The sequence below is a fragment of the Corvus hawaiiensis genome, chromosome Z, assembly GCF_020740725.1.
Source record: "Corvus hawaiiensis isolate bCorHaw1 chromosome Z, bCorHaw1.pri.cur, whole genome shotgun sequence".
In the NCBI taxonomy this organism is placed as follows: Eukaryota; Metazoa; Chordata; class Aves; order Passeriformes; family Corvidae; genus Corvus; species Corvus hawaiiensis.
The window spans coordinates 45,917,842-46,062,020 of record NC_063255.1 but is presented as its reverse complement, the minus strand read 5'-3'; the positions used below and the strand labels follow the sequence as shown (position 1 = coordinate 46,062,020).

Sequence of the window (144,179 nt, the reverse complement as noted above, 5' to 3'; positions counted from 1 at the left end):
AAGTGGCGTCATTAGAGAGACGTTGGGGCCCTTCTCAGGACCTGGGTGAGCCGTAGGAAAGAGCTACTGCTTTGGCCTCTGTACAGTATGGAAAGAAACATTTTCACCTAATTTCTACTTCATTAATGCAGATAGTGATGAGAGTGATTAGAAACCAAGAGGACTCACATCCAACAGAATATTTCACTTCCTGATTTTTCATCACCAGAATTTTTGTATTATCCGCACAGTGCACAGCTTGGCCAACCTGCACTACAAGGGCTGTGGCTGACCTTAGGACACAAACCTCAAGCTGAAAAAAAGAACTGAAACTGAAGCTTACTTGGAGGTTACCTTGTGTGGTGTGTAACAGTGCTGGGTGGGTCAAGACACAGCTAATCCTTTTGTTTCTGAGACATTGACAACCCATTGGTCAGAAGTTTCAGGAAATGACATTTTCCAGATTTTGTTCAGCATGTTTGGACAGAGCAAAAATTCTCTTTCAGTTTGTCTTTCAGTCTGTTTAAGGGAAGGACAATGGGAACATTGGTTCTGTCAGTAGAAACAACTGCAACTTCAACAAGACCACATGGACTAGAAATTATTCAACAGCTACAAGATGTTCCTGCTGTCTTTACACTTCCTTGTCTGTATTATAGTTTTTTCTGGGAGTTTACACTGCAAATCCTCACCTGCAAAAAGTAAATTGCATTCCTATTCCTTCCCAGGAACAGCATGGTTGTCATTTTACCAGTAACAGGAAATCGTGGGAAGGCAGTAGAGAAGTCAGAATTTAGATGATTTTATCTACATCTAGATGGGCAGGTTGCCATCAGAGACAGTTAAATCCCCAAGAAGGTGGCTAACTCAGTCTGAAGGCAGCAACTAGAGAAAAGGCAGCATTCCATGTGGTTGAAATTAGTCTCAAAGAGAACATTCAAAACCTGCACTATCTTCAAAAATGAAGACAAAGTAAAAGGATTGCTTCCTTCCTTCCTTCGCAGTTCCCTCTTGGGAAACCCACTTTACCAATTTACAGGGTTTATCCAAGCAGCTGAAGATCCATTAATATTACACTTACCAAAATTTCCTTTTGTGAACTTTCTAGCGCACTCTCCCACATTTTTCCTAATTCTTTTTCTCCACAGTGGAGCTCATAGCTGATTGACATGTATCATAGCATCAGCTCAAGCTATAGGGTTTTTTTATCCAGACACTTTGGAACATGCTGTTTGGAAGGGATCCTTGTCTTTATTTCACTTCATTTTATTTCATTCCAATTCTTTATTCCTAATATAACTTTGAACTTGGGGGGGTTGGCGGGGAAGAGAAGAAAGAGGAGTGTTTTTGTCAAATCAATTAAGATGCTCCTTGTAACCAGGACCCAGAACAGTGCTGCTCTGCATTACTGCCACACAGATTTCATTTGAAATTAAACACAGGATCAGAGCTTCTCATGTAATTTGCAAATGAAAAACAGGTGTTTCCAAGTCAGAAGTGCCATGCAAACACTGTGTCCTATTTTTTCTAGAAAGGTTAAAAAGCTACAAACATCAGAAGAAAATTATCTTGCCGATCAGTCTTTAAAACAAAGAAAATAGAGAAATAAGGATCCTGGTTTATATTCTTTGTAAATCAGAGTTTGGGAGTAGTCTCTGTCTTCTTAAAAAATGGATATATTTGCTCCTTAGTATCATCCTATTCTGGGAAGTTTGTCTCAAATCTGATTTCAGGAAATAAATGGCTATAAAACTCTTCAGACCTAACAGTTTTTCAAGATGTTGCTCTGTACATGTACTATATACTGGACGCCTATGCAACTGAGAGTGGGGTAAGCAAAATTCCCATATCCAGTAGGAAGAACACCAGCACAGAGCAAAGAAAGTCTATGTTGTTGTGACTCTTCCCTGAAATGAGGGAAGGAAAAAGTACTTGAAACTCTGTGACTTCACTCTCTGAATAATATGAAAAAGTAACTTTCATTTACATCACTTGATATCAGGCCTCTTTAATGAGGTCTAGGGAAATAGTTAAAGAGCCACAGCCCTTGGATGAAACAAAGAACATGCATGTGGAACATGAAAACTGAGTTCTGAAAGAAAAACGGGATTCTTAAGAGTAAACTGTGTCTCCCAAATTCTGCAGCATGACAACAACAAAATTACTGTCTCCTCAATATTAAAGAGATATTTCTAGGGGCAAATATACTCCTGAGTGGCAAGCACTGGTTAATCAAGAGCACATTAAGAAAGCAGTAAGATTAAATAACAAAGCAAAACAGAGTTTAATGTCTTTAATAGACATTCTTTTGTGATCAAATTACTTAGAGGATCAGACTTCCATGACATTCTATACAGTGCTGATGTTTCCGTGTCCCAGATGACATACTTTGTCTGATACACCAGAAAGTGTAATCTTGGATCCTCATAATTCATCTAAAAAAACTCAACAGCAACAGAATATTCAACTAAAGCTGCATGGATGTAAGTCCTTGAACATGAAACGGAAGAAAAGGAAATTCTGAACAGAAGTTTCACCTGACTACTTTCAGTCCCACAGGTTAGTGGTTACATTGTCCTCTGAATACCAGGATTTTGGGGTGGTGTTTTAATTCTGTTTTTGTAGTTTGGAGTCAGAATTCAGTAAGTCAAAGAGCTTTCCTTGACGGCACTCTTATACAGAATTGAATAGTTTTAAAGGCCAGGTTGGACCTGATTTAGTGGTTGGCATCCCTGCCCATGGCCAGACGGTTGGAACTACATGATCCTTAAGGTCCTTACCAACCCAAAGCATTCTTTGAGTCTGCGATTAAAGGAAGTGGAAATTAATCTGATTAGCAAGAGAATATTATCTTCAGCAGTCAATCAGGTATCCATACTTTTCATCGATACTGATTTATTCAAATTATTCTCTTCCATTGAAGGACTGCAGCCACAGCTATAGAAGTACTGAAGACTATTCTCCACATCCTAGTCAGCTTTATTCAAAGGTGGATGAGAAACTAGCTAAATGTCTGAGGGATATTTACTGTGACATCATTCATCAAATAGCCATTTTAAATTAAGACAAAAGGGACCCTTTGAAAGGAGAAAAAAAATGGTGTTCCATTAAAAGAGAAGGTGGGCCTCAGTGTGCACAGAACTGCTAATCAGTACATTCCTATGCAATGCCACCAGAAATTAATTTCTCTTTGAACCTTCAAAGTAACTCTGATTCACTTCAGAAGTTGCTACATGACTTTCTAAAAACATTTTATTGTACAGAGACCTGGAAGATAAGGTTACAAACATATTTTTCTGAATAAGCAGGACATATTTTCAGAAAAAAAAGTAAGTATTCCTCTCAATTTGAAGTAATATTTTAATATCAAGGAACAAAGACATATAAATATTGCCCCATTTTATCAAATTGTTTGTCCTTGACTACACGAAATTAGGTATTCTTAAGGTCAGATCAGTATTTTCTACACTGAAGTAAAACAAGCACTCATCATAATGAATAATGTTTGCCACCACTGAATGGCACTAAAAACATCTGCACTGATAAAACACTCCTAAAGGAGAAAAAAATATTTGCATTTTCCCTTTCCTCTTGGAAAAGGTTGCTGTTGAATGCTATTCAGCATCTAGCTTTACACTGTCATTAATATAAGCATAAAGAACTCCAGAGTTTCTAGCATTAATTTTCTTCTGTAATTACATGGCCTTCTCCTCAGTAGCATGGTGAAAAAACACCACCAGGAAAGCAAATAAATGTTGGGATTGATCCCACCTCAAACAAAGAGGTAAAGACAGTACACATTTGTCTCTTCATTGTTCCCCTTTCTTCCCAAACTTCAGTTCTCTCTTCCCTCTTCTTTGACTAGATCCAGACTCCTCTCAAATAAATTTAGATTCAATCCTTCCGAAAAATTCTTCTTTGGTTCATAAACAACTAATTTGTGAGCAAATATGTTGGATGTTTCTCTAGATTCATCTGTGAATATTCACTAGCTACATCCATAAAGAGAAGCATGAAGAAGGATGTGATTGCTGCAAAACCAAAGTTCGTAATAAATAAATTTTTTTTATAACACCTCCTCAGGCTGGTTTCTGGATGAGTTAGCAGAAAATTGATTATGAGGTAAAGTGAAAGCCTTTTCAATCTGCCTCAGTACTAATAATAACAGGTTGAATAAATTATGTACCTTGAGTAAAGGCATGTGATATGACCCCCAATCTAGATCCTAAGTGCATTATCACTTAAGCCATGCGGCACATTTTGAGCCACACTTGAAATATTTTACTTCAGTGGATTGAAGCATTGCTTAAACCATCCTGGTTCTTTGTTGTGGTGGGATGTTCAGACACATTTCCAGAAGTGCCCAGACACATGTGCTTCCTTTAACAATTGTGGTTTATTTGGAAAATTCTGTTCATTTCTGTGCATCTCTGTGAGTGTCTAACCTACAACACCTAACTGCTTTAATAGGAAAACACCTTTATCAGTAGGGATTAGATCATACTAGCCACCTGTGTTTCTCTTTTGCAACCACAGTACTGCCTTAAGTCTATTTCTGTTGTTGACAAAAGTTATTTTACTTTGTATATCAAGGATCAAGCATCAGTCTATAACCATGTACTGCAGGTACCAACAAACAATTATTCTTCATGCCACAGGGTAAATGCCTACTTTTTACAAGCAGTCTCATGACTAGAAACTCTGCAACAAAGCCAAACAATAGTTTTTTTTACTTGGACTTTAACACAGTCAGTTCTACTGGAGGGGAGACAGAGCTCTCATCTGTAAAGGTAATCTTAAATTTCAAGGATAACTTTATATATCATGTAAAAACATGATACATGTTGGGACCAAACACATACACAGAAAGTCAAATATTCATCTAGCGTAAGCCATGGTAGCAGTAATATCTTCAATAGAGTGTTTCACTTTCATGATCTTCTGAACTGGTCCAACAGGTATTTTTAAACATAGGCACATCAACATTCAGGTTAAAACTGATGGAAAATTCAAAGGGACTGTGGCTCTACTCTATAATATGTTGATTTATCAGAGACCTGAGACAAGGGGTGAATTTTGCATTCTGGCATCTCTTGCAGCCCCTAAAACCTGAGAAAGTGGTAAGCATTACCTTTCAGACATCTGCCCTGCTTCCTGTTTATGTCCTGACTTTCCTTATCCTTTTATTTTCTCCCTGAGGCAAAAAATAATCCTGTTTCTCATCTACAGCTAGCAAAGGTTTGTTCCCAAGGCTGAAAAGCCATCATCTGGCTCAGATTAAGAATGACTCTATCAGGTAATAAAACAGGCTTTCCCACTTGTATAAACTCTCAGAATAAGCTTGCTGAGTAAGAAACCCATATCACCCTAAGAGAGTTTTATCAGTTTTATTAGGGTGAAGATGCAGTAGAAGTATCTGTTCTCCATATTTATCCCATAATTGAAAACTAATTTTCTATAAGCAGCAAAATTGATGTTTCTTTCAACAGAAGAGAAATAATCCATCCTATTTAAAATTGCATAATATCTTCTTGTTTGGACAACAAGGACAGCAGTGTTTGCTGGTATTTTCAAGCATTTGTGCTCAAAGAGGATCTTTGTCTGAGTGTATTGAAAAGTTCAATACAAAAATCATGGTATTCCATTAGCCAGAGCAGATTTGGAAAACTGTCTTCATAATTGGGTTATACTTCCTCAACAGTCAGAACAATATTAAACTAGCAGTCAGCAGTCTCTGAGAACTCTAAAAGGATCTGTTCAAAGCTTTGTAAGCCAGATTTTTCCAAAAGTAATAAAATATTTACACCAGAGAGGGTATTCTGAATTCTAACAGTAGATATGTAAAGATGAAGTAAAATGCAGAGAACTTTACAGCTTCACAGCTTCTGGAAACAGCACAATCTGTAACTAAAACAGTCAGGAAGAACTGCAGAGGTGATAATTCCAATTAAAAAATTCTATTTGATATTTATTTTCATACTGAGCAGTTTTGAAAATTATTTACTGCATTACATTAAACAGCATAACTGCTACTATTCTACAGTGAATCAGTAGAAAAATTGCCATTGGCCTCAAGGAATGAGAAACACTGTCATTCAGAGCCATAAAAAAAAAAAAAAAAAGGTGAGAGATACTAAAAAAAGCAATGAAATTACTTTTAGCAAAATATTCTAATAGAATGGAATGAAATGGAATACAATACAGTAAGATAGAAAAATTACACTTGGAAGAGACATAACAACAATCATCCAGTCCAACTGCCTGACCCTTTCTGGGGTGACAAAAAGCTTAGGAAGCTGTTGTCCCAATGTCTGACACACTGGCATACTTGGGGCATCTAGCACCAATCCAGGAAGCCTGTTCCAGTATTTCAGCCCCCTTTCAGTAAAGAAAAGCTTTCTAATATCAAGTCTAAACCTCATCTGGTGAAGCTTTGAACCATTTCTATGCATTCTGTCACTGGGTATCAGGGAAAAGAGCTCAGCACCTCCCTCTCTCCTTCCTCTCCTCAGGAAGCTGAAGAGAGCAATGAGGTCACCCATCAGCCCCCTTTTTTCCAAACTAGGCAAAGCCAGAGCCTTTAGCTGCTCGTTATAGGCCACACAATATTAATTCACATTTAGAGTAGTTAGCTTACAACCAAATTCTTTTCATAGGAAAGCATATACACATTTTATAGAGTAAAATTAATTATTAGTTCAGATTAGTTACTTGATACAAACTCCTCACTTCTGTAAGCCATGAGTTTCCATTGAAGCCTTTTATGATGAAGAAATTTTTCAACTAATTTGACTTCATCCTTGTGAGTCAGAAAGTCACCAGTGAGTTACATTCCAAATTTCACGAGAAATATCTTGCTATGGAATCAAGTGACAAGTGAGCTTTTAATTTTAGAATGAGCTGATACAAATTACAAAGACTTGTCTTTTCTATAAAATTCCTCAGGACTGTTAATGTTGCTCAAACATATAATACCTACAGCATGGAAAACACACCACATCTATAAGGTGAGGAGTCCTCTGCTGGCCAGACAGAATGCAAGCATTCACATGGTGTGCTTTTGGCTCCAGCAGCCCCACTCATTTGGCACTCAGTTGACATCAGTATCAACACAGACAGGTCTACAAACAGACAGGAGAAAAGCTGGAACACTTTGTCCTGCACATTCAAAAGGAAGTGCTCTATTTTCTCCTACACACTTGAAATAGCATTTCTCCTGCTTCATCCTCTTCAAGAACACTAATACAAGAGAGATGACAACAGAATTTTCTGCAGCCTAACAGCACCCAACTGCATAACAGCTGTGCCTGCTACAAACCAATATCCTGCAGACTAAAGTTTTACCACGTAACTTTTTGGCAGCACAGGATCATTCTAACCACCACTATCTACAGAAACATATGCAGGTCTTTTTAGGTCACGTGTGACTGGAGACTACAACAGGGTATATATGAGCCATCAGTACATTTGATAAAGAGTTTGAAGAGCCAATGATTTCATCCCTTCTCTGATAGCACCCACAGGCCACAGTGTGAAGTCTTCCTCTCCACTGTTATCTTTAAAGGTAGGATGGCACAGATCTCTCTGCCTTAAGCAGAGAAACAGCTATGGTGCTACGTACCCTCAAGAGGACAGGGACTGACCACTACTACTACACTGTTTCACAGATAGCTGCTAAAAGAGTACCAGATTATTGCAGTTTTATTCACTAAAGAAGTATATTCATATATAGATCCCTCCCCTGCTAATCTCCAACACTACTTACATGGGTACTGGGTACGTGGACTATTTACATGGGTTACTCTTCATGTGCAACTCTTCAGCCTAGTTCCCAAACATGGAACAATGGGGGAAGGAAAGACAAGGCTGTTCTTCAGCTGTCAGCCAAAAATGCGGACTTTTAGGAAAATGAGAAATATAACTTAACGTTTCTAGTGATACTTCCAATTTATGATGCTCTAAGGGAGAAAAAAAAATAACGTTAAGCAAAAGAATCTGAGAAAATCTTCAGAAACTTAAAATCAAGCAACGCTTTGGCAGAACCATGGCTTCAAGGACTGGTGAACAAACTAACTCAGTCCAAGCTATTGTGAGTTTCTTGCTTCCTCTGATCCTTAAACTCAAAATTGCATGCCGTTTTACGTCCATTTACACGTCTGACTACTTTCTCCTCACTTGGAATATCCTTTTGTCCCACAAAGAGTATTTCATCCCAGCCTCACTGCACATCAGTGCAAGAAGGAAAAACTATACAGACAACAGAACAGTGGAAAAATGCTTTTGTCACCTTGTACTCTGTCACTCCCCAGCTGAGACAGGAGAAACCCGGCATTGCCATATGGATGTGAGTTAAATGATACGGCTTTGCCTCTAATATTTAGGAAGCAGGAGGGCTAGAAGCAGGTGAGAAAATCACAAAGGTCAAGAAATTAGATCTAAAAATAAATTGCTATGGGGAGAGTCATCCACAGGGGACTCCATCACACATTTAGTCATGGACATAATGCATAGGATGAAGGAAGATCAACTGACAGGCAGTGTGGCAACAGAGTAAGTATTCAGACAGTTAAGTTTTAATAAAGTCAAACAGGGTAATTCTCCAGGTCTCACCTCACAAGCCTTAATTGTATCTTCTTTCAAAGTTATCTTGCATGGCGTTTGTTGGAAGTATTTCTCCCAGTAGTCATAAGCACAGGTGTCAAGCACCACTGCATGGTATTTGATTCTCAATCGACATAAAACCTATAATGCAGAATGATTTGTGTTTAATAAGTCTATGTTTGAGTCTATGGTTTCTGCAACACATGCCACTCGTAGGCCATCAGAAGTATGAAAATTCTTTACTCCTTGTTCTCTAGACTTTATTTTCCCTAAAATCTTATGATTTCCTAAGACATAAAGTGCTAGCAGTTTATGCAAAATATGATGCATATGTCCCATACTGTAAGGCGAGGGAATGTCTTTGTGACGCCAAGATAAACTGATGACAGGTCTGTGGGTTGCAAGTGTAATATACTATTTCATCCATCCAAGACTTTATCCACATGTTTATAAGTGTCTTAAGGAAAGAGGAGCTCAAAGAAGCAATTTCTCATCTAGTAAAGATATTCTGGAAATGTCATCTCCCCAAACCCAGGTCATCTAGAGGAACCTTGGGAGAAGAACATATGTGGAGAAAGGCAGGAGAGAGAGAGCAGGACTGGAACTCTCACAAATTGTTTTTTCTCACAAGATTCCGTCCTCCAGTAGTTTAGGAAATGAAAAGTGTTAGATGCCTTATCACGCCTACCCCTCTTAAATGCAATTTGCACAACATGTTGTACTTTCTCTAGCTGAGTCTTCAATTTCACTTTCACCTATTCAGATTTATCTGCTTTGAACAGTTCCAGTTTTTTCTCCTGCCAAGTCAAAGTCCTTCACCCGTCAAATCTCTTTATTCCTTGTCAAGTTGCAAAGGTATTTTTGTATGTAAAGCTCAATCTCTGGCCCTAATATTCCACTCCAAAACTCAGAAAAATAATTTTGCCTCTCTCTCTTTCCAACAGTCTCTCTCACTTGTGACATACATACAGATGTTTAGCTGCTATAGCCTTGGTATTCAAAGCATCTTTCTTTCTTCTCTTAACAACCTGGTCTCAACAGCAGGGTCAGAGACAGGAGAAATCTCCTCAATATATCTTCCACAGCTCCAGCTGCAGTTGCAGTTGTTGGAGCCTGTTGGAGCCTGCTGAGGACAAAAGGATTAGTTTTGGCTAAAGGAATAGTGTTAGGGCCTGGACAAGCCCACTAGACTTCCTGTGACAAGGCTTCCCCTAGTTCTAAAGCCTTCATTCTATAAAAGTTAACTTCCTTCTCAAGGTCACAGCAGTGTTATAACAACACAGATTTCTGGTTTTTAACATGGATAGGACTTAAAATTTCTTTTGCAATTTCTCCTTTCATCCTTTTTTCAGGCTATGGCCTGTGCTAAGGCTAAGGCCAAAGAAACTTCCCTCTGTGAACAGGTCCAGTTGTCTCTTTTCCAGTACCCTGAACTGGGCTTCCTAACACCTCCTTGCTCCCAAGCAAGGTTTAACCTTGGAGTTTATCTCAGAGCATTGGACCAAGCTGTCAATCAAAGTAGGCTTCCAAAACAGTGGTCCACCAGGAAAGAACACAAAGGAAACTTCACCAGTGCTTAAGTCACATGAATTACGCCATGGGTACAAGGACGGAACAATCTTCTTTCACAATATATTGGCCCCAATATGCTGTAGGCTATGAATACTTTTCAGTGTCTTGATTCTCTGCAAATGCAGAAATTACAGAGAAAGAGGTAATGAGGCAAGCCAAGAGCTTTCCCATATGGTCTCCCAATGAAGTCCTCCTGCACTTTGGCCTTTAGGTGCCAGAAAGCAAATTAACTGCAAGTTTCTCTTGAAGTCTGAATTTCTTACTTTCTATCATTTGAAGGCAAACTTCAAGGGTATATTCTTGAAATACTAGGAAAACAGGAAATTGTACAGCATAAATTGCAGAGAAGAGATGAAAAGAAATGAAAATTATTACAAGTGTGAGACACTTCCAAAGCCCATGGATTACCAACAGAATAACCCATACTGGCTATATTGGCTCTGACAATGGAAATAGACATTTTCAAAAAATGAAGCAGCCTAAAGCACAAATAGGACAACTTTGATTTTACAATCACAACAGCTTGTGAGTTTTATGAGACAAAAGAAAAATCCTTTTAAAACATTCTTTTCACATCTGAAAGAGCAAGCAGATCACTTTTGAGTAATTTTGGGACCAATAAATCATACACACAGCTCCATGCAAAATACTTGTCCTGCTGAATAATCAGAGACCCAAAGGATCAAAGCTGCTGTTTAACACAGATTCATATTTACAACAAATACCAGGGACAGTGGTTGGAGAAGTGGAAGAGAGACTTTCCATTAAGGACTTTATCCAACAGAAAAGTCTAACATAAAAGTAGAGCACACTTGACATACATGATAATAAAAACAACAGCCTGTTCTTTCTTTCAGTTGACACACTTTACTTTTGTAAAACAAATTAACTGATAAAATGCTACTAAAAACTGAATTGTCTGGTCTATACACTAACCAGAATGAATGTGTCTTCCAGAGGAAAAGAAAAGTTTGGGTCATCAGTAACAACAATATTTAAACAGTCAACATTTGCTTACTTTTCACCAGATCAGAATAATTACCTAATTTGTTCCCACTGCCACGCTTACCAGCATGGAAACAGAACACTGAATTTCTGTAAGAACTAGAATAGCCTCCATTTGCCACTTATGTTGCTGCTATCTTCTTGCCTAATGGTCACAGGTTTGCTATATCAAATCTTGCATTGTTCTTTGGTCATAGTGCAAAGACTAACATTTGCATAATCTCCAAAGGAATTTTAGCATGGTTATGACTTGTGCAAATATACTTTTGGTCTGCTACCATTCCACTTATGCAGGAGGGGAAAAAAAGTTTTAATCTTAATTTCCTGTCTCACTGACCCAGTTTTGAAACCATACTTTTGCATTTGGACAACCATCTCTGCAGCTAGATTAAAGAGTTCCATTAGTTTCTGTGGACAGGAGATTAGGCTCTTAAAGCTGGTCTTTTGGTCTTTGCTGAGCCAGTGTTATTCTCTACTTCTCAATGTCACCTGTAAGTTCAATTTTAAATGTTTTCTGGATACATTCCAGCATGAGCCCATGACTATCGTGTAACAACTTGACACTGCTGCCTCTTGCCTGGCAGTCCTGCGATAGAAGCTGAAAATGAACCCAGATAGTCACATCCTTGTCCTACACCGCATGGGGCAGCAGCTGCTGGGTGAGTTATCTGTCATGCCTTTGACGTAACATCCCAGCCCGTGCCATGGCAGTGGCATGCCGGAGCAGGAAGCAGGTGGCACATTTCTGCAGGAAGCACTGGTGCCTTGGCAAGTGCATTGCAGACAGCATGTCTGATCATCCCAAGCATGTGGCCACAATTCCAGGCCCCCTGACCATCACTTAAAGAGGCTGTGGTATTCCTGCAGGTGCTCCTGGGCAACAGCTTGGAAAGCAAGTGTTCTGCCATATGGGGCCCTGGGCAGTGAGCCACCGCTGAAGATACGTTTGGCACGCAGGCCTGCTCTTGGGGAAGACATGAAAGCATTCATGAGAGGCGAGGAAGATGAAACACCCACATGGAGTCTTGTTCACTGGTGATACTCAAGAACCGTCTGGATGTAATTTTGTGCAATGCGTTCTAGGGAGACCTTGCTTGAGCATGGAGGTTGGACAAGATGACCTGATGTGGTGCCTTCCAACATGACCCATTCTGTGAGTCTGTGATTCTGTGATAGGCCAGTAGCAGCAGATTGCAGGCTAGTCTTGAGAACCAAATCTGATCTCCAGGATAAGGGCTGCAAAAGACTGCTACAACACCAGAAACTGAATTATCATGAATATGAGTCTGACAGGACATTACACTTCAGAGGTGGCTAAGGGAGAGTAAAATGATTCAGTTCACAAACTCAAAAGTCTGTGTTTCACCATCCCTGCAGGAATCCACATGAACAGTTTCTGTCCTTTCAGCTGTGTGCGAGAGGCCACCAGTGGGGACTAGAGGGGAATTGTTTGTGACACAGCCATGATAGCAGACACATTTGAAAAATGGATTTTAGGAGGGGTGGAAATTATAAAATATAGTAAATAATAAATAATTTGACCATAAATTAAAAAAGAAAATGCAATAGATTTCTTCATGAACACCTTTACAGTAACTGTAAAGGAGTAGTATCCTTAGATGTGCTTGAGTTACACTATGCATTTGTCTCTGTGGCCTGCTGTACTGCACACTGATTTCCTTCTAAATAAAGGAACTTTCTTCCATAATGGCATTACTTAGTCCACAATGGGAACTGACTTCTTAAATTTTATCTAGAAATAAGATAATAACTGCATTCTAAATAGCAAACAATCACAGTGGAATGAGCTAAAATTTCTACATAGGAATGAGATTGCAAATATTTGTGAAATAGAGAATAGAGGAATTAAGCAGAAGAGAAGAATGAATTAATGATTTGCACTTAGAGAAGCTGTGGTTCTAACCCAAAATTCTCTTGAAAATTTAAGCTCCATACTGTTTAATTATACTGCATGATACCTCAAAAGCAAACCAATCTTTATTACTAACACCATATTTTATGGTGTTCTAGATATATTTACAGCATAGATACTAAACTGCCCTGCAGAAAAGATCTGGCAACCTGGGGTTTTGGCAACAAGGAGAAATTTAGTTAGGTCTCAATTATTTTGAGCTTTCGAATATTAATAAATAAGCTTCTCACATTCCTGGAATCACTGAGTACATTAGTTACAGCTTGCTGTCTATAAGCAAAAAATTCTGCCACTGACCCCTTAAATTTGCTGTCACTAATTAAATTAATTACTAACTGCAAATGCATGTATACAGTTCCTGTAAGACTTCCTTGATTACCTAGCTTAACTGTTTTCATCAAACCTTCAGTGTGCTCAACATAGTTAGGCAAGAATTCAGTGAAATAGCATCCAGAAGAATGACACATAGATCAGCTGTGAGACACAGAGCTCTCTCATTGAATCCACTCCCCTGGTTAATAAACTAGTAGATCTCTTTCCTGGAAAGACTGATAGCCTCTGGAAAAAAATAACACTGAATACAGACATTGCAACCTTTAAATATCATTCTCAAGCCAAAGAGATGCTACAAACTTCATGTCATAAGGAACTTCATTTGTGGTACCATTTTACAGTCACTCTGTCACGTATTTAAAAACTGTAAGACTTTGTAACATTATGTAGTACAAACATTGAATCAGTACAAGCTGTGGTAGATGAAGAAAAAGCAAGCAATAGGCAACAGCAAGCAATATAGGTCTGTCTCTCAAGTATCTCATAGCAGCCTGGGTTCAGGCAACCTGGCACTTTGGAAACTGACTGCTGAGGTGGCAGGAGACCAGCACAGCCATCCTGCTCTACTGGGCTGCAGGAATCCCCACTGCTAGGAGCATCACTCTTAGGGGTGTACAACAAAGGAAAGCAGAGCCTGAGGCATCAGCAGTCCTTTGGGATGCTAGTTAGTAAGAAGACACCATAGAAACAGTGGGATTTAACAGGTGACCTCCAGATGTGCAAGTAAAGTGAACATAAGGAGTCTCCCTGCTCAGACTTACACATCTTTTTCAGATGCAAGGGACAAACCACTATTTGGAAGAACTTGTGTAATTGCTAAAGGCAATTAGCAACAATTCAAATATGAGAGAAATGCAGAGAAATGACACTGATATAACAGGACAATACTGGCATCCAGTGGATTTTAAAAGATGCCATGCTTGGGGGATTTTTTTGTGATTTTTTTTGTTTGTTTGATTGGTTTGGTGCTTTTTGTTTCTGTAAAGAAATGTTTCCTTTTAAAACATATTTTTGGTGCATCTCCCACATTTTGTCGACTAAGACCACAGTAAATACTGTGATTTATTCCTAAAGAAAAACGGAGAAATTTTTGTTTCAGCTCTTCCTAATTCAGTTTTGGCACTCAATAAGGTAATTCGTTGCAGCAAGAAATAAGAACATGTAGGAGCATTTCAGTCCAGTAGAGTGTATGCTCTACCAAGAGCTAGGCAGCAGAGGCCTTCAAATCCTTCTGGTTCTGTCCAGGTTCCCATATGAGAACAGCAGGGTTTCTGCAGTAAATTCCTTCATGTTACAAGAAGCAGTCCAAAGCTTACCTCTGCTCAGATGAAGGAGCAGACAGAAGAGTAAGAAATTTAAATCTTATGAGGGAACTAAGAGGAGTGGGGGAGAAAGAGAAAGGAACAGGCGTAACCTTGTTTATGAAGGACTTAACAATAGCAAAGAGTTGCCACGTTAGGCAGGGAACACAGCTGGGCAAACTGCACGGCTTTTCACAGAAACTCCAGGAGTCAATAGAATAGTTTATGGATTGGGCACAGGAAAACACTCTTGGAGAAACTTGCTAGCAACACTAACTCTGAAGAAGAGCTTTGCTTTGGTTCACATCAAATGTAGGTTGAGCAGTCTTGGGCATACACACACAAACATACACACACACACACACACACTCTCCACAGAAGACTGAACGTCCTCTGCTGTCTCTGCAGAGATCACTCTGACCTAGGACTCCAGGAAAGCAGCTCATTCAAGGGGATGCTTTGCCCTCTCTGGTATCGTGGGCAGATAAAGTGGCGGGTTTCGTGACATGGACTTCTCCATCCAACCACAGCATCATCTTTTGGTTGTTAAGCCAGGTTTCACCAATCAACAGTGTGATCGTACAAGATTCTGCAGACCATTACCAGCATAATGGGTTTCTGCTGTAAATTTCTTTTGGTTTATTTCTAACAATTTTGCCCCCAAATTTTGGCTTTTTAGATAACTACCTCAAAGTAAACCTCCCACCAATGTATTGGTTTGAAATTCCAATCTCTCAAGATATTTAAGCTTATTCACAAATGTAAACACATACTTCACTCAACTGGAATGTTAGCTGAAGCAGAAATGCAATTAAATTTGCAAAACTCACAAAAAAGAAACACTGTACATTTCACTGACATTCCTGTCTTAAGAACAGTTGTCGAGTTCTAAAATACCTGTGTCTTATAGCAAACCAAAGAAAAAACAGAAGCAATTATCACTTTATTCTGCCTAGAAACACAGTGTAAAACTGGACAGTCCTGTTGGGTTAGAGAATGATAGGAGAGCAGTCTACAAGATGAGGCTTGTTAGAGCTTGAAACATCCCCCTCTATCTACTCTATCTTTTCTATATTTCTATGTATTAGAAGCATTTGCACACTGGCTCACATTTGAGTCAGCTCAGTCACATACAGTGTTCCAACTTATTTCTGTAAGAATTAATAAAATAACCCCAGGTATGTTGCAGGAAAAAAAGCTTACACTCAGACTTCCGTTACAGAAGATAATGGGCAGATCATAACACTCACTTCATCAATGAGTGTTTTATCTCTTCCTTTTCTATAGCTACAGGAGTCACTCCTGCAGATAGAGATGAGTTTTTATTTACCTGGATGAACAATACAATAAAGTAATTTTTTCCACATTTCACCAGTTTTCAGGATTATAAATTCCACTATAGTCAATACCATTCAAACGTGAGACCAGATATCTTCATGTTTACAATGCATTTTTTTGGCACAGCTTGTCAATACTCAGTCAATCTTGGAAAATCTGATAAGGAATGTTTTCATGCTAGTGTACCTTGGTGTCTTTGTTAGCCCAGGCCATTTGAAACTTTGTGGTTCTCACCTTGTTCTGCACACTATGTCCTAATAGACTATCTCAGATGCTAAATTAGCTTCTACCTCTCACTCCTTTTATAGGATTACAGAATCGATCAAGAAAAGATCTCTAAGATCATTGAGTTCAGCTCTTAATCTAACACTGCCATCTTCACTAAATCCCCAAGTGCCACATTACGTGTCTACTACATACTTCCAAGGATGGTGACTCAACCAATTCCCTGTTCCAAGCCCGTTCCAATGCTTGACTACCCTTTCTGAGAAGAAACTTTCCCTAATATCAAATCTACACCTCCCCTGATACAGCCTGAGGTCATTTCCTGTTGCCATGTCACTTGTTACCTGGGAGAAGAGGCTGAGTCCACCTTGTTACAGTCTCCTTTCAGGCAGTTGTAGAGAGCTGTAAGGTTTCCCTTGAGCCTCCTTTTCTCTGGGATAAACATGCCCAGCTCCCTCAGCTGCTCCTCATCAGACTGTGCTCCAGACCCTTCACCATCTCTGTTGCCCTTCTCTGGACTCACTCAATGACTTTCTTGTAGTGAGGGGCCCAGAACAGGACAGAAAACTCAAAGTGTGCACTCGATCCCCTCATCCTGACCATTGATAAAGATATTAAACAGAACTGAGCCCAAAACTGAACCCTGGAGAACACTACTAGTGACTGTTCTCCAGTTGGGTTTAACTCCATTCACCACAATGGATTTGTGGTGGGCTGACCCACCCAGCCAGTTTTTTAACCAGAGTGCACCTGTCCTAACCATGACCAGACAGTTTCTCCTAAAGAATGCTGTGCGAGACAGTGTCAAAGGCTTTACTAAACAAAAAACATCCACAGCCTTTCTCTCATCCACTAAACAGGTCACTCTATCATAGAAGGACATCAGGTTGGTTGAGCAGGACCTGCCTCTCCTAAACCCATGCTGGCTGTTCCTGATGTGCTGGTAGTCCTGACTGTGCCATGTGATGGCACTCAGGTTGATCTGCTTCATGACCTTCCCCAGCACTGAGGAGGTCAGGCTGACAGGCCTGTAGTTTTCAAGATCCTCCTTCCAACCCTTCTTGGAGATGGGCATCGCACAGGCCAGCCTCTGGTTGTCTGGGACCTCCCTGGTTAGCCAGGACTGCTGGCAAATGATTGAAAGAGGCTTGGTGAACTCTTGTGCCAACTCCAATAGAAAAACCTAATTGTGTTTGTTTAAGAAAGTCCTTAATAAAATGGTTAACTGCTATGTTGCTTTCACTTTTCCAGGGAGACGTGGCTGACAGCAGCATAGGAAGAACAATATCTTCACTTGGGTAAAGAAAAAGCACTGCTGAAAACTTCCCAAAGTCAGGCTGGGTGCAATTCTGGACTACAAGTGAGTATGACACCACAGCATGACCCTCACTAAATTCTACATTTCAGTCCTTCAGAGGTGAGAAGGAGTCTCAGCTCATGCTCAGCATGGGCTTTAATAAGGCTTCTAGTGTCCTGGAATCCTGGAGAGAAACCTTGAGGACCATTACCTCATTGCCAGATTGAGCAGGCATCTATGCAGTTTTCACACCTTCTTATACAGTTATGTGCAGCTTCATTATCCTTCCTTACTTTTTCCAAATTAGTTTTGCAATGAATTCAAAATGACATTAACACTGATAGGCAAAGAAAAATCTCTGAGCTTAGAGAGAAAAGATGAATGGGGCTGGGAAAACTAGATTTTAACATGATGGGCTTAGTGGCTTAAGTGGATCTGATAATTATGAATGTAGGAGTTTGTTTCTTAGATTCAAACACTTAAATACAGTTTTGTCTTATAACCCTGTATATTTACTACAAAAACTCAGAAAGGGATCTTTTGTTGGAAAGGTTTGGGTTAGAAGAAGGGTTCAAGAAAGCAGTGTTTTCAAGGGAACACATCTTCATTTGAGATTGGTTAAGCATGTTGCTAACAAAGCTGAGATTGTGGGTTTGATCCTTGTATAGGCCATTCACTTAAGAGTTGGACTTGATGATCCTTGTGGGTCCCTTCCAACTCAGACTATTCCATGAGTCCACTGTTGCCTCAGGAAAAGGCCATGTCCCACACAGGTCTATCATTTCAAGACATCTGTTTTCTCACTGCCTTCCTGGTATATAAACGGTATAAAAAGGAAGATCAAGCAATGGACCTACTGCAGAAGAAAACAGGATGGACATATAAACTTGTATGCACACATATAAAACACATGACCATGTATGACAACCCTGTGATGTCCGCAAAAGTTCTACTTGCTGAAGCTCGTACTATTAACCCTAACCCACTGCTTAGTGTGACAGCTGTCAAGCTGCTCACACATGAGAAACTCATTGTATTTACCAAGTCTAGCTGTGGGGATTTTTTTAAGTAGACTGGGATGTATGAATCAAACAACTGTTGAAATATAAATCTCCATGGACACATGCATGTCTAATGCATGTAGAGAGTGAAGACATTTTCTAGACATTATTAACAGACCAACTGAACATGAAACCTTAACTTTCTGAAAAGGATTTTTGAACAGATTCAAAGCAGCATCTTAATTAGAAGTACTTTTGCCCTGTGACTCCTAGGGCAACAGGCTGCATCCTGCCTAGCACAGCAGGAACTGAAATCTGACATTACCTAACAGCTATTTACCAGCCCATACAAAATGAACTGACATGGTTAACTTGACCTACAAAGACCTACAGTCAAGAAAATTGGAATACTTTTTACCCTTAAATACAGCCCAGGTGACCAGCAAATGCTGTAATTCTGTTCTGGAGTGCAGTTGTGGGTCAATATCTAATTAAAAAAGGTATTTTAGTGTTCTGCTGAACTACTTCTGAAATATGCTGTCCACTATCGGTTTTCACATTTTTGAAAGTGAAAAATCACTTCAGCTAAAGGAAATTTAGCTGAAATTCACGTGTTCATGAATGACATTCTCAGAAACTACTGTCACATACTCAATTCTAACAAATTATACAATGAACTCTTTGGTATGAAGTTTAGTCACACTTAGAACTGTTGCACTTTATTCCAACAGCATCTACTAAAATACAGAAATTACATATTTCTCAATAGTTCTTTCTCTTTTCTCTAGTCAGGCAGACAGCGGACTCTCTCTATTTCAGGCATATTAGCTGACTTCCAAGGAGAAGCCTAGTAATGTATACAGTTCTTTATATTTTACATTCTTTTTACATCTCCAGTGACCGGGATTAAGCAAAAGAGAATGAACATTATAAGACAGACAATGAAATCTTTGCTTCAACCTGGCATGGCAAATTTCTTAATTTTTTTCCTGGGATTAATATTGTTTATCTTTAAAGTACAATACAAGGAGCACTACAAGCTTCTGTACCTAAAACTAGTCTTATAGGTCACACCTCTGAAGTTATTTAACAACTGAGACTGTGTTGTAATAAAATTCAAGCAATGCTGAAGGACTATAAAGTCAGAAACCATTTGTTGTGTGGATGGCTAATAGAAAAATGGCAGCTGCACTTCCATAGCTGCTTAGATCTCTCCCCTGCTTTGATCATCATCTGCTTCTCCAAAAGATGTACAGGGGCTTTATACCACTTACCAGTAAAAAAGGAAAAGACTGTTTTCTTGGTACTTCTCTGACCATAATTCCATATTTCTCAGTGCACAGATAATTAGCCTGTAACTTAGAAATTCCTAGGAGTTTAAGCATAACATCTGTATATTATTGAAAACAGAATATATCAATGTGAATATTGTGCACTGAGAACAGAGCATTAAACTCAGTTCTAGTTAAGTATTCTCCAGCTGCTGGAAAAACTCTGCAGTTCCATGTTGACCCCCTTCATGTAGTTGCTTTGTACAGGTTTTACTTGTATCACACAACATCAGGAGTTATCCAGCCATGATTTACAGACTTCCAGGAGCTCTCCTGGCTGCCAAGACTTTCCAAAGGTGATTGTGAGCAGCCACTGCTAGGTGTCCACCAGCTCTCTCAGCACTCATTGATGTATCCCATCAGAAGGCACGGACTTATACATGTCGAGTTTACCTAGATGTTCTCTAACCCAATTCTCCTCGACCAAGGGAAAATCTTCCTTCCTTCTTTCCTGTACCCTGGCCTCCTGGGTCAGAGATTTGTATGGGCTGCTCTTATCGGTGAAGACTGAAACAAAGATGGTGTTCAGTACTCTGCCTTCTCTGCTTCCTCGTTTAGTAACGTCTGCCATCTTCGTTTTCTTTTTGTTATTATTATATTTGAAAACCATTCATTAAATTAAAGACCGTTCATTTTAATAACATTATTCTGACCTTCATTCACAGAAAAATATATCTACAACACTTACGAGTGGCATGGCTTTTTACATGTGAACCCCTGCTTAGCAATTTGTCCTCGTAACAGCAACACAGGAAAAAATCCCCCAGTCTAAGCAAACCATGTTCCCAGAACAGTCTGGCTCACCAGGACAGCAATGGAACACCAAAGCACGGCACAATCAAGGAGGTTAAGGATTTGTCTTTGAGATACTTGCTTTACTGAGCAATTCTTCTCTTCTTTGGGACATTTCTCTGGAAGAAGCCCAGGAAAAAAGAGAGCAAAAGGACTTTCCAATGAGTGTTTTAGTAAAAAAATATATGTTTATAAAGGAACTGGATAGAAGACACTGATGTTATTGTCACGTCACGTTACTCCATTCAGCAACACCATGTGGAATAAGTTACTGTATGTTTGGTACTCGACCTATACTTGTCTCCAGTGAAGTGCATGTTCCTTATTTAGTATTTTTTCCTATTTAGTTTAGTCTACTGAAAGTGCTGCAGTTAACTCTACAAAAATTCCATGAAAAAAAGAGAACTTCTAAACCTATGGCCTCTGTTTTCTGGTTTGTGGGGTTTAGAGGTTTTTGGTTGGTTGGTTGGTTGGTTTTGGGTCTGAGGAACTTTTACTGCATAATAATCAGGTTGCATTTGGGTCATGTTAGCTCCCTCAGCTTGTCTTTCAACAGCGTGAGCAAACAAGGACAATGAAGGTGAGTTTTACACCTTTTCAATCAGACATGGCCTACACAGGAGCTACCTAATTTGAGTACAGATTCTCATGTTGTGAATTATGTTGCAAAGCACCAAAGAAACTGAGGAAATCAGGTCAGAGGTCCAGGGTTTTTGCAGTTAGCCTTGATCCCCTCCTCAGACTGTGAACAGCTTTGGCCAGTGGGGATGGTCTGGTGGTTTCCACATGGAGTGCGGAACTGGCCACCTCAGGCATATTACTGAGCACATCTACCAGCCAAACCTGGCACGAACTGAGCTTTGTAATTCCTTTTTCTTCTCTGCAGCTAACCTCGCCCTTTACAAACGGAGGTAATTAGCACTTCCCTGCTTTACAAAGTAGGTAGGGAAGAGGCCTCAGCAGCTGTCAAGACAAGCTGATGAAAGTGGAATGGGAGAGCTAGAAGGGAGACAGCTGCAGGCAAGGCAGCCTGACAGCTGGAACTTCCCGGAAGGGCGAGGAGGCCATCAGGAGGACGAGGGCGCAGTGCCTGTTCTCCAGAACCCGCAGCAGCAGCCAGCACCCCACCCCACCCGCCGCCATCTTCCCGCGCACCCTCAGATCGCCATCTTGCCCCGGGGCGCGGCAGCCGGTGCGCGGGCGAGGGGCGCCACCTGGCGGTGCGCGGCACAGCGTGCGGGGGGAGCGGCGTGGGCGGCGGGGGGGGGGCGCTGTGGCTGCCCTGAGGAGGGAGCGCTCCCTGCGGCGGAGCCCGGCTCCCCCTGCCCGGCTCCCCCTGCCCGGCTCCCCCTGCCTGGCGCCTCCTGCCCGGCTCCCCCTGCCCGGCTCCCCCTGCCCGGCTCCCCCTGCCCGGCGCCTCCTGCCCGGCTCCCCCTGCCCGGCTCCCCCTGCCCGGCGCCTCCTGCCCGGCGCCTCCTGCCCGGCTCCCCCTGCCCGGCTCCCCCTGCCCGGCGCCTCCTGCCCGGCTCCCCCTGCCCGGCTCCCCCTGCCCGGCTCCTCCTGCCCGGCGCGGGCCTTTCCCACCAGCTTTTCTCGCTTTTAACCTGCAGAAATGCAGCGGCTTCGGGAAGGAAAGGAGCCGTGCTGATCGTACCTCGGCCTTTCCGCTGATCTCCCCTTGCAGGTTGTAGCTGCAGGCCTGCAGGTTGTTGGCGATGCTGACATTTCTGTACTAAAACTGACTTAATCAGTAATAAATTTATTTGAAGTAGCTGCATATTAATTTTACTGAACTGAATTCAGTATCTGAAGGAAGAGGAAAGAAACATCACCCACGATTATAGATGATTTTAAATGAAGAGTTTTATGACAAACAATGGGCTTTAGTTTGTATTTAGCAGACGGCCGTTGCAAATTTCTGTCAGCCCTGTTTACTCCTGGGAAGAGAGCAGTAACTCCCGAGCTCTGGCTCCCATATCAGACGTAGCTTCAGTTGTTTGGATTGGAGTATTTTAGCCGTCATTCTGTCAGAAAATAAAAAAGGCTGCTGAGGAAACCAAGAAACCAGGTGGAAATCAGGTGATTGTTGCATGACTGGTAAATTCTTGACAGGCATTTCTAGATTTTTCAAATGCAGTCCTTAGTCATTCCCTGGAAAGTCTGATGTACCAAGTAGCAAGTTCAACGTTTTGCATATTTCTGAATATTTTCCTTTGTTGTTATGTGCCCTCTGAAAAGTAAGGAAATTGGTTTGATTCGTCTGACTTTGTTTTGTTTGGACAAATAATTTGCCTTCTTAATTCTTTATTGTCAAATTTTTGGTGCTGACACATCTCTTAATTTTGTTGGCTTGTGATGTGTTCTTCAAGCTGGCATTGTCACTGGAAGAAAAAAGGCTTTGTGACATGCACATTGTTCCCAGTCATTTAATCCAACCTGTTACTGCATCTCTAAGCAGCCCAGTGCTCTTGAGAATCTATGGGCTCCTAAGAATTATGTGAATAGTTAGTGTTTGCATCACAGGTACTTAAAGGTACTCCTACTGCCAATCTCGTAGGCATCACATTGATTAAAGTATCAATGAATTATAAGAATTTCATTTTTTATACACTACAGAGCTGGTGTGTGGTTTTTTATTAGATTTCACTCATAAAAGTTCACAAGAGCTGCATTTACTGGAAAGGACTGCATTTGTTTTTGTGCTTCTGTAGAGTGGTATTTTTTTTCTGTTTTAATCCTGAGCTGTTTGGTGTCACCAAAATATGTTGCTTATGCTTACTCTTGCTTCTCTAATATTCTGTGTTTCTCAGTCCCTGCAAAAGATGGGGTCTGTTTCTTAGTTGGCTGGTCTGGCTGTATGTAAACAACCCCCAATGGATATGATTGTGGATCCACTTTTACACATGCCCGATAGAACTACATAAAATTTATTTCATAGCTCCTTGTTTACATTTTTAAATGAAATAATTTTTATCTCAATGTCTGCAGTGGCTTTATTGACTGTTACTATTACAATCCTCCTTGGAGAAATTTTAGTTCCTTCCATTCTTCCCAATGAGTAAATACAAGTAACAAGGGACTAGAATAAGGTATTCCAATTCCAAGCATATTGGTGAGAGCTGGAAGTGCTGATGATTCAGAATACCAAGAAAGTCAGTGGACTTCTGTTAACAAGACCAAAAGAGAAAACTTAAAGGTAATTTTCAGGTGCTCAAGCTATGCAGAATTCCAGTCTGTTTCAACACAAGTGTCTTGCTGCCCAAGGACTGAATTAATGTTCTCACCAGGTCTCCTTGTGATCTGGTAAAGCAAGGAAAAGTGTTTGTTCTTAATTCGGCACTGCTTATAATGTATCATTTATTCTTAAAAAGCAAGACCCAGAACTGATATGAAATTACCAAGTAGTGCAACATCTGGAGCAAAAAGGACTCTTGGAAAATGTCTAGGGCTGCAGCTTGAGTCCTTGTAGGAAAAAAAGGTGTGTTTCATGGGCACTAAAAACTGGCTTCTAAGAAGGAGTATCTATATATCTATATCTATAGATAGATAGATATAGATATAGATATAGATATTGAGTATCTATATCTATATCTAAAAATAGATAAGAACAAACACTTAATATCTGTGCTATTAATACCCTAGTTGGAAGCAGGAACACCTGATTTAAAACTGATCTTGAGATCCCAGAAGTGGAAACTTGTGTTAAGAGTCTCTGGCGTTTGAACTAATTTTATAGAAAAGGAACAAAGGTATTATACTGCATACTGAATTACATTTAGTGCCAACTTGCAGCAACAGCAGTCTATAAACACACATGCAGGCACCTATAAGGAGTCCTATTTATTCTTATTGTTATTCTTGCTCTATAGCATGACTAATTCTTAATGTGTTGTTGCACCTAGTTTCTAGAGAGTAAAATCTAGAGTCAAATACATAGTACTTTTTTACAATTCATGAAGATTTCTAACCTGAACATTTTCTTGCAAGGCTTATTTAGAATACTAAGGTTTTCATATGAATTTTAAAAACTTCGGTGTGCAGATACATTATATGATATATCTCACCTTAGAACTGAGCAGTTAATACAGCTCAGCAGCAATCAAACCTTTGTAACGTATTTTTTTCTAATCTCTAGTTTGTGATTTAGTCATTACCCTGCAGCCTTTCTTCAAAAATAGGAAAACTGAAGAGAAAAGTTCAGCAGATTACACTAATACAGAGCAGGTCTAGGGTGGAGTTGGAACTGGTGGGCTGGCCTGTAATACTTTATTAGTACTATGCCATCTGCATTGTCAAGTTGCAGAAAGTCTTGGATGTAGTCCACCAGACCATTCAAAATCTGTACCAATAAGGATACCAGTTTCCTTATTTCCATGTTTAAAGACTTCCCTTAGTAATAAACTGTGGCAGACCCCTCAGCTGAGACTAGAATATGAAATTTTTAAACTTGAGTTTTTGAAATGGCAGCCCTAGGGATTGAAATACCAGGATCATTTAGTTACAAAAAAAAGTCAAACCTGTATATGCAGATAAAATGTAGCTTCCTTTGCAAGAGCACTGATGTCTACTTGTGGCATTTAAAAGTCCTATTTTAAGCAATCTTGTAAGTTTATGTTAAATGTCTGCATGAGTGCGGTAAACTGCCTCCTTGGCATTGTTTCAGGAGGGATTCTGTAGAACTGTACTACTATCACTGAACTGGGCTTATAGAGAGGTGTAACATGCCATAACGCAGTTTCAGTAGCAGCCAAATTACTACCCTTTCCAAGTACTGTTATATTCCGTAGTTAAATGTGATGAGTCTGGGCTGTTTGTTCTGGTTTTTTTTCCTCTGGGGCAAAGGGTTTAATCTGTTTGTTTTCACTCTGATGCCCTAGGAACTTCAAAGCAAATGATACAGGGTTACCACCTTCCCGCCTCATCTAGTTACTGAAGTGGCCTGCATTTTTTGATGTACCCCAGCACTTCCTCAATCCTCTGTAAATTCACTTGCCGTTAAAGAGAAAATCAGACGCATATATCCCTTCCACTAGTCCCCATCTCCTAGAACTCATTTTACTAATTTCTGCAGAAAATAGCACTTAGAGTAGGTGACAATCTATTCAGCAGGTTGTCTCTGTCTTTCTTGCTCTTTTTCCCAGTTTAAGAAAATGCAAGTGAAATTCATGAGACCTGAGCCAAAAATTAAGGCACTTTTAAAAGATACTACTTTTTTCAAAGAAAAGGCTTATAAGTTAGAGTTAGAGAAATACTGGCAAGTGTATTTTAGAAGTAGGTTTAATCACGTTTTGAAAGACAGTGAAAAAATGCTGAGAAAAAAATTTAGTTAATCCTGGCAATTGAGATAGGCTATATTTCTCCCTTAATTTAGCAGAGTAATAAAGTCCAACTACTAATAAAAACAGAATTTAGAAAGTCATTAAGTATTTATAGTGGTATAGTGATGTATCTGGGACAAGTCTGACAAAACTGATTAGTTCATGGAGTAGGAAACGGTTCTGAAGGTAGATGCTTGAAATATTTTTTGTGCTGAATGCCTGATGTAGTCTAGGGAAGGAGAAATTCAGGTAACAGTTCTGCAGCCAGCACTAGCTCAAGGCTTGTGAGCCCAATAGAAAGATACACAAACTGAGATATTTCATCATTCTGATTTGTCTGAATCCTATAAATCTATTATAATACAAATTTGTTCCTTATAATTTGTTCTTTATATCAATTTTCTTTCATTCAATACTGTGATGAAGCCAGAATGAAAAAATTGTTTCTAAAGAATTCATCTTCTTGGTGATGTTTCTTTTGTATGGCTCTAACCATCAGTATTGTTACCTTTAACAAGTGGGACATGATTTGCCACTGGGTCAGAACTGAGGTTCTACAACAACAGTAAATGATTGTCACATGTACAGAATTATGCTTGTGATTCCTGCCATGCTAGGACTGAAGAAGTTAAATAAATGTATTCTTGAGTGATCTAGAAGTATTAATAGAAGAACAACATCTTGGCCAATGAAAACACAACAAAACAGAGTATGTTAAGAATAGTAAAACCTATACTGGATAAACCAAAGTTTTTGGACTCTCAAAAAGTTATCACAGAAAAGTGATAAAATTATGTCTGTAAAAATGTTGCATTACCAGAGTTTCCCACTGTGATTAGTAATGCATGATCACTGTTACAGTTTTGATTTTTCTCTACCTGTCAGGTAGAAACTTGCATTGCTCTTTTGCTATTGTGGCTAAATATCCCTGATGTGAATCTGCATCTCTGTCTTCTACTCTAGAAACTAATACCTTAGTAAAAGTACAGGGCACAAGCAGAGTCATGGATTTGTAAACACACATGACAAATCAAGATTAAATATGTGACTGGAATTTCTTTTACTCATAAGAAAACATAACTTGCATGGCATTGCTTAAAACACGAATTATACAGCTAGCCTGAATTCTGGCAGTTCGTGTGACAGCTGAGACTTCTGTTGTATCAACACGTGTCTTTTTCGCTATTTCTTGAAGATCTCAGACAAGACAATTCTTTCAGGACACCCTAAAGAAAATAGGAGACTGCATTCACTACAGAAGGCAGTAGTAACAAATACTGGTGACCATTCTCATATAAGACAGAGATGATGTGCTTAATGACATCACAGGGTAAGTTCAGACATGCTTGGCTCCTGTCATTTTTAATTTCATACATCTGATGCAGAGTAAATATGTGTGTGTATATATATATATCTCACAATTATGATTAGCACTCCCCCATTCATTCCTAAGCAATTCATTTTTCCTTTAAGGTCCTTTTGTCCCTCTCAGCTAAAGCAGACCAAACTGTTGATTGACACCTTTTACTGGGGGTCCAGTGACCTCTGCCCTTCTACCTACTTCATTGCTTGCCTATCAAGTGCCATCCTGCATAAATTCTCATTGCCACTTCCAGTACTTAAGAAATCACACAGCCATTTTGCATTTTCTATTGTGCCAGCAGCATTCAGCAAATCTCTCGTCTCTCAGCTGGTTTCATTTCACAGTCAGGGCTTCCAATAAGAAAAGAGACAGCAGAGCACTTGGAGTATGTCTGCATCCCATCAAGGTCATATTCAGCCCAAAAATCCAGTGAAACACATTTGTTCAACAAAGAGGTACAAGGACTTTCTCACTGTGAGATGCCATGTAAACCATCCTTCTGATGGCCCTGCTCTGTGATCCTGCTGCTACTCCTTACTTTGCTTACTATCCTGGCGTAATTCCTTAATGTTAACATTACTCCTTAATGTTAATATTACTCCTTAATGACTAACATTTCTGCTACCATCCAAGTCCAGAAAACTCTAAAATAATTTTTTTCGCCTCTTTCTTCCCAGGCTATAACATTTATACCTCAAAACTTTTGCTGGGCAGACTTACCAAAGCTGGCTAACCCAGGTTTCTGCACACAAAACAAAACATATATTAATATAATAACAAAACATATATTACAATAGTCCATGTGTCGTGTGAGTGTATTATATGATTTTCTCATATATCATGACTGCTTCTTTAAACAAAAGTGCCTCCCAGACAGACAGGATTAGGGTGAGAAGTGTTGCTTCTTGGGACGGTTAAAGTCTGGCCCAGTGACTACATGCAGCGTACAGAGTAATGGAGTGAAATGGTGCTGCTGCTGCTAAGTCATGTTAATTTCATGGTTGGAACTGAAAGTAATCTCAGACTTCATTAAGAATAAGAGAATACTCTTTGTGGGACTATAAAGATCAGATTTTGGTCCTAGTCATTATGATCCTAGTCATAATACACAGAGATGTAGCTATTTCATAAAAGCTTACTATCTCAGATTTGGCAGGGGGAGTGCATTGAAGCAGCACAAGATGTGAGTCAGTTTAAGAATGAAACTTAGTGTTGGGTATTTATTAAACCACTGATACCTCAGAGGAAACAAAAATAAACACTTATTTATTTAAGAGAATGATTTTCTTGTATTTACCCAAAGCCACACAAGTAATTTTCTCTTCAGCTTTATGCTAGCCACAGCTTCCCAGTGGAATTCCAATTTAAATCTCTTACATAATCAGAGCACTTTCAGGGGAGAATTTGACCCTGAGGGAAGCAGGAGAGCTGGAGAGACTTGCTAATAGTCATGTGATAAAAGTCTTTTCATTAGCCCTCCATGAAGCACGGAGATTGCCTTGAAATATGTCCTAGCTAGTATCAGAAATAGCCAAGCCAGAGATGAAAAACATCCTTGTGCTCAAATGAAAAGGGAGAAGAAAACCCTAAGATCATCTATGACAGTCCTCCTAATGAGTTCCTCACAAGTCACCGTTTAAAATGGCATCCTTTTCTCACCAGCACAGAAGTACAGGAATACCCTGGACATTCAGGTTCTGATGCACCCTTTCTCCCCTTAAATGGAGAATTGCATTTCAGGGTCCATAGAAATCAGTCCTTAATGAGAAACTCTCATGATCTCTGGGAAGCAACACTTCAGGAGTTGAGAGAAAAGCAACTTCTTTCCTGGTTTTCCCTACATAACATACCTAGTTCACCTACTCTGTCTGCAGGTAGCCTGGTTCTTTAATCCCCTGTTTGACAATGGTAGGAGATTTATCCTACTTCGCACTTGGAGGGCTGAGACTTTTGTGTATTGCTCTTCCAAATGTGTAACTTGCGTCTCTAAACTTTTCCATGAAGTATGGAGCAGTTTATGCAGCTTCCATGGGATATAAAAACTAGCAAGATAGGCTTTTCCTTCCCACAGAAGTACTGAGAACAAAATTTATGTAAGTTAAAGGTCATCTCCTCTTAATAGAATAAGCACCTGGGGCATGAGGAGAAGATATGCCTCATCATTTTAATGACTAGTGAAAGAGTGATATTACGATCCAATACAACACTTGGTTATGGTCAAGCATTAACAGAAACCTATCAGTGGTAAAAAACTAAAGTACCAATATATATATTATAAAAGTATCTAAAACCAGTGCCAGTCTGAAGCCGGGGTGTGATATGAAACTGGATATGAAACTAAATCAGTTATAATACTGTTCATTTTAAAATACTGCTGAAACCAGAGATAATCCAAAGACAGTGATAACATCTGTGTTTCAAGTTAGTGATGGATAGAATTCTGTCCTGTCTTGATAATTTTCTACTGGAACAGAAAGAAATGAAAATATTGTTTGTAAAGAGTAAGTCCTTTACAAAAATCCATATTTGCAATTAGAAATAGTTTAGCAAAAGATACTGTAGAGGGATATCTGTTAGGTTTTGAGCAAAGCCAGAATTTTATTTTATTGCATACTTACTCCAGAATATTATTTTTATTTATTTATTGTTAATACTTTTAATTTTTTTCCCCACCACCATTACAGCTGAGGTATCCTTGTCATTGAGCAAAAACAGAGTGCTTGACAAGGGGGGGAGATCCAGGCAGCAAGGCAGGCAGAATAGTGTCAGCCCAAAGAGAGTCAGTTCTACAGTACCAGAGGAGGGCAATCATGATGGGTCTGTAGATAGAGTCCAGCCAAAATTGGAGGTTAACAGATGAAAACATGGTGATGAGACAAATCCAAGGTCAAGGCAGGAAGTCAAATCCATGTAGCCAGGGTCAGGATTCAGATAAAGAGTGTTTCTGGCCAGGTGTGGGCATAGGTACAATATATCTCTGGCAGAAAACAAGTGTGAGAGCCCAGCCTAAACGCAGATCCTGGAGAAAGGTGCGGAGTCCCTGCAAGGGCTTCCCAGGCAACACTCCTGCACATGGCTTTGAGGCTGGGGAGCTGCACTGTCAGTGTTGGCCCTGAGACCAGGCAGGTAGCTTCCAGAAGAGAAGGGGATGCTCAGGGAGCATAGCTACTTATAACCCATGTCAGGATTGGGTTTCTTTTTTATTACTTGCTTTACACATAATACATAAAAATGAGGTATTTTTTCAAGAGCTAAGTGTCAGAAAGCCATGTGCAGATTCAGTGGGCATCAGGCCTCTGGTTGCTATTTATGTCTTTGAAAATCTCCTTTTGAAATTTTAAAAACCAGGGAATTATTTTATAAGAACTAAATTATAAAGGAAGTGAGGGATCTGGAAGAAATGTGTGAGATGAGAAGATACTCAGCTCAGCTCCTAACTAATATTTGACAGAGCAGAGCACTGAAATACTTTATGGTAGAATCATCTGACACACTGTGCTTCTTGCCAGCCAGACTGCACTAGAAATCATTAAGTATTCCACTTTGCGGTGTACTCTCTGAAGGGAGAGAGATATAAAAAACAGGAGAACAAGCAATTAGCCGTAGACCTAGACAATATAAAATTGAAATAATGGAAAATAAAAATCCTCTTTATAAATACAACTTAATATGCCTGCGTTTCTCCGTGCAGTAGATTTGCAAGTTTTCCATTCTGGAACTAGCACATCATTGGGAAAAGCAAAGACATGCCAGGGATTTCAGTCAAAGTGAGGCTGAGCCCTAAATCAGATGGTAGTTGCATGTGGCTACAAAGGATACCTTATTTTATTCCCAACAGGTACATCAGATCAGGTATTTGGGTTTCAAATCAAACCAGTTTTCTTTTCTGTCTCTTCCTTTCTGTCATCATTTGAGCCACTACTTCTTGTGTCAAAGCTACAGTGCAAATGGTAGATTGATCTCTGGGTGAAGTAAAAGAAGTTGCTGGCTGCCCAGTGTTTTCTGACAGAAGGAAGATGTGTCTGACTTCAGCAGTGAAAGTAATGTACCCAAATAACCAGAGAATCCCGAATAGCAAATAAATCTTTTCAGGTTCAGTAGTGTGCAAAAATTCTCTTCTTCTCCAACTAGACTACTTCTGACAACTAGTCAGTCACAAAACGTTCTAAAAAATGGTGTTATACCAAACTGGACATTTACCAAGTTTGCTCCACTTGAGGCACAGATTAAAAAAGGCTCATTGAGAGAAAGCCTTCATCAGCAGAAAGACTGTGATGTTAAAGAAAGACTGATTTTTACTTCTCTCTATAACTGTGACATTTATTTGAATTACAGAATGAGAGTGGTTGCATGGTAGTGATCCCAGGCTGCATTTGTAATCAGTTGTTTGCGTACAAAAACCAACATTCCTACAGTTGAAATATCTGTTCTGCTTTTTTTTTTTAAATCTCCCTTTTTTCCTGTACTGTGTTACAGAACCTAGGATGATCCTTTTTCCCCTGTAGAGAAATGTGAGAACACGTTTATGTAAGGCATCTTGATACATAGTAACTGGCAGAAACCAGAATGGTGGAGACTTTGAGCGTGTAAAAAAGGATACAGAACAATATGACTGTTCTTTGTGTAGCTGGGATAAGTATTGAACTGAAATTATAGCAAGATAGAAGCTGGTGGGACTATAGAGAAAACCTTCTAGCAAAGAAGGGTAGTGAAGCCTTGGATTACACCACAAAGGAAGGGATAGAGGCTCCATTTCCAAAGGTCATTAAAAACAGGTTAGGCAAACATCTCTCCAGCCTGGCATATGCAGAAATGATCATGGCTTGAGCAAAGGAAATAGTCTAGATCTCTTCTTCTTTTTTGGGTTGGTCCAAAGAGATGATCAAAAAGGCTAAATGTTCCTTTGGTTAAAAGACACCCTGTCTCGGTGATCTCTCAGTGTCTCTTAGGAATTCCTGATCTCATGACATCCTGGAAACATGGAAGCAATTGTGGTTTATGAGGGCGTGTTTCTGGGGGAGAGAAGGCCTGTGTGCAATGTCAAGAGATGTGCAGTGCTAATTGTACCTAAAAATATGAGCTTTGGAAAATCATTGAAGAGTTCTGGAATCAGGAATGAGTAATACAGTGAGAAGTGAGGAGGACAGGAAAAACTCATTAAGGGAAAATGCAGATTTCAAATGAATGCCACTACTATCAGTGGAATGACCAGTGTATCTTCGGACCATAATGCAGGTTAAGAGCAGAATTGTCCTTCAGCTACTGTCTGTCACTATTACCCAGGTCATCCAGTAGATCTTAAGAGCAGCCAGGGTTTCTGTTCTTAAGCACTGCAGACATCTGGAACATTTCTGCCTGTGTGGGAGGACTGAAAGATGGGAAGCATTTGAGAACATCAGTGATGTTCTGCTCAGCTGAAAAACTCAAATTATACTGTACTGAACTGGGACCCACACTTCTTAAGCTTCCCAGGCAGCCATCCTAACAAATTGAAATTCATTCTCACATTCTCAGACTTGCTGAATGCCCTTTGAACAACTACAGCATTGACATGCTATGTAACAGTAACAGAAACAGAAAGATTTCTTCAGGAAAATCTCTTATGAAGAAATCTATATTAAGTTATGTACATAGGGTAGGATTTTCTAAAGTTTAGAAAGTTAAAGTTTTGAAAATAAAATGCTTGTTGGCTTCTCTGAGAACTGAGAGTTCATTTTTTCTTATCCAGTCTCTTTAGAGGCTTTCAGTTGTATGTTACATCAAATAACTAACATCACCAATATTTTCAGTTAGTGAGATAATCACTGTTACCTGCTAGTTTTCTACCCATGAGTATTTTCCTTGCAGAATTCTGGATATCATCATTCTATCTTCTCTTTAGAAGGAAAAAAACTACATGTTGTTTTACATGATGAAAATTCTAGAATGTTGCTTTTGTAGCACAATAGCTTATGTACTGGTCAATCCTCTAAATAGAGAATAGTCTTATTCTTAAGGAAAAATGTTTCTTCTTCAAGTCTGTGACATATCCTAGGTGACAGTCTTCATACAACCTGCAGGAAGTATGCAAGATACTTTTCATTTCAAGTTTTGGAGTATTTTCTAAGATGTTTGAAATAAATATTTAGGCTTATTTAGTGCCACAGATCAAACCCAAAGTGCAGCAACAGAACAAGCCTTCCTATGATGCCTCATGAACTAGAGTGAACCTGAGGAATGTGTCCGTAAAAGCATACATTTGTTCAGTATTCCCAGTAACCTGAGAGTGCAGGGAAGACTATCTGCCACCTTCACCAATTAATACCACTTGCTTTTTTGAGGTTTCTCTGAGTTTCTGAGGTATGTACAACATTGTGGGTGTTCGTCAGAATAAGCTGTTTCTTTGCTGCAGTTTTCAATGTCTGTAGTTGCCTTTTTTGTCTGTTTTGCTTTCATGTTCTGCCTCCCTGTTCTGTTCCTTTGTGTAAGTATGTAACTGCTCCTTCTGCTGCGAGTAAACTGCCATCAAAGATTAATCATCTAACATTAACCTTTCAGATCCTTGAAAACCAATATGTCACCATTTCCTTTTCTAATTATGATTACCATTTTTTTAGCCTGAGACCTCTTTCTTTGAAATTCTCTCAAACTTTCAGTATTTGGAGAAGTGTATTAGGGAAATGAAGAGATACTACAAAGTTAAGTGATGGTGTGCATGCAAGACTCAGGGTTTTGCTTACTGCTTTCCAGCATTTCTTCAGACCCACACTTTATTACCTGTTCAGCACTTCCAGCAGATTGAGGGCACTCCGTACCTCTGAAGCTACTAATCTACTACAAAACTTTTTACAATGTTTAGTCTTTTAGTTAAATTATCGGTAGTTCTGAAGAAAATCAGGTGTTATTTTTTAAACCTGCTAATCCAGGCTCAGATTAGGTGTGAGCCTCAGTGAACCATATGAGCTCACATGTGTGTTACTTGAATAAGTAAGAATGATGAGAAAAAACAAAGGGTGGGAGGAAAAAACACTGAATCTTTTTAAGCTAATGCATAATAATAAAAATAATAATAATAATCATCATCATAGCAGTTGTAACCAGATCAGACTTTTGACCCAGTTGTCCAGTTCATTTCGAAAGCAGCAGAAAGCCTGGAGGACCAGCACCATAAGGAGAGAACAAGAAGCTCATGCTGAAAGGCCTCTTTTGGCACATATAATTGTTTGTGTCAATGTGGATTGATAAGACAAAAGTCAGTGCTCTTTGTCTGTAGGGCTGCATTACATAGGGCAGAAAAACCCTTTCTGCAGGCTAAAAATGCATAAACAAATGATTAGGGTGACCCAGTGAAGGTGTGATAACTTGTGCTATGATACTGTCACCACATGCCAGAGCCCTGGGAGTTTCTTGTGGCTGGCCAGTGTATCACTCTGCTCTTGGTAAGGGGTAGAAGGCCACTATCTGCTGCCTCTGAACTCCCAGGTGAGAACCTGAAATCAGGCAGGTTCTCTGCTGCACTGCTGCTCTGTACTCCATTTGTGACAGGTTGTGCATCAAGAGGGGGCTTCCCTTAAACCAGACTGGGCATAGTGGGTGCATGCAGAGGAAGCTGTCCTTGAACCAGACCGGACACGATGGGAACCTGCCTGCCGTTGTGCTGCAGGGAAACCACTAGAGAGCAGTGCCAGAGTGCGCTGTCCATGCCCAGCAAGGGCCGCGGGTAGGGGAAGCCATGCTGGTCCCAGTAAGAGAGGCACTTGGACTCTGTGTAGTTGAAAATGATTTTTGAGCTGTCACTATAAGATGAGAATAGTATGGATAATCTTACATCCCTGTCGCTGATAGGAGCCTGGAGCGGTGTAGCATTGAGCAGGTGCCAACCAATGCACAGGATGAACATCCTCTGCATGGTGGAGTTTTATATGCTAAGAACTTAAGCTTTAGTTACTGATTTCACAAATTGCAGCACAGTCGTCATGAATCTGATAAATTTTGTCTTCGGAACGCCATAATTTTTAAACGTCAAATAAGCCCTGGTAGTGATTTTTTGAGTTTTTGTCTGGGGTTTTTTGGTGGTTTGTTTTTGTTTTTTGGGTTTGGGGTTTTTTGGGTTTGTTGCTTTTTGGGGACTGTTTGGTTTTGTTGTTTGTTTGGGGTTTTAGGAGGGTGCTGTTGGGTTGGGGTTTTTTTTGTTTGTTTGCTTGGTTTTTTGTTTGGGGCTTTTTGTTGGTTTTGGGGTATTTTTTTTTTACTCAGTGTCCTCATCTTGCTTTCAAGACAAGAACCATCTGGAAAATTTGAATGTTGGAATAAATAAATATTTTCAAGGATATCTGAAGCATTAATCACAATAATTTTTGTTCTGACTTATTGCTGGAATTTGCTATCCTAAAATACTTGAAAGCACAGAGGCGGCAACTTTTGTTCAGCAATATTGTATCCGTTGTTATTTGCTACAAATGTTACAAAATTATGTTTAAGTTATATGATTTTTGAAACACTAATAAGAATGCATGTTTTTAACAATATCTAAAGTTGTATTACTCATAGATTTTTGAAATATCTTTACTTTCCCTTTCTTTCGTAGCAGAAGTTATAATTGTGACAATTAATGAAATGGAAATAGTGTAGCTTAAGGGACTGAGTACAGCCAACATAATAGAAACATGTAATATGTAAACATAAAGTGATTTGATAATTTAATTTCAATCAGTAGAAATGACCTGGGTTTTTTTCAGATTAAGAGATCCTTTGAAGAGAAGAAGCCAAAGAACTCGGTGTTACTGCACTAAGCAAGCCAAGGAGCAGTACACAGAATTCACTTAATCTATGCTAGACTGGGTCTGGCTGTGTTAATAAACTCATCCTTGGTATGATGGGATGTTAAGATACTAATGCAAATTTTGTAACTGCGTATAACTTACAACCAGTAAAAGGAACAAATGTAAAGCAATTATTACTAAGTTTGAGATGAGTACTTCACTTTATTCAAATGTATTTCTGATTTCTTTTATATACAGAGAGTTGTGGACAGAGTTGAAGAATATATTACTCACTGAGCTGTCAATCCTTTCTTTTTACCAAAGTGTACATATTTATATTGTACTTGTTTCCTTTTTAAAATTTCTGGTGCTTATCTGCTTAAATGCAGAGATGGTAATGTCCATCCCAGATAGCTGGGATTGGTTGTTAAATCAGATAATTGACAGCCATTTCTGTCTGCCCATCTTTGATCCAAGATTCCCATGTACATGTACCCATTCTCCAGGAATTCTGAATGAGGGGATAGACAAGTAGCTGTAAAGGTAATGTATGATACTTACAGTCCTTGAATATTGATATCAATGTCACCTGAATATTTGTCAGTCCTATCAAAGAAAGTAGGATCAGTCTGGTAATCTTTAGGCTTCTGTAGCATGTAACAAGTTGTAATCCTTAGCTTTGCTGCCAGCAAATTCCTTAATAAGCAAAGATATCCTAAAACACAGTGCCAATAAAACCTCTCCAATATGTTAATTTAAGTGGGCTCTTTTAAGCAGATAATTGTACCAAAAAAAAAAAAAAGGCGGCATTCTGAAATTCTCTAAAAGACTTCTAAAAGACATGGTGAGACCTATCATTTGGATGATCTCATCATAGTGAAGCACAGGAAAACAAAACACAAATGAGGTTTAGGATCTCACAACAGACATAAGATTTCAACCTAAAACATATTAGCTTATACAAATAGCTCTTTAATGAGTGAATCCAAACAGATTTTTTAATTCATCTACAGCCCTTTCAAGATTAATTTGGCACACACTGCATTTTTTATGCCATTTTGATGCAAGACATAGTGAACTTCAAGCATTTTGAGTAATGTTCTTAATACCGGATTTGGCTGAGAGACAGAATTCAAGAGAAAACAGAGAAATATTCAGGAGAGCTGAATCACAACTAAAGATTTGTATTGGCAGGACTTCAGAAAACATAGATATTCATGGACACATCTATGTCTTTAGTGTACCACCATGGCCGCATAGAAGTCGTTTCACCTGTGTATGTAGCAGGACATTTGGATAGAAGTTGTCCTACACCTTCAAGGACTGCAAAGTTGAAGCTACAGGGTCTCATAAAATTCAGGTTGGAAGGAAGCTCAGGAAGCTGGTCAGCCTCTAGCCTTACCATTTATCTTATGTAGGTAGCCTTTGCTTGCCTTGGTGTTTATGCATCTCTCCTCCTCTGGGCTCAGCTATGTCTCTGTGTTTATTTCCACAGCATCAATTCATCTGCCTAAGGGTCAGATGCTAGTCACATTTGACAAGGCACTGTAAGAAAATCCCCCCAATTGGTTTTCTGATTTTGAGCAGTAAGGGGCACAAATTCCAGTGGTCTGAGGGAGGGGCTGGCCCTACAATAAGTGGGGACTTTTCAAAGGATTTCAGCAGAGGTGCAGAGGGGTATTTCCACCCTGCACGATGAAGTGGGCTAGGGAAGAAGAGGGAAGGAGGAGGCAGAACAGCTGCAGCAGCTGGAGTTGCCAGGATCAGCTTGCCTAGCAACCCTCTTCTTAGGGAAGGGCATCTAATTCAGAAGCAACAGCAACATCAGAAGCAGCCCTGACACTTGGTGAGCTGGGTGTACGTTAGGGAGCATGGGAGCTGTCAAAACACCAGCTGTAGAGCTCCGAAGCCTCCTCAGTTTATTGGTAGGTCTACCTAGATCTGCTTACCGGACCTTATTCCTCTGATCTGTGCATACAGAAAGAACTGTATATGGCTTATTAAAGTGAAACAGCTATTTGTACCAGGCAGTTGATTTTTATTTTAGTAATGTAGAAACCAAAAGTAATGGAAGACATATTACAAATAACCAGTTTTATCATTGTATCTTATTCCATTCATGTTGTGTTAAGCAATTGTATAATACAGTAGATGATTATGCTTTAATAATATGTAGAAAAACAATAGCAGATTGTATGAGTAGAAACTACTATCTTTTACTAGAAGTAGAATAAGCCCAGAGTACATTATCATAGAGTATTCTGATCTGTTCGTATACACCCTGGAGTATTTTTTAATACACGACTGATATAATCTGTTATATATACATATATAATGTATATTTTGTTACTGTTGCAATTCAATCTGTACGCTACTATGATGCTGTATTCTACCTATACCAGGCTTATGCTATCCTTATTTTATGTGTCATTGTGTATATTAACATTTATATGGTTAAAATTTGTAGTGTGTTATTAAAGGTATAATAGAAAATTACTCGTTCAAAGATTTTAGGTATAAAAGATTAAAAGAAACTGAACAGTTTGGAGTGGGAAGAGTGCCATTCTAAAAGCAAACAAAAAAACCTCTTTAAATAAATTGTGTCTCTGCATATGGTCCTAGAAGCACCTGCTCTTTGTAAAGAACCATTCTGGAAGAGAAAGGTTAGTTAAGTCCCCTCACTGTTTCAAGCCAATTTCTGGACAGATCAAAATAACATACTGGTTGTGTTTGTATACCCCCAAGGAGCTACCTTTTCTTTTTATTATTACTTCTATTTTTTTCTTTTTTTCTCCAGAAGTTGAAGACAGCAAAATATGCCATACTATGTTTCTGCATTTTGTTTGATTTCTGTAGAAGGATTACAAACTTAGGAGATGGAACCCATCCTTTCCCCGTTCTCCTACTGTCATTTTGACTCTATTTTTTTTTGTTTTGTTTTGGTTTTTTTTGGTTTTTTATTCTGTCAGGTGATACTAGTGGAGGGGTGGCATGATTTAGATAACAAAGACTATGACTGTTGGCCCCTGGAAAAGCCAGATGAGTATAACATGCTGGACTGCGGAGGTGAGTGAGTCATAAAGAAAGATGATATCTTACTTGGGGAATGGCTGAAACCCCAAAAGTGAAGTATTCAAAAGTGAAGTATTCATAATAATAGTTTACTCATGATGGATGTTATCTGTGGTAGAAAGCATCTAAATCAGTGACAACCTCTCTTCCTAGAGAAATAAGTGAAAGAAAACAACTAGAAGATACTTCAGAGTAATTATTTGTCCAATATAACTTTGTTCCAATAGAAAAAATAATAGCAACAGCTGTATCCCTTTGCCCAGAGCAAAACTGAAAACATTTTCTTTCTCATTAGAAAACCAAATGCAATTTAATCCAAATAAAGCATGGAGGCAGTGCTGCATTGTAGCAAATGTACTTGCTGAAACTTTGTAGTGTCAGTTCAAAAGTGTATTATGCTTAATCAGTAAGCCAGAATGCAAAATCACTGATTCTACATGTCATACTTTTCCACCTGGCTCAAAACTGTTCCATGAGTACCTAAAAAAACCCTCAGACCTTTAACCACTTACTTCTGCCAGTTCCAAAAATTAATTTACATGATGAGATAACAAAAAACCAGAATAATTTTTTTCTGTTGGTAATTTATAGATGAAAAAGTAATTAAGGAGCAACTGAAATGTGGAAAATTCAACTTAAGTATAAGAAAATTTCTTATACTGAAGGGGTTATAAAACAGTAGAACAGGTTTCTCAGAAAGTTTGTGGCTTCTCCATTCTTGGATATTTTCAAGACCTGACTAGACAAAGGCTAGAGGAACATCCTTGGGATGACACTGCCTTGAGCAACACAGGCTTGGATGAAATGATTTCTGTAGGCACCTTCCAAGATCAACTCTTCTGTCATCTTGTGACTCTGTCACAAATAAATAACTGATGTAAAGGAACACTTTGTTTATGTTGCAAAAGGTAGGACTGGAGACAAACATTTAATAGGGTTTTTAGAAAAAAACCAAGAACACCTCAGAAGGCAATTCTAATAAAACACTCCGGGAAATATACTGCTGTGTCACACTCTGAGCTGAATGTTACAGTTAAACATTCTCCAATTAATTATTTTGGAACAATGAAGTTCAAAGACTATCTAGATAATTTCAACTAATACTTATATCCCTGTATGAATTGACTCTTGGTTTAACATTGAAACAGCTACTTATCAGTACAGATGCCTTGTTTAAATCTATTTTTATTAAGTACAAGGGAAACTAACATGAGCAGGTTGCTTAATTAATGTATACCCATTACAGTCAGTTTTAGAATGAACTTCAAGCTCTATCCTGCCTTTCTTTGTAGGTTTTCTTAGCCATTTTCTGGGCATTGCTAGAAGCAAAGCAAAACACATATACTGTAGCCTCATTGCTGTGGAATTAACAAAAGATCTTCAAAGCTTTTATATGTGGGAGTATTTACTGTTGAAAGAAGAGTTAGGTTTATGTTTTTAAGACCTTTAAAAGGAAGTAGAAAGTAATTTAACTAAAATTTGTTCTGACCTTTTGTCTTCATTCTCACATATTCTTTGAAGCTCAACGCTCTTACCTTTTAGTAGAAATCACATAGTATTTTTTAAAAAAATCTTTGTATTATAGTTTTTCACTTAGTGTTAGCAATTAAAATGAGTTTTTACTTTTCAAGGGAGATGAGAAATAAAGAGGTTATTTTACAATTTGCCTAGTTTAATCTGATAGGAAATGAGGGGGAAAATAGTGTTTCAGTATAGTGCAAGTGAAGAACATACTTGTTAGAACAAGTATGAGTAACAGAAGAGGTCATAACCAAATAACAACAAAAAAAGAGATCTCTTGTAAGGCAGGTTTACCAGTCCTCTGTGGAAGAAATTTAATACTTCCTGACAAACTGAGTTACATAGTTGCATTATGTAGGTAATTTGATGTGGTGCAAATTAAAACTTTCATCCAACAATAGAGAAAAAGGTAGGTGGATGGAGTGGGAAGATTTTGGTAGTGTTGTTTAAGTTTATGGATTTAAAACTTTTCCCAACTCTTGTCTCACTTCATTCTCAGACCCAGAGGAGGTAATATGGAGTCCCAGGGACAAGAGACATGATGGGGGTAAACCATCTTTCCCAGTTAAAATTGCGAAAATGGGAAACGACAGATGTCTGATTAGCACTCCTTCTACTGTCCTCTGTTGTAGATGCCATATGGTTCTATTACATGAGAATGCATTCTTAAATATGTAGTATATATAATTTATGTCTCATGAGTTTAAGGGTTTTGGCTGAATTTTGTGTGTGGTAGAGTTGTCTGTTCCTCTTCCATAATAAGGTGTGTCTCAGTAAAAGCAGCCAAGAATTAAGAGTAATGTTGCCTGATCAAAAGAGGAAAGCAAATATACCGGGATGCCATGTACTGGAAACGAAGTTAGTTTGCTTAAGCTGAAGAGATGTTTTGTTAAATTTCTCCAACGGCTTGATCTTTTCTGAGTGTCAGAATTCTTCAATAATGTGCTTTGGTGTTTACCTATACAGCCACTAAAATGCATGACTCTTTTTGGCTCATAAAAAGTAATGGAGGAATACTCTGAGGGTTATTCAGAGGGTAGTGAGCACAGGAACAGGTTTCCCAGAGAAACTGAGGATGTCCCATCCCTGAAAATGTTCAAGGCCAGGTTTGAGCAACCTGGTCTATTGAAAGGTGTCCCAACCCATGGCAGGGGAGGAGGAGCATCTTTAAGGTGCTTTCCAACCCAAACCACTCTATGATCCTATGAATAGATGAAAATCACTACAGAGGAAGTTTTACATTTGTATGTATCTGTTAAGTAAAAAAGTATAGGAAATATTCTGACCCATGATTGCATTGTTTCTAGGACTGGAGATGACATGGGTGCAAAGGCCTCCAGAAAAGTCTGTGAGTGGGGAATCCTTCAACGTTACCTATGCAGTCTTTGCTTCAGACAGTTTTTATCAATATGCTGTGCAAAATGGAATCCTTTCCCAAAGGTATTACTTCTTATAAAAATGCTGTCATGAGCATGAGTATATGAGGATTTTGTATGTACATATTCAGTAATATAATTGGAACGCACACTAGGGGGCTCTTCATTAATTCCTTCCATCTTTTGAGGTCTCTTGTGGCTGTATTTGCCCTGCTATTTTTCCCTTTGCTCTCAGACCAGCCATCATGGCATGGTTGCCTGCTAGGTCAGAGACAGGGCACATAACTACTGTCACAGTGCAACTCTGAACATCACTTCTTGCCTTCTCTACACATGGAATTTACAGCTGAAGTTTAAGCATGAGTCACAGACTCTCTGTATTATATACTCATTTCAATCATAAGTGTAATTGAAGTGCACAACATGGATATCAAAAAGAGATAGTCCATCCCTGAATCCATTTAATTCAGTGGTAAACCTTGCTTGATTTCTGTGGGATTAAAACCCCTCTGAAAGTTTATTTGTCAACTCACACACTGTGTTGGTGACTGTGGACATCACAGCAGTTAAATAGAGAGTATGTAGGGGTGCAACTACAGATCTACAGATCTGGACCTATAAATCCAGGGATAATACACTCCGATTTCACACTTCTGTGTGTATCTAGCAATTCTCCATCCCTGTACAGGAACACCTGGGACAGAGGGTGCAGCTCCACTTTCTGTGCTGTTGTGTAAGAGATGTTTTTGGAACATTTTTCTCTGCCTAAGTGTTCACATTTCAAAGTTCAATTTATAAAAGCTGTTATCCAGAGTTATTTTATTTCGTATTGAAAGATGATCCACAATCTATTTGCAACAGGAAAAAGTAGATATATTTTATTTTTTATCATCTATGTACTATGTTTAGAAACTTACTTAACATTTATCACATTTTCTGAAATGTATGGCTAGTAATAGTTCTGAGAACTTAACCATGAGGCAGGTTTTTTCACTGCTTGGCATGAATCTGATTTTTCTAGCCTTCCCAGGGAGACCCACATGCTCAAATCAGTAAGAAATTTGGAAAAGTCTGCTTTTTGTGTACTTATACATATCTTGAAAATAGAGAGATGGCAAATATTTTTAAAGAGAGATAAATCTATGCTGCAGTTTTGCAAAGGGATCAAATTTGCATCTCATTTTAACTAGAAGATTATCTGGTTGACACTAAAGGTTACAGTGGTTGACCCAAATACCCATTGTGTATGGCCATCAGCATAATTGGGTGAAGTCGTGATGAAGTTACTGAATAAAAAATGCAGAATACTAAATAAATTTTAAAAAGGAGCCCTAAAGAAAAATACATGATAGAATTAGGCACCAGCTTAATTAAGTATTTTTATTAACTTCACGTATGATCTCAAAGGCTAATAAATTTTAGTATTTTATCTGTTTAGATGTTTTGGAGATTGACGTATTTTCATATCGTTTCAAATATGTCTATGCCCCTTTAAATCTGGCCATGAGTACAACCTATGTTAACCTAATCCTCTGTGGTTTTGTTTATTTGTCATCATAAACAGTCTTCTCATAATAAACAAAGCCTTCTGTCTTAGATCTACTCATTACTAGCTAGTACTTCTTTCATTAAGAACAAGCCAAAAAATAAATCCTGTGTTCTGGAATTGTTTTATAAAGATCCAACACAAGTGCGTTACATTTCAGCTGAACTGCAATTAATTCTGGCTGTATCTGAGTAAATCATGTTTACAGAAAACAATTTTATCTTACAGCCAAATTTATTAGGGTGATAACCACTGAAAGTATAACTGAGGAAACAGTGTTGCATCACACATTTCCAGGTGAATATATTCATCTTTCAGGAACAAGTTTTCAAAAGTCGTTTTGCAGAACAGTCTGTTCATAAAGTCTACGCTAAATTTGTGGTTTGGGGAACTGGATCTGATATCGTCCATTATACTTATTTTCCTTGGCAATTTAGATTGTGGAGCAAAGACTAGATCTAAATGTTCTGTATGAATCACATGCATAGATGAAGGTATATAATTGAAAACATTGAGACTAGAAGTAGCCAGGGACACATATGTCTGAGAGTAGAAGAAGAATAATGGTGTTTTTGTCTCTGTCAGATAAAGTAGTGCCAAGTAATCCCGCCTGGTCATTAAGTCAGGCTGGAAAGAGAAGTGGAGGCTGGTCCCTGCTTGCAGCACAGTATCTGCTAGATGTTCATAGTACATGGCAGTAGGCAGAAGTCCAGTTGACAACAATCTCCAGTGCTCTGGGAGCATTTCAACCAGAAGTAAAACAAAAGAGAAGGAAATGATTCAACCCTGTTTATTTCACTGCATATGTTTTTGCTGCTAATTTCTCTGTACAGGATAAAGAGCAAGGAATGGATGTAAAAGTTTTTCTCTCTCTCCTGTTTGGATAGCAATGCCACTGCTGCAAAGGAATTCTGTGAGGAGCATGAATGTCCTGCCAGATGGAAAGATGCAAATGGGGACAACTGCTGTGTTTACCATGCCAACATTCATTCCTGTCCTTTAGCCTTCATGGTTAGTGTGATGGTGCAGCATCATGTGCTCTGTTCTTGCTGCTGGATGAGACATCATTGTAATATCCAGGTTTAAGTTCATGAAGTATTTTTGTGATTACAATTAACCAAATTTATATAGTTCACTATATATTCACAAATTATAGTTCACTAAAACCGTTGTGGCAATGTCTGTCAGTTTTAGAAATTTTTTTGCACTGGATGCTGAGGCTGCAAAGCGTCTGGACCTTTGGACAAGGCAGTCCAAAGAATCTCTCATTAGTGGGACCCGACTTAGATCACTGTGCAGCCAACAGAGAAAGACAGGTCACAGCATTCTAAAACAAACAGGGTAAATTGTCAGTTGGAAGTATTCCAGTCTCTCTGTTTTATAGAGAGGCTGTGAATAATTTGCTTGGATTACTGGAGCTGAGGGCGATGAGTATCACCAGAAGTGATTTGTAGAACTGAAGCCTATATACCCATGTCCTTAGATGGAATGGTTTTTCTCCATTGTATCAGAGCAAAAAAAGGAATCCAAATACAGGATAATAAAATTTGTTTATGCAGTGTAAGCAAGATCCATTCTTAGCCTGTCTGCTTGGCTTGTCCCTCTTTGAATGAATACTTAAAGTTCTGATTCTAAAAATACAATTTGGAACACCTTTAGTTTTTTTAATCTATGAGGTAAGCCTTACCCTGCATGAAAACTTCCATGCAGTTGCCCAGTTTTTCTAGTTAATCTCCCTTCTGGCAATGTGACACATTCTTTGTGATCAAAGGTGGTGTAATAGGAAGCCTAGTCTACACATCTTGCAGCTGTTTCATGTACCCTTCTGTGTGAAGATCTAATGACTCCACAACAGCTCTATTTTGCTTCTTGGCAGCCTATTCTTAAGGACCTGTTTTATTAATGATTCCCTGAGAGCCTTAGCTGGCACCAGGACTTTGGTTTAAAAGAGGAATCCCTGCTGGAATCATCACATCAAAATTTTTGTCTAGAGCCATCAACATCCCACCACGGTGGTGACCTCTCTATTATTTCTATTTTCACTTTTAGTTCTGCTTGGAATTAAGGTGTGGAAATGGCAAAAGCATGTTCACCAACATGCATCATTTGGTTTCTTCATAATAGTGTAAATGTTAGAGTTTCTGCTTAAAGGAATCCTAAGCCATTTGACTGTCATACAGTTGAATATCACTGCATAAGATTAAACATTTACTTCAAAGTAAGATTTTTCCATTCTTTGAGAGGAGTATGGGTTTTCATTGTTTTATTTTTTTCAGTGTCATGAGTTCTAAAACATTTTATTTTGGTTAACGTTCACCATTTCTTTTGACTTGGTTTATTTCTTACAGTCCTTTGAAAGAAGTGTCTGAAGAATTATCTGGAGTTGGGAGACAGGCTTAATACTTTCAAGTAAACAAAAAACTACAAGATCTTTGTACAGCCAAAATATTCCTCTGTGTTTGCACATGTAGGAGGTTTACATCTTAATAGCTTTATTGAGAAATGCTCTGCAAACAGGCCCTAAAGATGTGCCTCCCTTCTTTATTAAAGAAAAAAGAAAGGAAGCTGCTGTGAGGGACACATAAATCAAAAGTGACACATAAATAAACCCCTTTGAGAAAAATATTAAAAGTGGAATATGATTCTGGTTCTGATTCTAACACAGCAAATCCAGAAAAAGGGAACCAGCTTTATAAGATCACTCATTCTATGAGTACACTACTGAGGCTCATGTTTTAAGAAATAACAGTATATGTAAGATCTTAACTGAGTATAGGATCAGTTGCTTCTCTGTTATTTTGTCTTTTGTTTTGTTACAGAACAGTGTTGCTTGCATTTTGGCATTTAATAGCTTTGGTTATAAAACAGCACTTCATTTGCTGTTAGAGAACATAAGTAATTTTGAGAAAGTAAAAGAGGAGGAGCTAGGACTTCCATTGTGTTGTGGTTTAATGACATATTGAATATGTTTACTAAAGGCTAAAGGAGGAATATGTGGTCCATGGATCCCAGACGATGGTCAGATATTTACTCACACTTTGTCTACTGCTGGCAAAATGAGCCAAAGAAACTGGACTGCCAAGGTAAAGTATATTTATTGCATATAGGTTTTTACCCAATTTGCTCTTTCTGGAGCTTACTTGCTAGTAATTTAATGCAGTTCATGTACATGTTCTCCATTTCATTTATATGTATGTGTTATTGTACAAGTTATGCATATAGCTGAGTACTATCAATTCCCAACTGACTTGACTGGGAAGTACCAGCTTTACTCCTTAGGTAGTTAGTGGAAGGAGTGGGGATGGGAGGAAAACAAATAGCATAATCTGCCCATTTGAGATCCACACTAACAATACATTTCACTCATATGATCATTAGGGAGCTTCTGCCTGAAAGAACTAACAGGAAAGCATACATGGCAAAATGCGTAGGGCTGACAGCCCTGCCTAGTGAGAAGAAGACACACCAGGAAGGGAATCAGACCAGTCTTTCTCACATGAGCTGTCTCTCCTGATTCTGAAAAAAATGCACAAATTCTTCTGAAGGACACCACAGTCAGTTAGTCCTCGTTATAAAAGCCTACTGTATGCAAGTGAAGTTTTGATGCTTGCTGGTTTGTTCACTTGTTTCACAGGTTGTTTTAGTTCATGTGGGTGTGACTTCTCTCATTGCACACATCAGAGTTGGGAGAATGCAAGCTGCTCTGGAAGCAAAAACCACAGTCCTTCCTGCAGTAGGTATGATATAAAATGAAAATGTGAGATAATTGCCTATTGACTGCAAATCTCAATGCTTTTATCTTTCATGCATGGTTACCAAGAGGAAAAGCAACTCCTACCCCAACCTTCCTTTGAAAATGTCTTCCTGAAATTCTTCTTCACATAACACTGAAATCCGAAAAAGAGTTTGAGCTTCTAACATGAGTATTAATCTAGAACAGTAGAAAACCACTCTTGTCAAATGAGTAAAGTCAAATACCATGATGAATGGCTTCAGGCACTACAAGGCTTGTCTGCACTTCATGGGAATGTGTGAATATTCCTTCAGCTAGTGTTCTGAGGATCTGGACACTCTTCCTCTGAAAGGGAGCAGACTAGTCTTAAACATATTGGAAAGGTAGAAATCCATATTGGTTCCCTTGTTCACATTAAAAATTGTTGCCAAGGGCATCAGTCTTTCATTCACTTTAGTATACCTGGGTGGAGGGAAGCAGAAATAACTCTTGCAATTCTGTTAGTGATGTAAAATTTAAAAAGTGGACTTATTTAGTAAATTAAACACACAACCTGAAGAAGGTTATTGGCTAAAACAGGAGTGTCATCACAATACTCTTGTTAGCTACTCTTCTGGATGTGTGAGAATATATTTCCCAATGTTGTGGAAAAAAAAGAAAAAACCCACAAAGTAAAACAGTGTGAACAGAACTATTTACCTGTAGAATTTTCTTCTCGTTTCAAAACAACTGCAGCTGAGTGTTCCAGGAAACTTAGACTATATCTGAGAAGAAATTTTTTAAAATGCATCTCTACCCCTGAGGCAGAAAGTGACATCTGTTATTATCTTGGTATTATACTGGAATTAATGAGGCTGAAACAGAATTATTTCTGAGCAGTGGATTTTTTTTTTGAGGCTTTTTTATTTAAAAAAATTACATAATGACAGACTAATACCTTCAGCTCACCTCTCAAGGCTGAAGTATAGCACGATACTAGTTTAGTCACAGAGGTAAAATTGAAAGACTATTCAAGACATGGCAGAAGGAGTTTTGTTATTTAAAACTTTTTTGTTTTAAATTACATCTGATACTGCTGATAATTTGTGTAAGACCTCGGAGTAAAGTAAAGGAAATACTTGAAGTGTGGGTTGCAAGATTCCTTTTTGTAGTCCCCAGTGTCTTCTGCTGCTGCTGAGGAAGGGTCACTGTCTTCTGGGGATCACAAGGACTGGATTAAATACAAAGAATAAAAAAGAAAATGCCGGCCTTGAAGAACCTCAAGTTTCAGAAAAACAACATACGGATAATGAGAGACACAGTAGTGATGAAGTGATTTATACACAAGACATGTCAAAGGCTCAGATGTAATTAACATTTAACCTGATCAAAGAGAACCTGTATTACTTCAGAAATTCAGATTATTCTTTAAGTTGCTGGGATGGTATCTCTGAATTCTTCAAAATTTGTTCTTTCTGGGGCTCTGAGGTTTCCCAGCGCAAGAACTATGTGTTTAAATCTGAATACAACCTTGTGGATGGATGAAACTGCCTTAAAATTTTCTGATGTATGTTTCCTTTTCTAATCAGTCTGTGGAGATGGCTTTTGTGAGGAAGAAGAAGGCTGCTCTATCTGTCCAGCAGACTGTGGGGAATGCCCTCTTTCTGTTGATGTTAGGATAGCAATTGTCTTACCAATATGTTTAGTTTGCACTGGCTTCATTTTGACAGTCATGGTAAGTACCCATTCTCTCCTATTTCCTTTCTCTTACATCCATGATTTTATAAGAATGGAGCTCTCTCTTAGTAGAGGGAGAGATTTTCTTCTGCATTCAGCACCTGTGTGCTATGGAAAAAAGGAGAAAGAAGGGAAACAACTTTTAAAGTCTCCTTATGAGGGAAGTCACATTGTACTAGGAATTTTCATCCTGTAAGAGAGAAGACTGAGGTGGAATGTAACAGAGGGATGGGTAGATGATGGTAAAGGAAAAAAAGATTTTCCACAACATGGGAAGCAGGGGATGCCAGCAAAGTAAGAGTACTTTTCACTCAAAATAAAACTCTGAAATTGACTGCTTCAAACCCTATGGAGGTCAGAATTATAATTCAAAAACAAATTAGGTAAATTCATTAAGGGACTAGCTCCACAAGAGGCTAATCTCAGTGTCCAAATACAACTTTAAAAGCAAAACATTCAACTTTGGATATTCTCAAAAGAATAATGGGGAGAGGATAATTTTTTTTCCTGTTTTTGTTGGTTGATTTTTTTAATAGGTTTGTTTTCTTAGTGTAACAACCAGCTTGGTTCAGTTCAAAGTGATTAATTCTGCATAGTAATTATCAATTATTATAGCAGACTCATGAAAGAAAAAGAGAATGAGGATAGAGGAGTCTATCAATATTGGAGAAGTAGTTTTGGGTGTCTGTGAATGAAAATGTCTGTATAAAGAGAAGAGAGTATGCTATTATGACATTATTTAACAGTGCTTCTGGGAAAGAGGATCTACATTCCTTATGTATCTGCATCTTAAAAAAAATGCATTTATGAGTTTCATAGCAGAGGTTGTCAGGTGAATATGGCAGTTGTAGAATCATTGTATTGACTATATTCGTAACATGTAATTTATTTAGAGCTTGGCCTCTGTATCCTATAAAACTATAGGCTCCTCTTTCCTCAGGAATTCCTTCTCTTTCCATCTTGTACTGCAGTTGCTGTGAGCATCTGTGGTAGGCAGCTGCATTGAAAGGGAATGAGTAGGAGAAAGGTGATGGCCCACAAATTGAGGTACTAAGGGAGGCCTGAATCACGTTATATTTTTTTGTCTTTCTGTGCCTCACTGTGTGGCTTTGTGAGGTAGGAACAGAAGCACTGTTGAAAGCTATTTGAGCATTCATAATCCACAAGGAAGTTGTGACAATGAGTTTGTAGCAACTGTCCTGTGAAACCATATGATCTGATAGAAATATGCAATTGGACAGATGAGAAGCTCAGACAGTTTTAGATAACTAGCTTTTTAGAAAGAGCGATGGAGTTTCTTGGCCTAGCATATGTTTATTTAACGGTCTTGTAGCAAAATTAACCTATTATTTCTGCTGGTTTTCTGTAGATTTGCAGTACTTTGGGTTTTTTTTGTTCTTTCATTTCTATATGCATATTCCTGCTAACTTCTTCAATAGCAGCATCATGGGTTTTTTAAGTTTTACTGGTTTTATTGTAACAAGATAGGAAAGATTATTTTATCCAACTCAGGAATTGATATAATGTAAAAAGAACCGTCTAGGAAACCAATGCCTTCTTTAAAGCCTCGAGTAGCGGAAAGGATTCCTTTGATATCAGTATCAAAGGAAGCAAGCCTAGTATTCACTTCTTGCTAATATGTCTTTGCACAGTCATACCTTTACAAGATAAAATGTAGGGTTTTTTTCCTCAGAAGCCTTTTGAAATAAATAGGATGACTTGATTTTGATTCAGTGAGCTCTATATTTGTCACAATTTCAACCAGTATATCAACACAATCTCCACAACCTGTTCCTTGTCCATTATCTGGGCTTTTGTTACCTGTTTCAATGAATGCATCATTCCTAGTATTAAATTCTGCATTATAAAAAATGGTATAATGATGGTAAAATGCTGCTTTGATTTGACATTTTGACATTGCAGTCATAACAACTGTATAATTAATCTGGTGCTCATTTGAAAGCATGTATTTACACTCTGTAAATGTTAGCTTTGTATGTCAGCTCTACAGAAAATCAGCTATTAGGTCAATGTCTTCTTTACAAAGTAGCCACAGAAATCCTACCTAATATTCTTTATGAGAGAGTATTTGACAGAATATGGCCTAATTTGTAGTTCATGGGCTAATTCTATTCCAAGATATAAGATAACTGCTCCTTATCTCGGGATTGGGATGAAGTGTGTTCTTGTTCTTACTTACATAGCACAGGGCACTTCCATGAGATGAGATGATGTAAACCCCTCATCTGATGTCCAGGCTGAAATGTAAATGCATAAATGTTGACAGTAATGGAGAGTTTGTATCCAATGCAAAAAATGACACATAATTAGTTCTGGAATATAGTCTGTACAGTTTTTAATATATTTATTAGATACTGTTTTTTTCTAAGCCTGTTATTAATACTTTTGGTTCTAATGTTACTTGTAAGACATATGCTGGATGTTTACTCTTCAGATTTAGTTTGGATACTTTTAAGTTTTCATATTTTATAAAAATAATCTCTGATTTAATTCCTTCAAAGACAGGAGGGCTACATTAGGAATGATTTTGTTTTATTTTTGTAGTGGTTTCAATATCAGAAACAAAAGATGCTTTGGGATGAAAGCTGGATTATAGATTTCAACTGCATCAAACAAGGTTAGTAACTTGTAATTTTGATACTGTGATCAGTGTCCTTATTAATCTTTTAGAAATAATCTCAATTATATTGTTCATATTTTGAGGGTCTTGCAAAAAGTGAAGCAGTTTGAGAAAGACATATCCAATGTTTCATCCCTGTAACCTCTGTGAGATGATCACTCATATTTTTGTTTATCAAAGCTTTAGATGACGAAGTTATTTTAAACAGTTTCCTTCTTTTTATTTATGTTGATTTGTCAGTTGTAAAAGACAAGCCTACCCCAAAATAAACAGATAATCTCTGGAGTGGAACAAAATAAATTACAGTGGCTTCAGTGGATATATCTTTCTGTATAATTGTTCCCACTAAGTTGGCCTGGAATTGCACAAATATATTGAGGGATAGAGAACTATCTTAATTTCTCTCAGTGTATGATGTCTGTGGCAGACTTGCTACAGAAAGAAATTCATTTTGGCCAGAAGTTTGGAGGGTTTTTTTTCTATTTTATCTTCTGGCTATAAACTATGATTTAATTTGTTTAATAAACTATGATTTAATTTGTTCTAATTAAACAAGTTAAGAATAAATTCAGGTGTTATTATATGCTTTACCATGCAGCACTTAAAATACATATAGATTATTTACTTTGCTGTTCCTTGATTTAGCAGAAGGAAAACAATACCTAGATCCTCAGAAAGGGTAAATCTGTAGAAATCTGCTGAAGTTGGTAGGTCTGTGCTGATTGTACACTCTCTCATTTTCTGTCTCTGGGACAAAGTGCTCAGCAGATGTCTGCTTTATCTGTGTTCAGTTGTGTTGCCAGTGTCAAGATGTTCTTGTGATAATATATAGTAGAGATACTTCCAGCCTTAAACTTGAACATTAATTTCTGTATACCTTTGATAAGATATTGTTGTTGTGAAGAAGAAGAGATTTTGGCTTAGAAATTAATTTGATTACAGGAACCAAAATGAATTTCAATCCAGATTATTGAAAACAGAAATGGAGAAAAGTGTTCTTCAATATAGCAAAATGTAACATGAGCAAAATTTTCAGCTGATAGTAAATTAGAAAATGCCATAAGCATCACACGTGAGAGGAAGCAATAGAAAGAGACTGAGGGAAATTAGAAACATGATCAAAAAATAACACATTAAAATTAATTTGGAAACTTCAAGATGAAAGATGTAACTTTCTTGGAAAAAAGCCTGCAAAGCAGCAATACTGTTTAAGACCTAAGAGTGATGGTTAACAACTTAATGAGGACTGATAACATTATAAGGTCACAGACACTATATCTTCTCTGGATAGAGTTGTTCAGAGCTACCCACGATGGCCTGAAATGCACAGTTATCTGAATGAAAACACATCAGCAGTGCTGTACCCAGGGTATGTAGCACTCAGTGTGAAAAATTAGCCTTATTTTCTTCAAGATAACGTCTTTTTTTGGTGTATTGCACCATATATAGAGATATAGGTACATATGCACTCTTATTCTTAAAGCTATCTCAGGGACCTGTAATGTATTTCTGGGTGGAATGCTGTAGAAAGCTTCAAATGTCAATGCAATTTTGAACTGCATATGGATAATACTATGGTGTGGGAACATGGCAGTCCTGATTCAAGGTGAGATGCTGAACTTCCTCAGCAACTTCCTTAGCAAGATATTTCTACCAGAGAGAGTTGAGAGGTCTCAGCAATTCTGAGACTAATTGGCTAAATCTGGATTTTAATTGGAGATGATGACACGATATGTAGTTCATTAAATTTGTTTTGCAGTCCATTTTTTTTACTGTGACCTGGTCAACAGACATTAAAAAATGTACACTGAGATCACTGGGAGTTTTTTCCTCTTACTGTATTGTTGCTCTTCTCTGCCTTCTCTCTGGTGTCAGAATCACTTCCCACATTCCTGTACTTTACAGTCCCTAGGAGCTCCAAATAGACTTGTTAAAGTATGGCACAGGGTTTGCTCTCCTTCCATGGGTTCTGTCCTCAGCTTCTGTGTAGCAGCAAGGGCTAATCATCTCAAGAGCAGAGAAATAAAAATTGCATCAAATCCTGTGGTTTAATGAGAAGTATCTCTGGCAATAAATCATCTTTGAGACTTTTTTACTCTTTTTGCAGCAGTCACATTCCAAGCAATGGCTTTCTCTCTTAAGTATTAACAAGAGCAGATAAGATGCAAAGATTTTGAGAATTCTTATATTCGTTTATCTCTGGAGTCTCCACCTGTGCAATAATAGGAACCTTCAAGTGCCTTTTCTCATCCCACAACCCATTTAGATTGCACTATATGGACAGCAACAGGAAGCATGATGAGTACTCCCCCAGCACCCAGTGACTCCAATGTCAGTTGTGTTACTGCTCTGAGCTCCTGCACAGCAGCTGCCAACATGTCCAGGAAGAAATATTTCACCCAGACTGGGAGATAGTAAGTCAATATGTTACTCATTTACTGCAGTATCTACTGTATTATGGTTTCACCTTGATCTCTGATTCTTGCCACTTTACATTGATAAGCAGTGAAAAAGCTTGAATTTATCTTGTTAGGCCAAATCTGGTAAGTTAAGATCACCATCTGACTTCTGCACCACATATTGGCTGTGGAATATTTGACATGCCAGGCTTCTGGTTTGGTTGTGATTCCTCTTTTTCTGTTAGGAACTTGTTAAAATGTTGGTGCATAAGATGTCATGCATCCATTAATGAATGGCCCTTGCTGTTTCAAATGTATCTGAAACTAAGGCTTTTATGCAACTCTTTTTTGTAAAATGCAGGCAGAGAAAGCTAGGTTCTTTGCACTAAAGAATGACATCCTCTACAGTAGCACACAGAAATCTTTTCCTTAAACCAGCTGACACGACTCAAGATTCAGAGCATTTCAAGTCTGAATCAAATTATAAAGGTGCATATCATGTAACTATAAGGACAAATGGCATAGCCATATCCTGCTATCCAGAAAGCAGTTTTTCCCATAGAAGAGATAAATTAAGGGGTAGGAGCAGAACACATGCAAAGCAGTACTTACCATTTGAATACACAGGGAAGTATCTGTGCTTTGCAGGATAAAGTAGCTTACTTAGGATCATTGGCTGGGGGAGCAAGTGTCTTATCAGCATAGATTGTGGAAAATCACAGCCACTTCATTGATGAAATACTGTGTCCAGCACTGATATTTTTTGCTTCTTCTTTCTGAATGGTGACATTTTCTTCATCATCATCATCATCATCATCATCATTTTCCTCAGATGATTCACAGTCAAAAACATTCATCAAGGGTGAAAAATATAAGAATGGGACATTCAGCTTCATTGGGGAAACACCTACAACTGCTACACTAGCCACCTCATACTCTGTATTTATATGGTGGGCACCACTAATATTCCTGCAGGTATCTCCACTGTATTCCTTTACTCTAACAAGGAAAATTGCTTTGCTCTCAATCAAATTCAGCTGCTTCTTTGCTGAGAATGCTCAATCTCATGAGAAAAAAAGCATGTTAAATGTCAGTGCAGGATCTACAGAACAGTAGCCAGAATTAAAGGATAGCAGGGATGTGGCTGTAAGTGTTTCTCTAGCTCTGACATTCCCTTTGCTGCTACTCTGTCATCAAACTGCCTCAACTGACTCTAGCACTCACATTCCAAATGTTGGCCACAGATCAAGATTGCTTGAATGTAATCACTAATGCTTCCTTTATCAAAAGAAACAGGATCCTGTCCCTTGTCTTGGATTCAGATTTACAGCCACATATGGACATGCTTAAATTCTCTGCCTCATCTCTAGATATGAAGCTGTTCCCCATTTGTGTATTGCTGGCTTGTGAAGTTGTCCCAAAACTCTGTAAACAGCATTTCATTCTGTTTCAGTGATGGTAGAACAGTGGCCATAAAGAAAATAATGAAGAAGGCATTCACGCTGTCTAAAACCATACGTAAAGAAGTAAAGCAAGTGAGGTAAGAAGTGAAATATAAGAAGTGTATGTTCTTCCATTTTTACACTGGTTTTTTAGGGCTTAAGATTTTTCCAAACATGACTGTAAATTCATATTCCTCTTTCTTTCAAACTTTGCTTGAAAGAAAGAAAAGATCGAAATTTCCTTATGTCTGTTTTACTTTTTTCTTTACATTGTGAGACAAGGTACTTGGTTTTCCAGTTACACTAAAAAACCAGGAGGGACATCTGTGAAAATTTCTGTTGTGCTGTGATTTTTGTTGATTTTCACAGGGAACTTGACCATCCCAATCTCTGCAAATTCATTGGAGGTTGTATAGAAGTTCCAAATGTTGCCATTGTCACAGAGTACTGCCCCAAAGGCAGCCTGAGTGATGTGCTCCTCAATGAAGATATTCCTTTGAACTGGGGTTTCAGGTAAAAAAATCCAACTTTTTAAAAGCTAAATGACATAGACTGTGCTATATGCTATTTAGGACAAAGTGTTAATTTTAGATAAAGTTCTTGTGTAGACAGGCCTGTACTGTGATATAAGAAACAAGAAAGAAAGCAAGAAAGCAAGAAAAGAAAGCAAGAAAGAAAGCAAGAAAGCAAGAAAAGAAAGAAAAAAAATTTGAATGTCTAGTCCAAGTTTTCTTCTGGTTTTTTGAGAAATCATATGTTTAGTGCTAGCAATGCTAAGCCAATGACTTTTCAACTCTTTCTCTAGTTATACTGCAAAACTATTTTAAAACCCTTTTTTCCCATATAACTTTATTTTGTTCCCAAATATCTTAGGCATCCCTATTTAACTAAAATCCACTGCATCTTTGTTTGGGAAGACATATTGGTGAAATGGTTAGCATACCTACAAATGCTTTATTATACTTACCAATACTGGAAATGAGCTCACATTGTCAATGAAACTTTCACAAAGGCAGTGACATCGTTTTTTGAGATCGGTTGTCTTGATATGCCCATTCTGCTTTTGCTGTATGCTTGCCTTCAGCAAAGAAAAAAAGTTTTCAGGAAGGAAATCTTCCAAATAAAGAGAGGAAGGTAATAAAATTGTTTCACTTGTAAACATGTGAAAGTACTTCCAAGGATACAAAAGTACTGACAATTTCTAGAATAAACTCAACTGTCTTGGCCTGTGAGCTCAGGGAGATATGGGTTTTCAAACAGTCACCTTAAGTGTTTTGGAAAAATGAGCATGGGAACACAAACTGAAAGCTATAGTTTCTGTAAACTTCAGCAGGCTTTGGAGCTATTGTTGAGTGAAAGTGGATATACTAGCTCACTGATTTTTGACTTCCAGGTTTTCTTTTGCTACTGATATTGCTCAAGGAATGGCCTATCTCCACCACCACAAAATGTATCATGGACGGTTGAAATCTAGTAACTGTGTGATAGATGACCGGTGGGTTTGTAAAATTGCAGGTAAAGAGGAGACTAGAAAAAAATTCCAAAACTGTCCAGCTAACCCCCTAATTACAGATTTCACACTCAACACTCCTCCCAAGTGCTTTCATGTTGACATCTCATGTGGAATTGCTGACTGTACCAGACTTCACTAGCAGTGCCTTGTGCTGAAGCAAGTTTCATGTTACATTATCAAGTCAAGTCATTTAGTATATGTCACTGGTGCACATTTCAGATCCCACAAATTATGCAGTCTATCAACATCTGAGCAGAAACTGCCTCATTCTCAATTTTGATACACAGAGAAACCTGAGGTATGGACAATGGTGTAAAGAACTATAGCAATGCTGACTGATTGGTAAACACAAGGTAGTTTAATGGAGAAAAGCAGACTCAGAGCTTTAAAGTCTTGTTCACAGCATTGAATTGTATGCTCCCAGAGATGGAACTACAGGTCAGGTCTGCTCTTGGTACAGGAAGACAGCCTGTGGGAAAAAGAAAACCACTGAAAAGTCTAGTTTAGTTTGCAGCTGCCAAAGGGAATTAAGGGAATGATCATCACTTCTACTATTTTCCCAGAGTAGTCATCATCCTCTCTAACCCATAGCCATCCTAAAAGCACCAGCAACAGATTTGTTTTTCAGTGGTACATCCTATGACTAAGGCTCCTACACAGGGCCAGGCCTGCTTCTCCAACTCCTTCAGTATCCTTTTGCCTTCAGAACTGTCTACTCTGCTTGAAGCCTGTTCTGGAGAAACACATACAAATTAGACTTAGTTCAATTACATCAACTGCATCACCTTAGCACAGCTCCTCTCAATTAAATAGGATCTCTGTGAAATCACTCAGCAACTTCTGTTTTGATTCTGTTCTGCATCAAACTGTAGTGTTTTCAAATTTTCATGGTTTATTGGGATGAAATAATGTCAAACAAACCTCATAAATAACAAATGTGGGAGGTATTTTAAAAATGACCTCCACATAAAGATCCAATCCCTAGGAACATCTTAATTAGAGGTCACTCCAGGTAAAACCAGATATCTGCATCCAGCCTTTGCATACACTCAGAAGAGTGCTGTTTACATAAGAAAGATAGCAGAAGTCAGTTGTTTTTTCTCCTTCTTCCTGATTCTGAGTCATATGCTAAGAATTCCTTCTATGTTAGGCTAGAAGTATAGACAGAAAGATATTTCACATCTATGCTGCCTTTGTTCTGATGTTGTTGGTGTTCAAGTAATGCCCACCATCTGATTTTCAGTTGTTATTCTGTCTAACTAGTAATTGCTTGAGCAGCCTGCCACCAGAGATAAGGATCAAGGGACAAAGTAGAGCAGAAACCTGTGTTTACATGCTAACTCTTGCACTAGATGAGACTATTTGCTGAATATAATTTGATAAAATCATAAAATAATTCTGATTGCAGTGGGTCACGTAGTTCCATTTCCCTGCTGTCCTGCAGTCTTGCCCAAATATTTGGTTTACCAGATGCTATGTTTGCAATAGTTTAGGGGGACAAGACCACCCAGACCCCACTATTTCTAGACTTAAGATGTGTATTTAGAATAGGGAAAATTAATTTCTTTGGACTAATTGTGTTACTATCTACTACTGCACATGTTTCAGGGAAGTATCCACTGAATAGTTTGCTTCCTGTTTTCTTCCATTTTAGATTATGGCTTGCAGTCATACAGAAAAGAAGATTCTCCTGAGGGATCAAGTTCATCCCAGCAACATTTGATACAGATTTACACGGCTCCTGAAATACATTCTCTTTCAGATTTTGAACCCAATTCTATGTCAGATGTCTACAGGTAGCTAAGTTTTCCTGATCTCACTTTTACTAATCTCGAGTACTCTTTAACAATTAGGCTTGGTGTATTTCTGTTGTCACTCCAGGTATATGTTTGATTGTATTTTTAAAAGCATTGGTCCTGGAACACAGAACAGCATAGATATCACAGGATCTTCTCTTTCAAGGTAGATAACCAAATACTGAATTCACTGACATTATTTAAAAGCCGAGTTGGCCCAATGATCTGTAAGGAGTCACTTGACCAGTAAAATAAAAAGGCATAAAAGTCTGCTATTATCTAATTATCCTTTTTTTTCTGTTGCTGTTTCTTATGAAAAGCAGATTATTTTCAATAATGGCGATACTTCAAAAGTTAATAGCATCAGTGTTCTAGGATGTCATAAAGCACATATGCACCCTGTAATTCTGTAATTAAATGTCAGTACATTATTTTGGGGCATATACACAGTGTCAATATTTGGTTTACAGAGCAAAAATAAAGTGAAGGGAAAAAAAATGGATGCACTAGTGAATAGCTGCATTCCTTTCCTTTTGAAAGCCTTTATAGAAGATTGCCTTCCAGTGGCTTTCCCTGCCAGTGGTGGATTTCTTCTATCCAACCACTCTTCAGATAACCAGCATTACAATTGTAAACAAATGTCTGCATATACAATGTGCTTGAACATCATTAATTTTTTTCCATTCTATCAGATTACCTGAGAAAGAATTTGAAGTCTCAGTAGTATTTGTGCTCATAGGCTTAAATATGTTCTTAGAATTTGCTTCAAAATAATTCAGCTAAGGCAGTTTGAAATTCTGTTGGTATTTCTGGCTACTGTCATTTGTCCTGTTGATGCCATGAAGATTTTTTTTTGCTTTTCTTTAAACCATTTTTATACCTTTTTACAACTTCTGTATTCTTATTGCTTTTTGCCTACATTCTTGCACTTGTTTGTCAAGCTAAGAGACTAAACACTTTAGAAGCTTCGTAGCTAGGGAACAGTGTGCCCCAGACCCTAAGGTCCTCTCCAGAACATATTCTGTAAACCGAGATAGAACCATCCAGGGGAAGGTTCTTTGGGGAGGGGGGCTCACTTGAGCCTCTCATTGGGGAATCTTTGACAGAGATGCTAATTAGTAAGACCTATAATGTTATACCTGATCTTTTGTGGGGGTGTGCATTGTGGTGTGCATTGAGGTGCATTCGACCTGGATGTAGTGCACCTAAGGATCCTTAAAATAAATACCGAGGTAAAACCCCTTTTTCCCTTCTAACTGTGTTTGACTCTTGATTTTAAGACCAGGAAAAGGCATCACTGTGTTTTCAATATTAAGTAGTCTTAGAAAGAACTGTGCTCCAACTAAACAACAATTTTATGATTGTCTTATACATTCCAGTTTACCATTGCCCTGCAGCCAAAATGCATCCCAAAAATTGTTTCCTTGGCTTGTCTGTTCTTACTCTGCTCCTGTTCTGGATAGATATCATTATCTGACTTCGCAGGCAACTTGGCCTCCTGAAGGCATTTCTTGCCGAAGGTTCCCCTTTAAATAGTCCTAAGATCTGATTTGCTCATATCATGCATGTTTACAATGAACTTTTGACAGATTCAGTGAATGTTTCCTGGATTTATCTTGCTGTTCATCCACATGTCTGGAAAAAAAGAGCAACATGCAGTCAGGGAAGATAGAGAAGTGTCCTGTACTATTGAAAGGGTTGTCTTCTTATCTGGGCTCTCTTTAGAATTTGCATTTTAACAAATTTTGAGCAGGAGATAAGCCTTCCTGATAGCTGTATTTGGCCCCACTGGCCAGGCAGCATTGATCCAGTCTTGAAATCCTCAGTTTTCATCTGTGCAAAAATTCCATTAATATTCCTGAAGGTAAGGCCCAAATAAAAAATGAGTAGAAACTGCAGGAGTGGGACTTGTAATTTAGTGGGCTCTTACAGATGAATCACTTGCTTTTAAAGTTCTCTAGGAAAAGTGTTGGTCAGATGGGAAAGCTAAAATGGAAATGAGAATAGGAGGGAGCATGAATGTAGCTCCTGTTTTTAGCTGAAGAGGCTGCTTCCAGTCACAGTTTCTCTTACATAGATTCTTCTTGATTTGTAATCGTCATATGAATTTCACTATCCACAATGGATAGTGAATTTTATTGGGCAGTGCTGCTGAAGATGAATTAAATCAATATGACTTTGTCAGAGTTACCATCATCTAATTATTGTCCTTGAAAATCTGTTTCAGCTTTGTGGCCTCCCGAGGATTGATTTTTCTTTCTTCCACCAATCACCACAAAATTAATATAAAAACCTCATCAGATTAATTTCTAAATTATTCATCATGTTTTATATGCATTGTTTTATTTTCCAATCGTGGTCCACAAGTGGGGTGAAAGACCAATGAACATATCCTGCTACCAATAGAATGTCTTACAGAGCAGTGCAACCATTAGCAACACAACAGATTGAAAACCAATATTCTCCAAAAAGTAAATGTTACCAAGCTGAGAGGCATGCAGGGTAAATTATTACACTGTTTCACTTTATAAAGAGGTAAAAGCATCTTTTTCCAGCCTGTTGGCTGGAGGAGGTGCTTGCTTTTAAGAGATCACTGTTCTAAAAGATCTCCAGTGAGTTCAGTAAAAAGACTAAACTCTGTTTTTACTGTCTTTTTCCATTCTTCATCCTTGGTGAATGTATTTGACCTTAGTTCAACTGAGGAACATAATGATAATGAAAATATAATTCAGAAGGAACAAGCAGAAATGCTTACTATAAAATATGTCCTCTGGACACACTGTGTCATCATAGACTTCATGGGCATTTTCTAGAACAGTGATCTTTTCAGTGGCTGAGAAGAAGCCACTCCTCCAACTGGTGATTCTGATGAACCTGCTCCTGCCCCTTGAGTGGAGCAAAAATCAGACCTCTATGTTTAACTGGTAGGAATTATGTATATAAACCTGTACATATCACCTCTGGATTCCATTAATTCTTACAGAGAAAATTGCTTTGCATCAACCTCAAACATCTCTAGGACTGATAACCATGAGAGAGGGATGCTATGAAACTTTCAGTAACAGATCTTTGAAATCACAAAGTTGTAATAAGTAGCAGCACCATTGCCATCCTTCCTATTGGGATACTAGGATTTCAGACATAGAATGGGGAAGAATAAGAAATCATGAAAAGAAGAAATCACTGACTCAATTAACTGTTATTGCATTAAGATTTTGCTTAATTTTTATTCTGCAGTTATGCCATCATTTTACTAGAAATTGCCACAAGAAGTGACCCTATGGCAGTAAGTAAAGACAAATTATCTTTGGAATTTGCATGACAACTTTGATTCTGTTTCTGCTGAAGACACAAACCAAACTTTGAGTTACTGCACCTTTGAGTTACTTTTTGAGCATGCATTTTCCTCATGATTTTCTGGATGCCAGTTCAGTTCTCATGGAACATGCAATCAGGGTTTCCTCATAAATCTACCAGTTTTCCCTTTCAGAGCTTTGAAGAAGAGCATATGATAAAAAAATGTAGCTCTAAAACTGCCTTTTGATTAGTTTTGTGAGGTTTAATGGCTAGGTGGATGCAGGGAGAATGTATGTATTAGCATCTTCCTCTTGCTCCTGCTTCTTCCTTTTCCTGCCATTTACATGCCCTTTTAGTGGAATCTTGCAGTAATAAGAATTACCTAGAAAAGCAAATTAACTGCTCTCCATAAGGAAAATGTCCATTTTGCATGTGTCTTTTGATCAGTGCTAAATGGCATACCCAAGAATGCACCTTGAAATTGAAAACAGATGGTCTGGATATGTAACCATGTTCTCTGAAATAATTTGCTTAAGGAAAATTGTAACAATGAAGACTTGAAACTGCTATTTTTCCAGTTCTGATAGTTTGTGATAATAGACTAATGTAGTCCTTTTGGTTTCTTAAAGGTTTCCCAATATCTTGCCAGGTTTTTTGTTTCAAATGTTGTTTATGTCATATAAACACTGAGATTAAAGCCTGTCAGCCATTAAAAATCTTTTAGACAAGGTGACCCAGTTTTGACTGGGTTATATGTTTTTTTATCCTTTTTTTTCCTTGTGCTCTTATATAAAAAAAGCTGACTTAGAAGTGATAGGGAAGATATTATAAAAGTGATGATGATAATAGTAATATATTTTCAGTGACTGGGATGAGAACCATAACACTTGTTTCAACATTGTTTAATCCCTTTTTCTCTAGAAAGATGTCATGCATTCAGCTGAATATTCTTGGTGCCCACCTTTGGCAGAATTAATTTCAGGAAAGACTGAGAATTCTTGCCCATGTCCCACAGATTATATAGAGGTGAGTAAAATACAATATTGTGTACAAAAGTCCTTTATTGAAGTGAATTTACAACATGTCATAACAGTTTTATGGCAATGTTACCTTTGATAAATATAAATAACCCAGAAATCAAGAGGTACAAGTACCTCAAACAACGCAAAATGAAATTATTTAATATCCGTAATAAAAACATGTCATTGTGACAATGAAAGATTCAATTGTCCCCTCAAGTTGCCAGTGTAATACATTATGTTTTTAATATTCAATCATTGATTTTTGTGCAATTTCATTTTATTATAGAGTGTTGAATTTCATACATATTTTATGTTAGTAATATCTAGCTTACTGACAGAGGGCTTTCAAATAACGAAGTCTGTCTCAGGCAAATTATGAGTTTGGTTTGATTCTTATGCAAAAGTCTTTGTCTTAGTAGCCTCAATAAAGTACACCCCCTCCCAGTTTAATTAAATCAGAAAAAGATTGGGTCATCCTTATTTCAGTTTCAGTGCAATATAATTCAGCTTTGCTGGTTTGTAATAACATAAATGTAAAAAACTTCTCATTAGTAGCACTGGATTTTAATCAGAAGTTAACGTTCCTAAGGGGTACTTCAGCTCTTAATCTTTTGGGAATTTGTGTAAAGACAAGTCCTCTGAAAACAGTATGTGACTCCAACAGTGTAACACTGTTTTACAGCACAAGACAAGAGCTTAAGCAGTGTTCAGCAGAAGGAACGTGTATATCTTACTGTGATTTCCCACAGCAGCATTTTCATGAACTAATATCCTTCATTCAGCAAAAGCCTGTATAACTCCAGAGACTTCAGTACAGCTGCAGAGAGAGCTTCACACAGCCAGCTGGCACCAAGAAAACAGTAGTGTTAACTTAAAATACTGCTTGTGCTTGGAATAGTAAAAGCTGTGTGCTTTTCTCACTCTTTCCCTTCTGCAGTTAATTGAAAGGTGCAGAAAAAACAATCCATCCCAAAGGCCTACATTTGAACAAGTCAAGAAAATGTTGTACAAGATGAATCCCATTAGCCCTGTTGACATGATGATGACTCTGGTAAATTTAGCTTTTTAATCCAATTCAATCTGCTCACTCTCAATAACTTTCACCTCCATCCTGCAGAGGTTTTTTTGATCTTATGCCCCTTGTTTGGTCAGAAAATCCACAGTTATTTGTTCTGCTTTGTTGGGGCTGATTGTAGTTGCAGCTCTGCTTGAAACCCAGCTTTCCTTCTCATTCAATTTTTTAACTGTTTCAACTTCTTTGGGGTTGAACTTTTTTTTTTTTTGTCAATCAAATGTTGTTTGCAAACTATATTCCCCCTTTCCTGTGGCTCAGTGGTCTTACAGTACCATGGATATAGAATACCTGCATGCTACAAATACCATGTTTACAAATAATTTTGAGCAGAGTATCTCAAGCCCATCATCAGAGAAACAAGATTCCTGCCTCCACACACTATTGCCTCACACAGAGAAGGGATGCAAAAAGTAAAGCATTGACCAGCACAGCAAGATAGTTTATGAAAGAGCATTGTGAACTTTTGCTAAAAGATTGAGACTTAGATACCTTTTGTTTTGGTAAGATTTTGATCCATGTCTGTAGCTTGCTCTCTGCATTGGATTTGGCCCCTAAAGTTTGCATGAAATTTGAAAAGCCTGAAATTGCCTTCTACCATTTTACATGTAAGCAACAACCTCAAATCTAGATTTATAAATTTACCTAAGGAGAAATCTGATCTTTGGATTTTGTAAAAAAGTGTTAGGTGTTTTAGACCTATGCCCTTTTTTATATCTGAATGTTTTCAAAACAGAATCATTCAAATTCTTAAACCCTATCCAGCTAAGCATCTGTTTCAGTAAAAAGATGATTTTAGAAAATTCTCTGTTATTTAGATGGAGAAATATAACAAACATCTGGAGATACTGGTTTCTGAGAGAACACAGGATTTAATGCATGAAAAACAGAAGACTGATCGTCTGTTGTATAGTAAGTTATAAAGAGAAAAATGGTGGATATTCTTCTCAATAATAATTTTATTTCAGCTGTCTAAATACAAACAAGAACCCTTTGATAAGTGATTATTTGATAGGTAACATTTAGCTAGCAAAGAATGAGTGCACTTGTTTCTTGCAAAGATGGAAAGATAGCTACGTTCTATATTTCCCCCTTAGAAATTAGTACACTCATCTGAGAGCTATGACCCCAAAATCCATAGTGCTCAGACTTTGAATCCATGTGGCAGGCCTTTTGCATAGTTATAAATGTTATGGAATTTTAGTTGGTTACTTTTAAAGGCAGTGTATGTTCCAGAATTCTGTAAGAAAAAAGGCATAAAGGGATGGGAATAGCATATAAGAGAGGAAAAAAAAGGGATGTGAAAGTGCAAGATAGGGGGAACAAAGGTGATTTAAAAAAACCAGAGAGGAGATAGTAAACAAACCTAACACAAGTAGAAAGCACTAGCAAATAGCTGACAAAGGAAGAATTAGTAAAAGCCCAGCTCACACTATTAGAATCTAACCTTACTTCTTCTTGGAATGTATAGATATTGATTTGTTTGAACTAAAAGTTATGGGCCATGTGAAAAATCTGGATGTGTTATCAGTGAGATTTATTGTGAATTCTCACATTACAGCAGAGCAGATTTTGATGCCAAAGTGTGTTTTCACCTTCATAATATTTTGCATTTATGAACATTTTTTTGTGCCTTTAAACAAACATATTATATTTAATGTGTTCTTTAATCCACATAAAAAGATTAATAATGCTCTACTTTCTACAACAGGTATGTTGCCGAAACAAGTAGCAGATGATCTCAGGCAGGGAAAACATGCACAAGCTCAAAGTTATTCAAGTGCCACCATCTTCTTCAGGTAAATAAAAATGAAAGATAGGACTAGAACTGTCTCCTACAGAAGAAACTTCTAGGCTTTTAATGGAGGTGAAGCTCCTAACCAAGTACAGAATTTCTATCTAAACTTACAACAGGTGGCTCTGCAAAAGAGTGTCTTTCAAAATTCTCACACCTCCCTATTTTTCATTATAATTACTTAAATAAAAAATGGCATTACTCTGGAGCTCTAACAAACAGCAGCACATCCCTTTGCATGTGTTACACATGCATGAATGTATGTTTCATAAGATAGGTCTAAGTAAAAAATCCACTATTTAGCCTGTGTAATGAAAATTTTTCTGTCCTTAGAGTCCACATTGATTTACAGTCCTAATTTTTTTATGTGTGCAGGAAGAAACATATAAATGGCATGCCTTCACTTGTCATAAATGAACAGATATCAAGTTACCTTTTTTCATTTGAAAAACCAAAACATGACCCAAAATAGAAGACTGCTTAGTCTGTTACAGATTAAACTCTACCTGTAAAAATGCTTTACTGCACTGGTAAGCAAAAAGACTCAGGTCAATCTGTCCTTTTAAATGGAAGAAGTCTTTTGTCAATTTAAATAAATGAAGACAAAACTATCCTACAAGAATCTTAGTGAAAGAATTATTGAAAAGAGAAGGTTGATGTAATTGCATTGAGAAGTTTTTACTGTGTGCTTAAGATTACTAATCAGCAATGATTATGACAGTGGATGAATATGCTCTTTCTGTTGTGTTTTAACAGTGACATTGTTGGCTTCACTGAGCTGTCCAGCACCAGCACACCATACCAAGTGGTAGATCTCTTGAACAAGCTTTATACCACTTTTGATGAGATCATAGATAACTATGATGTCTATAAGGTGGAGACAATAGGAGATGCCTGTAAGTTCCTTAAGCTGTGGGCAGTGATGGGGCCTGGGGCATCAGGATAGTGACTCTGATGATAAGGAAGAATAGCTGAAGGAGATTTGGAAAGCTTCTTACCACTGGCAAGGCCACATAAAACAATTAGGAGATGAGTCCTACCAGAGCCCTAGCAAACTCCAGGAACATTTTCCTGCATACCTTTAATCATTTGTATGATTGATGAGTGTTGTAAATGGGACAAATTAATTGAGTAAAATACCACTGCTTTTTGTTTGGTTCCTATGACTAGTAAGGTCTGACTTTAAGTCTTGGCTGCAGATTAATCCCAGTTGGCAACTTCTGTATCACACAAACACAACTAAAAAATTTACTTTTTACATGGGATCATAGATGCCATACCCTAAGTTTTATAATCTGTCTTTTTTTGCAAAGGCCATAACAATCTTCTTTCTCCTAATACACTGTAGGGGCTTGAGTGCCTCTTCTCTTTGAGTTTATAGGAAAATGGCTTTATATTTGCTACCATGGGAATCTGCTGGGGATTGATTACCATTAAAATTGACTTCCATAAAACCTAAGGTAATCTAACAGGGCTTTTGGATGAGACAGACAGAAGTCCTATAAGAGATGCGGAAGAAAAGCCCCACTATTTTTTCTCTGTGGAACTGTTGAACAAATTCCTGAGCATAAAAGTCCTGAACAAATGCACCCCTAAAAGACCTTTTTCTTGCCCTACACAGCAATAGTCAAAGAATCACAGAATATCCTGAGTTGGAAGGGATCAACAAGGATCATCGAGTCCAACTCCTGGCTCTGCACAGGACATCCCCAAGAGTCACACCATGTGCCTGAGAGCATTGTCCAAACACTTCCTGAACTCTGTCAGGCTGGTGCTGTGACCACTTCCCTGGGGAGCTGTTCCAGTGCCCAACCACCCTCTGAGTGAAGAACCTTTTCCTGACATCCAACCTAAATCTCCCCTGACACAGCTTCAGGCTGTTCCCTTGGGTCCTGTCACTGTCACCACAGAGGAGAGATCAGTGCCTGCCCCTCCTCTTCCCCTCACAAGGAAGTTGTAACTGCAGTGAGGTCTCCCCTCAGTCTCCTCTTCTCCAGGCTGAACAGACCAAGTGACCTCAGCCACTCCTCACACGGCTTCCCCTCAAGGCCCTTCACCATCCTCGTGCCCTCCTTTGGACACTCTCTAACAGCTCAGTGGCTTTTCTGTGTTGTGGCACCCAGACCTGCCCCCAGCACTCGAGGTGAGGCTGCCCCAGTGCAGAGCAGAGCGGGACAATCCCCTCCCTTGCCCGGCTGGTGATGCTGTGCCTGCTGCCCCCCAGGACACGGGTGGCCCTCCTGGCTGCCAGGGCACTGCTGGCTCATGTTCAACTTGCCATCAACCAAGACCCCCAGACCCCCTTCCCACTGTGCTGTTTTCCAGCATTTCATTCCCCAGTCTGTCTGTACATCCTGGGTTGCCCCATCCCAGGAGCAGAATCTAACACTTCCTTTTCTTAAACATCATGAAGTTGGTGATTGCCCAACCCTCTAATTTACCAAGGTCTCTTAGCAGGGCCTCTCTGCTTGTGAGGCAATTTAGTAGCATTGGCAGACTTGCTTAGTATCCCTTCCAGTCCTGTGTCCAAGCCATTTATGAAGATGCTGAAGAGCTCAGGGCTGAGGATGGAGCCCTGTGGAACGCCCCTAGTGACAGGTCACCAGTCTGGTGTCACCCCATTCACTGTAACCCTTTGTGCCCAACCTGTGAGCCAGTTGTTCACCCACATGTGATGCATTTATCCAGCCGTGTGCTGGACAGTTTGTCCAGAAGAATCCTGGGTGGGCCAGTATTGAAAGCTTTACTGAAATCCAAAAAGATTACATCAGCTGACTTCCCTTGATTAGCTGGGTGGGTTATCCTGTCATAAAAGGAAATCAGATTTGATAATCAGGACTTTTCATTCATGAAGCCATTCTGGCTGTGACCATTTACTATATTGTCCTTCAGGTATTTTTCATTACCTCCCAGAAAAATCTTTTCCATAATTCTACTGGGCACTGAAGTGAGACCGACAGGCCTGTAGTGTGCAGGGTTGTCCCTCTTGCCATTCTTGAAAATTTGGACAATATTTGCCAGCTTCCCATAGGCCGGAACTTCTCCAGATTTCTATGACCATTCAAAAAGCATTTTCAGAGGTCTTGCAATGACTTCACCAGTTCTTTGAGTACTATGGGATGAATCCCCTCAGGTGCCATAGATTTACAGGGATTGAACTACAGCAGCAGGTCTCACGTAAATTCAAGGTTTATCATTCTCACAGTCATGGTTCTCCAGGTCAGCACCCTGGGACCCCCAGAACCCATCATCAGTGTTTAAAGCATAGTGCAGGAAGCATAGGACAATGCCTAGTTGGAGTCATTGCCTTTTTTTATTATATCTGCCCAATGACAAAAGGTACTGAACAGCCACATTTGCACTGCTTGTCCCACTTTAAGAATTCTCAGTGGAGGGGAGGATGGAGAAAGAAAGGGTTGGAGGGAATAAATCTTATGTAGAAGTAAGAAGGAAATACAACATTTTTCAGATGTAAGTGTACCGGTTTGGCCAAATTTAGAAATATACTCTGAGAGAAGGCACAACCACCCCTCCCCCACCAGGTTCGGGAAAAATAAATTTTCCTCAAAGGAAAGTGAAAGAGATAAAAACTATTTATTTAACAAACACACGGGAAAAGGGATAATGATGCTAAATAATAAAATCTCTCACTGTGGAGAAAAAACCTGGGAAAGTGTCAGAGTCCTCCCTTTGGTCTCCTCGGAGCTGGGGCTTGGCCCAGGGCCAGGCCCTCTGTGCTTGGTGGAAAGTCCTCCTGATGTACTCTGATGTTGAAGCAATCACGCAGTCCAGTAGAAAAGGGGAAAAATCTGAGATTCCAGGGAAGGAAAAATTTAACTCTCAGTCTCTCTCCGGAGAAAAAAAACCAGCTGAACCACTGGCCAAAAACTGTCCTCGGAGCAGCAAGCTGGGTGCTTCCTCCCTCCCCTGACACAGCGGGGAAAACCCATTGCTATCTGTGTGTGACCTTGAACAAGCTGCAAACTGCTTTGAAAAAGTTTTGCTCAGTTTTTTCCTTCCCCCTCTCAGGCTCAGTTTAGAGCCATAGAAAGGCACAGGAATTAATTTTTGGGCATAGGCAGCGATATGGGATACACATCATAAGGTCACCCTAAGACATTAAGGTAATTCCACACATGAGCTTTTGCCCTAGCCTTCATTTGTTTCTGGCTTTCTTTGCTCAGCAGGCACAACTGTGCCTTGGGACATGAAGAAATAGGGCTTCTTTCTTTTTCTTATCCTTTAAAATTTTTTTTATTGTAGGCAGCATACTTTAGTAAATCTGTGTGTAATGCCAAAGGTTAACAAAGTTGCACTGTTGTGTTAAGATATGGTGGTGTCGGGAGTACCCAAGGAGAATGGGATCCTTCACGCTGGTGAGATTGCAAGCATGGCTTTAGACCTTCTGGACGTCTGCAAGACTTTTAAGATCCCACACAAGCCCAATACCCTCCTAAAGATAAGAGCAGGAATACATTCAGGTATGTTGAGAAAGCTGCAAATGAGTCTTCCTCTGGCTTAACAAATGCATCTGTAGTGGTGATTTCCTCTCCATTTAAAATAAAGTTAATTTTTTGATATGGGATGGAACACATCATAGAGGTCATCCCAACAGAGTAAATTACTGGGTACTGGGATATTGGTACCTCAGTTTGGAGTACAACATTGGAAAGATCCCACAGCTCCAGTGCATTTGCTGATGTGAGTTAGAACTGCCATTCTGTATCTGTTACTTGTCCTTATCAGCTGTTCTCTCAAAACAGTGAGTTTTTTCTTGACACTCTGCTCTAGCCTTCACTCTCAGATCCCCAGCTCCCTGATTTAATCTGATGTATGACTGCAACTCCTTGATAGACAGCCAGAGTTGGACATGTCCTGTGCAGTCCAGCATCTCCCAGTTAAACAGCTTACACTGACTTACCAAGAAATCATATTTTTTATGTTTTAAATCACTTGTAAGACAGATGTGTAACCCATGTAAAGACAATACTGACAGTCTTTATCTGGTTAACAAATTAGATATAAGATGGTGTAGGAAGCAGCCATAAGGCTGTATGACCATGTGATTTATAAACACAAAATATCTTGTTTTCTATTTCTTAACAGGGGCAGTTGTAGCTGGAGTTGTTGGAAGCAAAATGCCACGGTACTGTTTATTTGGAGATACTGTGAACACAGCTTCCAGGATGGAATCTACCAGTGAAGGTAATAAGGAAAAAACTGCAGGTGGGGTTTTAATCATCCCTGAATTAGTTCTTAAAAAATGTTAGGCTGAGTTTTGAGTCCTGACCTATTCAAATGATTGCAAATCCTTTAAGGATATAAGGAGGTTCTTGATTTCTGGGTCCAGTCTGCCTAGGGACAAATTATGAGAGTGATATTCTCTACAACCGTTTTTGTAATCAGATCCCCTTATTTCTCAATTCTCCGAAAGGGATTTTTGTGGCTTTGAAGTCCTCTACAGTAAAAAAGGTAAGAATAAAATAAAATGAGAGGCAAGTGGTTATGTTCACTGTTTCTATTTGTTGCTCACACACATCTGGATTTATGGTAAAAATATTTTCATTACTCCTCTTTTATTGCTGATAACTTTCTCTAATGGAGAACACGAGAAATAGTAGAAGACCATGGGAGCTGTGTCTGTGTTTAACCAGTATAGAAGATTATGTATGTGTCCTCTAGCAAAGAGTTTAAACAGAAATTTTGTGGAGGTATTCTCACTGCTTCTTCCCAGGAGATAACAGAGCTCCAAGTTTACTTAGCAAGCTTCATCTTTATCCAATATGAGCATTTGAACCTCAGATTCTGAAATATTTTAGCTGACCGACAAGAACTGAGAGAAACAAATGATAGAGTGATTCAACATCAAAGAACTCTGATATCTTGTTTCCTTTCATTCATGAAATGAAGCTGTAGTAGTTTTATGGCTCACATTACAATGCATTGTAAATGGATTTGAACTAGCCACATACATGATTCTTCAAGTTTAATTTCATGATAAAAACTGCTGCTTTCAACATCTATCATGATCCACTAAAAACAAGGCAGAAAGGCAGGGGAATGGTCCTAAATGATGTATTTGAAAGTTTTGAAAGGATTTGAGAATCACCAGCATCCATTCCTTCTCACCATTTTTATTTTTCCAAAGCAAATGCTAACCTGGGTGGAACAAATATAACTTAATTTTCTTTCTGTCAGTCTCCAAGATAACTCCTTTTATGCTCCTCGTATCAACTTATCTGAACTCCTTTAAAACTAATACATTCAAAATCTGCTTCCATCATTCCTAGGTTATCTTTTGTTCTGTATGCCAGTCTCTTTCTCAGATGGTGCATCAACACTATAGACTTAGGAATGAAGACAACATTTTATCTTTCAAGCCTTTATTTTCTCTCCCTCTTTTTCTGGCCACATACATCTGAGGACCTCAAATTACATTACCATGTTTTAAACCTAAGATGATTGCTTTAAAATCGATTAATTACTAGCAATGTGCATTAGAAATGCTATCACCTGGAATCTGAGTGCTAGTGTCTTCTTGTCAAGCAGGATGACAAGTTGAAATATAATGTATTTACTGCAAGGAATATTTCTGAGATATGTATCTATGTATGTTGACACATATATCTCCTGATCTACAGGCAATGTTCTGAGACTCTAAAAAACATTTAAACAAATAAAAGTGGGCATATAAACTGTCATTTTCTGCTACAAGAAAAATCAATTACACAATCTTAGCCAGTCCTACTATCATCTGGGATGTTTTTTAAACAAAAAAGCATAATGATTGACTCTGTGTCACAGAATGTTACAGGTGAAAAAACCTGGTTTTTAATTTTTTTAAATTTTGGCAAAATTTTGCTTTCCAGCAAAAGTAGAATTTCTTCTAGCTGTCCTGCTTCTTGGTCCTTCCTCCATCATTTTCACAAAGCAAGACAGGTGAGGTTTGCATGGTTTACATGAAGATAAAATCTCAACTAAGGAAAAATCACCTTTTTAAAAAAAATTGGAATTATGTTAGTATTGTCTCTTCCAACTGTCTTAATTTACAGGTTTGGAGTCAGAGCAAGGATGGCTGTATCTTTAATGTTTAGACTTTGCTGAAAACTATATATGCAAAGAAAGCACTGGCTCTTTATTTATCAGGAGGTAGAACTCTGTATGGTTTTCTTCACCAGATGAAAAGGATGCTCATCAGTAGCACAGACAGACAACTGTGAAGAGTTACAGAAATATTTTTAGATGCAGAATGTGAAAGTAGTGTTCGTTGAAAGCTCCATATTTGTCCTGAGATGCTCTCACAAACAGTCCAGGATACTGGAGCTTGTGTGCAAACATTTCAAATAACAAATAACAAGGAATGAAAGCAAAGACCTGAAAAAAAACCCCAAGGGGGAGTTCATTAATGAGTCTTGAAATTTTTGACACACTTTAGGAGATTGATCTGTCTTAGATGTATAAATTGCTTGCTAATATGATATTTATCTTTCTTTCCAGCTCTTAAAATACAGTGCAGTTCAAGGGCGTACCAGCTGTTGGAGCAGATTGGAGAGTTTGTGTTAGTATGCCGTGGGAATTTACAAGTCAAGGTGTGTATGCAACATTTATACTCAGCTTTTCAGAGAGGAGAGTGTGAAAGTACTCTGGAGTCCCTAAATTTTAACCCATGCAGCCCCCTGTATCTTCTAGTCCTCTACATCTCAAAGTGCTTTGGTTAGACTAATTCCTGTGCCTGAAGAGAGCATGTTCAAGTTCTAAGACAGGACCAGTTCCATGTTCACAGGACAAATCTGGTAAGTCAGAGATGAAGGACTTAGTCAAGCTTGGAAGTCCTGCATGGCACATTCACTGTCACAACAGCCTGAAATCAAAAAAAGGTCTTTCAGAGACATCACAAATCATCGTGTGAGTTCCACAAGAGGATTAACATACTTGTGGACCCTGTTTTGAAAGGGACTTCAAAGAATTGTTTTAACTGATACTACTGCTATTATCTTTTAAGGAAAGGTTTTATGCCTCATTTTTCCTCTATGTAAAGTGGCTGACAGGCACATGTTTCTCATTTTGGGATTTGTTTTGAGTTGTAGTAAGAAAATTATTTCATAAATGATGGATAGTGTTATAACCTCATGACTAATATTCTTTCTTAGGGGAAAGGAGATATGGTTACATACTGGCTTGAAGGTAAGAAAGCCTCTGTTACCCAGAAGGCAGTCACCAGCCCTTCTGTGACTCCTCAAGATGCCAACAGAGCTTCATATAGTCCGATACCAGCTGTCCTTCCCGGTGATCCTCTCTGAAGTCCTGCTTCCTAGTCACTCATTAACTCCAATATCCCTTCTGCTTTCAGTCTGTTAGGTCATCCTGCTAAATTAGAAAATTAGAAAAGAGATAATACACCCCTTTGGCCTTGTGAATGTATTAGCTCAGGCTTTATTAACAGGTGTCTCTCCCAGAAATGGCACTGAAAATACAGAAAAGCAAAAAACTCATCTTAAGGAATAATACATAGAACTGCCCCACCAGCTACCAGGGCAGAAGGTAGCTCCCAATGTTACTTCTTGATTTGGTTTTGATGGGAAATCCTCTGCCAGCGGCCACCATGACTTCAAAATCAGCTGGCTGGACATTCCAGCCTGTGAGGTGCTCCTACATGAAAGGAGACAGCATAGTGTTGCTGTTTAGTGGTATCAGAAACCTTACGGGTGTGGTTGGTTTTGTGCTGTGAAAAATGAGGTGTGTATTGTGTGACAAAGTAAGATCCATCAAAAGAGGAGGATGAAGCAGAGAAATTATAGTGGATACAAACTGAAACAAGAATCCGTACTCCTACTTTCATTTAATCTCCATGGTCTGGGGCATAGAAAAAAGAATTAAGTCTGCTGTTTCCATGCAGCCAATTCCTAGTGACACCTGCCATCTTGTTGCAGAGACATAAAAATCTTGGGAGAGAAGTGCAAGACATTGTATGCTGTTACTAAACAGGATAAAGTTCACTACGGCCGCTCTGGGATTTCTCTGAAAAACAACTCTTAACATTAGCTGATGTTATGGAGTTGCTTTGATTAAAGTGGCAGTGAACCTACTGTTGCTGGATAGCTGTCTGTCAGTGAAATCAGGCAGCCCTCTGAGTCACTGTGTAATTCAGAACACAGTTTAGGAAAGGTCATTCCTGAGCCAGCATTTCCTGTAAAGAGAGAACTATCACTACAAGTGGAGTAATCTCTAGATGAGCATGATTCTGTGAGCATTGCTGGTGTTGGCTTTCTTTAAACACTTACCTTTCAGGGCTAATATATTTTGAAGAGTTTAGCCAGTTCCAGTTTAACTGATTAGCAAACAAACTGGGAGGAGATGAAAAGGAAGGACTTTGAGTGACATAGCACCACTTACTCCTGCTTATTCTGCTTCCTTACCCTCCAGTCTGTCCCTGATCCTAGGTACAAGTACAAAAACATGCATGAAGCTGCAATTTTTCTGGTATAAATTTGTGCAGTTTAAACAAGCAACTGACTGCTTGTTCATGTTCCCATGTAGCTAGCATAGCCACAACTTTTAATTGCAAGTATGTGCTGTGTGATTGTGATAGTGATAGGAGGGTTACACTACAGTCTTTCTTTGGCTTCTGTGAGAATTAAATGCAGCAGTAATGATAGATTTTTCAGGGATGCCTAACAGAGGTAGAAAGTTAAATCCTTCCAAATTATGGGAGATTTTTTCAAAATACATAGAAAAGACGTAGAAAATTCTGAGTGAATTTATGTCTCAAGAAGTGTGTGACATTCTGTATCTGCCATGTTGGATACAGAATGGTTCTGAATGGAACCAGAATCTCAGCACGGGAGACAGACACAGCTGACTTTGGCACATGAGATCCCAACATAGAGTCCTGCCAAATTTTTTAAAATCAAAATTTTTAATTGGTTTCACATTTTTTATAGGCTTCCAAATTCCTTTCTCTGTTTTTAATTTTCATATTAGAAGGTACAGTAAATTTACTGTTTTTGTAATCTTAGCAGAATAAACTTTTCAGTTATCAGTAGTCCAGAGATATCCTCTAATACAACTATTTCCATTATCCAAATGCTATCTAGAAATTGTGAAACTCTCTGCTGTATTATAGTGCTTCATGTTGTATTAAATAGTTTACATTATTCTTTTAATGAGTTTGGATTTGTTTACATTTTTATTTAAAAGGTGCATATCCGTATCAAATGTGGATGTGAAAACATATGCTTTGTCTGTATATTACAGTTTTAACTCCTCTGCTTTATTTTAATGTTGTCTGTAGAATAAAAACTTTAAAACACATGTCTTATGAGTTTAAAATCTTCTAAATATAAATGAGTGATGAGGGACCAATAGAAAGCTTGCTGTATTGACAGCTTCCACCACTGACAAGTCCTTGGGTAGTATTCAAGTTCTGCTGAAGACAGCAGAGACTCTTGCTGACTTCAGGAGGCTTAGAGCCTGGTGGTTTTCTGTAAAAGAGGTACAGTTTGAAGAGTGCTTGTGTCAGCCTACCTCAGTTTTATTGTTACTTCCTGATCCTCTCCTCAAACAGAGCATCTCCAGAATGAGAACTAGATTGTTTTCAGGACCGTTGAATCTGTCATGTTTCCTGCAACTTCAAGCAGTAGTCCTTATTAATGTCTGTTTTTCTGATGACTGTGATGATATGACCGAATTTGGAAGGTAGAAGTACAGTAGTGAACATTACAGATAAAAACAGAAGTGTCCTCAGTCAACTTACAAGATTTTTTTAAGATTAATTTCAGACATTTTGACAGATGTAGTCAATGACTACAGCCATATTTCAGATGCAGGAAAGCATTTACCAGCTGGTAAAGCTGAAGTATGATAACCAGCACAGTGCTCATCTGTGAGATGCTTTAAATCCACAGAGATTCACATCCCAGATTTGGAGCTAGTCAGCTAATTCTAGCAAGCATTCTTTTCTAAAATGGTACTCTATACTAGAACTATGTGATGTGTTCTTCCTTTTCTTGATGATTATACCCCTGCCAGAAAATGGGAAAGCAATTGCAATAACAGAGTGGAAGAAGTGAAGGTGGTATGTACTTTATAGATCACTTCATTTCTTCACTCAGTGGCCATTCATTTTCTACAGTCACGCAAGATAATACAGAGGATAGTAACACTCTATTCACGATGTGGTGATTTTATGGAAAGATTGTGCATTCTGATTATTGTTTATTGCAGTTCTATCTACCTGGCAGTGAGAATGCAGGCAGGAACGTTAAAAAAATCACACAACACAAAAACTGACTTATGAAAGTCTTTTATTAGATTGATAAACCTTCACTATATTGTTTAAACTTGAATATTGAGGAACAGACTGAATAATCACAATATTTTAAAAAATCACAACAAGTAAAGCCAAAAATTCATTAATGTATTTCCAAGTGTAAAACTTCCTAGATTTTATTCACACCATCGGCATTGGAAAAAGACTGTGTTTTGCCACCAAAAAATTATTCTTTATCCCCTAGATTAGGTAGCAAACATATTTTAATTAGTTTGTTATTGGTGTGGGGGGGGGGGGGTCTCTGGTTCCAAGGCTCCTTTTTTTTTGTAAACAAAAAAGTTATCTGCTTCCTTGTACAGCTAATTAGTCAAATGAAATAAATTAATTTATTTAAATAAAAGTGAAGTGAAATCAGGTGTCCTTTGCAAACAATGCAGGGGCATAAAATGAGTGTTAAGCCTGACTGTGCTGTCAAAGGATGCAGCATCTCTTTAAGATCTATGTCTGATCAGTATGATATTTCCCCAGCTTGTAGAACATCTCTTCCACCCACTCAGACCCCTAAAAATTACTAATAGCCCTTCCATCTGAATTGACCTCAAAAGTAGAAATCTTTGGTTTTTTTAAGAGTGTCTTTCTGGGGCTGTCCTTTCAAACCTGTAAAAAGACAAGGCTATGCAAGATTGTTCTGATTATACTCCAGCTGAGTACCATCTGCTTTTCAGCTAATGAGCACTTCGTCTTCCTAATTCCTCTCCCAATTCTTCCCTACTTCAGTATAAAACGTTGCATTGTACTTTTTTCTAAAAATTCTAAATTGGAATTCAAAGATAAAATGCTTTGCAATAAAATATTCTCTCCAAATAAAATATGGGAAAATTGCCTTTCCTCCCAGTGTAAATTTTGGTTTAAATTTAAATGCACTTTCTGATGTAGAGACATAAAACGAACAGAGTTTTAAATGTGAAAGAGTGGGTGTTTAGAATTTGTTTGAGTGGCAATCCTAATGACTGAAACCTTCCTAAGAACACCGATGAGTCTACATGATATTATTTAATGTCCCATAGCACAGTAACCACAGTCCTCTGGTTCACACAGCAAAACAACCTCCCCCACCTTCTTTTTGTACATCACCTTTCCACTGCACTATGTCTTAAACACATATACTATCCTTTTTGGAACTGAATTCCAAAGACTGGATTCAACAGTTTTCATAAAGCACTAAGTTTGACCTTCAAGGTCCACATGAAATGCTTCGTGTTACACCTTCGTGAAATCTGCCCTGGATTTCAACAGCAACAAAACAAGCATTTCCTACCAGTGAGCGCCAAATACGAAGCTAATGTGGGAGCATCCTTATGTTCATGACTGTGCACAATTGCTGATTACTGCTGCATTTCATACTAAAAAACAATGGTGGGAAAATAAGTGTTTTGGTGAGATCTAAAACCAGCTCCCTACTACAGGGTAATTTCTTTCCTGTAGTTCTTGTATCATGCCTTCGGGCAGGAAAACACTCTCTGTCTCTACCTGAGGAGCCATCTGGGTAAGCTACCTAAGATACAATGCACACATGGAACAGAGCACTAAACACACTGCCTTTGTGACCAGAATTTAACACAGTTAACCTGACAAAGTAATGAAATTGTGTGTGTGATGCCTTTTTGGTTTCTTTTGCTTTTATGAAGACCTCTTCTGTTCTACTCTTACTAGAATATGTGAGTACAGAGCCAGATTTTCAAAGGGGTTAACCCTTTTTTCACTCCCTAAAGAGTGAAAAGGACACTTCAGGTTGAAAAAAATGCTAGAACTGAATCTTTCAGAATTGACTAAAGGTTCAGGGCTTTTGTGAATGGTTTGAGGAAATGCTGAATGCAAAGCACTGGAAAAATTCTGATTTCAATTACCAGGATTTCCCGGTGGCCATACTGAAACACAGACCTGGCATGTCTTAACTCTGTTGGAAGAACTATGTGTTCTTAAAGAGCCACAACAGAGTTGTTCTTAGAAAAAGTTTTTTTCTCCTAAAGAACAGAAGACATTTTAAATTGCACCAACAAGCTTGAGGCAGAAAAGTTGGGTAAGGTGTAGGAAAAACACCTCTGAGGAGATCTTAAATTCATATGTTGCTATGATTGTGCATTCTGTTTCCTGCCCTTGCAGACAAATGTACAGCATATATACACACACCCATTCAGGGTACATTTTGTAAGCAAAAACATTAAGCATAAGCACTTCTGTGTATCTGACACAAGGCTAATCCATGCAACTGTTCTGAACACAAAATACATAAAGATTTAAAAACTAATGAAAACTGCATCTCCATATCTGGTAACGGTACAGAAGGTCTGAAATTCTACCACTGATAGGACTGCTAAATTAAAGGTAATGCTTGCCAATGAAAGCTTGCCAGGGTGCATGAAAAGTGACTTCTCAATCCACTCTCTGTGTTTTCCAGACATAAAAGAGCCCCTACCACCAGAGAAGTAACACACCCGCCGACAGCTCTCCCAGTAGGGGTTGCATGTTCAGACTGGTTGCAGAATGGAAACGGGCTCAGCATGAGCTGCTTTGCAGCTGATGCCCCATGCTGTGTGTCAAGAGAACACCTCTAGCCTACATATTAGGAAACTCCTCCACAAGTTTTAATACAATTGGTATTAGAAGCATAGATAGAAACCTTTCAGGACTCAAAAGTTTCCTATGCCATGGCTTTACTGGCAACATGCTGAGAGTCAAGGTCCCGTGTGCTGATTGTGCTCTGCAAGTAAATAGGTTAGTCTCTACATGCACATGAAAATCAGGTTGGAAATGCTCGGTGGCCCGACAGTCACCCACCTCTAACCCATCACAAAATTCCAAGCTTGTGCTGCAAGAACTGACAATATAATTGAATGTCTCAACATAACAGCTTAGATTGGATGGATGATGTAGGGTCAAATTCTACCACCCTGGCCAAAAGCAGGAGCTCAGTCTGCCAAGTCTGGTCTATAGCAGCAGAAATGGTGAGAGGGGGTCACAATAGCTGTTACTCCAGTAATTACAGCATAATAAATAGTTACTGGAGGCACAACTGCAGAGAGTTTGGATCAGAGGGGGAGGAACTGCCTCTGCAAGCGTATGACATTTTTGCAGAACGCAGATCAAGAATACAATACCAGTCCTGAGGGACACATACTCTAAGCACACTCACCTCTCGCTTGTTCAGTTCCAGGCCAAAAGGAGCAGCTATTATTTTGCACTCAGGAGGACAAAGTGCATGCTGATTAAAACTTCAAATTGTCTGTTAAAGACTTTACAGTGATCAGCTTGTACAACTGGAAAAATACTACTTGTGACAACAGAAGTTTAAACAAAGCTACACAAAATTGCCTTTTGTTGATCTGCATATCATATTGTCTCTTAAAAGAAGTTATACTACACTGTAGCACTACGATAAATGCTATTCCAAAAATAAAGTTTATATATCTTAGGAAACTTCTCTGAGTGTCCAGATTACTGTTTTCCTTTAAATGTTTTATACACCATGTCATCCATACTTTAGGACCAAGCAATATGTGGTTCACAAGGCATTTATCCCCTAAGAGTTTTATCCCCCAAACAGAGTTCCCCTACAACTTCATGTGTTATTTCGAAGAGAGCATTGAGGAGAGAAGTGGGACTTTGATCTGGCAGTTTTTTATAGCAAGAACAGAAAGAAGCTCTCATCTCTGGTCACAGTTTAGAATCACTCCCCAAGATGTGGTATCCTGAAGCCAAATTCTGACTAGAAGCTGCCTCTGAAAAGCAAAGTGATTATTCCTGCTTGCTCAGGTACTTGATCAGCACGGGTACCACAAGTTCTGGCGTCCACATGAGCTGAATGAAAATAAAGTCCAAGGTGCTCTCTGATCTGGGAATGTTATCTGCATAAAAAATTTGATAGTGCTGTCATGATGTCTGTGATCAAATATGCAATAGATTTCTACTGGCAAAACTGTAAAAAGTTCACTTTATTAAAAATAAACCAAACCAAAATCACAAAACCCCCCAACAACAAAAACAAACAAACAAAACCAAACCAAGCCCCCATAACACTTAACCCTCCCTAAAAACCAAAAAATTTAAAGCCCTTTCATTTTCAAATTAACAAATTCATGCTTTTAAAATGGCCAAGTTAATCCATTTCCATTTCATTCTATGCTAAACTAGCAGGAAAGAATGGAAAAATAAAGAAAGAAGTTTCAGAGGCAGTATTAATTTATTTCTCTAATTTCAAATTCTCACACATTCAATAAACAAATTTAGTGGATTATGGTATATTAGCCTGGAAATATTGCTTAAAGTTGTATTTTATTATGAAATCTTACCTCAGCTGAATGCATGGAGGGATGACATTGCTTGTAAATATCACATTTTAAACACACATTTTTTTATACCTCTTTCTGTATTATGGGAAGTTTTCACTCCCATTAAACTTTGCTTTAATACAAGCATTCTCTTGTTTTTACACTGAGAATGGAATAAAGCACATGACTCAGATCTGCATGTCTGTATATCAAGTTACATATTTACTATTCCATTTATCACTAGAGTTTGCTGTCTTGTCTTGAAAAAATCCATGTAACTTTTGACAGAGAACATCTAATCCTAGACAAAATGGAAAAACTTGACTGCTTCCTATATATATTTGCAGAACTGAACAAATCTAGGTTCCCAGCAGGCTGGTGCCTTGCTCTCTTATGCAAGGCAAGCGATTACTCACAACCCTGTCAAAGGCAGCAGGCAAGACCCAGTAGCCTGTTTTTGCATGGTGGGTCTGATTTTCAGGGATGCTGAGCACCCCCAGTGAGACCCTCACCTGCTTTTCTCAGAAACAGAAAGCAAAAGACCCTACTCCTCATCATGTTCATCAGCAGTATTTTAGCTGTTGGCTTCAGAGGTCATGAAATCAAACTTCCTAGTGCCAGTAAAGACTTGCTCTGTACATTGCAGAATAAGGTCCTGCAGTGACTAATCCTAAGCAGGAGGCAAGCTGCTGACAACAACTGAGTACTTTTATGTGGAAATTGAACCTGTCAGGGAGAGGATCTGTTTTTGCAGAATTCCTCTGCTCATTGGATAAAACCTGTGCTGTGCAGAGTGCAGGTGTTAATTTATTACCACAGTACTGTTGCTGCATGCCTGAGCAGCAGAGCGGCCTGTAACCACCTATTCAGAGTCTTTGCCTGACTTAAACTAGCTACTGTTTTCAGAATTTATCCTAATAGTATCCAGATGCCCCACCAAAGCCTGGCCAAAGTGTTAACATTTTATTTGGTCTGAAAGACACCAAGTTCTGCAATGTAAAATAATTTCCTCCTTTTGGAGACCTCTTCAGAGACTGGTTGTCTGTTACGATTTGATGCAAGTTTCTCAGCAAACAAACAAACAAACACATACATACACACAAATATATGTATAAAATTTACATTCACTTTCCAAACAATTCAATGGGCATTGAAAGCCTCATTTGAGTACAAAATTCCTTTCAATTTTCTGCACAACATCTCAGGTTGCTATAAATGAAAGGCTGTTTTTCTTATTTGCTACTCTGGTAACTCAGTACATTTCTCCAGTACAACTTATGGTTGACAAAAACCAGCTAAGTAGGAACAATTATTAAGACTTGCATCACACAAGAACTTTTTGGAGTTCTGGGAGTTTACTTAGAGGAACTGGGGCTTTGTGAGATGCTAGCAAATTATTCTATGCTTTAGCAACCATTACCCTAAGTCCTTAACACTTAGCGTAGCTGCTTAGCATGCCCATTGTGTTACACCACATCTCTGTTACCTACACCATAGAGGTCAGGTAAGATGTTTATGCACAGCATGGAACATGCAATATAGTGTTGGACAGAATAGCCAGGATTTGTATTTCAGTATGTAAACTGCAGGCTCTGAATCTGAGTGGTTAATCCTCATTACTCACTTCACATTTTCTTGCTATGTATCCATAAGCTGTGACAAAAACATCTATCAGTCAGGTCCTCTGTTCCCTTCTCCCAGCAAAGCATGGCTTTGAGACCCCTGAGTGGACTGTCACCATGCATTCCCCATACAGAAACATCTGGCATTTTAGAAAAGGCACAAGAAAATGGCATTTTCAGAAGAGTCAGATCCCACTCTGAACATAACTCACAGAAGTCTATTCCTGAAGCGATTTTTGAGGTACTGAAACATATTTTAAAGACCTGAGTTCACTGACATCTGCTCCTAGTCTCTGCAAGAACTGTGTCATGTTAATGTTGCATTCTCCTTGTCAAGTATGCCTCTAAAACCCAAAAGTGTTAGAAACATTCCAGTGAACTCAAGACCAGTGGAAAATTAAGCTAACACCTTTATGTTCATGCTATTGATGATGGGTTAGTCTTTGAAAGCCTTATCTGGTTCTTTGAGCCCATCTGGTTCCAAGGAGTCTTTCAGAAGAGCCCATGGGGTTAGGATATCTATTCCTTGACACAAAGAAAAATAAAATCCTGCCAGGATGAAGGGAGAAAAATGACTTCTACATTCCCTAACATCAGCCAGCTATTGGAGTTTATGCTGACATCTCTCAATCCCTCCCAAAAGGAAGTGACAGTACTTCAAACACTTATTCAGCCATAGAGCACCACATTCTTTCCTACAGACAGCTCCAGAGTTTCATTCAGCTCTTGATCTCAGCTGACAGCCACTGCTGCCCTCAGTGTGCCTACAGGCTTGGGTACAATAGGCAGCAGGAAAACAAAAGGGAAGAAAAGGGAGAAAATGAAATTAAAATGCAATTTCTTTTTTTCCAAAATGAAAAATTGAGTTCTTTAACCTTTAAACATGCTTGTTTACTTACAGAAAGTGTACTTCAGGCACAAGAGGTTTGAGTATCAGTCATATAACATGTTAAATTGAAATAGTATCGGGATTGTCCCATGCAGTCAGCTATATTATCCCCTATCAAGAAGTTGAAGTTGCAGTTTTCGTATACATATATATATATATAAAGTATGCATCATTCACACAATGGTCTCCTGGTCTGAGTTGACTCCAGTGGGGTTTATGTAACAACAGTACCTGTCATAAGGGCTGCTATCCTTGTAAGAGCAGACAATGATACTGTCTTTAGGAGCCACAAAAATGTTGTCTTCAATGTCAGGGCAAGGAGTGCTGTCCCTGCTGGGAGAAGAGCTCTTCTTCTCCAAGGCACTGTATGTGGAGCCATCTCCCACGAACACATTCTCTGGCATCTCTGGGTAACAGCTCTCCAGGTATTTCAGCATCTCCTCCTGCTCCACCTTTTTGGTGAGGCTCTTGCACTCTGCCGTGGCAGCGGCGGTGGTGCTGGTGGTGCAGATGAACACGGTGTCCTCTCCCCTCAGCCCTCTCCTGTCCTTGTGGTAAGCTTTCCGGGCCAGCTCGTCACAACTTCCCTTGCCAGACTCCAGGTCCGAGGGGGTTCTTAGCAGCTCCATGACATCCCGGTCCTTGACTTCCTTACAGCACGGACGCATGTTCTCGGGACATTTGGTGCAGCCGTCGGTCTTTCTGGTGAGGGCAATGGCGGCGATACCCGGCAGGCAGATGGCCGGCCCGATGGCCAGCAGCGGGATATCTCCCAAGGTCTCTCCCTTGATGCCAGACACGGTGAACATGAAGCCGAACACCAGAAAGACGCTGACCAGAGCCACCACCAGCCCCGTCCGGGGGTTGATGTCATCGGGTCTCAGGGTCCGCGCCATCCAGCTGGTGCGCACGGGGACGCTTCCCTCCACCGGAGCGCCCCTCGGGGCAGAGGACAGACGCTCCCCGGCAAGCTTCCGAAGTTTCCCGGACAGTGAGGCGCGGAGGACCCCGACCGCCGGCACGGCTCGGTTTCCCTTCGGTGCAGCCGCAGACGGAGGGCGGGCCGGGGCCGGGAGCTGTCCTGCCTCCTGCCTCCTCCCTCGCTCCCTCCCTCCCTCGCTCGCTCCCTCGCTCCCGAGAGCCGGTCGGAGCGGATCCCCCGCTTGCAGCCCCGCCGCGCCCTCCCACGCTGGCAGCGGGCGCAGGGGGCTCAAACCCTGCCGGAGGCCGGGGGTAGAGAGACCGGGCGGCTTCCAGCAGCAGCGGCCGGGGAGGCAGCTGCCGCGAGGGTTCACCTGCCCGGCCTCCACCTCCTCGTCCTCGTCCTCGCCCGGCCCCACCGGAGCCCCGCACAGCCGTGAGTACGCGCACCGCCCGGCGCGGGATGCTGCGGGGCCGGCGCGGGGGCTCGGCGGGGTTGCCCCTACCTGATGGCCACCGCTGCTTGGCCGGCCGCTGCCGCCACCCCGGGCAGCCTCTCCCTCTGGGGCGAAGGGGAGCGGACCCCCGACGGGCGTCCTTCCTCGGGAAGCCGGGATGTACATCCTCCGCAAGGACCCTCGCACTTAAAGCCTCTTCTTCGGTGAGGACGGGGCTTGCGAAGTAAATCCTCTCCCGGACAGACGGCAGTCCTGCCTCAAGTCTTCTCCCGAGTTAGGCATAAGTGGAGAGCAAGGCTTCAGGAGATGCTGTGCTGCAGCTGGATTTCATCCTGAAGGTGGGCCTTAGGGATAAAGCCTCTCTTGATGTTATTCCCTGCCCAAGAGTGAACATAGATGTTGGGGTTCCCTTGGTATCCATGGCCTGCCGACTGTGATGGTGACGTTCTGTCCCTGTGATTTGATGCACTTCAGTGATGGTAATTTGAAGTAAGCACCACCAGCAGAATGAGTATAGAAAAGGATCTCAAATAGGTGGGAATGTGGAAAGGCAGCAGCATGTTCAGGCAGGTTGCCAGTGATACAAAGGACTGAATGCTTTCACTTGGGGCAGAGATACTGGGAGGTAAAAAAGAGTGATACCAGAAAGCTTCCAAGAAAATTAAGGTAACAGAAAAGGACACTCTGAACTAACAATCGTGAAACCATGGCTTCTCTAAGTTCTCCCATTAACATGATTCATTTTCCTCATACTACAAACTTGGAGAGCTCAGAGAGGCCAATTTAGAAAGCACTCAAATGTTTCTCAAGTCATGAAAAGCATGGGTTTTATTTACCCTCCCTACAGTACAACATCAACAGAGTACCTCTGTGTTCGAGGTTTCCAACTTGCCTTGCAGAGAGCAAGTCCAAGAATATAATTTCATAAGTGGGAACAACTCTTGCCTTACAGGACACTTTCTTCATAAACGGGGTGTCAAGATATAGTGTTTACTGTTTAATTTGAAGGATGAGTAAATAGGAGTAGAAGTATACACTGGGGAGAGTTTTTAAGTCTGTGGCAATGGCTTGTGTTTGAGATTAAAAGTTTGTAATGGACCATGATCATTGTTTCAACTTGTCCTCCAGAAAACTGTCCAATACAATTCACACTGAACCTCTCACCTGTTGCAGAGTGGGCTGAAACAGGCATGTTCTGGACTCTGCTAGAAATACCTTTCTTGACTGAAAGACTTAAAAATCAAAACCTTCCAGCTAGCACAAGTTAACTTCTACTTTTGCCACTGCAGGATTTAGCAGTATGAGAAATGATGGTAGTGTCTCAGCCCCTATTTTCCAGAGTGAGAATTTGCTGTTTCTTTCCATCTGCTGTTATTCAGACACAGCTTTTATGTTCTCACAATGGAATGAATAATGCCTTTTTTTATCCATCAGCTAGATTCTGGATGAAAGAAAGTGATTAATCTTCAGCAAGCCTGTCCCACATAACTAAAATGTTGTAAAGTGTAAGTTATGAAGTTATGAGTATGTTGGTAAATAATGCCATGAAAGTCACTGTTCCTGCTCCCTGACCTTCCTTCACCTCCCCTAGTGCATTTGAATAGTCTTTCAAAAAATTGGAAATTGTTCTTTGGTTGAAAAACAAATGATGCCTGGGAAAAGCAATTACCTGAAGCTGTATTCATCAACAGTCCTTCAGAGATAGAAAAAGAACACAGAAATGTAAATATTAGTGGCATTAGTGGAGGGGAAAATTGCTGTAACAGCTGAAGTACATGTCAGAATATCTAACAGGAGTAAAAATGGCCCTTCAAATTTAAGCAACAGGCTTACTGAGATGGAAGAGGGAACATCTACTTCAGAACAGAAAGCTGTTAGTGGACAGAAAAACACAGAAAATGTCAGGACAAAGGTGGAACTAAATGTCTTCAATTTGTCCCTTTGTGAGTGATTTCAAGACAAGATTATGTGCTTCCAGTAGGAGGGGATAGAAAGGGAAAACAATCACCCTGTTCCAGGAAAGCATGCCACAATTGTTAAAATTGTCTTTCCAAGCTAGGAATCAAGAGATCAGCAAGTGCTACTTAACACAACTGAGCAACAATGCAAATGGTTGAAATTTCTATCCTGTTCGTAACTAGAGAAAAAAAAAATTGCTTCTTTGAGGTGAAGTATGTTTCTGTTCTGGTGCTGTACACAAAAATTAGGTACTCAACAGCTTTTTTACCTCAGTCTTCAATGGCAACCTCTCTTCCCCCTTCTTGAGTGGATGGACAGCAGGATGGGGACTGAAGGAAAAAAGTGCTCTCTACTGTAATAGGTCAGGTCTGTGATCACCTGAAGAACCTGAACATGTCCATGGGATCTGATGAGATGCTGTGCTGGTTTTGTTTGGGATAGAGTTCATTTTCTTCACTGTGTCTGGTATGGGGCTATGTTAGTAATGTAGAGGTGCTTACACAGAGCCAAGGCCTTTTCTGCTTTTTGTGCTACCGCACTGGTGAGGAGGTTGGGGGTGCCTGGGAGGTTGGGAGGAGACACAGATGGGACAGGTGATCCCAACTGACCAAAGGGATATTCCAGACCATGTGACATCATGCTCAATATATAAAATGGGGGCAAGAAGGAGGAAAGGTGGGAAATTTGGGGTGATGATGTTTGCTTTCCCAAGTCACTGTTATAGCTGATAGGGCCCTGCTCTACTGGAGATGGCTGAACACCTGCCTGCCCATGGGAAGCGGTGAATCCATTCCTCGTTTTGCTTTCTTTGCGTGTGTGGATTTTAGTGTCCCTATTTAACTGTCTTTATCTCAACCTGTGACTTTTCTACCTTTTACCTTCTGATTCTCTCTCCAATTCCAGTGGTGGGGGGGGGGGGGGGGTGAGTGAGTGGCAGCTGGGGCTTGGCTGCTGGCTGGAGTTAAACTGTGACAGATGCATCCCAGAGTCCCAAGGGAATTAGTTCACATAGTTGCCAAGCCACTCTCCTGGTACTTGAAAAGTCCTGGCAGTCAGGTGGAGTGCCAGGTGACTGGAAGAGCAGAAATATTGGACCCATGTTTAAAAAAGGTAGGAAAGAGTACTCTGGGAGCTACCGATCTCTCAGCCTCCCTGGACTAACCTTTCCTATCAAAAGCTATCCAGTGCTCTCTAAATTGTCTAGAGAAGGATGTGATGGGTGGACTGTTCAGTGGATAAGGAATTGGTTGAACATATCCAGAGGGTAGTGGTGAATGGCTCAATCTTCACATGTAGGTTGGTTATAGATGGTGTCCGTTAGGGATCTGTCTTGGGACAAATACTGTTTAATGTCTTTCTCAGTGATGGAGAACCACTGGCAGATTTGCAACCAACCTGCTTTGAGTGGTTTGAGTGTTGCTGTTGATGTACCTCAGGGATGGGATGCCATCCAGAGGGACCTGGACAAGCTCAAAAAGTGGACCCATGAGAATCTCATGAGGTTTAACAAGACCAAGAACAAGGTACTGCACCTGGGTCAGGACACTCCCAGTACCAGCAAAGGCTGGGGATGAACAGATGGAGAGCAGCCCTTTGAGAAGGATTTGGGGATGCTGGTGGGTGAGAGGCTGGACATGACCCAGCCATGAGCACCCACCCACAGCCCAGAAAGCCAAATGTGTCCTGGGCTGCATCCAAAGCAGCGTGGGCAGCAGGGGAGGGAGGGGATTCTGCCCCTCTGCTCTCTGCTCTGGTGAGACCCCACCTGGAACACTGCATCCAGCTCTGGGGTCCCAGCACAGGAAGGACATGGACCCGCTGGAGTGAGTCCAGAGGAGGCCACCAAGATGATTAGAGAGATGGAGCACCTTTCCTACAAGGAAAAGCTGAGAGAATTGTTGAACCTCATGAGATTCCTGTGGGCCCACTTCTCCATCTTGTCCACATCCCTCTGGATGACATCCTGTCCTTCAGGAGTGTCAACCACACCACTCACCTTGGTGTCATCTGCAAATCTGCAGAGGGTGCACGTGATCCCTTCATCTGTGTCATTAATGAGATAGTAAACAATGCTGGAGCCAATACGGACCCCTACGGGATATCCGAGATATCCGGGATATCCGGGATACTGATGTCCATTGGGACTCTGAGCTGTTGACCACTACCCTCTGGATGCGACAGTCCAACCAACTCCTTATCCATCTAACAGTCCGCTCATCAAATCCATCTCTCTCCAATTTAAAGAGCAGGATGCTGTGAGGAACCATGTCAAAGGCTTTGCAGAAGATAAATGACATTCACAGCCCTTCCCTTGTCCACTGATGTAGTCACTCTATTCACTCTCTATTTCCAGTCACTGGGGATTTCTCCTGACTGCCATGGCTTTGCAAATATGGTGGAGCGTGATTTGGCAACTATATCAGCCAGTTCTCTCAGGACTTTCTGGGATGCATCTCAATGGATCCCATAGACATATATCCTCAGGTGATCATGAACATGATCTCTTAAGGAAGGAAGCACTTTTCTCACCCAGCCCCCACCTTGCTGTCCATCCACTCAAGAGGTGTGGGAGGAGAGACTGACAATGAAAAAAGTTGCTGAGTATATCAGCCTTCTCTCATCCGTTGTTACCCATTTTCTAGTCATGTCATCAGAGGAGTATGTTTTCTTTGACCTTTCTTAATTACCATGGAGCAACCAAAACAGCTATTTGGATAAGCAGCTTTAGATGTACTACATTCTTTTTGGTTTTCTTATGTAGATTTGAGGACAGAGATCAGAAAAAGATGGACTGAGCTGGATGTGGTGAAAAGAGTACCACTTGGATGACAGGTAATTTTTCCTGGTACTTCTTTCTTAAGCCCTTTCTTAAACACATCTGCTGTTTTGTAGATGTGATTGTCTGCTTCAATGGCTTTTTGCAAGAGCAAAGCCTTACTCTGAGCAGGCAGTGCTGCAAAATCCATGGAAAAGTGTGTATGCCATATCTTTTAGTATCTTAAAGTTGAAAGATCAGGCAGAAGGAGTTTTGAATTAATACATTACAATGGACATCTGGCTTACCTATAGGATCTCAACCATACCATGCAAGGACTCCACAAGCCCTTAATAACATCACAGGTAAAATTAGACTAATTTTCACCTTCCAAGCTCTGTGGCAATGCTAAAACTTGATAGTGTTTCTGTGTATGGGATCATGTAAGTCCTATCTATAATTTGGATATGGAACATGGGACTTGTTTTGCTAGCAAGTTCTGTGTGGATTGGGATACTCAAGTTTCAAGCTTTTACACTAATGCACTTGTGCACATATTTGAGCCACCCCATTAGCTTGAGGACACAGTCAGTCATTCTGCTGTGGTCACTGGCAGGCACTTCAAACCTGCTCAAGAGCTGCTTCACAAAAGTCCTTCCTGTCTGCAGCAAGTAGTCCTTACTGAAAGTGGATGCTGAATGCGCAACATCCATCTCCAGGCCTTTTTGTACATTGTGTTTTCTTGGCAACACATACAAAAGGAAATACTTGACAATTTCTTTGTAATGTGCAACTATGTGCTGTGATCCTCATATACCTCATATACCTCAGTTAAGAGATTTTTTTTTTTTATTTGAAAATGCTTATTGTTTACCCAGATTCACATACCATAATTATCTTATTTATATTTCTTAGCGGTTTTGTGTAGCCACTTCTGATGCCTCTTCCATGCCTCTGGACTGCTCTCAAAGCCCCAGGCATTTCTCTGTGTCTTCATGTCCTCAAGCACAAGAAGTTCACCTGAAGGAGGATTTTTGTACTCTGTTCACTCAAGCCCCTGGGTCTCGCTCTTTGTAGACAACCATTTGTGCTTCACTGCTGCTTGCTGGCCAATTGGCCAGATGTGGAAGGACTCTGCTGATGAGAGCATCTGATCAATAAACAAGGGGCAAAAGGGAAATAACAGATGCCTGAAGGGCTTGTGTTTTGTCACTGAGCCATCACACCAGGAGTGGGATTCAGAAACCCTGGTAGTGAGTCATGCATCCGTCTTGAGGTGACCTCGGGGACTTAGCAGGATTGCTGTGGAAGAGGTACAGGCTGCTGTATGAGTCATGGCATCAGGCAATAAATTAGCCGATATAATTCACTGGGAACTTTGTCTATCTGCATCGCTCTGCCTGATGTGCTCTTTCCCTTTGGGAAGCTTCTGATTAAATATACTTTATTTCTTCTATCGAAAATTGCTCACAAAAGATGCAATAAACTCAGGGGAGTCACCCACAAGTACTGTGTGTTATGCACAGTGGTGAATAATGGGTGGCTTGCTTTGTCCCAGAGAACATAGAAAACATTTCTTAAAGGGGGTCTCTAATTGAGTTGCTTGTCTGTGGAGAAAGAGGAAGGGAAAATAGGTCATCTTGACCTACCTCTGCAGAAGAAGCTAATAATTTTTGATATGCTGAAACACTTTTAAAGCAGTTTCAAGCATAATCATGTAGAAATGACCATGTATTAGCGTACTTGCAGTGACTAATTCTTTCTGTGAAGCTTGCTGGCATCCTTCCTGTCTGTTTAGGAAAATTTAGTACAAAACCAAGGGAACTGATCAAAAGGCTATGCATGTTCCTTGCAGGCTCTGGAAGACTGGAACTTCCCAAGCCAATTAAACTTGAATCAAATTTAAATGGGAATGGATATGATCAAAGTCTATAGCTCATTAAAACAATGCAAATATGTCTTTAAAAAAAAAATCATCCTATGCAAAGAAGCAAAGAAATCTTTGTCATAACAGTCCTGATTTCCTGGCCCAGTGATTATGCCACATCTGCACCTTTTTGAAGATGTAGCAGCTAATCCTGGGAAACATTTCCAGGCATATGAATGACAAGGAAATAATCAGGAGCAGGCAGCGTGGATTCACAAAGGAGGAAGTCATGCTTGATCAGCCTGATAGCCTACAGTGAAACGGCTGGCCTGGTAGATGAGGGGAGAGTTAGTACTGTCTACTTGGACTTCAGTAAGGCCTTTGACTTTGTCTCCTGTAAGATCCTCCTAGACAGGCAGTTGTATGGCTTGGGTGAGCAGATAGTGAGCTTGACTGAAAACTGTTCAAATTGGCAGATCCGAAAGCTGATGATTAGTGGCACAACATCTACTTGGATGCCAGTGACTAGCAGTGTACCCCAGGGGTCAATACTGTGTCCTTCAACAATCTTCATTAGTGATCTGGATGATGAGGCAGAGTGCACAATCAGGAATTTTCAGAGAACATAAAACTAGGAGGAGCAGCTGATATCAGAGGGTCATGTTGCCATCCACAGGGACGTCAACAGCCTTGAGACATGGGCTGACAGGAACCTAATGAAATTCAGCAAGGGGAAATGCCAAATACTGCACATGCAGAGGGAAAAAAAATATATATGCTAGGTACTGCCCACCTGGAAAGCAGCTTGATAGAATAGGACCCAGGGACTTGGTGGGCACCAAGTTGAACATAAGCCAGCAGTGGGCCTTTGCAGCAAAGAAGGTGAATGATGTCCTGGGCTGCATTAGGAGGAGTATTGCCTGCCAGCTGGGAGGTGATCCTGCTCCTTTACTCAGAGCTTGTGAGGATATCCCTAGAGTACTTTGTCCAGTTCTGTGCTCCTCGTTACAGTAGAGCCATGAACATATTGCAGAGAATCCATTCTTCAATGGACCCTTCAAGGGAAGGGTCATTAAGACATCTCAGGGACTGGAGCACCTCTGCTATGAGGAAAGGCTGAGGGAGCTGGACCTGTTCAGCCACGAGGAGAAGGCTCAGAGGGATCTCATCAAAGTCTGTGAGTGTGTGCAGGCAGGTCACAAAGAGGACAGAGCAGAGCTCCTTCCAGTGGTGCTCAGTGACAGGACCAGAGGCAGTGGGCACAAACTGAAACATGGGAGGTTCCCTCTGAAGTTCAGGATACACTTTTTCATTGTGAGGATGACCAAACATTAGGGCAGATTGTCCAGAGAGGTAGTGCAGTCTCCATCCTTGGAAATACTCAAAAGTCATCTGGACACGGTGCTGGGCAACCTGCTGTAGATGACCCTGCTTGATTAGAGGTTTGTTCCAACATGCACCATTCTGTGATTCTTTTATGGCAGATAAAATGATGGATGAATGTGAACATGTGTGCATGCACAGGCTGAGAAGTCTCTCATCACTGTGTGCAGGGCACTGGAGAGAGGTAGGCAAAGCATTTTTTACTGGAGATGGGGATGCAAGCAACTGTCTTTGAAGGGGGTGAAATCTGCATGGTACACCAGGAATTCTCTGGGGGAAAGTGTGCAATGGGGCACAAGGTGTGCACACAAGTCACAGGGCATCTGTGTTTTTGAATAACATGAAATCTGCTTTTTTTCAGGAAGCAGCCTGTCCAATACCTGTCAAGTGGTGATGGCTTCCCTCCACCATCTGCTCCAGCAGATCATCAGCCATCACATGGCTGGAGGCACCAGGAGTGGCTTGCTGCAGTCCCATGGTAGCTCCTCACTCTCAGACATTTCCTCGGCAGCCCCCCTTCTTGCTGCCTGTGGGAAATACCTGCTACTTCACCCTCTGACACCTCACAAGCCGAGTATCTGAGAGCAGGTTTCTCAACCACTGCCCTCCAGCAGCTGTGGGGCCACAGACACTCCTCAGGGGACAGCTCACCTCAGCCCAGCTAGTTGCTGCTGGTGGCCGCTGTGAAGATCTTCAGGGCCTCTCTAAAGATCCAGGGGAGACTGGTGAGATAGGTATTTGTCAGCTCTGCTGTCCCAGTGATCGATACCTAGCAATAAGAGCAGCTGGGGATCAGAGCAAAGCATGTACACACTGAAATTTCCTTTTTTTTATTTGGCTTTTGGGTGCACCAGAGACTGAGGTCACAGAGTGATGGAAGCCTGTCCAGGCTTCCTTCCAACACTGAAAATGCTGCTGAAGACTGCGTTCAGAGGAAACACTGTTTGAGTTTGTACCCACAGGTACCCTCCATGAGGGGTTGTGGGGAAGAATATGCAGACATGGTTGTTAGGAAGATCTTGCTCTTTTCCTCCATGGATGGTGAAATGAATGGGTAGGAAGCGGTAGTAGCGGTAAGGCCTCTGTGATGGAGTGGGGAAAAATCAGATGTTCTGTTGTCCAAAGAAAAATTCATGTACACCACCATGGTCCTTGCATGCCACCACTGTCTAAAAATTAAGAACTGATTTGTACAGACATCACTCATAGGAGTGGCTAAATGTGTACTTGATTAACCTTAGTGCCCTGCCAACTAATTGGGCAGCTTATGGGGATGGCTTCACAGATGGTAATATTTCCTTTCTATGGACTTGTTCCCTTTTCCCATAGGCGGCAGCCATAAGTATCCATTATCTAACTAAGCCATCGCAGATGGTGAGATGACAACAACCATGAGTCAGTCATGGTACTGTACTGTGTCAGGGAGCAGTACTTAAAGGAAGGGTTGTGTGTTCACTGTGCCAGGATCTCAGCTCTGTGAATGCGTTAGGTATAGACCAGATCCTGGTGTTTCCTACATGAGGAAGTGTGTAAAACCAAAGGGCAAAGGATGTGATGGGGGAGGACTTTGCCAGCATTACACACCTTTCAGTGCAGTAAGGTGTTCTTGTGTTTCAAAGGCATTTGATGCAGAGGTGTAATAAAGTTTTTATTGCTGTACGCTTGGAGTGCTTGCAATGCTTAGAGTTGGTAAAAAACTTGCATGCTGATATCAGGGGATATCAAATGGCTTCTGATTGCAAGCGTGGGTGTAAATACTGCCTTTCACTCCCTTTCTGTAGAACAGACCTGTCTCTCTAAAGAAACGGGGAAAGATGCTGTAAAAATAGCTACATATGTTGCAGAGGAGGAGCAGAGCACCTGAAGGTCTCCAGCCATCCCACAGGAATGAGGGGTTGGTGCAAACCAAGCTTTGAGCACAGGCTCAGACCTGTTCCTCTACCACCCTCATTTCCCCTGCACTGTACCTGGAGCAGAGACAGCGCAGGCCACTTGGGGCAGCTTCATTTGAGCAGGGATGTTCCTTTCCACATCCCAGAGATACTGGGTTTAGAGGACCCCAGCAAATACTTACCCAATGTGTTTACTATTGCTGGCCCTTCACAGGCCATCATTCCCTGGTTGAGGCTCCATCTCTACATCCAGCATCAGGCATCAGGTGCCCTATGTCCTCTGTCAAGGGATCTCCAGCCTACAAAGAAGGCCATGTGGCAGGTTCCTTTATTGCTCTGCAGGTTGCTGTGAAATACTGTCCAAAGCATGTGCAAAACAGTTTAAATCACCTCCACCAAAGAACACATTTTCCACTGGTATTGTGGTAGGGAAGACATGGTAGTAGAAATTTTGCAACTTTTTGCTTTTTGCTCCTTCCTGCAAAATGCAAGTCGTTCCTCAGACTCTGACAGCATTTTGGGTCACCGTGGTGTGTGGGCACTGTCTCTTTAGCTGGCCTACTCCTGGAAGCCCTGTTACAGCAGGACAGCTGTCAGAGGTCTAGCCCCAAGACCTGCAGGTGAAGACACTGCTAAAGGAGAAGCCAGCGTGCTTCCTGCTTCCCTGACTGCTGCACCACAAGCAGATGGGCACAACCTGTGCAGTGTCACCCTGACACAGGATAAAGACCTTTGGGTGCACATCCTTGGGGCTTCCAGTTGATTCCAAATGCCCTCCTCCCAAGACTCATTTTCACTTTCCATCCAGGAAGCAATGTTCAGCTCAAGCAATAGAATATGGGCATCAGAGACTCCTCCTCTAGACAGACAGCTTATCCCAGACACAGTCACCTAGCTTGGACACCCCCTCAAGCCACCTCCCTATGGAAAGTGAGCACAGGCCAACCCGGAATCCTCCTCTGCTGCTGTCATGGTCTCTGAAAAGGAGCAACCAGCCATTGGTGTGTTTTGAATTGTACCTTGTGCTTTGACAGGAAGCTGCAATGTGGCAGGATGAGTAATTAATTAGCCTCATGCTGCCACAAGCATTTCCAGTCCCAGCTGACAACAGACTAATTAAGAACCTCCCTGTGGCATCTATTTTAGATAACCATTTACTTTGATACAATTTAACAAGGGCTTTTCTAATGGTTTATTTCACAGGCAACTCATTAGATTAATTTGTGTGGCAAACAGCAGAAACTTGAATAGACATTTTGAGTTCCCAGCTATGGCAGCTGGTGTGGGGTCAGTAGCTCTGACCGAGGAAGCTGTGACCAGTCTGGAGAGATGGTCCCAAAAGAGATCGTCTTCCCGGGGTCCGGTGTCTTCCCTCAGCTGCTGGCTAGGAGGGCCTATGCAGAAGCTGTCAGCTCTTTAGTGACTGTCAGTTCGTGATTCCAGCCCAGCTCTGCAAGGCAGCCTCCAGGCCAGACCAGGGAGGGAGACGAGAGGCTCGTGTAGGTGTTCCACACAAAGGGAGCTTTATTGGTCTGTACCCGGCGAAGGGAGGCCAGGGACGAGCACCTCTCTGCCCTCGCAGGGTCAGGGGGCTTCTTTATAGGGATACAGGGGTGGGTGTCAGAGGGTAAAGGCCAATGGGTTACAAAGGATCTGCATAGGGTCTCCCAGAAGATTCTGGGTTTGTCTTCTTCTCGCCGTAACTTCAAAGTGGTTGCCTTTCCAGGGAGCTCTGCTGGGAGATCGAGCAATCTCCTTATCTCAGCAGATGTCCCTCCAGGGCAGTGGCTGGGCATACCCTACACCCAGCCACCAAAAGTCAGGACAATTTTGCCAAAGAGTGCACTAATTTTATCAATGCAAAACATATGCTTCCTTCTGATATTTTGTGTCATGTTATTTGTTTTCAGATGTTACCTTAGCCTAAGTCCAAAAGTTTTGAAAACTGAAGGTGACGTTGTAAGTGCTGGTTCTTAGGAGCTGATTGATTAATGCCCCTGTATGTGATTTTCCCATCAGAATCATTTGAGCTGCTTGCAGACTGAGCACCAAGAGTGCTAAGTGCACCCCATTATCAGTGTTGTCTGTTTCAGTATCTCAGTGAAGACTGAGGAACCAAACTTCCTGCTAGCCCAAGGATCCCTGCATCTATGACTGTGAAAAACATTGATACATGTGCAACTCCAAGGCTTTCACAGGATCTCCCACAAAGCCCAAGAGAATCAGAAAAGGGCCCTACATCCCTCAAATGGCAGGAAGGAGTGTCTTTCCTTTCTGCCTTAACTTTCAGACGTTAAGCTTGACCCTACCTAACAACTGCACAAACATGGTTTGTCTTTAGGAACATGCAGGAGTGCCAGATGTAGTCTGGACCAAAGCAGAGACATGGCCTGAAAATGAACCCAGAAGCAATTTGGTTTTCTCCACACAATCTGTCCTAATGGGAAAATGTGCAGGAGGACTTTACCTTCCCTTACTGTCTCTGCAGTGTCTCATCTTTAAAAATTACAGTTGTGAGGGTGAATATTTGACTCCAAATTAAGAGTGAGTGGATGGCAGCAAAGATGGCAAGTTGGACCTTACATGGCATGTGATTGCACAGCTTGGAAAGAAGACTGGGGCTCTGGACAGGGAAGGAGAGCAAAGAACATGAGCTGAAAGGCCTTGCCAGGGGAATAGGGTGGTGCCACAGCAGCAATTAAATACTCTGCGTAATTTTCAGCAGGGTACAGTTCTCCACATGATTGAGATCAGGTTTTTTGTTATCACTTCACTTAACTGGGAAGCTCTCTTTGAAATGAATATTTGAAATCTAATACACTTTCTTTTTCCCTAGTGGGATACTAATCAGTTCCCTGTTTTCAAACAACATCAGAAACTTAGGTTTTAAGCCTCGGGGATTAATTTGCTTCCAAGTTTGGTTACAATTGGCTTTTGGATTTGGATATATAATTTCATTGGAGAAATTGCTTAAACTGGGAATGCCTCCCTACAAGTCATCTGCTCAGAGCCACCTGCTCAGAGGCACACAGATATCATTGTTGATGAAGAGGAGTGTTTCCACACTTTTCTTTCTAAAATGCTGTCCCAAAGTAAAATCCCTAGATTCTTGTCTAGGCTAACATATAGGAAGTGAAAACTAAAAACATTACTGGGATTATCACTTTGCATTTCTCAGCACCTAATTGTTTGTAATTCTTGCTTCACTCTCCCCCACTCCCAGAAATTGTATGTGACCAGAATTTGGAATATTTCCCCTGTTTCTTGGCAACAGAGCTATGCTGTAGAGGCTACACACATTATGATTTTTATCCCTTGTTGCAGGCTGGCGGTGTGTAAACACTCCCTTCCCAGTCCTGTCTGACCCTTTTTGGATGCAAGCAGCTACACTGAATATCAAGTCTGACTTCATTTGCTGTAGCTATCTGCCCTCTGCCTCCTAATCCTTCAGGCTGTTGATGATTTCCCCCATGGCTGAATGCTGGGATGCTGGTGACCCACTTCCCGAGAGTGAAGGCACCATGGAACATAGCACAGCTACAGTGCCCAGCAGCTCTGTTGAAGCTGAGTGCTGACAGCCAGAAGGCAGCAAGGACTGAATGCAATTGCCTCTGAAATGCACACTGTGCACTTCCCCCAGCAGATGTTTCTGCCATAGCTGTGTGACAGAATGTGCTCTTGACTCACAGGGCCGGACTCCTCAAAGGTGAATACTGGCTCAGAGCTATCCGCTTGTATTTATTACTGCCAAAAGCCTCCAAGGACCCTATTAAGCAGGGGGCTTCCAGAGCTTTTTTTCTGAGGAGTAGCCTGTGTCACATCGATGAAATTTGTACTGCTGTCCTTTTCTGGCTGGTCTTCTGAGCATTTCATGGTGGCTTCCTGAGGTCACTGGCACTGCTCTGCTGACTCCTACCTGGCATGCTGCTCCCTTGGCAGAGCTCAGCCTGCCAGGAAAATAATTTTGTCTACCAGGATGCTCACGTCAACTGCTGGATGCAACTGGATGAGCTGCAGTTGTCATTCCTTTTGAAACTATCAGGTGGTGATTTTTTTTGGTACTCTTTTATTCACTGTTAAATACCTGTTTCCAAGAATATTGTGTGGTTTCTAAGGATACTGTGTGTAAGAGCCCCCAGGGTGTAAATTCATGTGTCCTTTGTGCTTTGGTGTATTAACAGATGGGGTACTTGGGCATGTTGCAGTACCTGGAAGTCTGTCTGGCTTCTGAAGCTGACCTGGTATCTGCTGATGATTTTCCAAAGCAGAAATTCTTTATGGGATCATGAGGCTAAGGCAAGGTCTTGTGGATGAGCTACATCTCAGCACCAAATGACCAGAACCCACCATCCTACATATTTCCCTGCAGAAGCTTGCTCAGACCCAGCAGGAACAAACAGCATGTTGTACCTGACTGTGCAGTTTTGATTTTCTCACCAGACATGTGTCATTGATTCCTAGGTACTCTCTAGCCCTGGGTGTTACAATTGGTTTCTTCTATACTTCTAGCTCCCTTCAGAGGCAAGGCTGTCCTCAGGGATAATGCAGTCTCCTGTTAAGCACACTGGGAACAGCCCAAGAGGCATGGAGTCCTTGGGCTTAAACTACAGAGAATGATCCTCTCCCTCTAGTAAGGGCATTGGTTTTCCTATTGTGAATTCCTGCCCTAAATCCCACCCTAATCTGCCAAAGGGAACCACCAGCTGCCATGTCATCCCATGGCTTTTTGCAAGGTTGCTGTTTTCAGCAAATAAAGCTTCTAGTGTTGTTTTAGCATTCATGGAGGCTCTGCATCTTCAACCCTGACAGAAAAGATCTGTCAGGATCTTTTCCACATTTCCTATTCAGGTGTTACCTGTAAAACATATAATCAGTCAGGGGGACAAAGACTGGATAAAAAATTCCTCAGCAACATTTATTCGAGAGATTCATCCCCTGTGATCAAAGGCTCTGTCCTTATCCTGTTAAATTTAATGGAAATTTTACTAATAACCTCAGAAGACCAGGATATTACTCTCCTTGATTAGTGGACAAAACCATTATAACATTATAACTTCAGCAGAAATTATATCCCTTCCCCTACTCTTTGGGTGAGGGGAAAAAGGCATGTATTATGCTCCCTCTTTGGATGATGCCTATTCTCACAACTGGTAATCACCTGAGACAGGAGCTGGTGTCCTGTCAGAGGAGTGTGCTGTAGCAATTTCTCTCATCATCATATATTTAGCTCTGAGTTTGGAAAATGGCTACTGCTAGATGGAGCTGAGCTAAGTTTACCTCCATGGTTGCAGCTGCATTTCTAGTGCCTGTTACCATTGGTGCTGCAGAACCCAGCATTTAACTTCCACTACTTTTTATTCTTTCCTAGGAGACTTCTTGGAGGGGTGTTGAGATAATTTCTCTGTCTTCCCCTGAAATTTTTATTTCTGGAGTGTGTCTCAAATGTACTTAGAGAAAAGGAATGAAATTCAGCAGTATGACTGTGCTAGCAGAGCAAATGTTTTGCTGGTGGTAGCTATTTCCCCTGTCATGTTAGCACTGAATTTGTTTTGGTATTCCTGAAATGCCTTTAAACACTTCATTTCTTCTTTAGAGTGAGCCAAAATGGTCCCTTGTGTGAAAGCTAGCCCTGGGAAGACAGCGCTAAGCCTCTTATGAGAGCAAAGCTGTGCCTGTGTTTAGCCTTATTCCATCACCTTCTGTGGCATTTGAGCTGATTCTACTTTTTATGCCTATCACTTTCTCATTTCCTTTGGCTAGGATCCCTCTTTCTTTCTGCTGAAATGTTTGAAGAGCAGGCAATTCCATGGCTGCCTGCAGATGAAACCAGATCGGCTTTCAGCATTGAGTTGTGTAACAGCGGCCCACTGTCACTTCAGAGCCAATTTTGGGACAGTGTCATCAGCTCTGTCAATCCACACGTCCCAGGCAGATTTTTACTGGATAAAAGCTTAAGTGTGTATTAACCGGATCAAATTCTTAAATGTACATCCAAGACATGAAGTGTCAAATGGGACACCCAACTTTCACTAAACAAACAAAATTGTAATTCATTTATATAAGAATTCCATGAATTCCAGCTATCCATAGGCACATGATATATAAAAGATTGTCCTGTGTGCTCACCCGAGTCTGTATGTGAATATGTGGGAATGAGCAAGAAAAATTTTAGTACTCTTTTTTCAAATTTTGCTTTTTGTTTTTGTTGTTAAGTAAAGATTTTAATTGTCATGTTCGTGTTTGTCAAAAGTATGCAACAAGAAAGCCACTATGAGTAGTATCGGAGTTTTAGTTCCACAAAGCAAGTGTAAAAAAGATCCAGTGAAAGCTGACAAATAGATATCATAGCTTTCTAGTAATAAAAATGTCCCACTCGCCTTAGATGTGGGACACCATGTCCTGGAAGATGTCCTCTTGCTACCTAACAGCAGAGCCTCCTCCAGTGAGAGCATGCTCTAACGTGCTCTCTGCCCTTGCATTCATTTCTGAACAGGACAAGACCCCAGGGCTGGTAGGTCAGCAGCACCCAAGCTGCATCAGATCCCAAGTGGCTTCTGGCAGGAGGTTCAGCACCAGCCTGTCCTGTCGGCACATGCCAGGCGGCTGATGGACTCTCAAACAATGAATGGAGCTCAGACAGCTCGTAGTTTACACAGGTTTGCATAGACAGCTGCATAACTGAAGTACCATGTGCTCCAGGTGAGTTGTCTGCAGAGGCCCTGCTACTGAAAAATAAGTCTCAGGACTGAGTTTGGACATATTTCTCTTTGTCTAAACACAAAAGCATGATCAGGCCAGCTTGCTTCACTTGCCTGGTTTGTACTAGTTAAATTACTCACAAGCCTAATAGTAGGTTAACTTCATCCGTTACCTTAATATTTCTTTAACTAACTCAGTTTAAATAAGAAACCAATCACATCTGGTGCAAAATTTGCTGAATGATAGAGAATTGTGGCTGCTTAGTAGCTCACAGTCTGACATTAACTTGAAGTTACTTCTCAATAGGCTTCTGAGCATCCACAACCTGACAGCTGCCTTGAGGGTGGCCAGAGGAATGAAAAAAATTAATTCTTATTTATTTTATTTTAAGTAACTGTCTCATGTTGTAAACAAGCTAATAAGCACACCTTAGCCAGGCATGCAGCATTTATAAATCAGTGTAAGGAGCTCTGTTGCTCTGATAAAGTCAATTGGTATACAATGATTTGCATTTTTCACTGATCAGACCTGCCTGCATGAGATTAACTCCTTGCAATTATCTTCTATTTGAAAAGTGTGTTTACGGCACTGGATAGCTTTTAATAGGACATATCAACCCAGCATTCTGGGTCCTTTGGAACAATGGATTTTGCTATGGAAGTTCACAGAGTAATTTTTTCCAGGAATAACCTGGGGTTTTTTTCAGGTTGGATAAATTCCAGCTCAAGTAATTACACTTTGCCTTCCTCAATTCCCCTAAAGGTCCAATTAATTCAGGCATTCTTAGCATAAAACTGTTACACACTGCTACTGTACATGGCTAAACAGCTGTTGTACTTCCCCCCAATGACAAATACATCTCAGTGGTGTGTGAGCTGATTCCCTCACACCACTCTGATGTGGTGTGCCTGAACGATTCCAGTGCTCACAGTCCTCCAGGAAAAAGCGCACTGGTTACAGATACTTTTATCATGGTCTTCTTAGACCTGCTAATCTTGATCATCCTTCTTTGTCCTGCTGGTTAAATTCACTCCTGGATCTTGAACTACCAGAGGTGGGTAGGGTCTCAGAGCAGGGGATGTGCCAGGTGCACTGGCAGGCTGTACTCACATGGCACATGTTGTTTTGAATACCTGAGAGGGCACCCCCACTGAGGTAATTAGTTACTTCCCGATTGCTTAACAGGCCTGTGACACCTGTGCTGCCTGATGTCTGTCTGTAGAGAAAGTAAAGTTTAAAATCTCAGTGAGCAAATGGAGATGGAAAGTCCATAGCTGCAGTGGTGCCTCTTCTGCTTTTTCTTTTGAACGTGTTTTTACATCTGTTTTTTTGACTAGGTCTCAGTCCAATCATTGCATCAAGAGCATGTTGCTTTGATGCCCACTACTTCCTAGTATTGTTCACTCTAATGATCTAGTGTGACTCCTGTGGTTTGTAAAATCAGCTGCAGTGCTCATGTCTGACCTTTGTTGTCAGACAGGAGCCAGCTGTCACATCAGAGAATCAGAGCTTCTGAATAGAGGGTTTTCCAGACGTCGTCCAGCTTCAGAAATCTTGCCCCTGTCATAATCATTGTGGTAGTGAGGATGTTTCAACACCAGGGTTGAAAGCAATGGCCTCTTGCTTCTGTCGTTCAGCTCAAAAGCAGTGTGAGGCCCAAAGGTAACCCCTGGCTACACCATCTTCTTGGAGGGACCTCTGCACTGCTGGAGCAGCAGCTAACAGTAGCAGAGCTACAATGAGAGAGGGTCTCACAAAAAGAAAGCTGAATATGACAAGGATCAGAAGGGGACAGTATCTCTACCATGTGCTTTGCTGTTTGACCTCCAGGGATCCTTTTGGACATGCTGTAGGATTTCCAGTTGTGTTAACTCCCAGCATCTGCATCCAGGTCTGCAAGATAAAATGGGGACAAATTTTTTGTGGTGCTGCTGTGAGACGGGATAATCCTCGCTTCTGTCTTATCTGCACCTGTGGATGCATTTGCCCTTCAGCCCACAGGGGGCTCAGTTCAGCTTGCAGTGCTTGAGGGATAGAATTTCAGCTGGCAGCTTCTGAGTCCAGCTGGCGTTGGCAGGTGTAGTAGCTCTGGGAAGGAGGTTGTTCAGTGACGGCTGTCCTACATCAGTCTGTCTCTGATGTCCATCAAGGTTTCACTCAGTGCCAATTTACAGCTTCCTTCCTGCATGGCTGTCAGGGGTAGCTGTCATTGTACCAGACCCCTCTTCCAATTGTGACATTGGCATCCTCTGACCATGACATGAAGCAGTGGGTAAAGGCTGCAACAGGGAGGTGGCATGTGCCTGCCTTTCCTGCATGTGCTACCAGAGTCAGCCAACTCACATTTCTTGTGAGCTCAGTCTGGAGGTGGACACATTCAGTACACGTCCTTCCTGGGGAAAGGCTGCCATCCCTGAAATATTTCTTCCTCCAAGCCCATTGGCTTCCAAGACGTGGCATGGAGTGTAGAAAGCAAGTTAAAGCATTACGAAAACAGGTTTCATTTCACATATGTAATTGGGCAAATTGACATTCTCCAGAATGGGATGGGGAAGAGAATTGAGAGGATAAGAGTGAAAAAACCCATGGTGAGAGGGACCAATTTGATTTTTATTTATGCCTCATAAATATGTTATACATGAGGTGAAAAATTAGTCCAGGGGCTGCACACGTGATGAATGGGGAGCCCTTTCCCCAGGGAGGCTTTGCCTGACAGCCGATCAGGGCAGAGAAAGCTTCCACAATCGGGCTGTGAATGACCCCCACTTACTGGTGGGGCAGATGGCCAGATGCCCAGGAGAAAATGCCTGGGAAATTGGGCTATGGGAGGAGGCTTAACACAGAGAAGCAGTTAGCTGCGGCACAGCGGGGCATAGCGGTAACGATCTGTCCCTGTCTTCTGTTTCTTTCTCCATCTCTCTTTTTCTTTCTCTGCTGTCTTTTCTATCCCCCGTTGGTAGGAACACTTACCTTTCTTTATCAATAAACAGTTCTCAGATAGAATATTGCTGTGTTTGCACTTTATTTTTGTCCAAGAAGCAAAACAAGGAATTAACTCATTGCTTCCCATAGGCAGGGAGGTGTTCACTAATCTCCAGGAGAGCAGGGCCCCATCATGAGTAAGGATGACTTGGGAAGACAAATGGCATGACTTTGAACTTCTTCCCCTTCCTTCTTCTTCCCCTAGATTGACATGCTAAGCATGGCACTGTGAAGAAAGTGAACTCTTCGCCAGACAAAAGACATGCAGACCATCCTCCTCTCCTCATTCTTAGATGCCTGCATAAATGATGACAAAGTTTTGCACATACCTGAAACCTTTTTAGAGGGGGGCCTCACCTGATCTGAAGTGCTGTCCCACTCTGGTGCCTTTGTATGGATATGCCTCTGGTTCAAGGTGGGCTGCAAAGCTATGCCTGCCAGCCTCCTCCCCGCACAGCACCCACCCCACAGGCAGCAGCTGGGACCTTTCTCTGCCAAGGAGAAGGGCCATAAGGAGCTGATGCTGCATTACCCAGGGTGTGGCATCAGGCACAAAAGGTGGCTGGTGCTCAGAGGAATACCTGAGGGATTAGTTTTGGATTATGGGCTGCCCAGCCAGAGCTTAATTTGCTCTTTACCTTGTGCCAGACAGGGAATTCCTGTGGGGAACAGACACTACAACCAGTGTTTGCACCTGGGCCTAGGGTGTAGGCATATTAAACCGCCATTTTCAGGGTGACCTCCTGCCACTAAGAGGTAGTCACAGAGACCAGTAGAGATGCAGCTACCCTCCTTCTCTTCCTCAGCTTTCCCACTCTCTTGTCTCTGTTTTCTTCATCACCCTGTCCCCTTCTTCCTCCTTAGTGTATGCATGACACTGATCCATATGGCTTTAACAGAAGATCATTAACCTGCAGCACTACAGAATACTAGTGCTTTCTTAAAACCACTTTCTATTTTTACAGTCTCTGAAATACAGGCACCTCAGACCAAGCTGAGGGGCTGACCTGCTGCTGTGTACTGATCTTGGCTTCCATATCCCGGCACAAGTTTTATTCTGCTGGTGCTTCAGACATGGTTTGGACTCCAGGTTGTGTCTCTTCAGACCGTGGGCCCATTATGAATTTGTACAATATCACATCTAAAAGGGTAGAAGTACACTTGCATTTTCATGCAAATGAGGATGCCTTTGAAACTTGAAGAAGAGAATGGGGTTTTGCTCTGTTTCTATATTTGAAATTCCCTTCTTGCCCCACCCTCATCTATTTTTTCTCCTGCTTTCACAAGTGCTGCAAGAAATGAGCTAACTTGCCTTTACAACACAGTGACTATGATGTGGCACAGCACGCGTGTTCTTGTGCTCTCCTTCCACCACACTGTCACATCAACTTGTTCACATTGTCATGTGAACATTAAACATACTCTTTTAGCATGAGTATGATAATAGTTGTATCATATGAAAAATAAGGACTCTCCATTTTTGTCTCGCTCAATCTACGTTGTATTTTCCTTATTTAGTGGCTGGATAAGCAAATCTTTGCTGCATTTATTTCATGTGGTTGCCTTCTGCTCAATGATTATGTTATCTCTTTATGTAGTACTATGCCATGTAAATTTGGATGGAGGGGGTGTAGATTTTTACACTGCAGGCTGATTGCAAACCTTCTCAGCATTTAGCAGCTGTTTTGCTGGCAGCCAGTTTAATCACATGTCCATGGTAAAGGAAAGCACATGTGATTGTATTTGTAAACTGCCTTTTTGTGAATGTCAAGATAAGTTATTTTACCTCAGAATTAAAAAAAAAAAAAGTCTTAAAACTGTGGAATCCAGCTGGACACCTAACTTTTGAAACTCCAGGAATGCTAAAATCAAATAAATGAAATAAAAAATCAAATCTTTTAACCTTCTCAAATCACCAAGTTTCATCTTAAAAGCTTTCTCAAATATCCAAAGCTCAAAGCATGTAGATTGTACCTTTGTGACTGAAAACCTCTGGGGCTTTTGCGGCAGTTTTTAACTTTCAAACACTGAAGCAGAGGAACATAAGGCATAGTACCAGATCTGGACATTTTATATATTCTCCAGTGAAAGTTGCTTATATAACTTAAACGTGCAGTTCATGCCTTGCAGCATCAGCCTGACTCTGAGAACTTGCCACGGTTACAGAACATGCTGGCTCCCAAAACCAGGCTGTTCCATATTGGTTGTTTAGATGTCCAAAGTATATCTAGTCAAAAAAACCCTGAAATTAATTAAATGGGCAAGTGGCTGCTTACCTGGGAATACTCTGTTCTTACTGAGAGCTGCAGTTTGAGTGGGACCTCATAATTTATTGCAATTCATTTCTTTCATGACCTGACCATTTATAGGCAAGTACAAAAAGGGCTTATTGGTTTTTTCTTTCTCCAGCTGCAACATAATGATGTGGCATACAACAAAAGAAGCATTTCTACTGCATACAAGGAGCAGAGGAGGAAACCCCAGAAGCCTTTCTCTGTGTAGGGCTCAGCTGTCATGGAAGCAAGACAGGATGTGAATTACCTCTGTTATCCTCTCCCTTACGGTCTCTGCTTGACCTGGCTTATCCTCTTTTTAAGAAGCTGCTATTGCAGTAGGATGTCACTTCAGTCCCTGTTCACAAGTGTTGGTTGGTTTTTCCCAAGACATAAGGACAGATAATTTTGGGGTAACTGGATAAGGCTTCTAGTAAAACCACTGTACCCTTTGTATTTCTGTACAAATGTCCAGGTAAATTTTTCAGTGCAGGATTCTGGTATTGTCTTACTCCAATTCCTGTAGTCTTGGGTTGGAATGCTTTTTCTGACTTCATCCCACCACGAAAAGTATGGGATGTCTTAGTAGTGTTCACACCTGCCATGCATCTCTTTTTCCAAGGTTCCCTGTTTCTACACTCAGTGCTGTGTGCTCTGAATGCATTGCAATGAAGGACCAGCTGCCCAGGATCACAAAGCAACACCTTTTTAAGTTCTGAAATGCCTACCAAAGGGTATTAGAGGGATCCTTGTAAGTACTGTCCTGCTAGCATCCTTCTCTGAGGAGGATGGAGTCACTGCTGGTTTTACTGCTCTTCTTTTGAGGCATTAGGTTTAGTCTTTGTGTGAACAGGCTGGAAGCTAAGATGTTGTGACCTAAGAGGACAGTATGCATGAAATCCTTGGAAGGTTAAAAGTTCTGTATGTGTGGTTTTACCTATTAGTGAGTATGGAAGATTTTCAATGCTGTCTTGGCTATCTGTGAAAGCATGTGACATAATTTCTTCCCTTTTTCAGGATTGCTGTTTTTGCTTTTTCCTGCTCACCTTCCTGCTTTTGTACATGGCTGCTGCTCCCAATGCAGCTTGCATCTGCTTTGTACGACCTCTGCTGTCTTACAGCTCAAAACTGCCTTTGGTCTTGAGCAGAGCCAAAAGCAAAGCACATCCTGGCCACAGAGCAATACTGCTGCATGGACCATTGCTGAAATAAAACCTTGGTTTTTTACTTTGCTAAACAGCTTCTGTTTCAGGCCCTTTTGACCCAGTTTTCACATAGCTTGAGAACTCATTGCCTGCTTTACTTGATGTCTGCAATATGGCTCACTCTGTTCAGTGATTTCCACTTGACCTTTCCAGTTTAACTTGCTTCTTTGCCATCAGCCAACGAAAGGGCAGGCGCTGAATATGTTTAAGGCGTCAGGTTGCTAATGTGGGCACTGTTTGGCCAGTGGATGTGCATGCCTGCAGGAGTGTGAGGAATGACAGGAGGATGTACAACTTGCTGGTAGAAGACAGTGCATTTCAGAGCTTGAAGGCTTTGCATAGGAGAGCCTGTGCCAGGGAATATTAAATACTGTTCCATGTCCAGGAATAAAAGTCTGCAGAGCATGCTGAAATTCTTTGTACCTTCCCTTGGAATTGTTACTCAGAGAACTCCTCAAGAGCAGCATGCAATTTTGCAAATATTCAGTCCCTTTGGTAAGTGACTGCATGGTGTACATACTTTGTCTTTTTGATTATGATGCTGGTTTAGATTGTGTATGTCCTTTCATGTCCGCAAGACTGAATCTGTGTTTTTGCTTAGACAATAATAATTAATTTTCTTTTGAAACAAATTTTATTTTTTTCCCCCTTAGAACATGATTATTTTAAAAAGTAAAATAGCTCACAACTGGGTGTATTTGTGGAAGCTAAACCTTTGTTTTCCAAGTTGCTGACTCAATTCCCTTACACATATTAGTGAGCAATGCTGCCATCCAACAGCTGCCTGCAGCTCACATCAAGATGAGATAGTTACTTAGGACCAGTCCTTGAGACTGACAAGGAACTAAAGGAAAGAAGAAAAAGAGCCTTTAATCTACTGCAAGTTGGGACCCTGTGGGCACTCTTTGGCTAAGAGCCAAGAACAGAGATGGGAGATGCACGCACAGCATCTGCTTGGAAAAACTCGTTATCTCAGTGAGTAAACTCAGCCTGTCCTTCACAGGTCAGGATGTGACTCATGCTCCAAGGTGCTCTGCAGCAGGGATGACCTGACTAGCCAAATGGTAATCTTAAAATGTAGGAGATACTTGGTGCTTTCTGTTAGCTGAGAGTTTGCAGAAGACAGCAATTTTTCGCCAAAAGCCAGCACCAGTAAGCTGCCAACAGATGCATCTCCCGACTCCAAATGCCCCATCTGCCTGGATAGATTTGACAATGTCGCATATCTAGATCGCTGCTTGCATAGGTTCTGCTTCCGCTGTGTCCAAGAATGGTCAAAAAACAAAGCAGAATGCCCCCTCTGCAAGCAACCCTTTTTTTCCATTTTCCATACAATTCGTGCGGAAGATGACTTTAAGGAGTACATACTCAGCCCCTTAGAAACCAGCTCTTTTGCCAGCCCTGATGGCCGGAGATTTCGTTACCGTACTACCTTAACAAGGGAACGCTGCACGTGTGTTGCAGCAGGGTGCTGATGGAAGTGCTGCAACATTCTGAAAGCATCTCCAGGGGAAGCCACTTGGCAAGGCCACCACATGCGCACACATCACACTGGATAGCTCCAAACATACCAACGATGTAAGAAGCAGGAAGGGTCTCCGTATGGGGTTCCACAGGGCAAGTTTATTCCAGCCACACAAAGGGGTCCAGGGATGAAGACCAAGAATAATGGAGAGTCCAGGTTTATATATGGGGTGGGGAGAGCATCAGGGACCAATGATCTGAGGGTGCAGGGGCAGTACAAAGGTGGGGCTAGGGCACGGGAACCAATGGGGAAAGTCTGGGGGAGTGGCAAAGGGACAAGGGCCAATGGGAGAGTGGGGAAGGGAGAACTTTCTAGATTAGGGGCATATAAGGTAGAAAGGGGCAGGGAGGACAGGGGGCCAGCCAGGGGAGCAGAACTGGGGTACATCAACATAATAGAACAAAGCATCCTGGGGGAAGCCTCTTTGGTCACCCTGACCTGGGGAGGATCTCTGGACTTAGGGAGACGGTTCCACCAATGGACTCCCTTTGTTCTTTTGTCCATAGGCCCACCAGCCTCCACACACGTGCAGTTCCCCTTCCCGAAGGATGCTGTCCCCTCCAGATAATGGGATGTTGTTTGAAGGCTTGTCAAGTGAACCAGCGTGACACAGGCACAGAGAGATTCAGCAGATGATCAGGAGGCTGGCCTCAAGGAGAAAGGCTAGCGCAGAGGGCAGATCTCTGAGGCAGATTCAGGAGGAGGACATGATCAACTTCCGCAGGGCTCTGTACCGCACTGGTGTGCGCATCCGCAGCATTCAGGATGGTGGCCGATACCGAGACATTTCGGCAGAGTTCTTCCGCCGCAACCCTTGTTGTCGTTTTGACTTAGAAGCATATGACCAACATGCCAGTTATGACTGTTCTGCACCATCATATGAGGAAGGAAGCCACTCAGACTCATCAATTATTACAATATCTCCAGATGTGGCATACTCACAAGGGCCAGATAATAGTTTGTCTGTACCTGGTCTTGGCCAGGCCCCCTGGGATGATGAAACTCCAGGCCCTTCCTATTCCATTTCAGAAGAGGTTCGTGCAACCATAGCTTCTCCTCTGGAGTCATCAGAAAGTTCTGATGAGGACTCTGCTACAGGGAGTCGAAGCACCAAACTGCAGACTGAGTTACAGGCTACTGTTGACTCAAATGACAGTGGCTCTTCCTCAGACAATTGTGTCATTGTTGGGTATGTTAAGCCGTTAGCTGAGAGGACACCAGAAGTGGTTGAGCTGTCCTCTGACTCTGAGGAGTCCATCAGGGAAGAGAAAAGGGAAGATGTGAAGAAACAGCGACCAGTCCAGTGTCACAGCTGGAGTGACAGTGAACCAAGCAGGAGCTTCTCGCCACATTCCCCAACATATAGGGAGGATGTAGGAGGTTGTAGAAGATAGATACAGTGCCATTAAAAGACCATATGAGCTTGTCTTTAAAGCTTAACTTTAGAGCTTGCCTGACATCAGAGTATTGCCAATTTCATGCCTTGATTTCAAGTTACTAAAAAGGTGCATATACCTGCTAGGAGATAATAAGATTGAAATGACTGGACTGGGCAGCACAGGAAAAATATTCAGAAATGCCTGAATTCCAGGAAACAGAAACTCCTCTGTGAAAATGTCTTTTCAATCAATTGTAATTACAGCTGTCCACTGATAACCTCAGGACCAGGATGAGACATTAGATTAATGCCATCAGGTGTGCTGGACTTCACAGCCAGACTGATTTAATGAGTTGCCTCAAAAGGTGTTATAACGGATGTGAGTTAATCTTCTCACTTCGTGACTGGACCTCATTGTTTGAAATCAAATTGTCTAGTCTGGCAGACAGTGCAGCCTGGAACATCAGCTCAGCAAGCAAGGCTAAGCCACTGTAAAGCATCTTTTCTAAAGGCAGAGGTGTGGTTCTACGTGCTGCTTGCTAAATGAAATATTATTTTACTAATTCTTTAGTTCATGAAGATGTTAGGGGATGCTGCCTAGTATTCAGGACAAACAAAATCAAACTTTGTTACAGTTATTGATCTTCTCTGGGTGAAAAAACAGAGCAGAAAACCCTACCTCACACAAAGTTTGTCCATTTCCTCACTCCTGTGTCCTCATACATTTTATTTAGATACATAATTCACATGCCAGCTTTCCTTATGAACTGGTTAGTGACAGATGCAGTTCACCCCCAGATAAGCATTCCTGACATTTCCTTCTTATGCTAGCTTTGTTCTGACACAGGAAAAGCCAACATGGCAGCTCCTGTGTGCACTGGAGGATTTGGGAGCAGAGGGATCCAGAGTCAGTGTTGGGAAAGAGAGATGAAACTTAAAAGCTAACAATATGCTTTTCTGTTCAGCTTACAGTCCTACTGTAGCATTAGCAGACCCTGATGAAAGGGGGAAAAAAAGTAAGGGTGTTGATTTTTGCACTGTCAGTTGAGACTCTGTCTAGGAAATGGAACATATTTTATAGTATGTACCTGTGTAGGTAGTTGAAGTGTGTTGGATTATGTTGGGCTTTGTTAGTGGTAAAAAGTACCTTCTTGATTCTTTGTTACCTTGTTCTCACTGTAAGTAATTGGGAAATTTTTCACTGAAGCTCACCTGATATTTTTGAAGCATTTAGACAGCTTTGCTGCAGTTTGCTACTTTCAAGGTCAGTAGGACGCCATAAAGTATGTGACTGATGCATAATTCTTAGGGTGAGGCACCAGGAACAAGTCAAGAATGCCAGCTGTAGAGATAACATCCTGGTTATACCTCATATGCCACATGGTTTTCTGTAAATCAAAAGGCATTATACATGAACGGAAAAATATCTCTACTCTCACTCCATGCACAGGTTAATTCCATATTGTTCCCTTCCTCTTCATTCTGTTCAACAAAAGCCATGGTTTAAGGTTAATTAGGTTAGTTTTGCACATTTTGGAAGCCGTGGAAAGATGAAGAGCAGCAAATGGATGAGGTGCTCAGGAGAACCTCACTGGCTTTGAGGATGCATCATCCCTGTGGCATCTCTCTGCCATATGTCCCTTATGAAAAATCCATTAACTCAGGTAACTTTTTTGTTAAAGCTTTTGCTTCAGAAGACAAAACATCCACACTGAGTCTATGCAAGGAGAAGTCTGTGATCTTTGTCTGTCACAAACAACTTTTGTATGTGCAAGGCTGGGCACTTTCAGGGAGAAAAAGTACAGATAATGTCGCAAATTCAGGCGGTGGTACTTGTATTTTCCCACCTTAAACTGGTTAAGCTGAAGTCACTGATGTATTTTGGAGTTAGTGGTGCTCTGGTGTAGCAAAACCCCTTACAGCTCTTACCCTTAGATGTTTGTACTCTCATGCAGGCAATAAGTGCACTGGTGACTTATGCCTGATTCACATTTTTAAGGCACTCAAAAGAAATTTGAGAACAAAGCACTGAGTAATAATTCATTGGGCCAGACTCAGCTGGCCCATGGATGAAAACCAAGTCACCGATCTTTCAGCAAAAACTAGATGGCCTAGAAAACTTTGTTGGCCAGTTTAAGCTAGATCTCTAGTTCTTGGATGGCTGTTAAGACACAATGTCTGTCTAGGTTCTCATATGTTGGCCTAATCAGTTTCATACTAGAGTAATTCAACTTATCCATGCAGACATGAGAGGACAATGAAGTCCTTAATTACAGATTTGTAAATATGGAATATGAAATAGGCGTTATCTCCTGGCTTTTAATTGTGTGTTAGTTCTTTATGCTGCTTGCAAGCCTCATTCAAGGCTTTTAATAGCATTAAAGTACAATTTTTACACCGTAGAATAAGAGTCTGTTGCCTCTGTTTTTCTTACTTGCATTTCAAAACTTTTACTTTACTATTTTCAAAGGAAATTGTGTGAACTTAGCAAAAACCTGACTTCAATTTCAGTTTTTAATTTTAAACTTGTGGCAAGTTGTGCTTAAACTTATTATAAATGTAGCAAAGGAAGACACAGGCTTTTTTCTACTTTTTTTTCAAAGGCATGACTTTGTGTCTGCTGAGCTGATTGTGTCAAGAAAGCGAGTCAAACTTTAGTTTGGTGGATATGGCCTCATTTTCTAAAGGGCAAGTGGTTTCAGAAGTCTCTGTTTCGCATTTTGTCCCCTGGGAGGGATGGGGGTGTGTGCCTGATTTAATTTTGACAGTTTTCTACATTCACATGCATACCATCAATCTTTTTTTTTTTTTCATTTGGATTTTTCACAGAACATAGCAGGGAAAGAAACATTTATTTTAGTGAAAAATATGACTGTGAAAACGTAAATTATCAGTGGGCTGCAGGCACAGCTTGCTGTCTTCTAAAACTAATAGTAACTCAGTTCTATATAGCAAATGACATTGCCCATTTAATTCAGCACAGAAGTTTTATACAGGTTTCTAAAGCATCACTTACAGTTTCATTACCTGACTTAAATAGCAAAAAACAAAGGTGAGTTATGCTTGACCCTAAGGAAGCAATAAAAGAACATATGCTTATTAGTAAGAATCCTACTGAGCTATTTTTACAACTGCTTTCAAAACTAGAAGTATGTACTCTTCAAATGAGCTCTTTTCCCAGAAGCCGTTTGGAACTGTGGCTGAAAAAGATAAATTGGCCAACAACAGGCTGAAGCATGAGCGAAGTAGTTTTGAGATGTAGTTATGCTTCTTTCTTCCTCATGAGTAAAAGCCTCCTAATTAAGAAAAAATGACAGTGGTATTTACTTACTCATAGACTATCTGTGGGTGAATCTTGCACAGAAAACACAGACAGTTTATTCTAGACTATCAAGATTTGTTGTAAGAAACTGTGTTTTTCTAAGCTTTTACTATTTCAAGAAATTGCAAATTATCTTTATTATCCATTCAAATATAAAGTTAGTGATTTGAGATACAACCACTTTATAGAGCATATTAAATTACATATTTGTACTTTTTCCTAATACATATTAATATATCTCATTATATCTGGAATAGTAATAAAAGTTGTTTCTGAATTTGTGGGTCTGTCCTACTACTTACTGTAAAACATTTCTTTTTACCCAAAACCAAAATTCCCTATGCAAGTTTGGTTTGTTGTTGTTTGGTTTGGCACTGGATTTTTTTTGCTGGAAGTCAAAATTAATGGACCATTCAGAAAGAAACAATCTGTCAGGAAAAATACAAGTCAATCATCTATGAGTGGCTGATGTTCCCATGTAGTCACTTGTGCTGGATAGGCTAAGGGGGATGGAAAAATACCCCCCTCTGCTGACTTGCTTCATCTTGAGGAGGGTAGTTTGCCATTGCCTGCCCAGTGGAGCTATTTCCCTTCCTATCCTACCCCTCAGACCATGGTTGTCCACTGTCCATCTTGCTCAGATTTTTAAATATCAGACTCATTGTCTTTCAATCTGGGACAGTGCACTGTAACACCACAGGTTTTATTTTCTGTTAATCTCTACAGTCTTTCACTGTCATCCATTTGTAGCCCACACTTCCCATCACAGCAGTGGCTATGTTTCAGTACAGTTTCAAAAATCTTTAATAAAAATTATATGTTAGCTGTGTTTTCAAAGGCTCTTTAAAACCTTGTCTGGCTTGGGAGATGCTGTGTCATCACAGGAGGACTGTGGTCAATCACTGGCGCTCACCTTGCCTGTGAGCACAGACAACTTTCTTACTAGCTCATCTCCTCAGCTTCTGCTCAGGGAAACAGGCACGACTGTATTTCCCTTCACTTGTTCTTTTTGCAGCAGTTCTACATAAGACTGAAAACTCCATGGGGTGTATGCTCTCTTTAGCACCCTCACAAAAATTTGGCAATCTCAGCATTACATTTACACACGGCTCTAACAACAGTTCTGACAGACCTTCTTGAAGCTTGAGATCAAGCCTAATGAACTGCAATTATTTGAGGAGGGGTTTATTGCTAACACCTTTGGCACTAGGCTAAATGTCTCCATTTTTTCTGAGGCAAAACCCTTCTGGTTGCAGGAAATAAAATCTGTAGGCTGTGGCCCGATGTTGCATTGCCTTAAGCAAGGCATATTAGCTTAATTGGCTACCTTTTGAATTGGTATATTAGGTGCCATGTATCAGCCCAGGAATGGAAACAAGGACTGAAATGTTAACATTGCTTTGTTTAGTTCTCTTGAGGTGAAATACCTGGACAACTCCTCTCTGTGGAGAAGAGAGCCCAGCTTTACAAAGGCAGGGGTTGTTGAAGTCATGGACTTTCTTCTTGTAATAGGTGATGAGCTGGTAAATAAGCAAATACATTCAGCTGCAAAATTCACATAAAATGTAGTCCACAAGCCTTTGGAATGCAAGTAGTATAAAAATTCAGTTGGAAGCAGGTTAGCTCCACAGAGAGATCAGCTGAACCCTGCATGCTGTCAAGAGTTTGGCATCCACTTTTGTGTGCCATATTGTACATTAGAATGTAAGTTCTTCTTGGAGAGTTACAGTACTTGGGTAAATATCATCCCTGTAGTCTGATCCTGCAAAGAGAGTATGGTGATGTCCCGTCCTGCTGTAAAAGGGAGAGTCGGGGAGGATTCTTTTTGATAGATTTCTCAGACGAAAATAAATCACAAACACAGCAATGTTCTATCTGAGAACTGTTTATTGATAAAGAAGGGTAAGTGTTCCTACCGACGGGGGATGGAAAAGGGAACAGAGAGGGAGAAAGAGAGACGGAGAAAGAAAAAGAAGACGGGGATAAGATTGTTACCGCTGTGCCCCGGGCGCCCGGTTAGCGTCAACTCGGCAGAGAGAGCTCGGCAGCTGCGAGCTGCGGGGAACTTGCGCGGCGCTTGCGAGCGGCCGGGCGCGATTTCCGAGCGGCAGCGTGTCTGCGGCGACGACGAACGACGGCTGCGGGCTGGGGCTGCTGCGGGCAATGCGGGAAACACGGCGGCTGCTACACGCTGAGTGCAAGCAATGTCTGCTCCGCCAGGAAAAGAGCGGAGCACCAGGTTGTCGCGGTGACGAGCTGCCTCGGGGAAGCGGCAGAGCGCGGCAGGACAGGCGCAGACAGGGAAGCAGGACTACAAGGAAGGAAAGGCGAGGGGGAGAGGAGAGCCAAGCTGACCCTCCACGTAAGCCCCTGATCCCTCCAAGGAACTCAAAGCAAAATGGCACTGGTTGTGTCGCAGCTAACTGCTTCTCTGTGTTAAGGCTCCTCTCACAGCCCGATTTCCTGGGCATTTTCTCCTGGGCATCCGGCCATCTGCCCCACCAGCAAGTGGGCAGTCGCTTGCAGCCCGATTGTGGAAGCTTTCTCTGCCCTGATCGGCTGTCAGGTGAAGCCTCCCCAGGGATAGGGCTTCCCATTCATCACCTGTACAGCCCCTATAGGAAGCCTTCACCTCGTATGTAACATATGTTGAGGCGTAAGTAAAAAATTAGATTGGTCCCTCTCAGGTACGTGAATTTATGATTTAAAAGGTACCACATAGTGGTACATAAATACTGATGAATGAATAGCAACGCTGAAAGGATTTTAGTTTGGTGCTTGTTTGTAGCTCAAACTGAATTAATTTGCTTTACGTCCTGAACATGGAAGTTCAGCACATGCATTTGTATGTGAATAGTCATCTTGAAATCACTGGGAACAACTATCTCAGTTATAGAAAGCTTCATGTCTGCCACGGATCTGAAGCCTACCGCAGATGTTTACACAGAGCATGATTTTTAAAATTGCATGTTTTTATTTACATTGATAGGATTACTTGCCCCAAGTCAGGCGAGTAATTTGTATGGATTTGGGATTTAATCTTCTAAAGAAAGGAAAAGGGGAAGGAATTGAAAAGGAGTCTGTGCTATGAATTTCTCCTTCTTGCAATAGGCACTTCTACCTGCTGCAAAATGTATTGTCCACCCACAGTTACATCTGAAAAATGACAACAGAGAACACAGAGTATGTTTTCCTGTGTTTGAGAGCCTTTGTAGCTATGTGGAGTGACAGCAGGATGACTGCAGCTGATGAAAAAAGACAATATATGATTATCAAGCTGCATAACCAGCAAATTATTTAACTTGTTAGGGTTTAAATTTTTTTTTCTTTTGTGCTTTTATGCTGGCACTGAGCTTTTGGTTCACAATTAAAAGCAAATAATTACAGTTCATAATTTTAGTAATTTTGATTACTTTGCTACTTGAATCAGCACAAGGATAGAATCACAAAATCATTTATATCATTTGCAGTGGAAGACTATGAAAACAACTCTACCAAAAAATGGTTTGTTGAGTAAAAATACGTTGTCTTATTGACTATAATCAGTACCGCACAAAATATGAATGAAGTAAATGCTGTCTTTATTTGTTGGCCATGTTGTGTTCTGAGCTGCTGCAATTATTTCAAAATGCGTGGAAGAAAATGCCTTCTCTTTTGCCTTAGAGTGACTGTTGTCCTTCTGTTCTTAAGTGTGATGTGTGCCACAGAGGAAGGAACTAAGGGAACTAACTGGCTCTGTTTTTCCATCTCACCAAGTCCAGAAATCACTTTTAGAGCAATCCTGAATAGCCACACAGCTGTACCCAGTTAAAAGATTATGATGACATTATTATTGTTAGAAATTGCTGCAGCAACAACTTGCCAAATGAACCATTAAAACTCACTGAACCACAGTAAAATTGATTAACGGCTGCTTGGGGCAACATACGGTCTTTGAAGGTCTCTATCTTTTTAACCATTTGTCTCTTCCAGTGTCTGTGGCAGAACCCTCCACCTCTCTTTCATTTGAATGTAAAGAGCCATTTCAAAAACTGTAACTTCCTCTTAGTGACAAGCTCATTTAGTGGTGTGTCACTGGACCATCTACTCACATGCAGAAATTTGAATTAAAGAGAAAAAGAACCTTTTACTATTAAGGAAAATGGTGCGTTCTTTCTGCTTTGGGAACTTCACTTGAGTTTTTTTGGCTGTTGCTTTGACCTATGCCCTGAGCGCCCCTTTTGTGGTTGTTGTTTTTGAGGTGGAAGTTTCAGAGATGCTAAACCATTTTTTCTTCAGATGACAAAAAAGGGAGGTGGAAACCTGCTTCCTGTAAACGGAGTTTCCACAGTTCGAGCCCACTGTGCAAAACCTGAGCAGCAGCTTGCCTGTGCCTTAGACCATGTGCCAACACTGCCGTCTAGCTTCTGCAAAGGCTTTGTGCACTTTTGCTTCTTGGTTGCTTGCGTTCATGTGTTAACATAGCTTTGTCAAGTCTCTATCGGCAAGTCAAAGTCCTGTAGTATTGACTTATGTTTGGGAACACAGAATCGTTTGAAGTGGTCACAGCACTAGACGAGGGATTGAAGACGGCAGCAGCAAACAGTAGGGGAGATCTGAAATGGCAATGCATCAAGAAAACTCACTGTCTGTGTTTGCAGGTAGGGAAATGAAACCCATCTGTCCAAACTCTTAAAAGATATCTGGCAGCACAGCAAGGCAGAAGAACCAATTCCAGGTCTGTTCAGTGTTTCTAATGACAAAGCATTTGCAATGTCATTGAACAGGGCCTCCTGACATATCACCCCCTGATATGTGCTTTGGGCTCAGTGTTGAATCCTGCTTTCCTGTCTCTCTCCCTTATCCTTCTCTGTCTCGTACCATGAATACATCTTTTTTAGTCTTTCACCACAGAAGTTGTAGCTTTTGCTTCTTGGTCTGTGGTGACCTGGGAGCTTCTTCCAGTCTGAAGTACTGTGTTTAGGTTTTATATGCATTTTATGTCTGGTCATCTTGGGATTTTATAAGATTGTATGGTTTCCATTTACTATGAACTTGCATTTGTTTACCAAAATCTCTATTTATACAGCCTTTAGGTTAGAGGTGGTATTGCATAAATAATAGAAAGGATAATGAAAACATATAATTATTTTTAAGGAGACAGAAGTCTCTGTTACGGCTCTACTTTGAAATTGTACAATTCCTCCATTTTCAAACAGAATTTAATGCATGAATGAAGCAATTATGTTCGAGCTTTCTTGGTGGTGTAACTTTTGAGAAATTGATTATCATCATATATTAAAGTGATTTAAAGCTGTATTTAGCCCAGAGTGGCCTGACTAATGATTTGTTTCTTGTTTTTGCTTGTTTTCAATAGCCTTCATTAAATAATTCAGCTATGATGTTAATCATAGAATCATTAAGGTTGGAAAAGACCTTCAAGATCATCAAGCACAATCTTTGGTCAATCACCACCCTGGCATTTAGACCATTACTGTAATTGCCACATCCAGTAATTTCTTGAACACTTCCAGGGGTGGTGACTCCACCACTTCCCTGGGCTGCCTGTTCCAATGCCTGACCATCTTGCCTGACCATCCTTCCAGTGAAGAAATCCACCCTGATGTCCAGCATGGACCTCCCGTGGCACAACTTGAGGTTATGTCCTTTCCTCCTGTCAGTAGATGCCTAGGAAAACAGGCTGACCCCCACTTTCAGGTAGTTGTAAAGAGTAATAAGGTCACCTCGAGCCTCCTTTTCTCCAGACTAAAAATCCCAGCTCCCTCAGCCTGTCCTATAGAACTTACTCTATACACCCTCCACCAGCTCTCTTGCCCTTCTCTGGACACACTCCAGCACCTTGGTATATTTCTTGTAGTGAGGGGCCCAGAACTGGACACAGGACTTGAGGTGTGGACTCACCAAGTACAGGGGGATGGTCACTGTCCTGGTGCTGCTGGCCACACTATTGCTGGTACAGGCCAGGATGCCATTGGCCTTCTTGGCCACCTTGGACACATGGCTGGCTCATGTTCAGGCACTATCGACCAGCACACCTAGCACTCCCCATTAACTCTGGGCTGATTTCCAGCCACTCCTTCCCCAGTCTGCAGCTCTGCACGGTGTTGTTGTGACCCAAGTGCAGGACCTGGCACTTGGCCGTGTTTAACCTCACACAAGTGGTCTTGCCCCACGGATCCAGGCTGTCCAGATCCCTCTGCAGAGCCTTCCTGCCCTCCAGCAGATCAACTTGGTGTCATTTGCAAACTGACTGAGAATGCATTTGATCCCCTCATCCAGATCATGGATGAAGATGTTAAACAGGGCTGGGCCCAGCACTGATCCCTGGGGAACACCGCTGGTGAGCAGCCACCACCTGGGTGCAGCACCATCACCTCCACTCTCTGGGCCTGGCCCTCCAGCCAGTTCCAGCAAAGATGCCCCTGTCCAAGCTGTGGGCTGCCAGCTTTTCCAGGAGGATGCTATGGGAGACAGTGTCAAAGGCTTTGCTGAAGTCCAGACAGACAACATTCACAGCCTTTCCCTCATCCTCCAGGTGGTTCACCTTGTCATAGAAGGAGATTAGGCTGATCAAGCAAGACCTACCTTTCCTAAACCCATGCTGGCTGGGCCTGATCCCCTGCTTGTCCTGTACATGCCATGGGAGCACACTCAAGATAATCTGTTCCATAACTTTCACTGGCACCAGGGCTAGCTACCTTACATATTCTTATCAACCTTGTAATTAAAATGTATCCATGGGTACTGCTTCATGTTAATGAGACAAGGTTGTATTTGAAGGACAGTCTTTTGTCTCCATTGAAGCAGCTGTTAGTGGGGCTGCATACCTGCGTGAATCAATTAATCATTTCATTAAACAAAAATCCTCTTAGCTATGCTAATCAAAAGCATGCTGATCACAGTTTTTCCAAACAAACCCCCTGAAACCTAAACAAACAAACCACTTCAAGACTAATAAACCAGTCTTGCTCTGATATATAAGCTATGCTTTATTAAAAAGGATTAAAAAGAAATAAAAAAGATCTGAGGGAGATTTCATCAGCATTATGCATATATTCCTTTTGCCATCTCTGGTGATATCATCTGAATGGTTAATGCTGCCTAAACAGTTATATGCTGTATCACTTTGAATGCGACAGGAAACACAGGCTTTCTGCTCTGAACTGCATCTTCATGGGTGAGGAGAACACAGTGGATGCTGAACACTGAGTCAAAGCCCTTCTCATTAAATCCCAAAAGCAGGTTGAGGGGGTTTCTATGTGCTTCTTGACTTCTATGAGCAAGTACATGAGCAGAAGCTGAACATAGAGTTTGAAAAAGAAGGGGAAGTGGAATATATAACACTGTCAATGAGCAGCTTCATAGACAGCTTCTTCAGAGAGGGGTGGGTAAGTGTATTAAAAAATGAGACAACTGGCTTTAAAACTTCATAGGTGTGATTTAAGCCTAGCAGGCAACTAAGTACTATGCAGCTGCTTGCTCACTCCCCCCTCCAGCAGAATCAGGGAGAAAATCAGAAGAGCAGAAGTGAAAAACCTTATGGGCTGATATAATAACAGCTTAATAGGTAAAGCAAAAGACACATACACAAGCAAAACAAAACAAAGAATTCCTTCACCACTTCCCATGGGCAGGCAGGTGTTCAGCCATCCCCAAGAAAGCAGAGTTCCATCATGCATAACACTGACTTCAAAGATAAATACCATCCCCCTTGCTTCCTTCTTCTTCACCCAGCTTTAAATATTGAGTATGATGCCACAAGGTGGGGAAAGCCCTTGAATCCACTGAGACCAGCTGTCCTGACAGTGTCTCATCTTCTCCCAACTCCTTGTGTACCCCCAGCCTCCTCCCTGCTAGTGTGGGTGAGGAGCAACAAAGGCATTGGCTCTGTGGAAGCCCTGCTCTGCAGCAACAGAAAGTGCTTATCATCACTGCTTTCAATGCAAATCCAAAACATGACCTCATACTAGCCACTGTGAAGAAAGTTACCCCAACCAAACTCAGTACATTCTCTACTCCTTACTTCATACAATTTATGCCATGCTGTAGTCCTACATGACTTAATAGAATCTCATTGACACCCCCCATCCCCTCTCCATCCTTTGATATAACACACAGATATCATTCCCTTAGTCTACGGACACCCCCTGCAAAAGCCCATCAAATGTCAACATATCTCCATAGAATGTCAACTGAATTAATTTCAGGGCCCATGAGCTGGTGCTTTATCTGTTCTGCTGGTCACTCAGGACAGGAGGGGTGGTGTGGTGTGGTACTGTGGCCTAGAGCCAGCTCAGGTCAAGTCACTGCTGCATTTGCATTGCTTACTATAAGACGTCTTCCATTGGTTCATATGGTTCCTATTACAGTAATTCTTGTAAGCGAAACTCAAATAATGGGTTACAAACAATTTAAAGGCACATCCATTACAATCTTGACCTCTGGGCATTTTGTGCCAGATTGAAGGGTTTAATAGTGTAATGAACTCCTCCCCTTGCTTCTAGGCTGGCTAGAAACAAGTGGTTCCTGCTATAGCAATTACAGTGTCCACCACGGACCTCCATGGGATGCAGAGGGACAGCCTGCCTGACTGTGGCTCCACCGTGGGCTGCAGGGGGGGAATCTCTGCTTTGGCACCTGGACCACCTCCTGCCCCTCCTTCTTCTTCAGGGGAAGGACTCCTCGCACTCTTCCCCTGGACTATGGAACCATCATCCACTGTGCACCTCATCCACAGGTCACAGTCCCTTCGGCTCAAGTTCGTACTGGAATTCCAGCCTGTCCAGCACAGCAGCAGACAGCAGCAACGCCCTGGCCACCTGCCAGCTCAGGCGCATCGTGGCTGTTATCAAAACGTTCCCAGGCACAGTAGTGTGAGGTGATAAGCATAGCACTACAGCACACAGCTACCAGCAAGCATTGGATTATAATACATGGTCAGGCAAGTGAGTACTGGAGCCTGCTTATTAATAATTAAACAGCCATAACAACTGACAATTTCATCTAGTACATTCCAATCTAGACTGTCATAATCTGGTCTTATTGAGCCCCACATTGGGTCCAAAGAAAGACTGTTGTGGTTTAACCCCAGCCAGCAACCAAGCACCCTGTAACTACTCACTCACTCCCGCATGGTGGGATGGGGAAGAGATTGGAAGAGTGAAAGTGAACAAATTAATGGGTCGAGATAAAGACAGTTTAATAGGGAAAGTAAAAGTCACATACACAAGCAAAGAAGAACAAGGAATTAATTCATTGCTTCTCATAGGCAGGCAGGTGTTCACCCATCTCCAGGAGAGTGGGGCCCCATCACATGTAAGGATGACTTGGGAAGACAAATGCCATGACTCTGAACTTCCTGCTTGTCCTTCCTCTTCCTACAGATTTATATGCTAAGCATGGCACTTTATGGTATGGGATATCCCTTGGGTCATTTGGGGTTAGCTGTCCCTACTGTGTCCCCTCACAATTCCTCATACACCCTCAGCATCCTCACTGATGGCATGGGTGAGGAGCAGAAAAGGCCTTGGTTCAGCAGAAAAAAATTTCCCTACATTATCAACACTGTTTTCAGCACAAATTCAAATCACAGCCCCATAGTGTGAAGAAAATTTGCTCTACCCCAGCCAAACCCAGCACCTTCCCTTTAGACTAGAAGGAGGTACTTTCTAAATCTCTGTGGGGCCTTTAATCCCACTTCTGTGTTACAGGGGAGGTAAAAGTGGCTTCTTGCTTCTGCCATCATCTTGACATGACTTGAAGTCAGCATCAGTATGTGGAGCTGAAGATGTTTCTAGGACCCTTGACATTTACTCTAGCATTGAGCTGTGACAGCAGCACAGGAGAGAGGACACAGAATAGTCAAGACAGGGTAGAGAAGAAAAAGCTCTTGAGGCTCTCAGTTCTTTTAATATATGCAGAAACACCACCCAGGTTTCTCAGTTAGCTAAGGCTGTGTCATAAAAAGAGGAAGTTTCCCTGCCTTCTTGCTGTCACTGTGCAAAGTCCTTGTCATCAGCAGGGACATTATCGAGTGCTTAATCTCTCCTGTGAGCAGTCACAGTCTCTGCCTTGGACTTCAGGGACAAGAGAAAACGGACAGGTCTCGGTCGTCCGGAGATTGTTGCAGAAGCATTCCCGAGCACGCACACGGAGCAGCAGCTAAGATGGAGGGAGAGAAATTCAGCTGCTGTTGCTGCTGCTGCTTCCCGCAGTCCCACACGACTCCAGCCGGCCGTGCGGGCAAGCCAGCTTGGAGAGGATGCCGGGGAGTATTTTGCCATCTCGTGGCAGCTCGGAAGAAAAGCATCTATCTCTATGTGATCACAAACACTCGCTGCCCTGAAGGAACAAAGCCAAAAAAGAGAGATTTCCGTGGAGCTGGCTGCAAAGTAACACTTGGAAGGTTTTCAGCAGAGCAGCCCAAAACCCTGAACTGACAGATACCTGCCCACGTGCAGCCCCAGGTGCATGCCAGTGGCGGAACCTGAAACAATGGTCGAGAAGATGAACACTAAAGAGGACCCAGCCTGGGGCAGGCTGGTGCTCAGAGACTAACTCCTGCTCTTGGTGTCATGCTGCTGGAGATTCCCAGCTAGCCAGGGAAGGGAGTGGATAACTGCAAGCTGGAGAAGGCTTCAACACCACAGTGAGGACAAGAGCGAACTGAAGCTGAGCTCTTGTGGTGTGGATGGTGAAGAACGATCCAGCCAGTCAGCTTTGGCTCAGAGAAAGTCAGTGAAGAGGCAGAGATCCTGTCAGCACAGAAACCTTTGCAGGAGCACTGCTATGGGTCTATGACAATTTTCATGTATTTGCAGGGTGATGCCGCTAAGATGGGAGAAGCTAAACATACTCAGGAATTGAACAGTCTGAACCTCCCACTGACCTCCTTTCCCAGGGAGCTGTTGCTGCTGTGCCTGAGGGGGCATTGTCCGTGGTGCCAGGGCATACCAGAAAGAGGGCTGGGGGTTGTCAGTGGTCAGGGGCTGCAGATCCCACTGTCAGCAGCATGGGCACTGCCAGTGCTGTGGCTGCTGCTCAGGATGACATGAGACCTCTCCACACTCTTACTCCCACAAAGCTGCTGCCAGGGAAAATTCCTGCTGCTGACCAAGGGACCCCAGAGGACCTGATGGCAGAGGAAGGAGGGCGAGGCTCCCTAAGCAAAGGTTGTTCCCCAGCTTCAAGAGGTCTGTGGGATGAGGTGCTGCCAATCTGCGTGGGCAGTGGGAAAGGAGCCATGAGTTCTGCTCTTCACAGCTGTGTAGAAAACCAGCACCTCAAAACACATCCATTTTATTTCCAGAATTGTTTGTTTTCAGTTCAGAAATTATAAACCCCTGTGAAAATCCTGGAATGCCTTTTATATTTCCATGACCCAGAGATGAACTATCCAAGAGGGTCCCACCCTGCCTAAGAGCTGACACATGCACACAGCATTTAGGAGGTTGACAGAGTACAACTATTAGGGATACAAATCCTTCCCATGGCAGCAATGGGAGTGGGTAAGGGTCCTGATGCCAGCAAAGGGTGCAGGTAACAGCAAGGGTCTCAGCTCCAGCCACTGGGGCAGAATGGGTACGTGTGTTCCAGGCGCACCTACTGGGGAGTGAAATGAGTGAGTCTTGGCACCCACACACAAAGCAGGATTGCAGGTCACAGCCCACATGCCTGGTGCTGCCTGCTGTGGACACAAGAGAGGTTGCATCTGCCCTGAACACCAGGGAAAAGTACTGGAGGCAGGGATGTAACTCCTGAGCGAACTTCAAGGTGGGCTACCCGGTGAGAAGCAGGCCCTGGGTCCAGGCGAGGGCATGGATAGGCCCATGCTGCTACCTGGGGAATTCTACAGAAGTGGAGCGCCTGTTGGGAAGCGCCAGTGCACGCCTTTGCTCTTGAGCAGGAAACAGGACCAGCTGGTGTGTGGGAATAAGTAAAATAACTAAGGATATGGGGCAGGGTTATCACAGGAACAGAAGGGCTGTGTTGGTATTCTGGGGATCAGTGAATTCACGTGTGCTTTTGCAAACTTTAGTCCATCGTGACTGTGGGTAAGAAAAGGGACAGGGCTGGCTGTGCTCGTGCTTTACACGAGTTCTGGTAGTAATACATACCGGTACTGTGGCAGGCTGTGCCCCACCTATGGCAACCTGCTGTGTCCTTTGCACACCTGTGTCTCTTGCAGGTATGTGCTAGGAAAAATCAGTAAGAAGAGGTATTTTTCTCTCTCCCAATAACGGTTTATGCTTTATCTATCTCTTCTTTCCTACGTGCTATTTATGTTTTATTTACCCAACCAACCACACGGCTTTTCCAGCCTTCGATGGATTCCTCTGCAGCCTCGGAGACAATGCCAAGATCCCGGTGGTGTCCCCGGTAGGCTCTGCCATTGCCTAGTGCAACCCCTGGGTCAGGAAGCGGTTCTCCAGCGTCGCCGGGCGGCCACCCGCGCCCCTAGAGAACGAAGCCCCAGGTACGCACCACCACGGCAGCCACCACCTGCGGAACAAAGCGCGTTCCGCGCTGACAGCGGCACCCGCCGCGACTCTCCTCGCTTTTATTCTCCGGGGGCTGCCGCCGCCCCCGAGATGCTCTGCGGTCCCGGGGAAGTAATGCCACGCTCGCCGCTCCGCCGCCCGCCCCGCGGGCACGCACCAGGCGGCAGAATCAGCTGCAGGCCCGGCGCCAACAGCGCCATCCAGGCCCCGGCCCCTCCCCGGCCTCCGCCCCCCGGCATGGCGTCACTGCGCGGGACGCGGATGTGACGATATCGGCGGCGCCACGCTGCCGGTAGGGCCCGGCTGAGCTCCGCGCCCGCCGGGAGCCGTTCCCGTGGCAACGCCGCTGCCGATGGCGGACCCGTCCCGGCGCCTGGCGGAGGGCGCCCGCTGCCGCCGTCCGCCCGGAGAGGAGCGGCGGGAGCCTCCCGGCGCCGGGCGCTGCCGGACGCGCCACAGGCTGAAGGCGGCCGCGTCCCTGGCCCGCACGGGAAGCGAGGGCCCGGCAGCAGTGAGTGCGGGCCTGGGGGCGGGCGGGGCGCCGGTCCCCTCCGGGGCGCCGGTCCTTTCCGGGGCGCCGGTCCTTTCCGGGGCGCCGGTCCCCTCCGGGGCGCCGGTCCTTTCCGGGGCGCCGGTCCTTTCCGGGGTGCCGGTCCCCTCCGAGGCGCTGGCTGGCGGCTCCCGAGGCGAGGGGGGCAGGTGGCGCGCGGCGGGAGCGGGCGCGGGCGGCGCCGCAGGGGGCGGAGCGGTGGCGCGGGGCCGGGGCCCGCTCAGCCCCCGCGGGTGCGTGGGCAGTTCTGTGAGCCCGGGCTGCGCCCCTGGCACCCGAGCGCTGGTGCTGCCCCATCCCTGCTGCCGGCGGGGAAGGCCTGCTGCCAGGCCGACTGCAAAACATGGGCTAATGGCTTTTGAAATAGCGTGGTAACTTACTTCTGCATAATTGTAGTGCCTTAGAGTAACGCCAAAACCTAAAATAATTTTTAAATAGATGGATTTTTTTTGTTGACCGTGTTTGACATCTGTCGTGATTTCATCCCAGCCAGCTTCCAATTGTCAGGCAGCCACTCGCACACTCCCTGACCAGTGAGATCAGGGAGAAAAATGAAAGGGTAAAAGCTGAAAAACTCATCGGTTGAGATAAAGACAGTTAAATAGGGACACCTAAAGCCACGCCTGCAAGCAAAGCAAAACAAGGAATTCATCACTGCTTCTGATGGGCAGGCAGGTGTTCAGCCATCTCCAGGAGAGCAGAACCCTATCATGTGTGACAGTGATTTGGGCAGACAAACATCCTCACTCCAAATGTCCCACCTCCCCTCCTTCTTGCCCCTATTGTATATACTGAGCATGATGTCATATGGTCTGGAATATCCCTTTGGTCACTTTGGGTTATCTGTCCCAGCTGTGTCTCCTTCCCACCTCCCACCTTACTTACCAGCGTGGGAGTACAGACAGCGGAAAAGGCCTTGGCTGTGGGTAAGCCCTGCTCAGCAAAAACAAAAACATCTCTGTATTATCAACCCTGTATTCAACGCACATTCAAAACTCAGCCCCAGACTCGTCACTGTGAAGAAAATTTACTATGTCAGGCAAAACCAGCACAACAACCTGACTAGATAAAAGGCAGTGCGTACTTGAGGATGGGTGTGGGAGTGACATCTGGTTGTTTCTGCTTCAGTCTTAATACTTATTTTTGGCAGGAACACATCCCTGGAGATTGTCTAATCCAACCAGCTGTGTGTGGTCCAGCATGAATGCCCAGCAAAGAGGGGCAGAGTGTGCAGGAATAGAACAGGTCCAGCAGAACTTGGAAGGTGATAATATAGTCCGAGTGCAATTACTTTTGGCTGGTTTGTCTTAAAGGACAGAACTAACTGTTCTCATACTTTTTATGCACAAATGCTAGATTTTTTAAGCTATATTTTGGAGGATACCATGTAAGTCATAAACGTACTGACTGCATTAAAGGAGTTATTTAAGAGTGGGGCAGAAGACAGGCCTGCCTGTTACCTTCATCTATGCTAGCATGACTCGAGCGCTGTGTAAAACTTGAAGCACTGAAGAGCTAGATCTCACTGTGAGGAGAAGCCAAACAAAGTAGCTTGGTCATGCTGCCTCTTTGTTCAGCATTCTCTCAGAGCCTCTGCTGGGTTTTGCAACCTTAAAAGCAATTGTTACAGGTTTCTGCATCTAGACTGTAGGATTTTTGCCTCTCTGTGATAGTAATCATCTTTTGTCTCTGTCTTCTAGAACATGACTTCAGATAAGGAGTTTGCAGAAGACAGCAATTTTTCACCAAAAGCCAGCACCAGTAAGCTGCCAACAGATGCATCTCCCGACTCCAAATGCCCCATCTGCCTGGATAGATTTGACAATGTCGCATATCTAGATCGCTGCTTGCATAGGTTCTGCTTCCACTGTGTCCAAGAATGGTCAAAAAACAAAGCAGAATGCCCCCTCTGCAAGCAACCCTTTTTTTCCATTTTCCATACAATTCGTGCTGAAGATGACTTTAAGGAGTACATACTCAGCCCCTTAGAAACCAGCTCTTTTGCCAGCCCTGATGGCCGGAGATTTCGTTACCGTACTACCTTAACAAGGGAACGCCGCACGCGCAGTTCCCCTTCCCGAAGGATGCTGTCCCCTCCAGATAATGGGATGTTGTTTGAAGGCTTGTCAAGTGAACCAGCGCGACACAGGCACAGAGAGATTCAGCAGATGATCAGGAGGCTGGCCTCAAGGAGAAAGGCTAGCGCAGAGGGCAGATCTCTGAGGCAGATTCAGGAGGAGGACATGATCAACTTCCGCAGGGCTCTGTACCGCACTGGTGTGCGCATCCGCAGCATTCAGGATGGTGGCCGATACCGAGACATTTCGGCAGAGTTCTTCCGCCGCAACCCTGCTTGCCTTCACCGCTTGGTTCCTTGGTTGAAGCGAGAACTTACAGTCCTGTTTGGTGCCCATGGATCTTTGATCAATATTGTACAGCACATTGTCATGAGTAATGTAACTAGATACGATCTGGAAAGTCAGGCCTTTGCTGATGATTTAAAGCCATTTTTGCTGAATCGGACAGAACACTTCCTGCATGAATTCATCAGTTTTGCTCGTTGTCCTTTTAACTTAGAAGCATATGATCAGCATGCCAATTATGACTGTCCTGCACCATCATATGAGGAAGGAAGCCACTCAGACTCATCAATTATTACAATATCTCCAGATGTGGCATACTCACAAGGGCCAGATAATAGTTTGTCTGTACCTGGTCTTGGCCAGGCCCCCTGGGATGATGAAACTCCAGGCCCTTCCTATTCCATTTCAGAAGAGGTTCGTGCAACCATAGCTTCTCCTCTGGAGTCATCAGAAAGTTCTGATGAGGACTCTGCTACAGGGAGTCGAAGCACCAAACTGCAGACTGAGTTACAGGCTACTGTTGACTCAAATGACAGTGGCTCTTCCTCAGACAATTGTGTCATTGTTGGGTATGTTAAGCCGTTAGCTGAGAGGACACCAGAAGTGGTTGAGCTGTCCTCTGACTCTGAGGAGTCCATCAGGGAAGAGAAAAGGGAAGATGTGAAGAAACAGCGACCAGTCCAGTGTCACAGCTGGAGTGACAGTGAACCAAGCAGGAGCTTCTCGCCACATTCCCCAACATATAGGGAGGATGTAGGAAGCTGTAGAAGCTGTTTATCTCCTGTAGTTGAGAAGATGGAATCAAAAGAGGGTGAGAAGAACAAATGCAAAAGAAAGGATCTGCATCCACAGGACTTGAGTTGGAGCCCCTCTCCAGGGAGTGACACAGTATGCTCCCCTTGGAATCACAGAGTGAGTAAAAAAGAAAAGTCTAGAAGCCCACAGTCCTGTTCACGGGAGAGTCGAGGCAGTCATGGCCATCGGTCTAGAAGGGAGCACCATAGCAAAAGCCAACTTAAAAGGAGACGATCGAGAAGCAGAGACAGTAGCAAACATAGGAGCAAAAGAAGCAGCAGAAGGTCCAGGGCTCATGACACCAGAGCCTCTCTGAAAAGCCAGAGGGGCTCTCTAAGTGGCGAGAGCACTCCATCCAGAGAAGTGAGCAGATCACGATCACGTAGCAAAGGCCACAGTAAAAGGAGATCAAGAAGTAGAGACAGTGATCGCTATTACGTAAGAGACACTTATCAAAGTAGACACCAGTGGGGTTCTGCTTTCTGTAGTCGAAAGGTGTTTGGAGACAGCTATGAATCCTCCAGCAGAAGGAGGACCCGGTCTAACACTCTTTACTCAAGGCAATCTACTAGTCCAGAGTACAGGATACGATCATTTATTGAGAGGACAGATCTGCATAGCCAGAGGGGACTCCATGAAAGACACTATTACTGCTATGAAAGATGCAGATCAAGGAGTCGGTCAAGCAACAGATCAAGGACTCCTTCTGGAGGAACTGACAGAATGAAAAGTGAAAAGCCTGGTGGAAAAAGGAAGTACAAAACTCGCCACCTGGAGAATGCATTCATGGAGAGCACAAATCTAGAAAGAGAAAATGACTCCAAGAAAACTTCCTCAAAATTTGGTGAGTGCTGCAAAAATGAAGATAGCCTGTCAGACAATCGAGCAAGCAGCGAGACAAAGCGTAAGAAAAGGAAGAAGAAAATGAGGAGTCCAAGTGTGGAGATTGTCTTCGAAGGAAAAGCAACAGACACAACAAAGCATCTTAAAAAGAAAAAGAAGAAGCATAAGAAGAAACACCGGAAACATTACATGAGTAACTCAGTACAGTCTTCTCCGGTGGTGATTACGATTGATAGTGATAGTAGCAAGGAGCCAGAAAATACTGAATGGGACAGCAGTATTACATGGACAAGCACAACTCAGATAAATGAGAGGGAAAATGAGTCTCCATCTTCTTTTCTGAGGAGGATGGGATGTGAGGAAACTGGGGTAGACAAAAAGTATGGTATCCCTGCCACAAGGGAAAACTCAGATGGTGACGTTAGAAATGCTGATGTCAAACTTCAAGAAATAGCGGCTGATCAGAGTGTTACCACAGCGAATACCAGCAGTAACACCTCTCACACAGAAGCTGTAACCAGTTATGTTCAGGAAGCACCAGCAGCGCCTTCCAGTCAACTGCCTTCCCCCAGGACTTCCTTAGTAGAGTGTCCAGAAAGAGAGCCATTGATACTAAGACTGCCAAAGAGACTTGTCAACAGATCCTCGTGGTTTGATTTCCCAGAAGAAAAAATGTAGTAGGCTTTCTATGGAACACTTGTTAAGATTGTGAATTTAACTGTTTTTTTTCCCCTCAAGAACTAAAACATCTGATAGGATTTCTGTCTGTTAAAAAGTTGTCTAGGAAATGTATAAAACTTTTGAATGTGTATGCACTTTTAAGTCAAAGAAGATAGGATATTGCTAGTATGTAATTCTAGAAGTTTGTTAGAAGACTGTTTGGAAGTTTTAATTTCATAAAGCCATCCACAGAGTATTTCAAAGTTTTGTGTAAACCAAACAGAAATGGAGCCCAAAACAAAAGTCTAGAAATGCAGTTTATGGGGATTGCTCTTCTTAGACAAGAGAAAAGTTGTTTAGTTCATAAAAAATGACTCAGTTTGAATTCCAGCATCATTTCAATCTCTTTGGTTTAAGCCAATCTCTGCTGAACAGTAGTCAGTGATTTCTACAGAGATTCCCAAAGGACTCTCAGTAATTTTAAGGTAAGCTATGTTGGAATCTGAATAAAGCAATAAGATTTTTTGTTGTTGTTTGTTTAAATATATTTACATAGGTATTGTATGTTTTGCAAGTGGAGTTTTTTCTTTTGGTTTTGGGTGTCTTACCTATCCAGTCCATGGATATTTGTGCAGTCAGGAGTACTCCAAGTTGGAGTCTGGAGTTCATCTGGTAAAAGCCTTTAGTGAAAGCAGGAACTTTGGTTGCGTGGGATTTGTTCAGTTTTGAGTTTTCCCAAAAGCTGGGTGGCCCCTCTGTCCTACCCCTTCTAACATTGGAGTATTCCCTTGGGAAACATTTTTTTTTCAGATTTCTTATTTTTATTTCCCTTTTTGGAGCCTGTGCATTCTGCCTTGTGTTCTTACAGCTTCAAAGAGAGCAAGGAGTATTTTCTTTATACCCTGTGGCTGCATACTTGAAGACATCTGTCTTCATCTGCAGCCTTGGCAGTAAAACACTTCCTCCTGACCTCCTTGCAATAGCCAGCATTCACCCAGCTCAGCACATCCTGGATGTCTTGCTGCATGTATGTGCAAGGCACAGGGCAGGGTTTTGTTTTCCAGGTTTGGCCCTTCTCTGTGTGCACAGCAGTAGCTCTGAGGGTTGAATCAGGAGCCTTCTCTTCTCTTCTGCATTACCTTCATGAGTTTGATGGGTTTGACCTTGGCTGATTGCCTGCCAGATACTCACCAAGCTGCTCTGTTACTTTCCTTTCTCCACAGGATGGGGGAGAAAGTAAGACGGGAAAGCTGGGTTGAGATAAGGACAAGGGAGAGTACTCTCATTAGCTGGATAGGGTTGGGGCAATTAATGCTTTCTATTGCCAATGAAAAATTGAGTAGGGGGATAAGAAACAAACACAAAACTAAAAGCAATTTCCCCTCTCTTCTCAATTTCACTCTTAGTACAGGCTCTTCTACCTCCTCCTCCCCAGCTGTGCAGAAGGATGGGGAATTGGGTATATTGCAGTCAGTCCATAACATTCAATCTTGCTGCTTCTTACTCCTTACACTGTTCCTCTGCTCCAACATGGGCCGTTTCTGCAGATGTGCAGTACTTCTGGAACAGATTGCTCCAGCTGCCAGAAAACCAGCTCCTGTGCCTGCTCCTGAGCACAGGCTGCAGCTCCTGACAGGAGCCTGCTCCTGTGTGAGATCTCCATGGGCTGTAGCTTCCATCAGGGCATCTCTACCTTCTCCAAAGTGGGGCTTTTCTATGGGCTGCAGGTGGATCTGTGCTCCACTGTGGTCGTCCAAGGGCAGAAGGGGGCAGCTTGTCTCACCGTGGTCTTCATCACCTGGAAGTGACCAGGCTGTGGAGAAGGGCTGCTCCTGCCCAACTAGTCAACATGGGTTGGTTGACCCTGACAGAGAGTCAGGGGCAATGACAGTCAGTCACCTCCACCCTTGCCCCTGAGAGCATCTCTGGGCTGCAGGGGTCAGGTCGGTCCCTACCTTGGATTTAGAAGGTTTCAGAGAGCACAAACGTCTGAAGGAGCCAGGGCACTGGCAGGCCCAGGGGCCACATGATGTGAACCATAGTGGTGGTGTTGCCATGGTCCATTCTGGCTATTGGCTGCTAAGAGCTCTCTGGCATCTCCTAGGAATGAATGTGTGAGCTCCCTTTGTTCTGTATAGTCCCAGTGGCCTCTTCAAATTCTCCTTGGGATGGGCAGGGGCTTGGGGACTGGAGCGTCCCCGGCAGATGGCTCAGGGATTGCCGATGCAAGTGCCTTTGACTGGAAGCCCACGTCTATTCCCAGAGCTGGGGTATCCTTGGCATTAGTGGGACTTGTCCTATGCCCGAAGTCCTGGGATGGAGGGTACAGGCTATTGAGGAGAGGGAAGGGCAAGGTGGAGGTGTCGCACTAAATAGAAGGGAGAGGTTTGATGGTACAGCCCTTACAGTTGGCAATGATGTGATTGGGAACCTCTGGGTGAGGATGAAGGGATGGAAAACAAACCAGATGTGGTGGGTTTCTTCTATCAGTTGTCCAGCCAGGATGCCAGTGGTGAGAAGTTAATTTGACAGGCAATTACAAAAAATCTCTGGATCAGCAACCTTTGTCCTTATGGCAGATTTCAACTTCCTAGAGATCAGCTGGAAATGCCATCCTGCTGTGGTGAGCAGATTTGAAAAATTCCTAAAGTTTGTGGGAGAGAACTTATCACAAGTATGCAGAGAGACAACTAGGAAAGATGCCCTAGACTTGCTGGTTGAGAATGGAGAATGCCTGGTGGGAGATGGCATGGTCTTGGCCACAGCGATCATGAAATGGTTCAGCTTAAAAATATCAGCGCAATGAGAAAAAATAACTGCAGGGTTGCTACTCTATTTTGAGAGAGCAAACATTGCACCACCCAGGAGTCCCCTGGGAATCTGCTCTTGAGGGCTCAGGAGCTGCATGCTGCATGGAATCTGCAAACACTGGAAAAGAGCACGCTGTCAGAAAACATTCTCAATACTTCAAAGAGACATTTACACTGTGGGAAACATTGTCTGGTTGTTTTTCATGACAGGCTTTACTAGGAAATTGTCATTAAAATGTGAAGGGTGTCTAGGACAGTGAGCGCAACTGAGGAAAACAAGTGTGCCACAGGCAGCCATTGCTTTCCAGCCCTGCTTTGTGTAAACCAGCTCATCACTCCCGCTGCATCTACCTGCAGAGTGTGAGTGATCAATGTGACTTGGTGTCAGCTGCTACTAAGAATTCTACTTGTGGGGAAGAGAAGGTGTTGTGGTCTAGCCCCAGCTGGCAACTAACTAGCACGCAGCTGCTCACTCACGACACCCTGCCCCACTGGGATGGGGAGGAGAACTGGGGGGAAAAAGTGAAACTTGTTGGTTAAGAGGTTAATAATTGAAATAAAGTAAAATATAATAGTAACAGTATTAGTAATAGTAATAAAGGAGAGAAAACCAAAGAAAAGTAAGTAATGTACAATATGGTTGCTTACCACCTGCTGGCCAATGCCAAACCCAGATAGGCCCTCTTCTGGGTAACTCCCCCAGTTTATATACTGTGGGATATGCCCAGCCACTGTCCTGGAGGGATGTCTGCTGAGATAAGAGATTTTGCAATCACCCAGCAGGACTCCCTGGAAAGGACTTTTGAGTCATGGTGAGGAAAAGTAGACCCACAATCCTTTGGGAGACCCTATGCAGATTGTTCTGTAACCCAGAATGGTTATTCTGGGTTATGGTCTGGTTATGGTCTGGTCTATCCCAGACCCTCTGTAATCCATTGGTCCCCTTGCTGATCCCCTGTATCCCTATAAAAGACCAGTTCGCCTCTGTACAGAGAGAACTCGTCCCTGGCCTTCCCTTCGCCAGAGGGGACCCACAATAAAGCTCCCTTCGTGTGGAACCAGCCACACAGCCTCTCCTCTCTCTCTCTGGTCTGGCTTGGCCTGGAGGCTGCCCTGCAGAGCTGAGCTGGAATCACAAGCTGATATCACTAAAGAGCTAACAGCCTCTGCAAGGGCTCCTCTGCCAGTAGCTGAGAGGAAGACACCGGGCCTCAGGAAGGCGATTCCTTTCAGGACCATCTCCCCAGACCGGTCATCTCTTCCTGGGTCACAGCCTCGGACCCCACTACCAGCTGTAATAACTGGCGCCCGAACAGCCTTGGATCCTGGACAACCCGGACCTGGCCCGAGCTGCGTCTTGATCGCCAAGACAGAACCAGCTGGTCATGTGCTGCTCCTCTGAAGATAGACCTACGTTTTAGCAGGCCTTTTGGACGGGGACAGTTCGAGTCCCTCATCTCCCACCTAGGACAAAGTCCCTGAGGATCGAACTGCCAGACCATCCCCCCAGCAGACCTTTCCAGGAGCCAGCCCCACCAGAAAACGGGATTTGTAAGTTTAAACTTGGGGCTCTGCTCTCCTCATGCGCGCATTTTAAGTTATTTTGGTTTTTTTTCTCTTTTTCTGCTGAGGGAGGAATTAAGATGGGACATAGGCTAGCTAAACCCAGCCTTTCCCAATCTGAGAGAGACCTATACCCCTTTATTCTGACTCTTCTCTTAAAATCTGACTTTAAATTCTGTAAGGGTGTTCTTTCTAAGAAAAATCTTAAATCTTTCAGTAATTGGATATCTCTAGATTTCCCTGAAGCTAACACCGATTCTGTTCTTTCTGATCCGTTCTGGGACAGTGTGGGGAACAAACTACTCCTCTCAAGCCTCGGGAAACCTCTCAGTTTCAAAATTCATTCCTTTATTTCGTTTACTGGTTAAAACATGTCGTGCGAAAACCCCGCCTGAGCCAAACCCCTTCTCTGCCCTTCCCCCCTCCCACCCCCCCTCTCCGCCTCCGGTAATGGCCAGCCAGAGCACGGACCCAGCCAGCTGCCCCAGCCCTGGCCCGGCAGGGGGCTTCCCTTCCCCGATCCCCTGTTCCCAGCGGTCCCCCCGTACCCGGCCCCCCCCGCTCGCCCCCCCGGTTCCGCTGTCACCCCCCAGGCAGCGCACGCGGTACCCACCCCAGACTCATCCCCCCTCCCCGGGGTGGATGACTCTGAGCCCCCCCCAGCCCCGTCTCCCTGTGCCCCTGGTATCCCGCAACCCTCCCCGCACGACACCACCCTTCCCCCTCTCGCACTGACCCACGGTGCCTCCGACCCCACCGTGTCCCACGCCCCCGCGTCCCAGTCTCCTGCCACGTCCCAGTCTCCTGCCACGTCCCAGTCTCCTGCCGCGTCCCACGTCTCCGCGTCCCTGCTCCACGCGGTCCTGCCCCCCCCCCCAGCCCAGCGCGGCGGCCCCGTCCCAGCAAGCCGCCCTGCCGCCGCTGCCCCACCCCGCACCCATGGAGCAAGCATGGTACAACACGGGACCAGTCCCGCAGAGCTCCGTGTGCACATCATGGGGCACGGAACAAGCGTCACGCCCCCCGCCAGCGTCTGCCCCTCTCGCCGCTGGCGGAACACAGCTATCCGCAGCACCGCCTCAGGCTATCGCCCATAGAATGGAATCTCCCTCCCCCCTTCCCCCACCGCAAATGGCCCTGACATCCTGGCAGGCGCCGGCACACCCGCTCTCCCCTCTTCCAGCTGCATCTTGCGCAATCCCTGCTGATGTTCCCCCTCTGCACTCCCCTCTCCCCCTACTACGTGTTCTTGCGCAATCCCCATTCCCCTCGCTGCTGCACTAGAGCCTACTGCCCCCCCACACCCTCCTCTCGCCCACCCCGACTCCACATGGAATTGCGAAACCAGAACTACCTGTAACCCCCCACAAACGACCTGCTGCTGTACAACCTCTCCCCCCACATGCTGCCATAACAGGACCCCTTCCCACCCCTCAAACAACCCCCGACCCCCCGCCATTCCCGCCCTGGGCAAAGCAGAGCCGGCATTTCAAAAACGCCGCGCTAAGCCCCCTGTGTCCCAGCCCCGCCCTGCCACGGCCTATCCACCCTGTTCAGATGACAGTAGCAGCAGCTCGGACTCTGAAGATCAATGGGCACAGATACGCAGGGAAGCGAACCGGGAGGGGGATTGGGAGTTGGCTCAGAAAATTTCAGCTTTTCCAGTCATTATAGGGAGAGGGAGGAGGGGTGGTCCATCTACAAAAACATGGGAGCCTATCCCATACAGAGAAATCAAAGAGCTTAGCAAGGCAGCAAAAGACCATGGGAGAGGGTCACATTTCTTTAGAAACTTATTGGAAGCCACTTTCTCTGCCTATACATTAGTACCACATGATATTAAAAACATTATTAACTGCATCCTTTCCCCTGCCGAATATATGTTATGGGAAAGGCATTGGAAAAGACACTTAAAAACACTGTCTGACACTTATGCTAAAGATGCAAATCAGACAGATTGGACAATAGAACAACTGGCTGGAGAAGGTGACCTCCAAAAACCCTTAGATCAAGCTTCAACCTTACCTGAAGCAGCATTACAAGACATAGCTATTGCAGCTAAGACATCGCTGTTTCTTATCCCTGATGATTCTGTTCCTACACAATATTTCTCTAACATCAAACAGTCAGCAAATGAAAGCTTCGTTCAGTTTGTTGATCGTTTGAAAGCTAGCTTAGAGAGACAGATAGAAAGTCCAGATGGACAAAAGGAACTTTTGGGCAAACTTGCCATGATAAGTGCTAACGAACAATGTAAGAATATCTTGAGGGCCCTACCCATGGACACAGAACCCACAACAGAACAAATGATAGAGACCTGTACTAGACACACATCCACAGAGAACACAATGACCCAAGCAGTTGTAAAGGGCATCACAGAAGGAGTTTCCGGTGCATTTGCTGCAGCAGTCTCTAAGGAGAATGCCCGCTGTTTCTATTGTGGTGAACTTGGACACTTTATAAAGGACTGCACACAAAGGTCACCCACCCAGGACCATCGTGCCGCCTACCAAAGGCACCAGAGACAGCAACAGCACCAGCAGCGTCCAAAAAACTTCTATCGGAGCGCGGTGTCAAGGCCCCGCGCCCAGACAGCAAATCAAAGGCCATACTACCCCGCTTCAGCTGTGAACTCCACATCGGACCACCGAGAGCAGACAACTGGACCTCGCCCGGCATCATCATCCCAGGCGATCCCAGAACACATGAGAAGGATCCAACACACAGAGCACTACTGATTGGAACCAGACGCCAACTGGTAACATCACTGCCATTTAACTTTGTTGACAAGCGTTTTTATCGTATTCCCACAGGAAAGTATGGACCGCATGACGGCCCATGGGACATTCTTATCCTAAGTGATACCCTCCATGGCCCAGAACAACTCTTTGTATTACCTGAGATACAAACAGTGCACCCTGGACAAGAGATTCTTGTCCAGCTTTGCTGCACGGACACACCTTTCTTTCTCCCACAGGGAACACCGATCGCTCAAGCTTTTTTACTTCCACAGAACCTCCCAGAACAGCTTCCCCTCAATCCTACAGCAATGTGGATAGAGATTGTGGGCTCAAACAAACCAACCATTGAGTGCAGCTTGTTCTGTAAAGGAGAGAGGGTCTACCGCCCAGGGATGCTGGACACCGGAGCAGACGTGACCATCATCGCCCGCTCCGAGTGGCCAGGGAATTGGGAACTGGAGCCAGTGGCAGGTATGATCTCCGGGATTGGTGGAATTGCAGTATCCATGAGGAGCAAACGAAATGTTGTCATTGAAGGACCTGAGGGCAAGATAGCGACCACCCGACCATTCGTGGTAAGAGCCCCCATCACCTTATGGGGCAGAGACCTTCTATCCCAGTGGGGTGCCACTCTTACCATTCCCAGCCAGGATTTCTGACTGGGGCCACTGAGAAACGCGCGCTGCCATCTACCCCCCCGCTCACCTGGAAGACTGACAACCCAAAATGGACAAGGCAGTGGCCCCTTGATAAAGAAAAACTCAGCGCGCTGGAAGCCCTGGTGGAAGAGCAACTTGCCAAAGGTCATATCACTGAGACTACAAGTCCTTGGAATTCCCCTTTGTACTGAAAAAGCCCGGCACAAACAAATGGAGACTACTCCATGACCTACGAAAGATCAATGAGGTCATTGAAGACATGGGCCCCCTCCAACCCAGCCTGCCATCACCATCGATGCTGCCCCGAGACTGGCTGCTGGCCATCATAGACATTAAAGACTGTTTCTTTAACATCCCGCTCCATCCCCAGGACGCACCACGGTTCGCCTTCTCCATCCCCTCTCTTAACAATGAAGCCCCACTCAGAAGATACCATTGGCTCGTCCTCCCACAAGGCATGAAGAACAGCCCAACCATCTGCCAGTGGTGCGTCGCCCACATTCTGTCCCCCATCAGGAGCCTGTTCCCAGAAGCAATCATTTACCACTATATGGATGACATACATTTTCTGTGCATCAGAAAAAACTTACTTGGACAGAACTCTTAAAAAGACAATTGAAGCCATAGAAGAAGCAGGGTTCGAGATTCGTGAAGACAAAGTGCAGCACTCCAGCCCATGGACTTACCTCGGCCTCCAGATCCGTGAGAGAACCATCGTACCCCAGCAACTCTCCATCAAAAAGGACCCTAAAACCCTAAGGGACTTACACAGCCTGTGTGGATCCATAAATTGGATACGCCCTCTACTGGGAGTCACAAATAAAGACCTCGATCCCCTCTTCAACCTCCTCCACAGCAACAAAGACTTGGACTCTCCATGCGTCCTCACACCTGAAGCCCGAGATACCATCACCAAAGTTCAAGAAGCCCTGTCTTCATGCCAAGCCCATCGCGTTGAACCCAGCCTGCCTCTTCAGTTTGCAGTTTTGGGTAAAGCTCCCTGTTTCCATGGACTGATCTTCCAATGGGACCCTAAACTCAGAGACCCTTTGCTGATACTTGAATGGGTCTTCACAAGCCATCAACCTACAAAGAGATTAACCACCTTCCAAGAAGTAATGGCTCATTTAATAAAAAAGGCCAGAACTCGTCTCCGCTCTCTTGCAGGGTGTGAGTTCACATGCATATACTTGCCATTGACCACTGAAGACCTGAGGCTGTTGCTCCGGACCAATGAGAACCTCCAGTTAGCCCTAGATAGCTACACAGGCCAAATTTCCGTTCACATGCCAAAACATAGACTTTTCTACCGTGAAGCAGCTTTTAAATTGATTCCAAAATTAATCCAAAGTAGAAAACCTCTTAAAGCTCTGACCGTCTTTACTGATGGTTCGTCACATCGGTCTGTCATGACATGGAGACAACCCAATACCCAGAAATGGGAATCTGATATCCAAATAGTAGAGGGAACACCACAGATTGCTGAGTTAGCAGCTGTTGTCAGAGCCTTTGAGAAGTTTAAAGATGAACCTTTTAATCTGGTCACAGATTCGGCTTATGTCGCTGGTATAGCTATGAGGGCTGAACATGCTTTTCTAAAGGAGGTCTCCAACCAAAAATTATACCAATTGGTTTCTACATTAATCCATTTAATCTCCCACAGAAAACAGCCTTACTACATTATGCATGTGAGGTCACACACTGACCTCCCTGGTCCCATTGCCGAAGGGAACAGGAGAGCAGATGCACTGGCCATGCCAGCAGAGACTGCAAACATCCCTGACATCTTTGCCCAGGCAAAGTTGTCACATGCATTTTTTCACCAAAACATTCCTGCACTTGTCAGAATGTTCAAGCTTTCAAAAGATCAAGCAAAAGCTGTCATTGCAATGTGCCCGAACTGCCAGAACTACCAAATACCATCTATGGGTACCGGAGTCAACCCCCGTGGTCTGAACAGCTGCCAATTGTGGCGAACTGATGTAACCCACTTCCCATCCTTTGGGAGATCCAAATACGTGCACGTGTCAGTTGACACATTTTCTGGGGCAGTGTTTGCATCAGCCCATGCAGGAGAAAGTGCCATCCACGTCATCAAGCATTTTCTCCTTGCCTTCGCCACCCTGGGAGTCCCTGAAGAAATCAAAACAGATCATGGGCCTGCCTACACCTCTCACAAGTTGAAAGATTTCTTCAACCAATGGGGAATAAAACACAAGACAGGCATACCTAGCAATCCCACAGGACAATCCATCGTAGAAAGGACCCACCAAACCCTCAAAAGAGTCCTCAATCAGCAACGGAGAGAAACAGAAATCTTGTCTCCTGTTGAAAGACTCTGTAAGGCTCTCTATGTCATTAACTTCCTAAATGGTACATCATCAGAGCCTGACCCCCCAATACTCTGCCACTTCTCAAATTCAACCCAAGCTAAGCTCACGGAGAAGCCACCAGTGCTGGTGAAGGACCCTGAAACACACCAGGTCTCTGGGCCTTTCCAATTGATTACCTGGGGGAGAGGCTACGCCTGTGTCCAGCTACCATCTGGCCCGAAGTGGTTCCCAGGAAAAAGTATTAAACCATACTTAGGCCCTACAAACACTGCTACCTCAAACACCAAGAACTCTCCTGAGACAAATACAGGACCTCCACAAAACCAGACCAGCTCTGCATGGAGATGAAAACGTCGCCGGATGCCCACCAACCAGGGAAAAGATCGTCCCACCACAAGGCAGCAGACAAAACAGAAAGCTGAACAAGAAGCTACAGCAAAAGTCAAGCCATAGGCCAGACACAGCCTGGAAAAAACTGATCCCTAGTTTATATGTTATCACCCCTTGCTACCCCAAAATATCCCCTTCCCTCAACCCTTGTCAAAATTCCCTAAACCCCAAAACCTCCCCTCTCACCACAAAGCTAACAAATCTTGCTTGTAGTCCCTCTCAGAAGCCCCATCCCTGCCCAAAGATGAAATGTGTCTACGTTGATGCTGTCCTCACCACAGCCTTGATGACCTAAAAGTAGTAAATGACCTTTTTGGACGATGGGGAATAACGGGATGGATTGCATCTTTGATTAAGGGAGCTTTGTGGGTATTCATTGTAATTATTATTGTGTTACTTATGTTCTCTTGCCTCCTACGTTGCTGCAGAAAGGCTGCTGGGAATGCTTTTTAATAAATACAGAAGGGGGAGTTGTGGGATATGCCCAGCCACTGCCCTGGAGGGATGTCTGCTGAGAAAAGAGATTTCGCAATCACCCAGCAGGACTCCCTGGAAAGGACTTTTGAGTCATGGTGAGGAAAAGTAGACCCACAATCCTTTGGGAGACCCTGTGCAGATCGTTCTGTAACCCATTGGTCTATCCCAGACCCTCTGTAATCCATTGGTCCCCTTGCTGATCCCCTGTATCCCTATAAAAGAAGACCAATTCGCCTCTGTAGGGAGAGAGTTCGTCCCTGGCTTCCCTTCGCCGGAGGGAACCCACAATAAAGCTCCCTTCGTGCGGAACCAGCCACACGGGCCTTCTCGTCTCTCTCTCCGGTCTGGTTTGGCCTAGAGGCTGCCCTGCAGAGCTGAGCTGAAATCACGAGCTGATAATCACTAAAGAGCTGATAGCTTCTGCAAGGGCTCCTCTGCCAGCAGCTGAGAGGAAGACACTGGGCCTCGGGAAGGCGATTCCTTTCGGGACCATCTCCCCGGACCGGTCACCTCTTCCTGGGTCACAGCCACGGACCCCATCACCAGCTGTAATAATATACCTGTCTATTTTGTGGAATATCCCTTTGACCAGTTCAGGTCCCCTGTCCTGGCCATGCTGCTCTCCACTTTTTTGTTCCCTTCCTTACCGGCAGAGCATGAGCCACTGAACAGTCCTTGACTCAGAGTAAGCACTCTT

The 144,179-nt window shown here is 42.0% G+C and overlaps 4 protein-coding genes across 7 annotated transcripts; 3 read left to right on the top strand and 1 right to left on the bottom strand.

Moving 5' to 3' along the window:
* The first annotated feature begins 38,001 nt into the window (after positions 1–38,001).
* Positions 38,002–75,411, top strand: LOC125320269 (atrial natriuretic peptide receptor 2-like). Its single transcript, XM_048292403.1, has 23 exons — positions 38,002–38,055; positions 39,100–39,196; positions 42,031–42,163; positions 44,533–44,656; positions 46,624–46,728; positions 47,280–47,382; positions 48,947–49,092; positions 51,660–51,732; positions 54,002–54,149; positions 55,588–55,674; positions 55,946–56,089; positions 56,970–57,091; positions 58,744–58,885; positions 62,123–62,171; positions 63,104–63,208; positions 64,142–64,255; positions 65,095–65,188; positions 65,988–66,075; positions 66,828–66,967; positions 70,400–70,552; positions 71,178–71,276; positions 73,569–73,660; positions 74,222–75,411. Exons 1-23 carry the CDS (start codon positions 38,002–38,004, stop codon positions 74,369–74,371), a joined length of 2,562 nt encoding a protein of 853 aa, XP_048148360.1. The 3' UTR covers positions 74,372–75,411.
* Positions 75,412–77,357: 1,946 nt separating this feature from the next.
* On the bottom strand, positions 77,358–85,267 carry TMEM215 (transmembrane protein 215). The gene is made up of 2 exons (XM_048291291.1): positions 84,190–85,267; positions 77,358–81,245 (listed from the first exon to the last, which is right to left on the bottom strand). The coding sequence occupies exon 1, from the start codon at positions 85,073–85,075 to the stop codon at positions 84,353–84,355; it is 723 nt and encodes a 240-aa protein (XP_048147248.1). The 5' UTR covers positions 85,076–85,267; the 3' UTR covers positions 77,358–81,245; positions 84,190–84,352.
* Positions 85,268–85,565: 298 nt separating this feature from the next.
* TOPORS (TOP1 binding arginine/serine rich protein, E3 ubiquitin ligase) lies at positions 85,566–133,034 on the top strand. Of its 4 annotated transcripts, none has more exons than XR_007200880.1 (3): positions 85,566–85,761; positions 90,279–90,349; positions 91,188–91,452. XR_007200880.1 is itself a non-coding variant. In XM_048291289.1 (2 exons), the coding sequence occupies exons 1-2, from the start codon at positions 127,651–127,653 to the stop codon at positions 132,525–132,527; spliced, it is 3,138 nt and encodes a 1,045-aa protein (XP_048147246.1). In that variant the 5' UTR covers positions 127,599–127,650; the 3' UTR covers positions 132,528–133,034. The 4 variants fall into 4 exon arrangements, 2 of the variants coding, with proteins under 2 accessions (XP_048147246.1, XP_048147247.1); XR_007200881.1 differs by having other exon boundaries at positions 85,566–86,047; XM_048291289.1 differs by lacking the exons at positions 85,566–85,761; positions 90,279–90,349; positions 91,188–91,452 and adding exons at positions 127,599–127,809; positions 129,549–133,034.
* Positions 133,035–139,931: 6,897 nt separating this feature from the next.
* On the top strand, positions 139,932–140,282 carry LOC125320268 (endogenous retrovirus group K member 6 Pro protein-like). The gene has a single exon (XM_048292402.1). It carries the CDS (start codon positions 139,932–139,934, stop codon positions 140,280–140,282), a length of 351 nt encoding a protein of 116 aa, XP_048148359.1.
* The last annotated feature ends 3,897 nt before the right edge of the window (positions 140,283–144,179 follow it).

Coding starts and splice junctions, on each gene's coding strand:
- LOC125320269 (XM_048292403.1), top strand. CDS start 38,002: ATGGGAGCTGTCAAAACACCAGCTGTAGAGCTCCGAAGCCTCCTCAGT. Junction 62,172..63,103: donor CAAGAAGTGACCCTATGGCA/GTAAGTAAAGAC, acceptor CTTTTTCTCTAG/AAAGATGTCATGCATTCAGC. Junction 63,209..64,141: donor GTCCCACAGATTATATAGAG/GTGAGTAAAATA, acceptor TCCCTTCTGCAG/TTAATTGAAAGGTGCAGAAA.
- TMEM215 (XM_048291291.1), bottom strand. CDS start 85,075: ATGGCGCGGACCCTGAGACCCGATGACATCAACCCCCGGACGGGGCTG.
- TOPORS (XM_048291289.1), top strand. CDS start 127,651: ATGGCGGACCCGTCCCGGCGCCTGGCGGAGGGCGCCCGCTGCCGCCGT. Junction 127,810..129,548: donor GAAGCGAGGGCCCGGCAGCA/GTGAGTGCGGGC, acceptor TCTGTCTTCTAG/AACATGACTTCAGATAAGGA.
- LOC125320268 (XM_048292402.1), top strand. CDS start 139,932: ATGTGGATAGAGATTGTGGGCTCAAACAAACCAACCATTGAGTGCAGC.